At 49.6% G+C, this 144179-nt stretch overlaps 1 protein-coding gene across 1 annotated transcript; it reads left to right on the top strand.

Annotated features, from left to right (window-relative positions):
- The first annotated feature begins 58624 nt into the window (after nucleotides 1–58624).
- Nucleotides 58625–138975, top strand: LOC148218279 (olfactory receptor 14A16-like). Its single transcript, XM_088157862.1, has 2 exons — nucleotides 58625–58632; nucleotides 138173–138975. Exons 1-2 carry the CDS (start codon nucleotides 58625–58627, stop codon nucleotides 138969–138971), a joined length of 807 nt encoding a protein of 268 aa, XP_088013988.1. The 3' UTR covers nucleotides 138972–138975.
- The last annotated feature ends 5204 nt before the right edge of the window (nucleotides 138976–144179 follow it).

Genomic DNA, 144179 nt, shown 5'->3' with positions numbered 1-144179 from the left:
CACTGTGGAAAGAAAGAGGACTGTTGAATTCTCAAGGATCAGAAATTAAGCACAAAGAACAAATATTAGCACTATTGGAAGCAGTGCATAAACCTCAGGCAGTAGCAGTGATGCATGTAAAAGGACATCAAAAGGAAGAGGGAAAAGCGTTCCAAGGAAACCAGCTGGCTGACAGAGTTGCCAAACAGGTTGCTCGAGAGGTATGGACACAATTAGCTTTATTGCCAGTGCGAATTAACCCTGCCACTTCTTTTCTTGAGCAGAAACCATGGTATACACATGAAGATGAGAAGTTTGCTCAATTTGTTCAGACCCAGAAGAACAAAAAAGGATGGTATGTCACAGCTGAAGGTCAGGTTGTATTGCCAACAAAAGTAATGAAAACAATTTTAGAAATCGAACATAACAAGTGCCATTGGGGAGCAGACGCATTGGTACAATTTTTAAAACGTGAGATAATTTCCAATCAGATGTTAACAATGGCAAAACGGATTAATGCCATGTGTCCAGTCTGTATTAAAAATAACCCAGTGACACGAAGGCAGATACAACTAGGAAAGTTACAAGTGGGGCCGCAACCAGGAGATTATTGGCAAATAGATTTCTCAGAGCTACCAAAAGCACAAGGGTACCGTTATTTACTGGTGTATGTGTGTACCTTTTCAGGGTGGCCAGAAGCCTTCCCATGCAGGACTAACCAAGCAAAGGAAGTAATTAAAACTTTACTACGGGAAATCATCCCTAGATTTGGAATCCCATTAGGAATGTCCTCAGATAGAGGACCTCACTTTGTAGCTAGAGTAGTCCAAGAGGTAGCCAGAGTGTTAGGGATAGTTTGGAATCTCCATACGCCCTGGAGACCACAATCTAGTGGCCAAGTGGAACGGATGAATCAGACATTAAAAGGGCAGATTAAGAAAATTTGTCAGGAAGCGAAAATACAGTGGCCTCAGGCACTACCTCTAGCCTTGCTAAGAATCAGGATTAAACCCAGAGAAAGGATAGGAGTAAGTCCATACGAAATTTTGTATGGCAAACCATATCATGCTACAACCTACAAAGGGGACCCTCACTTAGTAGGAGATCAAGTATTGTTGAGTTACATTTTGTCTTTAAATAAAGTCCTTACAGCGCTGCGAGAAGCATTGCAGTGGAACCGGCCTCTGCCCTTGGAGAATCCTGTCCATGACATACAGCCAGGAGATCAAGTATATGTGAAAAACTGGAATACGGAACCCTTGAAAGAAGTATGGGACGGTCCTCACCAGGTGATCATGACTACCTACACGGCAGTGAAAGTCCAAGGGATCGAAAACTGGATTCACTACACTCGAATCAAGAAGGTCCCGTCAAGATGGGAAGTACAGCCTCTGTCAGCAACAAAGCTGGTGTTCAGGGCAAGGCCTTAGTTCTTTTAACATTAGTCTGTATAATGCAGGTGGGAGAAGCGTTTGTTAAAATTACAGTTCCGGAGCCAGATGTAATGGTGCCTGAGGGTGCGGGAGTAAATTTAACCTGTTTGTTTTCTGACAACCAGAGAACTGGATTAAAAGAAGTACATGCAGCTTGGAAACAAATCACCACAGACGAGGTATTTACAGAAGGAATTGTGACACTTTGGGATATGGAACAGCAAAGAGGTAACACCACATTGACAATATCTCATATGCAAGCTGATCAGGTAGGACAATTCTCATGCATTGTGCGGATTAGAGAAAGTTTTGATTATGGGAACATAAATGTAGGTATTCTAAAAGAGAATGGGAGAACATGGCAGGTGACAGAAGCTGGAAAAACACAACAAGAATTGGGACAAGAAAATTTAATAGTGGGATTAGTTAGGGATTTTGGACAAGTACAAAGTACTACGTCCATCACTGCATGTTTACCTTTACCTAAAGCGGCGGGAGATCCAATACCATGGGGCATCATTCCCGTTGGGGAAATGCCTCCAGTAACTATAAATGGGACAAAAAGATGTAATAAAGAAGTACGGAATCATACTAAGATGATAGAGGAAACCTATACAGTTCGAGGGAAATGGTCAACACCGGGACAAAAGAGTGAGTGCCTAAAATTACTAAATCCAGTTTTTACAAGAATTGGATGGTTCAAGAATGTAGGATGGTGTACTTATGACATAAGACAAAAAAGACAAAAACCAGTCACAGAATTTTCTTATGAGATAGTATGTCAAGAAGGGAAGGAAGAATGGGAACATTGGAAAACGATTTGGGGTCCTAGTTTGTTAGAACCTTACAGTTACATAGGACCAGTACATTGGTGTGTCGAATGGTCAGGCCAGAGAGAGCAAGGACATCTAGGAGTGTTAGGAACTGAAACAGTAAGACGGGATCGAGTGACCCTCACACCTAGCTGGAATTGTAGCAAAATCATCACCTGTGATACCCCTGAATCCCAAATTGGTTTAGTGCCAGTACGGATACTATTAAAATGGGGCTGTGAATGTCAAAGGTATAATCATACAATAACAGGTGAAATAAAAGGGGCATGGAAAGATTGTCAGACGACTACCATCAGGAGTCCAGGGCATTCAGTGTGGGTAATGGGGCACGGACAGTGGACTACTCATATGCCTATTAATGGCCCAGTCACACAGATTACTTTAGGAGTCCCTACACTTTGCCCTTTTTGGAAACAGTCTAAATTAACGCAGAAAGAGATGCAGTCACGAACAAAGAGAGAAACAAATGAAGTGGCAGAAGAACTAGGATTGGGAGATGAAGATGAATGGCATGAACCCTCATCAGGAGTTAAATTTGGATGGGTATTGGAGTCCTTGTTTGCACCAATTTCTACATATAGAAACCGGGAGATGCTGTACAAATTAGTAGGACAAACTGAGAGGCTAGCAGCAGTTACAAAGAAAGGATTTAGGGATCTAAACTTACAGTTGCAGGCAATGACAAGAATGACAATTCAAAATAGAATGGCATTAGATTTGCTTTTATTAAAAGAACATGGAGTCTGTGGGTACCTCCAAGGAAAGGTTGACCATTGCTGCGTACATATCCCAAATGTCACAGAAGAAGTAGAAAAAGACATAAGTCAATTAGAACAAATTGAAACAAAAGTGCATGAAGTCCAGGAGGAAGCTGAACATAACTGGGTAGGAGCACTGTTTAGCTCCCTAGGAATCCAAGTCTCTGGTTGGATATCATCAATTGTACAATATGTAATAATGATTGTATTGATTATTGTAGTATGCATGATTATGTATAGATGTCTTTTAGGAATGATTGCCAGAGAAGGAACTCATACTCGACGTGTTATGAGAGCACTGACCCGGAAAGAAGTAATCCTGCCAACTCGAAAAGAAGACTCACCATCCTACTTAGAAACCATAACTTGAAGAATTGAGCATCCTTGCAGAAAATCTGAAGAATGCTCAAAAGGCGGGAGTTGATACCGAAATAATGAGAAAAAGGACTAATGTAGATATAGTAGTAGTCATGCTAAGGCTTAGAAAACTGCAGTTCTTGGACAGGCCCTGGGAACCAGCCCTGGGAATGAGCTGGGGACTGTGGAAACAATAATTAAAGATAATTAAAGAATTTAGTGGAGCATATAAGAACATCTAGAAACTTTCAGGATAAGGCTGAAGTATAATAATAAATAAAGGGTTCTGGTGATGGGAAAACATGCAAGGGGGAATTAAAGGGGGGTAGCCTATAGTTTCGAATAGACAAGCATGCAAAATTTATAACTTTTAGGAATGATATCTACAAGATTTATGTATCTGTATTGTCTTGAAGAATGTGTACCTCTGCACGTGGACTACTTTGTAAAAAGGTATAAAAAACTTGACGAAAAAGGGAACTGTGGGACCCTGACTTTGGACGCTAGTCCGCAGGTTCCCCGGGCCCTGAATAAAGCACCGCATAAACTGACACTCTGTTAGTTTGTGTTCTGTTTGGGGCATCGGGCAGCACCCCTGGCTGGAGCATCTCCCAATGGGTTGATGGAATTTTATCAATAATGCAGTGGCGCTCAATGGCCCATTAGCAGAGGATATCTCCCACAGAGATAAGGATCACTGCTCAACCTGTTTTTTCCTATACTCTTTGTTCTTTTGTTTCTTCCCGGGATCTCTGACTGGTTACTTCATGTTTGCTGCTGATCTCCTCTCCCTTTTGAAGATGAATATGGTAAAAGTGTCTTTGACCTGCCTTGCTGGATATTGTCAAGAGGAACAGTCATCTTCTGCAAGTGGAAGTGTCACAGGTGGAGCAGAGTTCTGTGAGTGCTGTATCAAACCAGACCTCGTCAGAGCTGCCAAAACAACTGGTCCATGCTGCCCTTCACTGCTCTGCCTGTTCCCCACTGTTTCATGCCAGAGTAATTTAACTGTTGTTAATTGGGTGTCTATTTCACTCGAGCCAGTTCAGCAGAACCAGCAGAAAGCAGCCTCAGAATGAATGGGGCTCTGCAGAGGAGCCCCAGACTATTCATCAGCCTGCGCGCAGAACTGGCTCCAACTCTGAACCCTTGTGACCACACTCTGAAGAAGACATACTTCTGATATTTCTGATGCACTTATGACTGAGGCACTGCATGCGCTTGTGGAGGTAAGAATCCCAAAGTTCTTTCCTACTTCAGGAAAAATCCTGCAGCAGTGCATACCCAGCATCTGCTATCAGCACATCCTGGCTGCACGTGCAGGAGAAGCAGCAGCAGCATTGTACACGTGGGTTTGTTAAGCTGAACTCCCCAACACTTTGAACAGTGCTTATCACAAACATATTTAATGGCACACCGATGCCATACATTTCTCCTAAAAGCCTCCCTTGTAACTAAACTTTGCTAGAAAGTTAATGCCGAGGATGAACGAGCAACTTCGGTCTCAGTCCGGAGGCGGAGGGGTTCTAAACACTGACTTTCCGAGAGCAGCGTCTATCCTGAAGCGCTCGGGGCCACCCGAGCCGCCGCCGGGAGCGCGGTGCAGAAGCCGGCCCGGACTCAGCCGCAGCGCCGGGCACCGCGCATCGCTGCTCTGCAGGGCGGCCCGCACGTCCTCCAGCAGCTGCCGCAGGCTGCCCTTCTCCTGCTGCAGCTCGGCCATGCGCTCCTCGGCCCGCTCCAGCGCCACCATCTCCTCGCAGCGCTCTCGGCAGGGGCTGCGGCTCTCGATGTGCTCGCCCTCCCGGCCCAGCGGCAGCCGCGGCCCCGCACGGGTGCTGAAGTGGCCGCAGAGCCGCGCGTGGAGCTGGCGGAAGGTGAGCTCGGCCCAGAGCCCGTCCCACAGCCCCGCGCACTCCTCGGGCTCCGCCGCCTCCTCCGGCCCCAGCGCCCGGCACAGCGTGCGGGACTCCTCGCCGGGGATGCGGCCCGGCCCGGCGCAGTCCCGCTGCTGGAAGATCTCCTGCAGGGACTGCTCCGGGCCACTGGCCAGCACGACCATCTCGTTCTCCACGCCGCGCTCCAGGCCGTAGCGGTGGGCGAGGGCGCTGAGCAGCGACTGCGTGCGCCGGGCCGGCCGCCCGGAGGGGTCCCAGCCCTCAGGCGGCTCCATCGCGCCCGCCCGGCCCGCGGCGCTGCCCGAGCATCCTGAGCGCCGCCCGCCCGAGCGCTCGGCCCCGGCCCCGGCACGGAGCGCCTGGCTCGCCCCGCACGGAGCCGCGTCCGCCTTTGTCCGGCGGGAGCAGAGACTCGGGCAAAGCGGGCAGGTGCCGCCCTGTTCCCTTTGTCTGCCAAGCCTGAGCCCCAAGTGTGGTTCTTCTTTCTTAGCTAATTTCTCCCTGGTTTCTCTCTAACACAAGCAAGACAATAGCATCGCACAATCCAGTTTGACAAGTAAGGCTTGTGAACGAGTGAGTGCTTCCACTAAATTAAAAACTCGATGTGCTTGAATGTCGACCTTGTGTTGGCTCAGGCTCCTGACCTCTGTAGATGAGGTGACTTCCTGGTGTTGGTGTGTGGATGTTAAGAGGTCTGTGTTAGAGATGAGTAAGTGTTCAACTCGTTCAAGCGAGCTGCCCAAAGCAGTGATTTTGGTCTCTCTTTGGCTGGGCAGTAGGACCGGCGTTGTTGAACGCAGGCAGCGGCACGAGCAGGGCTCCTCCAGCAGCAGGGACACGCCAGGAGCCAGAGGGGACCGTGGCACCAGAGGGGACCGTGGCACCAGCCGTGCCCGAGGTCTGAACAGGCTGCCAAAGTCAGGTGGTGCTGACAGGCTGCGTTAACAGCCCAGGCAAGGCGTGGTGAGGAGCCAGGGCTGGGGGCCACCCAAGGAGTCCTGTCAAGAGTAAATCGTTCTAATATTCTCTCTAGGACAAAAAAGGAGCAAACCAGTTCAGCTGATAGGTGAGGAAAAAGAATTCAAGTTCGTTTAAAACACTGCTTAATACAGGGTTGGGTTTCTTTTGAGTGAACTGATGCTAATAAATATTTGCTCCCATATGATGGGGTTTCTCTGCAAATAGGCCTTGATGGGAATTTTCTGACCACCTTTAGTTTTGCTCTTTCTTAAATTGAGCACCTGAGTAGCTTTGTTGAGGAATGGAGAACTGTTTGTAGCTCAGTATTTTCTCAAGAGGAGCCTTACATTTTAACACAGGAGGAAGGAAAGGCAAAGGTTTGAAAGGCTTCTCCTGATGAAGTGACACACTTTGAGAGGAGTCTGCGAGGAGAAGTCCCCTCAGGCACTGCCAGGGCTGTTTGCCTCCTCTGCAGGCTCAGTATTCTGGGAGTTCCACAAGGCTCAGCTGCCACTGTATTTTCCTCTGAATATTTCTTGTTGTAGAGTACACAGGGAGAATATTTTGTGCCAGATTCTCCTCTGGGCTTTGAGGTGAATCTCAGTAATAGTGGTGACTTTCATGTCCAGATGTACTTTTTATTGATAGTAAGGAAAAGGCAAGAGGTACCATGGAAAATTAATTGCTCAAAACGTGAGTGGCCAAGCACACCAAAAATGAAGTCTGAAGTGAAGAATTTTTTTATTTTTTTCCCTCGATAGGTGGGGTAAAACATGCAGTGTTAAAAATGTTCTTTGAAGAGATTCAGCCAGCACCCAGGTGTATGAAAATCAAAACAGCAAAGGATGAGGCAGGGCATGGGAAGACTCTTCAGCCCTTTCTGTTGGAGGCACAACAGTATGAAAAGTGCCTCTGGATGTTTTCCATAGGTAACACGTGTTATTTGTAGAGAGGAGCAGATGTCCCAAGCTGTTGGTGGCCCAAGTCCTGCCATGGCTGGCCCAGTTTCAGTCCTAGCTGGACCAGGGTGGCTGGTTGGGCAGGGGAGGAGGTGGGGGGATCTCGGGGGGCTTCCGCTTCACGGCCGGGCTGGGGGGCCGTGGGGGAGGCAGGAAGGGCTGGTGCTCTGCTTTCCTGGGCGACTGCTGCTGCTGAGGCCATGTGTGAGAGCTGTCAAACCGGACGGTCCTTGGGCTCCCTGGGGGCGAGGGAGAGTCGTGCCTTCTTGGCCGGGATGGTGGAGCTGCAGCAGGGCGAGTGTGGAGAGAGGAGTGGCTGAGGCCCCAGCTCACACAGGGACCCTCCTGCACAGCAGGACCCAGAGCTGGAAAGGTTCCCCAGCATGGCTGGAGCTGCTGGCACACCTTGGCCCAGCTGGACAGATGCTCCTCAAGGCCCTGGCGAGCAGGGGATATGTTTTAGGTCACAGGATGTGACCAAAAGTATGTATTCAATCACCATCTGTGGGACAGGGATCCTTATCTCTGTGGGATATATCCTCTGCTAATGGGCCATCTGTTAAAACCAGGTGGGGCAGTGCTCTTTATCTTTTCCACAACCCATCCTTCCTCCAGGAAGATATCTTCTGTTAATGGGCCATTGAGTCCCCCTGCATGACTGATAAAATTCCATCATCCCACTGGGAGATGCTCCAGCCAGGGGGAGGAGCCAAGCCTTTCCTACCTAGATAAAATCTGAGCTTTGGAACACCAAGGCAGCCCTTACCCACTGGTTTCCTGAGGACAAGAGCTACCAGACCTTTCTACAGCATCACTACTACAAGACCACGTCATCAGGACTGCTACCAACACCCTAACTAGCGGGGTGTCAGGTTGTATTCTGATTCTGTCAGTTGTTTTCTTTTGTACTATTGCATGGATTTTATTTCTCTTATCATTTTTCCTATCAAATTGTATTTCTGACTTGGAGTCTCTCACTGGTTTTGCTTTCAAACCAGCACAATTTTGGAAGGGATTTTGGCTGAATCTTGATATTTGGGGAGGTTCTTAAGATCTGTGTCTTAAAGTTTGGAGGATTTTGGGTGGGAATCTTGGTGTTTGGGAGGTTATTACAGACACAAGATGCTCAATGACGTCCAGAGATGAACTTGGGCGAGGAGGAACACCCAGTTTATGGAGCTCCTTTCTTGTTATTTCCCGCTAAACCAGGAATTTTCATTCCTCAGGTGTGCAGGGATGGAGGAGGCAGAAAAGCCCTGGAGATCTCTCTCGAGGAGGGGCTGCAAACCCAGCCCAGGGAGCTGTGAGGAGGAAAGACCCTCCCTGAGCCAGGAAGGCGGCCGGAGATCCAGGCAGAGCTCAGAGCTGGTGGAGAAGCCTCATGGAGGGGAGAAGCCCCACAAGTGCTTGGAATGTGGGAAAGGTTTCAACTACAGCTCCAGCCTGATCCGACACCAGGTGATCCACACTGGAGAACGGCCATATGAGTGTGGGAAATGTGGGAAGAGCTTCAGGAGTATTTCTCATCTGATGGAGCACCAGGTGATCCACACAGGGGAACGGTCCTACACCTGCTTGGAATGTGGGAAGAGCTTTGGACGGAGCTCTGGCCTGAGAAGACACCAGCGCATCCACAGTGGGGAGAGGCCCTACGAGTGCCCCAAATGTGGGAAGAGGTTTCAAACCAGCTCCAATCTCCTCCTACATGAGCGGATTCACACAGAGGAGAGGCCCTTCCGCTGCCCCGACTGCGGGAAGGGCTTCAAGCACAACTCCCATCTCATCCTGCACCGGCGCATCCACACTGGGGAGAGGCCCTACGAGTGTCCTGAGTGTGGGAAGAGCTTCTCACGGAGCTCTCACTTGACCCGACACCAACGGAGTCACCACTAAGGGAAGCCCTGTGAGTGCCTCGAGTGTGGGAAGAGCTTTGTGCTCTGCTCCAGCTCCATCCCCCATTGGAGGATTGGTGTTGGATGGTCAAAAAAACCACAAAAATCAAACCAACAAACAAAAAAGTTTAGTTTTCTTCTAAGGGTTTTTTTCTTATAGTTTCTAGTAATAAAATTTCTCTTTATACCTTTTAAAGTAAAACCTGTTTTTTGTCTACTTCTTAATCCTCTCTCACAACAAAAAAAATCAAATTAATAAAGCAAAACTACTACATTTAACCTCAGTGATTCCAGGATTTTGATTTCCTATTACCCAAGGGTGTCTTCCGCAGCCAAATGGTGATGAACTCAGGCAAAGACCAAGATTTTGGAGATAGTGGGGTGGAAACTCCTCCAAAAATGTTCTTCCCTCCCTCCCAAGCACGTGGATCTTCAGCTTGCACAGACACAGAAATTCTTTTCTTTTGGCCTTGATTTGCTTTTCATTTCTCTTCATCCCTTTAAAACATCCAACACTGGGGTAAAAATAAAGACACTGAACTGAGACATGGGTCGGACATGGAGGGACAATGACATGGTGGGACACAGACCTGGAGAGTGACATGGGGACACATGGACATGGAGGGGGATGTGGCCATTCGTGGGGACATGGGGGGACACAGGCATGGATGGAGATGTGGGGGACAGTGATGGAAACATGGTGGGGACACAGCCATGGGTGAGGACATGGTGGGACATGGCCAGTGACATGTGGGGACACGGCCACAGCCGGTGCCATGGGGGGAACTTGCAGGGGCTGTGGGGGATGCTGGGTTGGAGGGAGTTGAGGGTTCCTGGCAGGGACTTGGGGCTGGCTGAGGCCTTTGGGGACCCCAGGCCGAGCGGCTCCGGCTGCGCTGGGAGACCCTGGCGGAGGTTCTGGGGCAGCTGCTCAAGGACCCCCTGCCCTGGAGCCCCAGCCGGGCACTGGGCTCCTGGAAGGGAATGAACGTCCTTGTCCCCAGCAGGACAGATTTCTTATTTCTTGCAGGTGCAAATGGTTCTCTTACCAGAATAGCTTGTTAATTGTTTTCATGCTTAAGATTGTTTTCACATGGAAACAATCAAGTAACTTAGCTGCACATAGAAGAAGTGACAGGCTAGCTATTAATTTAGCAAGACCTGATTTTATGAAGCCTTTCTTTTATAATTTGTCTACCTGACTGCAACATCTCACCCTTTTTCATGAATTCAAAGAAGGTTCATATGGTCTGATGATAAAATAGCTCTCTCTTGTGAGGGTGTTATCTCATTAAGGTTATTACTGGTTATCTGTTAGATATGGGATAAGATACATAAACGACAGATTACAATCAACAAAACTTAGCAAATTCTATCAGGTCATTGACACAGGGTTTCACAGCATGAGAAAACAAAAGAATAATGTCCAATGTCTCCTAGGCAAATGGGAATAAATGACCATTGTTTTAAAGTCCAAATAGTCAATTAGCTTGAAATGTTAATCTTTGACATCACTGAATGTGCTCTTGGATCCTGGAACAGGGAATTACTGAAGAAGGTTAGTAGGAACACTATACCGTGATGATGACCTAAGGCTTTCCTTGGCAATTTACCTGTAAATTTCCAGACACAGCTATGTCTTGGCAGTCCTACTTCTGATTTTGCTCTGGCCACGAAGGCTGCATGGTGATTAGGTTCTTTTTCTTCTCACTGGGCTTCATTTTCTGGGAGGCAATTGATATTTGGCTGAAAAAACAGGTGACTACTTTGAAGTTGTTGATGATAAAAACACATGCACACCTTCTCCTTAAGTTAATGAATTAATTAGTCTTTGTCATTGTACATTCAATTCAAGAGCCTTACATTAAAAATTTTACTTTTTTTTGTATAAATATTGCAAATTTTTTTTGTAAATATGTAAATATTTAGGAGCTAACTCCCCCTTCTTTGTTTTAAAAACAGCATGCATGATTCTTGCCATGAAAGGAAGTTCAAAACAAAACAATACATGTAGTAAAACCAAAAACTTACAGTAACTGGGAATAATTCTGATATAACAATCCAAAACCTTTCCGATGACAGATATAATTAAAAACACTTGCAAAATTAGATTATTACCAAACATTAAAACATTGTACCATCATCCCAGTGTCTGCAACAGCTGATAAACCTCAAATCAGTGAAGAACTGGATAAGTGTCTGTTGGGGGTTGTTTTTTCCTTTCCTCTCTGCCTGTGGAATTTTTTTCCCATTGACATGCTAAGAAGCACTGATGGTTAGGTCCTAGCACCAGGGAGGGCATCCCGGGTTTTTTGGGAGTTTCTCTCGGAGGGCGGGGGGAGGGAAAGGGGGAACACGGTGAGATTGGAAGCAGGTAAAGGAGGGTGGGGGGCAGTTGCTGGCTCTCGCTCGCTTTTGGCTCTCGGAGCAGAAAGGTCATTGCTACCCCCCCACCATCCCAACGCCGGGAGCTGCCTCTCTGTTTTGGACCCTGCATCCCTGCTTGGACGCCCTCCCGCTTCAGCTTGCTGTTTTCCCAGCATCCTGCCTCTCCTCCATCCCTTCCCATCTGGGACACAGCTGCCATCACCCCCAGCCCCTGCAGGTGCCGGGATCGTCACATCTGCCCCGTCCACCGGGAACCTGCCAGCGCTCACTGCCAGCGGTGACAGTGACTGCAGCACAGGGGAAAGTGCCTGAGGCCGAGAAGGACTGGAACTGGGTTCCTGTTCTGCTTCTTGTTAATTCCAGAGTTGTTGTTCTGTTTGCCTTCTTAGATATACTGGTAAAGAACTGTCATTCCTATCCCCATATCTTGGTCTGAGAGCCCCTTAATTTCAAAATTGTACTAATTCAGAGGGAGGGATTTGCTTTCTCCATTTCAAGGGAAGGCCCTGCTTTCCCTAGCACACACCTGTCTTTTATTCAAACCAGGAGTGATTTTGGCACCCGACGGTGGAACCTGTGGGCATTGAGTGGAAAGGCTGGAACAGGAATAATAGTTCTTGTGTGACCTGATTTTGTGTTTTAGGTGGCACCATGGTGTCCAGCTTACCTTGGCTCGGGCTGCATGTGGTCACAGCTACATCTCTCCCACTTGCAGCCCCTTATCTCAACACGGGTGCTATCACTAAGGGTACTGTGACTATTATAGAATTCATTTTGTGGGTTGATAAGGTGAGGAATTCATGGCTTTTTAACTCTCTCTGGAAGGTAAGTACATGGATTCAGAGCTATCACACTCTATCTGTGTGTTTTTGGGATTACTTCAATAATGGTACTTAATGTGAGGAAGTGAGAGCAGGGGAAATTTTCTCCCAACCCATCACCCAGTTGTTTAGGTCCACCCCACCAGTTTTCAAAGGCTTCAAATCCACTCTAAATGCTAATGATATCATACAGTGGCTGGTGTTGCTAATCTGCCTGTTCTGTTTAACATTCAGAGACAAGGGGACATTGACTTGGATAACAACCCCAGGAAATCGGGATGCTGCTGCAGAGACTGACCCTGTTCCAGAGACTAGGGGTGTTTCCACAGAGCCTAACCCTGCCCCAGAGCCTGACCTTGCCCCACAGCCCACTTCAGAAAGAAACCACCCAGAGTGGGTAGGGGTTACAGTGAAGGAGATACATGAGATGAGCCAGATGCTGAAGGAGTACCTTGCTCCAGCTGGTGAGAAACCCTCCCCCTGCCTTAAAGAGGGAGAGTCTGATGGTGCAGCAGTGGAACCCACAGACATTACATCTGTCCAGGTTCCAAATGTACTGCAAGAGCACTTGTAGCCAGCGGCAGTCAGCCCTGTGGAAACTAAGAAATCTAGGATGAGAACAAAGCACCTAGTTAATAAGGATAAGAAAGGAGGGCACTCACAACCAGCAGGGGAGCCAGAGGTTGAGATCATCACCGAGTCCCTGTCATATGAAAGTCTCTGTAATCTGTAAAAAGACATTGTATGATGGGGCTGTGAGGCTTTTAAAACTTGGTTACTTTGGGTCTGGGACCTTAGGGGTACAGGCGTGCAACTGGATGGCATTGAGGCAAGGAATTTGGGACTCTTGACCCAGGACTCAGGTGTGGAGCAGGTATTTGTAAGGGAGCCAGGCCTCCTTTCCCTCTGGGAGTAACTTTTAATGAGTGTGAGAGAGAGGTTTGTCCACAGAGACAGAATGCAGGAGCACCACCGTAGAATGCCTTGGAAGACCCTTGAGGAAGGGATCCAACAGCTGAGAGAAGTGGCAGTGCTGGAGGTGCTCTTTGGGAGGGACAAACAGCATGACAATGACCCTGACAAGGTCAGGTGCACAGGGCAGAGATGGAATCTGACAAACCTGGGGCCATCTCACTACACCACCTTTACTGAAACAATTAATGCTAATAACAACTGAGAGACAGTGGGTTCTGTCACCAGCAAATTTAGAAATTTTGGGAGTATGATCAATGGCCCGATGCAGGCTCCTGTCTCTGCCATGGTCAAGGGCCTCCAAGAGAAGATGAGGGAGATGAGGGAGGAGATGAGGAAAATCAGTGCAGCACCAGTGTGAGTCACAGGCCCCAAAATCAGAGCCCAATGTCCCCCAGCTAGACAGAGAAGGTACAACCCATGAGCTCACCTGTGGTTCTTTCTGTGTGACCATGGGGAAGACATGAGAAGGTGGGATGGGAAACCCACTTCTGTCCTGGCAGCACGGGTGTGTCAGCTCAGGGGGGGAAACACAAACCGAGGGAGCTCCACTAAAGTGAAGGTAGCCTCAGCCTCCCATGACTGAGGTGTTGGGTATTACAGAAGGGAGGATGATCTGTCAGATCCCCTTGAAGGAACCTCCAGCATGTATCCCCAGGAAAGAAATAATAACCATGGCTAGTGGGGCCCTGCCTCTAGCCAGAGAGAGGGACGGGAAAACTGGATTTTTTGGATGGTGTGGATCCGATGACCTGGCACATTAGAGCCACAGAAATATCGAGTGTTAGTTGATCCTGGTTCACAATGTACCCTAATGCCATTGGGACATGTGGGGACAGATCCTATGTCCATTGCTCAGGATTCCCTGTTTCCCCTCAGTGACACAATGGCCTCAGGCTTTCATGTGCCCACCAGTGTCACAATGGCCCCACAGATCTGGGAGGTCCTGCAGTTTCCCAATGGCCTCACGGTTCCATGTGTCCCCTCAGTGTCACAATGGCCCCACAGTTCCATGTGTCCCTTCAGTGTCACCATGGTCCCACGGTTCCAAGAGCCCCTGCCGTGTCACAATTGCCCGATGGTTCCATGTGTCCCCTCATGTCACAATGGCCTCACAGTTCCATGTGTCTCCTGACTATCACCATGGTCCCATAGCTCCAAGAGACCCTGCCGTGTCACAATGGCCCAACGGTTCCATGTGTCCCCTCATGTCACAATGGCCTCAGGTTTCCATGTGTCACAATGGCATCATGGTTCCATGTGTCCCCTCAGTGTCACAATGCCACACACTTCCAGGAGGCCCTGCAGTGGCGCAGTGGCCCCAGCGTTCCATGTCCCCTCGTGTCACAATGGCATCAGGGTTCCATCTGTCCCCTCAATGTCACAATGGCCCCAAAGTGTCATGTGTGTCCTCAGTATCACAAGGGACCCAGAGTTCCATGTGTCCCCTTAGTGTAACAATGGCCCTAGAATTCCAGGAGGCCCTGCAGTGTCACAATGGCCCCAGGGTTCCATCTGTCCCCTCAATGTCACAATGGCCCCACAGTACCATGTCTCTGCTCAGTGTCACAATGTCCTCACATTGTCACAGACGAGCAGCACTGGAGTGGGAGCAGCACCACTGGAGGGGTTGCAGCTGCACTGGAACAGGAGCAGTGGCTGTGGAACAACAGGGGAGAAGCTGTGGAACACAAGTCCTGTGAGGAGCAGTTGAGGGAGCTGGGAATGTTTATCCTGGGGAAGAGGAGGCTCAGGGGAGGGTGCCGCCTGGTGGGGGGTTGAGCTCTTCTTGTAGGGAACAGGGACAGGACAAGAGGACATAGCCTTAACTGCACCAAAGGAAGGTTTATCCTGAACATTAGAAAAAAATTATTCACAGGGTGATTTGGCATTGGAATGGGCTGCCCAGGGAAGTGATGGAGTCACTTGTAAATGAGGTAAGTGAACCACCTAATTAGTGGTTTGTCTTAATTTTCTTTTGTTTTTAATCAGAGTCAGGATTAAAAACATGAAGGAGGTGAATTTTCTCGAGTTTGGGCTTGGTTGTTTAATAAATCATATTTAAAGTACAGAGAGTTCTGCAACACGTCAAGCCACCAGCTAAAAGCCAGCAAGTGGAGGCGTATCGAGCTAGTTACAAGGTTTTTTAAAGTTAAAAAATTCTATAAAGAACTAACACCTATATTAATTTATACTTTTCACTAAATAACCAAACTGCTGTGACCAACTGTGCAGCATTAACTGTCCAGTCAGAAACTACTACCTGAAACCATGAAGAAGAAGGAAGAAGAAGACAGAAAGAGAAAACACTGTCCTGGGGTAAAATGCAAAAATGTGTATTCTATCACCATCTGTTGAAATGTATGAGGGGTGGTGATCCTTATCTCTGTGGGAGATATCCTCTGCTGATGTGCCATCTGATAAAGTCAGGGGGATGATCATTGTTATCTTTTCACAATCCATCCTTCCTCCAGAAGATATATTCCGTTAATGGGCCATTAAGTCCTATTGTGTGACTGATAAGATTACATCACCCCTTTGGGAGATGCCCCAGCCAGGGGCAGGAGCCAAGCCTTTCCTACCTAGATAAAAAACTGGGGTTTGGGACGTGAAGGCAGCCCTTTCCACTGCATCCCAGAGGAAAGTCAGACCTTTTCTACATCATCGCTGGAAAACTGCACCTTCTACAGGAGCACTGCTTCAACGGAGCCACATCTGTCGTCCAGGAGGACTGCAGCCACCATTTATATGGACTGCTACTGACTGACAGGGTGTAAGCTTGGATTCTGACTCTGTTGGTGGTTTTTCTTTTGTATTATTGCATGTATTTTATTTTTTCTTTTTTTTCCTATTAAATTGTATTCCTGACTTGGAGTCCCACATTGGTTTTACTTTCAAACCAACACAAGCTCTTAAAACCTTCCATCTTGTCCCATACTTCTTACTATATTCTAAAAACCCCAAATTCCAAACCCTTCACCCTGTGAAATCACACACTTTCATTCCAATAACAAACCTGTGACTCCAACTCTATTATTCAAATTTGGAAGCCTTCTCCAAGGCCTCAAGTCAAAAGCAGTGTTCTCCTGGGGGTCAGTATCAGAAAGTACAAAAAGTTCAAAACTCCCAGGTTTCTGGGATCCAACAGTCACCGTCCCTGGAAGTGTTTAAGGAAAGACTGGACGTGGCACTCAGTGCCATGGTCTGATGACAAGGTGGTGTTGGGTCATTGGTTGGACTGGATGATCTCAAAGGTCTTTTCCAACCTAAGTTCTGTGATTCCGTGATTCAATGGAGCATCAATGGAAAATGGGTGGATAAAGAGTGGGACAGGCCCGGCAGCTGTTCTGGGAGCAGTGCTGGAGATGCCGAAGGGAACGGCGGCGGAGCGGGAATGGAGCGGCTCCGGAGATGCCGAAGCTGCGGGACACAGAGCAGCTCTGAGCGCTGTGTCCTGCAGGAGCCAGCCCTGCACACCAGAGCCGTGCCCGTCAGGCTGTTGCCCGATGCCCCAAACAGAACACAAACTAACAGAGTGTCAGTTTATGCGGTGCTTTATTCAGGGCCCGGGCAACCTGCGGACTAGCGTCCAAAGTCAGGATCCCACAGTTCCCTTTTTCGTCAAGTTTTTTATACCTTTTTACAAAGTAGTCCACGTGCAGAGGTACACATTCTTCAAGACAATACAGATACATAAATCTTGTAGATATCATTCCTAAAAGTTATAAATTTTGCATGCTTGTCTATTCAAAACTATAGGCTACCCCCCTTTAATTCACCCTTGCATGTTTTCCCATCACCAGAACCCTTTATTTATTATTATACTTTAGCCTTATCCTGAAAGTTTCTAAATGTTCTATATGCTCCACTAAATTCTTTAATTATCTTTAATTATTGTTTCCACAGTCCCCAGCTCATTCCCAGGGCTGGTTCCCAGGGCCTGTCCGAGAACTGCAGTTTTCTAAGCCTTAGCATGACTACTACTATATCTACATTAGTCCTTTTTCTCATTATTTCGGTATCAAGGCTGACCCAGAGCAGGGGGCAGAGGCAGGAATTGCTGCTGGGCCATGGGAGGTGCGAATTGAGTGCATTTAATGGTGACTTGGGAGTTTGATTCTTGTCACTGCAGCCACATTCTGTGGTGCCAGGACCCTTCCAGTTCATCTGAAGTCATGAACTCAGGACAAAAGTGGAACAAAAGGAATCAAAGTGCCTTCTCAGCTGCAGGGAAACACATCTTGGTTTAATGATTTCTGATACAGGAGCCAAACTGGGTCAGTTATTGGTCTGGGGTTTGCTCTAATCCAGGAACAATTTGCAAGGTACTGCAATTTGGCATTAAAAACGAGCAACATACCTCATCATCTGAATATTGCATATGGAGTACAGAGCTATTTCTGCTTGTTCTTATTGTGTTTTGTCTTCTTTTTTCTCCTCTGCCAGAGTCAGGATTAAAAGCTCGAGAGACGGTATTTCGTGTTTTGACTCCGATGTTTATTCTTATCTAAATTACAGTGAGTTCTACAGCACTTCTAGCTAACAGGCTAAAAATGGTGATGTATCTCTGTCTTTACAAGGTCTTTTAAGGCCTAACTGTCCAATTAAGAATGAACATCTAAATTATTTTTACTTTTAACCCAATAACCAATCACCCGTGACCTGCAATGAGGAATTTCCTATCCAATTAAACAAGATCCCACCTAGACCCATGAAGAAGAAGGTGAACAAGAAAGAAACCTCCATCTTGCCTTCCACATATTACTATATTCTAAAACCCTAAATTCCAAAATTTCTACCATGTGATATTACACAATTTTATTTAAACTTCACACCAGTGATCCCAGTTCTATCATTCAGTTTTCGAAGCCTTCTCCACAGCCTCAGGTCAAAAACTGTATTTTCTTGTGGGTCAGTATCTGTCAGCACAGAAAGTCTAAAACTCTCAGGGTCCAGGGTTCCAACAGTTATGATCAAGGGAACAACAGGAATTCCTTTCTTTCCTGGTTTCACTCTTTCTTCCTCTCTCTGGATTTAATCCTCCACCACTCCTTGCAGGTCTGCTTTCCATAATCTGCTCCTCTGGAGTTGGGATGTGACAAATGAGCAGTGGAAAGAGGGAGGATAATGGATAATGGACCATTCCAACTACAAACTCTGTTTTAGTAGCCTCCGGATTTCCAGTGTTTAGAAATTGTCATGTTTTAAACTACCTGACCAAATCCCATGTTTCTCGCTTTTGCCCTGGCAGAAATCCTTCCTTTGGCCTGATTTAGGAACTCATCCTCAGAAACACCTCATTGCAGACGCTTTTCTGTTGGTTTTGGTAAGAGATGACAAGAAAACTAGCAGGAGGGGGAGGGATGAGGAAGAGGGAAGAAACAATTCCTTTCTTGTGTCTCCCTTGTGGAAAGTCTCCTCTAGAGGTTGTGCTGCAGCTGGAGACTTGGCCAGAGGGAAGTGATTGAGCTGAGGCAGCAGAGGCATCTCCTCCCTGGTTTGTAGCCCTAGGGCTGGGAGGGGACACAGGTGCCCCCCTTGCACCCCACAAACCCCTGGAATGGGGGATTCTCCCTGCCTCTGCCAGGTGCTCCTTATCCATGCCTGGCCTGGGTGCTCCTGGTCTGAGCTCCCTCCCATGGTCATTCCTGGTGGTGGGGAGTGGGAGGGAGGAGTTCAGTGCCAATGTGGGAGGTGCCAGCAGGGTCAGAGATGTGGGGAGGTGACAGTGACAGAGTGACAGGATGTGCAGATGGACACAGGGACAAGACAACACCTCTGGGGGAAACCTCGTGGAGATTTGGGCGTTTTTTGTTTGTAAAATACACACGGACACAGACACACGGACACAGAGCAAAGCTTTGCTCAAAGGGTTTATTGATTATTCAGGGGAAATGGCCCGGGGCTCAAAAGGTTCAAGGGGTTCCTCCAGGGATGATCATCTCCTCATGCCACCAGAGGGGATCGGGACACCGGTGTCCCCACAGCTTGCAATCCTAAAAATCAAAACCCAGAAGGTGACCTCTGGTGCCCACTGGGAAATGAGAGGGGCCCTGTCCCCACCCCTCTCCCTGCAGGCACGGCTCACCTAGGCACCCAGAGAGGCAGCCAGGCGCTTCTGCCGCAGAACAGCCTCCAGCTTCTCAACAACTGGGGGCTGGGGACAAACACAGCATTAGAGACACCCTGGGGACACTGGGCTGGACTGGGAGGTGGGGGAAAGAACAGGGGTCCTTGGGGAAGGGGCCTGCGGGGGGAAATGGGGGGCAGGAGCTGCTGTGCTCCTGCCCAGAAGCCCTGGGGTCCTGCCAAGAGGCACAGCTGGGGCAGGGGCTGCGTCCTGGGTCACCCAGGGGGGTGCTGGGGGAACAGGGATGGGAATGCAATGGGGGCCTGGGAAAGGGGTTCTCTGGGGAGGATCTGTGGGGCAGGGGAGTTGTCTGGGGTGTCAGTAGGGGTGCACTGGGCTGTGCTGGGGCAAATTGAGATGGTCTGGGGTGTGGTGGCCATGCAAGAGGAGGGTCTGACACTGCCAGAACTCGTGGTACCCACCAGAGGCGTCTCCAGGATCACGACATCGTCTACATCAATCTGCAGAGAGACCAGGAGACCTCGCTGGGCACTGGGATGGCCCCGGTGCCAGCAAAGGATGGGGGGAAACAACTGCCCCTAATTCCCAGAGGGGATACCCTCCAATCCCAGCACCCCACTCACCTCCCGCAGATCATCTTGGGTTCCTTCCAGGAGCGCCTGGGAAACAAGAACAAAAGTTTAACGTGGTTTGGACCCTTTGGGGCTGTGGGGGGACAGGGGTGCAGGGTGGAGGTGATGGGGTGGGAATTCAGGGCCTCCAAGGAGATCTGTTTGAGGTGGGGGGAGACCCAAAGACACTGAACTGGGGTCAGTGGAGGGACCAAGGGACTGGGCTGGGTCTGGGGAAGGGGCTCGGTGTGAGGTACAGGGGAGGAGAAAGAATTGCAGGGTAGGGACATGGGAATGCAAGGGAGGACCTGGGTGGGGACAGAAGAACGAGGATGGGTGGGGACAAAAGCGACAGGAATGAGAAAGGATTTGGGAAGGAGGGGTGACTCGGGGAACTGTTGAAGGGGACCCCGCTGCTGTGACCAGGAAGAAAAGCAAAGAATTCAGGGTGAGGGACATGGAAGAAAAGGCTTCGGGAATGGTCAGTGGGAGACGTTTGAGGACCCTGGAGAGGACACAGAGGAGGGAGCAGGGACGGAATTCCTGAAGGGACCCAAAGGGTGGGATGGGAGGGGACAAAGGGCAGGGTGTGGGGACAGCGTTTGTCTGGTGCCTCACCTTGGCCTGTGCCGGGGGGCACAGCAGGACGGAGAAGAGCAGAGCCACGCTGAGCACAGCCACCTTCATCTTCCTCTCGCACTGGGCAGCGCTGGCTGAGGCTGCAGCAGGGCAGGAGCACCTTTATCCCTGCCGGGACTCCTCCCTGCGCCCTCCCTGACAGCCCCCAGGCCAAAGCCCGGCTTGGCACAGCCCCCAGCCCCGGCCACAAGCCCAGCCCTGGCACAGAGTCCATCCCGGCTGTGGCACGGATCCAGCCCCGCTCCCCGCATCCCTGCAGCTTCCTGCACGGGGCAGCTGCCCCTGGAGGGGACCGGGCACCCGGGGGGCCGAGGGGGGCAGGCAGGGATCCAAAGGCAGCTGGGGACCCTGTGGGGACACCCCCACTCCAACACAATCCATCCTTCAACAGCCCCCAGCGCCACCCCCCCATCTCCCGGTACCCCTCCTCTCCAAGGGTTTTTCCTTCCAGACACCCCAGAGCTGACCCAAGCCACTCACCCAGTGGGTCTGAGCAGAATCGTCACTGTTCCTCCTCCTGCCCCATGGGGAAGCAGGAGATGGACTGACCCCTCTTCTTGGGACAACGAGACTCCAGAATATTGGAAAATTGGGATATGATAGGACAGAGGTGTCATGAACTTGGGAAATAGCCAGGTGATTTGGATCTCCAGGCTCTGGAGTCACTGGGGAGAACGGGGAAATGATCACCTCAAGACAAGGCTGAAGCTTGGGGAACTGCTCAGGTGTGGCACTTCCCACATCCACACCACCCCATAATTTCCTTTCCCTACATGACCCAAACCGGTCCCATCTTCAGCCTCAGGGTGGAGTCCAGGTGGGAATATTCCCTGCTCTGGGACTGATCCTCATCCTGTCACACCTGCAGCCAATAAAACCTCCCAGAGCTCCTTGGTCCTGCTCTGCACAGCTGCCACTCATGGGGGGTGCCAGGGACCCCATCCCCAACAAGGCTCCCATTCCAGCTCTGTCCCTGCCTGGGACTTGCCCACAGCTCCCCAAGGCCCTTGTCCCCACACAGGGTCTCTGCACTGCCCTGGCCTTGTGCCCAGGCCAGCACTGGCCCTGAGCAAGATGTGCCCATCCCAAGGAACATGGGGAAGTTGGAACTTCTCCTAGAGCAGCCATTGGGAGCTAATTGGGCAAAGAGAGGTGCCCAGTCAGGGGAGGGATCTTGGTCCTGTCAGAATCTCTGATAAGCCCTGATATAATCTTATCAGTCACACAATAGGACTTAATGGTCCATTAACGGAATATATCTTCTGGAGGAAGGATGGGTTGTGAAAAGATAACGATGATCATCCCCCTGACTTTATCAGATGGCACATCAGCAGAGGATATCTCCCACAGAGATAAGGATCACCACCCCTCATACATTTCAACAGATGGTGATAGAATACACATTTTTGCATTTTACCCCAGGACAGTGTTTTCTCTTTCTGTCTTCTTCTTCCTTCTTCTTCATGGTTTCAGGTAGTAGTTTCTGACTGGACAGTTAATGCTGCACAGTTGGTCACAGCAGTTTGGTTATTTAGTGAAAAGTATAAATTAATATAGGTGTTAGTTCTCTATAGAATTTTTTAACTTTAAAAAACCTTGTAACTAGCTCGATACGCCTCCACTTGCTGGCTTTTAGCTGGTGGCTTGACGTGTTGCAGAACTCTCTGTACTTTAAATATGATTTATTAAACAACCAAGCCCAAACTCGAGAAAATTCACCTCCTTCATGTTTTTAATCCTGACTCTGATTAAAAACAAAAGAAAATTAAGACAAACCACTAATTAGGTGGTTCACTTACCTCATTTACAAGTGACTCCATCACTTCCCTGGGCAGCCCATTCCAATGCCAAATCACCCTGTGAATAATTTTTTTCTAATGTTCAGGATAAACCTTCCTTTGGTGCAGTTAAGGCTATGTCCTCTTGTCCTGTCCCTGTTCCCTACAAGAAGAGCTCAACCCCCACCAGGCGGCACCCTCCCCTGAGCCTCCTCTTCCCCAGGATAAACATTCCCAGCTCCCTCAGCTGCTCCTCACAGGACTTGTGTTCCACAGCTTCTCCCCTGTTGTTCCACAGCCACTGCTCCTGTTCCAGTGCAGCTGCAACCTCTCCAATGGTGCTGCTCCCACTCCAGTGCTGCTCGTCTGTGACAATGTGAGGACATTGTGACACTGAGCAGAGACATGGTACTGTGGGGCCATTGTGACATTGAGGGGACCCCTCAGCCTTCCCTGCTCCAGGCTGGACAAGCCCAGCTCCCTCAGCCTCTCCTCACAGCCAAAGGGCTCCAGTCCCACCTTGGAGGCCCTTCCCTCACCCTGCTCCAGCTGCCAGACATCTTTCCTGCCCTGGGCAACCCAAACCAGGCCCCAGTGACCTGGATAATCCGCGTCCTTGATGTCCTGGTCACACAGCCCAGGGTGCTCCTGCCCTGCCTTGCTGCCAGGGCACTCGGCTGCCTCCTTCCCAGCTCCTGCCCACCAAGAGTTTTCTGCCAGGGCAGATGGATGCGGGGAGGGCTGTGGATGTTGTCTACCAGAATTTCAGCCTTTGACACCATGTCCCAGAGCATTTACTGGAAAAGCTGAAGCCTGTGGCTTGGACCAGTTCACCCTTCTGTGGGCTAAGAACTGGCTGGATATTCAGGTCCAGAGAGTGGTGGGGAACAGTGCCACATCCAGCGTGTGTGCAGTGGTGTCCCATAGGGATCAGTGTGGGCCCAGTCCTGTTTAACATCTTGATTGGTGATCTGGATGAGGGAATTGAATAACCTGTCAGCAAATGTGCAGATGGCAGCAAGCTGGCTGTGAGTGTGGATGTGCTGGAGGGTAGGAGGGCTCTGCAGAGGGACCTGGACAGGCTGGATCCAGGGCCCAAATCCAACAAGGTGAGGTTTAACAAGACCAAGTGCCAGGTCCTGCATTTTGGCCACAACAACCCCTGCAGTGCTACAGGCTGGGACAGAGTGGCTGGACAGCAGCCAGGCAGAAAGGGACCTAGGGGCACTGATGGAAAACAGGCTGGGCATGAGCCAGCAGTGTGCCCAGGTGGCCAAGAAGGCCAATGGCAGCTGGCCTGGATCAGGAATGGTGTGGCCAGCAGGAGCAGAGCTGCTGTACAACCCCTGACCTGCCCCCAACTCTGCACACAGACATTCCTGCTGCAGCTCCAGAGAAGGAGGATCTCCAGTGCAAACTTTGTTGGGATATCCTTTAGTTCGTTTAAAGCCACAGAGAACACAACCCCTATTGGCAGAGTCTGGGGCCACAGACATGGTGGAAAGACAGAAAAATGAGAAATGTCATAAATAATGGGCTTATTTTGTGGACAAGGTTCTTAGACTAAAACAGAGGTAAAAACTCCCTAAAATCAAAAATTAAGAGCTATCAAAAACGACTCATATTACAAGTGACTTACAGAAATTGGCAACAGGTTTAATGTTTCTTAAACCATCCAGAGATCAGCGTCCACACTGCAGCCTTGAGGTCCTGGTTAATCAGGCTATAGATGACAGGGTTCAGAGCTGGAGGCACCACTGAGTACAGAACTGACACCGCCAGATCCAGAGATGGGGAGGAGATGGAGGGGGGCTTCATGTAGGCAAATGTTCCAGTGCTGATAAACAGGGAGACCACAGCCAGGTGAGGGAGGGAGGTGGAAAAGGCTTTGTGCCGTCCCTGCTCAGAGGGGATCCTCAACACAGCCCTGAAGATCTGCACATAGGAGAAAACAATGAACACAAAACAGCCAAAACCTAAACAGGCACTAACAGCAATGATCCCAAGTTCACTGAGGTAGGATTTGGAGCAGGAGAGTTTGAGGATGTGTGGGATTTCACAGAAGAACTGGCCCAGGGCATTGCCCTGGCAGAGGGGCAGGGAAAATGTATTGGCTGTGTGCACCACTGAATAGAGAAAGGCACTGGCCCAGGCAGCTGCTGCCATGTGGGCACAAGCTCTGCTGCCCAGGAGGGTCCCGTAGTGCAGGGGTTTGCAGATGGACACGTAGCAGTCGTAGCACATGATGGTCAGGAGGAAATACTCTGCACCAATGAAGAACATAAAGAAAAAGAGCTGAGCAGCACATCCTGAGTAGGAGATGGTCCTGGTGTCCCAGAGGGAATTGTGCATGGCTTTGGGGACAGTGGTGCAGATGGAGCCCAGGTCAGTGAGGGCCAGGTTGAGCAGGAAGAAGAACATGGGGGTGTGCAGGTGGTGGCCGCAGGCTACGGCGCTGATGATGAGGCCGTTGGCCAGGAGGGCAGCCAGGGAGATGGCCAGGAAGAGGCAGAAGTGCAGGAGCTGCAGCTGCCGCGTGTCTGCCAATGGCAGCAGGAGGAAGTGGCTGATGGAGCTGCTGTTGGACATTTCCTGTGTCTTGGCGTGGGGATCTGTAAGAAAACTAATCATGGAATAGTTCAGTTTGGAGAGGATTTGAAATATCCCAGCCCAGCTTGGTGGCACTTTCCCCCCACTGCCTGCCCAGGACTCTGCTGCCTGGAGCTGTCCCTGCCAGCAGCTGCTTCCCTTTGCCCAGGGCTGGGCCCTGCCAGTGCTGCCAGAGCCCAGCCCAGCCCTGGGGGCTCAGCTCTGCCCTGCAGACCCCTCCCAGCACAGGGCACTGCCCAGGGTCAGCTCTGCCTCTGCAGGCTCTGATGGCAAAATCACAGTAACCCTGAGGAGGCTGGAAAAGTGACACTGATGCTGCCTGTGAGGGACCCTGTGCAGATTTCTGTCACTGACCACTTTATTAAGGTCTGAGATATAAATTCCTTATTTCTCTCTACCTGAACTGAGAGATAAATATCTATGTACAATTTCCCATCTAGGCAACCCAGAGCAGTAAACTAAAAAAGCAGCATTTTCCTTTTTCTGTAGTCCTTGAGTTTCTGTGATCCCTGTACAATCTGCTTGGAAATGTTCGAGAGTTAAATGTCATGCTGAGAGCAGCAGTCCTGAACAATGCAGCGTCCTCACCCCACAAGGACAACCCTTCCAAGCCTCACCAGCTGTCTCCTTCCACCCAGATCTTGTCCCCCAGTGCTGGGAGCAGCTCCCAGGGCTGGCTGAGAGCTGTCCCTGGCAGGCAGCAGAGTCCCTGCCCCAGCACAGCGCCCTGGGCTGCAGGACCCTGCTCTGCACCACAGCCCTGGGCACCCCTGGCTGCTCTACACAAGAGATCATCAGGAATGTACTCACACAGTCTGCAGGCATTGGGATGTTCCAGCTTTAGGAGATGGCTCCAGGAGCTGCAGCTGCATTGTCCTGCAGCCAGAGGCTTCCTTTATCAAGGTCTGGGAGTGATTCTGCCCCAGGCACTTCTGAGCATCTTCCCAGCCCTGAGAGATTGAAGCTCTCTGTGCCTCTGTGCTGTGAATGGGGTGGCTGCAGGCAGTGCCCCAGCCCTGCTGAGCTGTGCACAGGAGCTGCTCATGAAGAGAAATGTGTTTTTGAAGCTCTTCTTGGTTGCCAGGATCTCCCTCTCTGTCAGGAGCCCAGCCCAGTTCATCAGCAGACACATCACAAGGTTTTTAATGACCCTCTTGGGGTTTGTGCTGAGGCCCTGAACATCTGTACTTGAGTGAGAGTTGAAGAAATCTCTCAAGAACTTCAAGTCAGAATCTAAAGTTTCCTAAAGTTTTAATGGGTCCCACTGAGGGACACAACTGAGAAAGTGTCCCCAGGTTCCAGTTAGAGCAGGAAATTGGAGGCAGTGATGACAAGTGGGGACAAAGAGAAGACAAGTCTTGGTGCCCTGGGGCACAGCAGGGTCTGTGCCACCAAGGGCTGTGAGGAGACACCTTGTCCTGAGCCACTGGGGCCTCCTGGCACAGCCCCAGCAAGGCTGGCCACTGTCAGCCCTTGTCCTGCCCTCAGCATCCCCCCACATCCCAGTGGCCTCAGGGATGTGCTGGGACGAGTCCCTGGGGAGCCTTGGTCAGGAATGGCCCTGGGGGCTCCTTCATGCTCCCAGGGACTGCAGGTTTTTCAGAGGACTTTGGATTTTGCTTTTGCCTTGGAGTCTCTGAGAGCTTTGTGCAATCATGGCCTCCAATTATCTCGTTAATTAGTCCATTGAGAGGCTTTTTCAGTAACAACACTCAGCGGGGCTGATTAATGCTTCAAGACACTTCAGTTTTTTTAAGGTACTTGGAAGTTCCCTTTTGACACCAACTCTTCTAGTAGTTTATGCAATCATGGCCCAATTATCTACTTTAATTAGTCCCTTGAGAGCTTTACATTGACATTCAGTGGGGCTCATTAATACATTGAGATAGTCATGGTTTTAAAGGTATTGTGGATTTTCCTTTCCTCTCTGACTCTCTGAGAGGGTTTTGGGCGATCCTGTCATCCAGTTCTTTCCTCCAAGCAGTCCATGAGGAGCCTGTGTTGGGGATGGACCTCAGTGAGACCCATTAATGCTTTGAGACACTTTGGGTTTTCTTCTGCCTTGGACTCCTGGAAAGGTTTGTGCAATCTCCTCTCAGGCCCTGAGGTTCAAGGGCTCAGCACCAAATGCACCACGGGGCTGACTGGGATCAAGCAAGTCCTGACAAACCATGGCTCTGCCTTGATTTCCCTCTGGTGAAGTTCATTCATTAGGAATATTTTCAAATCCAGTTATGGAGAAATATTTCCATGGGATTCTAAGAAATACACATTTCTATTTTGAAGAGTGTATTTCATTGCTATTCTCTTTAGAGCAGAGGTGATTCCAGCATTCTGTGATTGATATTGATGCAGGCTCTCTCCTCAGGTCTGGCCTGCTCACAGAAGCTGTGCCTTGAGGTCTGACCCTCTGTGGACAACCTTGCTCCACATTCCCCAACTCCATCCTGTCTGTCCTCACTCACCTGGGACCTGCTTTGCTTGGAGAACTGGCTGCACACAGGCCAAAAGGAGTGTTCCCCTCCCCCCCCCTTTTTTTTTTCTGTTTTGAAGCAATCTACAACTCCTTAATGTCCCCGTTGAAAACAGACACCTTCTATTAGTGTGTGCTAAAGCCAAGGTGCCACCAAGCAGCTTCCCCTTCCCCAAGGCAGAACCCTGCAAGAAATGTTTGAGTCCTTTGGACTCCTTGGTTCCCTGAGGCCTTGCAGTGTCACAAAGGCCCCTTGGTTCTGCACTGTCACAATGGAGATTTGGGTCCATGGTGTCCCACAGTGTCACAATGCTCTTTTTGGTTCCATGAGGCCATGTTCTATCACAATGGATTTTGGCTCCTCGAGGTTCCATACTCTCAACAATGGTCTCTGTAGTCCCAGAGTGTCACAATGGACTCTTGGTTCCAGGTGGCCCCACAGTGTCACCGTGGTCTCCTTGGTTCCACAAGGCTGTGCAGTGTCACAATGGCTCACAGGTTCCATGAGGCCCCACAATGTCACAGTGGACCCTTGGTCCCATGAGTTTCCCCAGTGTCACAATGGTTCCTTGGCTCCACGTGGCCCAGGTGTCTCACAATGGACTCTTGGTTCCGTGGGGCCCCGCAGTGTCACAGGGGTTTCCTTGGTTCTGTAGGGTCACAATGGACACTGCAGCGCCCCCTGCTGGCCGGGAGGACTTGGCCCTGTGCGAGCACCTTCTGGTGGCCAACCCCTGCAACTGTGAGTGGCTTGTACTGGTTTGTACTGGTTTGTACTGGTTTGTGCTGGGATGGGGTCCAGGGGGTGCTGGGAGAAGGCTGGGTTGTACTGGCATGAAGGCATTGGGTTGTACTGGGTTATACTGGGAGAGGTTGTGTGAGTGTCCAGGAGGACCTAGGGCTGGGTGTACTGGTTTTTCTGGGTTATACTGATTTGTACTGGGATGGGCTGATGGGGGGTTACTGATTTGTACTGGGTCATACTGAGATGTGGTACTAGGGGTGACTGGTTTATGCTGGGTTATACTTGGTTATACTGGTTTATATTGGGATGGGGTGCTAGGGGTCACTGGGTTATACTGGGATATACTGGTTTATACTGGGATGTGGCCCTGGGGGTGACTGGGTTGTAGTGGTTTATATTGGGTTATACTGGGATATTCTGGATTTTACTAGGTTAAACTGGGGTGTACTGGGTTATACTGGGAGGGGGCTTAGGAATGCTTGGCACTGCACTGGGAGCAAATTCTGGGGATGCTGGCCTTGCTGATTTATACTGGGATGGTGCTTGGGACCTACTGGGAGTGACTTCAGTTTGTGCTGGCCTTACAGGTTTCTAGTGGGAGCTGTCACCAGGGGCTCACGGCCTCAGGGGTGACTCACAGTGCTTACTGGTTTGTACTGGTGCCATCCCAGTATAAACTTGGGAGCCCCAGGACCACACTAGGAGCCCCTGGACTACACTGGGAATGGGTTTGGGTGCATGAGGCCTTACTGGTTTCTACTGGGAGCTGCTGCCACAGGCCTCAGGAGCTCGGGAGTAGCTCACAGTGCTTACTGGTTTATACTGGTGCCTTCCCAGTCCACACCTGGGAACACTGGTAGGCACTTGCAGTCGGGCAGGACCTCAAGGCCGAGCTGGCCTTCACCAGGGCCCTGCTGAGCTGCAGCTTCTCCAACTTCTCGGCCTGGCAACACTGCCTGTGGCTGCTGATGCCCACCAGGAACTACAGCAAGGGCACTGCCCCCTGGAAGGCTGAAGGAAGGTGAGGGATTCCCCAAAAATCTCCCCCTAATTTTGCGGGATCCCCAAAATTTTCCAGCTCCTCCCTCACCTAAAGTGGGAGCTGGTGGGTTCTGTTGGGTTGAATGCGTAGACCTGGTGTTCCTAAATCCCCAATGACTTTAATGGGTACACCTGAACTCCTGGATACCTGGGTGTCCCCACTGAGATATTGGGGGTTTCCCCACTGCCCCCCTGAGATTTTGGGGTGCCTCCTTTGCCCACCCCAGAGCTGGAGCTGCTGCAGAATACCATCTTCACCAACCCCATGCACCAAAGCACCTGGCTGTACCTGCCCTGCATCCTCTCCCGCGATAACTCAGGGCTCCCTCCTAACCCTGATGTCCTCACCTGGACTTTTGGGGCACCCCCTGAATGTTGGGGTGACCCTCTACAGCCCCACAGCTGCCAAGGGTCACCTGTGTCTACATCAACTGTGAGGACAGTGGCCATCATCTTCTCCTGGCCTGTCAGGGTGAGTCAGGGCACTTGGGTGCCCTAAAAATGACCTGGATATCCCTCAAAATAATCTGGGTACACCTGGATACTGCCCAAAATCACCTGGATCCCCCCATACAATCACCGGGGTACACCTGGCTGTCCCCAAAAATCACCTGAGTACCCCTAGAAATCACCTGGATACACCTGGATCACCAAAAACCCCTGGGGCCCCCAAAAAACTAGTGTCTCAAACATCCTCATTGCTTTGACAGGGTAGGCCTGGTGCCCCTAAACCTCAGTGCTTTGAAAGGATAGACCCGCTGTCCCTAAATTCCTATTCATTTCAATGGGTTAGACCTGGAGTCCTGTTCATCTCCATTCATCTCTACAAATCCCTCCCAGTGGTCCCACTTTTGCTTTCGTGCTCCCAGTCACCCCAGTGTCCCCCTTTAGCCCTTCCCAGTGCTCCCAGTTTAAACAGTAACTCTTCCCAATCAAGCCCTATCAATGGGTAGACCTGGTGTCCCTGAAACCCTATTGACTGCACAGGGTTAGACCTGGTTTCCTTCAATCCCCTTTGACTTCAGTGGGCAGAACTGATGTCCCAAAACTTTTGGGGCTAAAAATCCCAATTTTGGGCTTGAAATTCCCAGCTTTTGGGCTGAAAATGGACATTTTTGGGCTTACCTGGAGGCACAGCTCCAGCAGAGACAGCAGGTGAAGCATCAGGGATTTGGGACTGGCCTCCAGAAATTCATCCAGAACATCCAGAGCATTGGCACTGTGATCCTGGAGTGGAAATTCCCAGAATTCAGCCCAAGATTTCCTCCAAATTTCCTCACATTTCCCTATTTAAGAGCCAAATTTCCTCAAATTCCCATTGATTTTAATGGATAGACCAGGTGTCCCGAAATCCATATTGATTTTAATGGGATAGACCTGGTATCCATAAGTCCCTATTGATTTCATTAATCATGTCAGATGTCAAAAAAATGTGGTTTGGGAGATTGATATTACAAGAGATGAGGCAACTGAGAGACGTTGTAAAAGATGGTTTATGGCCTCATGGTGTCAGTCTCATAGAAGGGTGAGACATTAAAGGTGTTACATCCAACACCATAATATCAGAAGCTGCCTCATTCTTAGTTACAATGTCTTAAGTTCGTTTTTTATCCAATCAAATACTTCTGTGAAGTTTGCCAGCATCCTTTTACACCAATCATTAATTGCTTTCCTTCTCATGGCTTTGCCACAATGCCTCATTTTTAAACCAATCCTAGAACACTTCACAAACCTACACTGATAAACCTTAAACTTCTAATCAACTTTATAACAGGTTTTATTGCTTAGCTTAACAATCTTTTACTATCTTACTTAACGTACTGCTTTGCTTACATAATGCATATTTCTGTTTGCTTAAAACATATTTCTACTTCAAGTACAAACTTACATTCTTGTTTTATATCTATTTTACCTTTAATGCTTGGATTCTCCAAGCCTTCTCCAAGGTCTTAGGTCAAACCCTGTATCCATCTCAATCTCTGAGCCTGTTTGCACAAGGCCCTGAGAGCTCTCTGTGCCTGCATTTCCCACACCACCTGTCATCTCTGCCTCCAATTTCCTGCTCACACTGGAACCTGGGGACACTTTCTCAGTTGTGTCCCTCAGTGAGACCCATGAGCAATATCAGACACTTTGGAGTTTGATTCTGTCCAAATTCTTCAGAGGTTTCCTAGAAAACAACAGTTCTGCCTTGATTTCCCTCTGGTTTGGTGCCATTCATATGGAAGTTTTTCAACTCCAGTTATGGAGAAATATGACAAAGAGCTTCTTAGAAATATCCATTCCAATTTGCAAGGGTGTATTTTTTACAGTTGTCTTTAGAGCAGAGGTGACTGCAGCATTTTGTGACTGATATTTGTGAAAAATGGATTTGTAAAGGATTCTCAAAGCCTGACTGAAAGCTCACACAGTCTTGTACGTCTGGATGCAAACTCTGAGATAAGGTGTGCTGACTTAGAATGGCCCTGGAAAAGAGAAGACATTGCTGAGAGAGTGATTGAACTAGAACCAAGTTTCACATGACGGCCTTGCAAATGATCAGATATTTTTGAGAATTAGAACTGTGAAAGATTAATTGTGGCAAGAACTACGTGGTGTAAAATACTAGGTGATTGGTGTTAAAATTATTAGCACCATTGTGTGGCAAAAGCTAATAGGCTGAAAACCATTTATAAAATACTGTAAGCAGGAAATAACTTGGCTTTGGATAGAATGTAATGGAATTTTACATCTCTTATGTTTCACCTTTCAAGGAATCTGATAATGGACTAACTCCTTAAAAAAATGCGCCTCTCTGTTGCCCCATTTCTGTAGAGCTGGGATTTTCCAACAGTGCTGAGTCCCTGGACATCAGTCCCTGAGAAGGAGCTGAAGGAAAACTTCTCAAGAACTCAAAATTAAATTGAAACTCCAAAGTTTATAGAAGTTGTAATGGGTCCCACTGAGGGATAGGACTCAGAAAGTGTCCCCAGGTTCCAGTGAGAGCAGAACACTGGTGGCACTGATGACAGGGAGGGACAAGCAAGGGAAAGGTGTCTCTGATGCTGAGCACACCTGGATGTGTTTCAGGAATGCAAAGGGCCAAGGGCTGAGCCCCAGCCCCTGGCAAGGCAGATCCTGTCCCTCCCTCATTGCTCAGGGCTCTTCCCGGGCCACTGGGCTCTGGCCATGTGCAATGCCAAGGGCAGCACCATGGGGTGGCCCCTGCCAGGCTGCTGAGCAGGGACAAGGAGGCAATGAGGCCCCAGCACAGCAAGGCTCACTTGTCCCCTGCTGGCCTCAGGCCCAGGGCCAGCCTGCATGGCCCAAGTGCTGCAGGAGTTGGCTGTGTCAGGGCCTTTCAGCTGCTGCCCATCCCTGTGGCCTCTGCAGCCCAGGCTGTCCTACGGTGTCCATGCCCTGCGCCTCTGTCCCTGCAGGCTGTCGTCATCCCCCGGCTGCCCCACCTCGCTGGCCCCTTCCTTTGCTGACAGCTCTGCCTCCTGCCTGCCTCTGCCTGGACACACAGAGCCTTGGGCTGCTCTAGACTCCTCCTGGGGGATGTGTTGCACCACAGCCCTGCCCTGGGAGAGAAATTCCTTTCTCCTTGTGTCCAATCTGGTCTCTCCTCTGCTGTCCTCAGTCTCCACCCCACTCAGCACAGAGCTCCTTCATGTAGTGGTCATGTTCTTGCAGCCTCCAAACCCCACCTTGGGAGACATCTGGACACTCTCCCAGGTGTGGGAAAATTAAAAGATTCTTCTCATAATCTAAGAAAATCATCAGAGGACAAGGCAGCCAGACTTTTCTGTCCTGCATACTTTTGTCTGGGCGCAATCCTTGGATGGATGGAATTTTAGATGTAGAACCCCAGTTTTGGCCATTGACATTTAGGTGAGAAGGACAATTCTTTTCCACTGTAATGCAAGTACAGAGCCCCAGTGTTTGGTGGTAGATGAGAGACAGCCCTCAGGAGGCCAAGGCCAGGCAGAGCTGTCTGTCCTGGCAGTTTTTGTCTGGGAGGACTCTTGTATATAGGAAACTCTTTAGGGGGAGTACCAATTTCAGCCTTGGGCACCTGGAAAGAGGGATGGATCTTTTCCATGGGAAGGAAAGCACAGAGCCCCAGTTCTCCAGGGGCTGATGAGCAGCAGCCCTCAACATGCCAGGAACAGCCAGACCTGAGTGGTGGCCCCCAGGAGGCCAAGCCAGCCAGATCTGTTCCATGTCCCCTTGGTTCCATGGGACCTTGTAGTCTCACAATGTTCTCCTTGCTTCTGCAGTGTCACAATGAGGCCCTGCAGGGTCACAATGGCCGTTTGGTTCTGAGGGGCCCCACAGTGTCACAATGGTCTCCATAGGAAGAAAACAACTGAGCCCCAGTGCTGCAGGGGCAGATGGGGGGCAGTCACCAGAGGCCAAGGACAGACAGACTTGATGGTGTTTGCAGATTTTTTGTGGGAGTAATCCCCAGATATACGGAATTTTAGAGGTGGAATACCAATTTCAGAAATGGACATCTGGAGGAAAAGGACAGTTCTTTTCCAGGGAAGCACGGAATACCAGTGTTTCAGGGGCAGATGAAAGATGACCATCAGAGGCCAAGGCCAGGCAGACCTGTCTGTTCTGTTTTCAGCTTTTGTCTGAAAGCAATACTTCGATATAGGGAATTTTGGAGATGGAATCCAAATTTCAGCTGTATCTGCACTGATAAAAGGGACATTTTTTTCCCTAGGAAGGAAAGCACAGAGCCCCAGTGTTTCAAAGGCAGATGAGAGCCAGCCCTCAGGAAACCAAGGCCAGCCTGACTTGTCAGTCATGGCAGCTTTTGTCTGGGAGCTCTCCTTGGATATAGGGAATTCTGGAGGCAGATTCCCAATTTTGGCCACGGGTACCTGGAGAAGGACAGTTCTTTTCCACAGGAAGGAAAGCACAGAGCCCCAGTGTTTCAGGGGCAGATGAGCAGTGGTCCTCGACATGTCAAGGTCAGCCAGACCTGTCAGGTGGCCCCCGAGAGGCCCAGCCAGCCAGACCTGTTCCATGCTCCCTTGGTTCCATGGGGCCTCACAGTGTCACAACATTCTCCCTGATTCCATGAGTCCCTGTATCGTCACAATATTCTCCTTGTCACAATATTCTCCTTGCTTCTGTAGTGTCACAATGGCCCCTTGATCCATAAGGTCCTGCAGTGTCACCATGGCCCCTGGGCTCCATGCAGCCCCGCTGTGTCACAATGGCTCCTTGGTTCTCTGGACCCCACAGCTTCATCACTGACCCTTGGTTCCATTTGGGTCCTGAGTTTCACAGGGGATTTCATCCCCTGATTCCATGAGGCACCAGAATGTCACAATGGTCTCTTTGGTTCCATGAGGTTCCATGGTGTCACCATGGTGTCCTTGGACCTGTATTGTCACAACGCCCCCTTGGTTCTGTACTGTCAGCAATGGTTCCTTTCTTCCACTGAGGCCTTGATGTGTCACAATGGCTCCTTGGTTCCGTCTCATTCCATAGTGTCACATACAGAAAATCACACTATGAAAAGCCAGTGTCCATTAAGGAGACAGGAGAGTCTGCAACTTTATTTCAGTAAAGGGAAAGAGTCCACCAGTACACACGCACATGCAGTTTTCTCTCCTGAGGTTCTGGAGGAGGCTGCCTCCTTTATCCTAAACTCCCAGGTGCACATTGCCCTCTTCCTTTCCCCATTGGCTGAGGTACTAGGAAGGTACAGCCTTCCCAAATTGCCTACTCCATATCCCCCCTTGAACCTGTCATTTTACCCCAAAGTTCATAAACTCAAGCTCATGCAGACCCTTGTCTGTTTCAGGAGCCAAGCTGACTGGGCTCTGTAATAAACCTGTTGCTTGTAGTTAGTAGAGAAATTAAGACCCATTTCAAAGATATTAACACCCATACGTTCAGTCATTGAATTATCTTGAAAGACAACTTACTCGTCAGTCACAATGGACTCCTCAGTTCCATGAGGCCCCACATTGTCACAACTGACCCTTGGTTCCATGAGGTTCCATGGTGTCACCATGGTGGCTCTCAGAGGCTGGATGAGATCAATGTCCCAGGCACCTTGGGATGCTCGGAATGCACGTGTGGGGCCAGGGCTGGGTCAGGCCTGGGATTGTGGTGGGACAGAGCCCCGCCCCCAGCCCATGACTGGCACAGCTGCCAATCACAGAGCAGGGGGCAATGCTAACCCAGCTCTGATTGGCCAAGCTGTCAATCAGTCACACACTAGCAGCAGGCACAAGCCCTGACTCTGACTGGGCAAACAACTGGAAATCCCACCCAAAGGGCGGGCCCATACAGGCTCAGGAGATTAAAAGCTGGAGCTTGAGGTCAGCTGTGGTGTTGATCCTGCTGACTGCTGGGGTTTTTCTGTGAGCTATGCTGAAACTTGAGCAGCTGGTACCTGTGTGCATTTCTGTCTATGGATATTCTGTGCTTCTTTTGTTCTCTATTTCTTTGTCTAATCCTACTTACCTGGAATGGTTTTGGGTAATTTAACATCTTCAGGGTTAAAGGTTTTTAGGTTAAATGGTCTTGTGTTAATTAAGTTAGTGCTATGAGAAGAGTTTTATTGTGAGTTGGAGCTTGTATAAATCCTTCTGGCCAACTTCTTTGATTGTCAATATTTTGCCTGTAAAATTTTGTGTCATTTGGACCTCTTAGCTCAGTTGGTTGGAGCATGGTGCTGGTATCACTGAGGTTATGGGTTCAATCCCTGTGTGGGCCATTCACTCAAGAGCTGGACTTAATGATCCTTGTGGGTCCATTCCTACCAAGAAGCTTCTTTGCACCTGGCCATGTTGAGAGTATGTGGGGTTTCTCTTGTGCATGAAACTCAAGTGAAGGAACCTTTGGTTACCCCCAGCATTTCAGTGTTCTGGGGTGTTCCAGCCCTGCAGGCTCACCGTGGCCTCTTGTTTCCATCAGGCCCTGCTGTGTCACACTGGCCCTTGGTTCCATGAGCATCTGGAGTGTCACACAGCTTGATGACATTTGTCCTTGCTGCCCCTGCCATCCCACTGCCCCAGCAACAGCCCCGAGCCACCCGTGAGGGACAGGCCCTGCTGGGCCAGGCCTGGGCTCAGGCCTTGGCCTTTCTGCTTCCTCCACCCAGCCCAGGCCTTGCTCAGCATTGCAGTTCCCTGCTCACAGCCTCGGGCTCCTGCAATCCTGCCCTCAAGGATCTGCTCTCACCAGTCCCTGGGGAGCCTTTGGCACTCCCTGCCCTCAGTGGGGCCACTGATGCTCCAAGGGACTTGGAGTTTTGCTTCTGACTCCTTGAGCAGCTTCTTCAACCTTCTCTCAGTGCCTGGGGCTCCTGGACTCAGCCCCAAATCCACAGAAGGGCTCATTAAAATACAGAAAGCTCTTTATCTTCCTTCAATTGTCTTCACATCTCCAGGCCTTGCGCAGATGATTTGAATCAGTATGGAGTTCGTTTAAGGACGAAGATTTCGAAGTGCACATCATTATTTTTGTTTTTATTCAGTGGAATATTTTTTTACTTTTCAGCTCAGGAAAGAGCTGATAGAAGCATTTCCAAAGTGATCTTGATGCTGAATGTCTCCTTAGGAGGTCTGGGCACACAGAAGAATGAGCCCCTTGCAGGCTGACCCTGTTTGGACAACCTGCTCCTCACCCCCAGCCTCACCATGTCTGACATCGCCCACCTGGGACTGACATCCCTGTGCCCTGCAGCAGAACCTTGTCCCCTGAGCCCTGCAGCTGGGTGTCCCAGCCCATTGCACCATGTCCCACCTGCTCTCCTCAGGGCTCTGCCTGCACACAGGCCCAGGAGAAATTTTCCTGTTTGTGCGGACAGAATGGAAAAACCTGAGCAGGTTTCCTGAACAACAAACCCCACTGAGGAACCACATGCTCAGTGCAGGCTGCCTGGAATGATGTCACCTTCCTACGAGGGACAGTGTGACCAGCAATGATCTGAGTCTTTCAGCTGAATTCTCTCTCCCTGTCCTTTCACTTGGTCTTTGTTGTAGATGGAAGCTGCTGGTGCCACCCTCACCTTGAATCTCACTTTTGAATGCAGACAGATGTTCCCAGGTGTGTTAAGCAGGATTTGCTCAATATTTATACAAAACCTTTGTGTTCAGTTGGAGTGAAGGGGCCATTTTGACACTGAGGGGGTGACATGGAAGCAAGGAGTCAGTTGTGACACTGGGGTCCCATGGAACCAGGGGCCATTTTTGCTCTGCAGAACCAACACAGGTGCTGGACCTTTCCTGATTTCAGGAATCAGGACTTGACACTGAAATTGTAGAGAGTGTTTCATTGCCAGCTGGGACACATGGGGGGATATTTCCTCCAAACCACGTGTACCTGGTCAAGACAGGTTCCAGGTATAAATACACATTGATCCACAAGCCCACACCTCCCTGCCCACCCATCTCCACCTTCTCTCCCTTTGTATCATAATTAGCTGCCACCCCTCCTGGTGGTTGTGTTTGGTGGTCTTTGGGATGAAGGCTGTGTGTCTTCCTCAGTAATCGCTGTTTGAGCTCTGCTTTTGGGCAGGTGCAGTGGAGGTTTGGCTCTCCCTCAGGTCAGTTTGTCCCACTCAAAACCACCCGTCTGGTCCTGGCTGGTTTCTGGAGCCACAGGTTTCTGCTTTGTTGGGTTTGTACAATAGCCAGGTCTTGCTTTGCTGAGTTTTTGCAATATATCTTAATGGTTTTTTCCTGGTAACTATTTTCCTATGTGATTCATTACATACTGTGTGTGTTCTATTTCCCCTCCACTTGCTTAAGCATATTATATGCTTTTAAAATTCTGAATTTTCAAAACCATAGATGATCCCCATCTTATTTCCCCCCTTTTCTTCTAAATGATGCAAATGCTTTTGCTTTCTAAGGTATCTATCATACTCTCTATGACTGTCTTTACCTAGTTGATTCGATAACAGGATAGGCATTGTAGCCATTCTTTGTGACTGTTTCAAATTCCAGACAATCATAACCAAGAACAAAACTTAAACTGATCAGAACTAACAAAACTACTATCAGATGACACAATCAGTGTAGAAACCCTGCTGCAGTAGGAGACCACCCAAAAAATACATCCCACCAGTGGTGAGATGTGTCTCCCTCCAACCTTCTATGGTCTCCTTATAGTCTGTCTCATGGTGTATTGTGATCAAGATCTTCTTTCCCATACTTCTCATTTCTTTAAGAATTTCCTGAATATCTCAGTGTTTTAGTAGCTCTATAACTAGAGTGAGATTCATTCTTCTGGGCACAGACAATACATCCTGCACAGTTGTCATGTTTGCCTTTCTATACTGATGTGATACAACAGGCGCCCAATAGGAGAAATTGCACCCCTCAATTTTGGCCAAGTTACAAATGCACAAATCAGATTGTGTTTCCTTTATAATGAGCTCGTCCACTCTTATGGTGGGGCATGCTGTTCTGAGGCATACACAACCCTCATCTATATATACCAGCAAGGTTGTCTGGTTGACTGAATGGATTCTGAAGAGACAGATGCTTTGTTGTGTATCCAGGCAGATATCTCGGTCATGGTTGACATTTCCTTCACATACAAACCTCAGTTGTTTTCTTGTGGCACATAGCTCTATGTTAATAATCTGCCACTTCCCTTTAACCTCTTGTGCCCATGTTCTGTGTTCAGATAGATGTAGCACAGTTCCCTCATGGTTTAATTCTAAAAGCCTTGGTTTCACATCCCTCTATTTTAAGCCTGAATTCAGAGCAGTTAGTGAAGCATGTGTCACAACATTCAGTACCAATTTGAATGGGTTTTAGAAGTCCCTGATGGAATCCGTCCTGAACAAATGCAAATTTGCATCCCCAGACATCTTTCCCTGTCCAGACAGTTGTGTTTGATATTTGTAACACCTGCCACAGAGACTTAGGAGAGTCAAAGTCAGAAGCTTTCCCCTGACACATAGAAATGCCAGTCCCATTTTATATAGGAGGTCTTGCACACATGTCTGCCATAGCCATGGCTATGATCATCAGAGCCACAGCTTTCCAGGCTGCACCTGCCTGATTCTCCATGGTGACTGTGAAGCCTTTTTAATTCCAGTGTGATGTCTCTATGCTGCTTGTTCTCTGATCTTGATGGCAGTGAAGGAGGTGAGGAACACCTGGTATGGTCCTTCCTACTGTGGTTCCAAAGTCTTTTCTGTGAGAGACTTCACATACACACAATCTCCAGGTTGTACATTATGTACTGGTCCATCCAATCCCCTACACCAGCTTCTCTATACATGTTTCCTGATATTACTGAGTTGTTTCCCCAGGGCCACCATGTATTCTGTGATAGTTTCTTCCCCTATTTGTGCTGATGTTCCCTTCTGTATTGCATAAGGTCGCCCATACAGGATCTCAAAAGGACTCAGCCTTTCCTTTGTCCTTGGTTTAGTTTGTCTGTGTGAAAGGGCTAAAGGAAGGGATTGAGGCCAAGGCAGATTGACCTCCTGTCCTAATTTAACAATTTGCTGTTTGATTAAATGATTCATCTTCTCCACTTGTCCACTTGACTGGGGATGATATGGGGTATGTAATTGCCAATCTATACCTAAAGTATTACTAACCTGATGTACCACCTTTGCAATAAAATGGAGCCCTCTCTCTGAAGAAATAGCAGCCAGAACCACAAATTGTGATATTATCTCTTTTACGAATGCCTTGACCACTTTTCTGGCCTTAGCAGTTGTAGCAGGGAAAGCCTTAGGCCATCCTGAAAAGGTATCAGTTCATACCAGTAAATAACAAAACCCCCCTTTTCTTGGGCGTTCTGTGAAGTCCATTTGCCATAATTGGTCAGGTACATTTCCCTTCTCAATTTCACCCATTTCTGGCTTTGTTTCTAGGATTAGTCTGGAGGCAGAGATCACATTGTGGAGTTACCTGCTTCACTGTAGTGTATCAATTTCTAGCCATGATGTTGTGATTTAAGTGTTCATACACAGTCTGTGGTCCCCAGTGTCTTTTCCTATGCTCCTCCCTTATTACAAACCATATTAGATGGCCAGGTATGATTACCCTTCCTTCTGGGGTAGGGGCCCACCCCTCTTTACTGTATGTCTCATCCAAATTTGTAATTAGCTTCAGATCAGGGGTTGAACAAGCAACTCGTAATTATAGATCCAAAGGCGACACCGCTCAGTCATTCTGAGGAAAGTTCTCAATTCTTTCACAGTCTGTGGTTTGGGTATTTGGCACAGAGCCTCTTTTCAGGCTTGCCCCACAATTCTTTGCCCCACATTAATTTGATGCCCCAAGTAAGTGACTTCCTGCTGCATTACCTGGGCTTCCTTCTTAGACACTCGGTGCCCTTGGAGCCCCAAAGAGTTTTAGAGACTCACCGTCCAAGGCATGCAAGTGTCTTCTGTCTCAGTGGTGATCAGGATGTCATCTCTGTATTGTAGCAGTCTCCCCTTCCCGGGTGGGGTTTCCCAAGACTCGAGATCCGTGGCGAGTTGGTTGCCATATATGGTGGGGAAATTCTTGAATCCTTGAGGCAGTACAGTCCAAGTGAGCTGGGTCCTTTGTCCACTTTTCCATTCCAAGGCAAATATCTTTTGGCTGGCTTCATAGAGAGGGAGGCAAAAGAAAGCATCTTTCAAATCTAAACCAGTAAACCAGGTTAGTTAAGGTGTCAATACTATTAACAAAGTGTATGGGTTTGCTACTACAGGACATAAATCCTCTGCTATTCTATTGACGGCTCTTAAATCCTGGACTACTCTGTACGTTCCATCAGGTTTGTGAACTGGTAATATGGGAGTGTTCAAATCAGATTCACATTCCCTTAACAGACCCCATTGCAAGAATTTTTCTATTACCAGCTGGATTCCTTCCCTCCCCTCTCTTTTTAAGGGATATTGTTTTATCCTTACTGGTCATTGTCCCTCTTTAAGCTTTACCTCTACTGGTGATGCATTTTTAGCTCTTCCTGGCTTCTCAGTGGCCCACACACCAGGGTACACCTGGTTGATGATATCTTCACTGATTTTTCCTTCTATGGGAACCTCATTATTTGAATATATTCTTGAGTATCCACCTCCAGAGTAATCTCCCCTTTTCCAAATCTGATTGTTGCATTCAATTGTTCAAGCAAATCTCTTCCAAGAAGTGCATGTGGTGAATTAGGCATAAGGTATAAGAATTTATGCAAGCCTACTAGTTTTCCCAATTTATATTTTAGTGGTCCACAAAAATGAGCCTTTTCAGCTTGGCCAGTGGCCCCATTAACCATAATGTAATCTTCTTCCACCTGAGTTAAAGCTGTGTTTAAAATCGAACACATTGCCCCTGTATCAATTAAAAATTTTATTTGCTTTTGATCTTTTCCTTCCCCTAGCTTCATTATAACCAAGGGATCAGCCAGGGAAGATCCCCCTGGTTCCTGTCAGTCTTCATTTACATTTGTCACTACCCGTGCCCCTTTGTTTCCCTTTCCTCAGCGTTCTGGGCATTCATTTTTTCAGTGGCCTAATTGCTCACATAGAGCACATTCTTTTCTTCCTATATGTGGAGGGGGAAGCCCCTTTTCAAAATTTTCATCTTCCTTTGTAACTACTGCCATCACCCTTCCTTGTTTCCCCTTATTCCCGTCTTCTCAATTGCTAAACACCCTCCAGGCTTCATCCAATAATATTTCTAAGTTTCTTCCTTCAGTGGGTCTGAATTTCTGAAGTTTCCATCTTCTATCACCGCTGGATTGACCTAAAAATAATGACACTAACTGCTGTATCCCGATATCTGATCTGGGTCCAAAGGTGTGCTACGACACATTGTGTCTCAGCCTGTCTGAGAACTCAGGTGGTGACTCCAAGGGACCTTGTTTAATAGCATATAAAGCTGAGCAGTTAATAGATTTGGGGATGGCTTTCTCTATTCCCTTTGCAATCCACTCCTGATATTCTTGTACCTTCTGTCTTCCTGCCATTCTATTCACATCCCACTTTGGGTCCTGTGGGGAAAGAGTTCCTTTACATCCTCCCCCATGTCTTACAGTGCTCCTGGGCCAAATCCCAGGGTACCTTTGGGATCAGCTGTTTCTCTGGTTCTGTCATTGCATGGAACAGTAACTGTATAGCATTCCAATCCGGGTTATGTGATTTCACTATTAACCAAAAGTGTTCAGCTATACTTAGAGGGTCCTTTCTGTAATCCTTTACATTCCTTTTCCAAATTTCCAAATCATTGGTATTGAAGGGAACCTTTAGTAGCCTCATTGTTCCATCTGGTCCCACTTCTTCTCTAAGAGGTGCCTGCAAAGGTGCTGGTTGTTCCCTAGCTTTGCCCTTGTATGGGAGGATGCTGGACTTCCCAGGGGTGTTGGAGTTTGATCTGGTGCCCTTCCTGGGCTCCCACCCATCTCTAGTGATGGAGGAGGGGAGATCATCCAGATCAGAGTCTTCTTCCTTATATACCTTGTCATTTTTAGTGCACTTCTGACCAAGACTACAGGCTGAGCAGCATCATTTTAATATATGTGAGACCCTTCTGTTTTCTCTTTCCATTGCTAGGATCAGTGGGTCTTGTGGAGGGTTAATACCACAATCCCTTTGCCATTCTGGGTGGCTCTCTCAGATGAAAAACATCTGCATGTGGTGCCTCATCCCATTTCCCTGACCGCCTTAAAAACAACATTAACTTCAACATGGTGTTACAGTCCCATGTTCCATTTAATGGCCACTTTGCCCCATCTTCTGATTTCTAGAGAGGCCACCATTGATTCGAGTATTTGATGAAAACCCTTTTGCTCTCCGTTTCTCCTGTCCCCACAACTTCCTTCCAGTGAGTCAGTATACATCCTAAAGGGCTCCTCCTAGGCACCTCTTTATTTTGCTGAGTCCTCATGATTTATCTCCTTATTTCTCTTATCTCCTCTCCCAAAGCTCTGCTGGCAATATTCTTTCACTTCCTCCCAGTGGTCATCGAAAACGAGCCAATCCTTGGGAACTGAAAGACTCTTTGCACAGATCAATTCACAATCTCACACTCAACCTGTATTAATTCCTGAATATGATGCCATGGGTCCGGGGTACACCTGGGGCATGTAGGCGTCCACCTCCTAGATCTGCAGTGCCACTTCCTTTTGCACCAATGACACTGTAGGAGGTCCCAGGCTGGATGCCACCTTGGTGTCCAAATTGCTGGTCCACATGCAAAGCAAGGAATTGGTCTAACCCTTCTAGGTTCCCTTTCCATTAGAGGTTGCTCCCAATCAAAACCCAGATAACTATCTAGGGAATCTGAGAATATTCCTCCCAAGTGTACCTGTTCTACTCCCCCGTCCTCCCGTACCAACCGTACAAGTTTCCCTTGATCCCTCAAGAAATCCGGGGGCTCAATCTGGAGCCACCTAGAAAGGGCTTCCTCCTTGCTTGGTCGAGCGCTCCGCACTCACTCCCAGCTTCCACCACCTTTTCATCTCTGACAGTTTCCAAAAAAAAATCACTGACCTGTCATTGACAGTTACAGACACAAGAGGGCAGCATTACATCAGAAACAATAGAATCTCACGCCTCAGAAAAGAACAGAAATCTTAACTTGTTGCAATGACAGTTAATAACACAAGAGGGCAGTGTTACACCAGATATTGCACAGGTCCACTACAGAAAACAGAGAAGACATTCCCCAAAATCCAAACTCTCCACCACCAAAATGAGAGTGATGCAAACACAAAACACCAGCCACCATATAAAATACTTCCTTCCACCACCCTACAACAAACAACAAGCACAATTTATGGCAGTTAGGGTTATAGCAGTGAGTTATGGTTTTAATAATATTGATAACACCTTGGTTCGATCAAGTTATCCCCAAACTTGCTAGTGGCCACCCTAAGTGGTCAACAGAAACCCCTTTGCCAGCTTCCAAATACCTTCCCCAAACCTGTCAGCTCTGTGTGTCAGATGTCTCTGACACACTGTTAGCCATGTGCAGGCATCCCTAGTGTCTTACAGGCTCACTTTACCTTGGGCCTCCCCCAAAACATTTTGGTCAAACGTTCCTCTAGGCCATATAGGAGGTTGGTTGCTCGTCCCTGCAGAGAGTGACCGGGGAGCAGAGGTCAGCTCCAGAAAAAGTCCGGGGTGCACTGGGATGTCGATGTCCCCTGTGCTCCAGCAGACAGACGAAGACTTTCTGGCTGGCTCAACAACTGATTTCGAGAATCAGCACTTGACACTGCAATTGTAGAGAGTGTTTCATTGGCAGCACATGGGGGACACCTGGGGGGATATTTCCTCCAAACCACGTGTACCTGGTCAAGACAGGTTCCAGGTATAAATACACATTGATCCCACAAGCCCACACCTCCCTGCCCACCCATCTCCACCTTCTCTCCCTTTGTATTATAATTAGCTGCCACCCCTCCTGGTGGTTGTGTTTGGTGGTCTTTGGGATGAAGGCTGTATGTCTTCCTCAGTAATTGCTGTTTGAGCTCTGCTTTTGGGCAGGCGCAGTGGAGGTTTGGCTCTTCCTCAGGTCAGTTTGTCCTACTCAAAACCACCCGTCTGGTCCTGGCTGGTTTCTGAAGCCACAGGTTTCTGGTTTTTTTGGGTTTGTACAATAGCCAGGTCTTGCTTTGCTGAGTTTTTGCAATATATGTTATCTTAAAGTTTTTTCCTGGCAAATAAGTTCCTATATGGTTTGTTACATACCGTTTCTGCCATGTGATCTATTTCCCCTCTAGCTGCTTAAGCATATCATAGACTTCTAAGGTTCTGAATTTTCAAAACCATTTATGTTCCCCACCTCATTAGATCACACTGGGAGTCTCTAGACCACACTGGGAGCAGGTTTGGGCACATCAGCCCTTACTGGTTTATACTGGGAGCTGCCCTCATGGGCCTCAGAAGGTCGGGGGTGGCTCCCAGTGCTTACTGGTTTATACTGGTGCCCTCTCAGTCTATGCCTAGGAACACCAGTGGGTGCTGGCGGGCAGGCAGGACCCTGAGGCCAAGCTATCCTTTGCTGGGCCACTGCTGAGCTGCGACTTCTCCAACTTCTCAGCCCGGCACCACTGCCTGCAGCTGCCAGGGACTCCAGAAAGGGCGAGGCTGGGGCACTGCCCCACGAAAAGCTGTAGGAATGTGAGCAATTCCCCAGTAACATTCCTACAATTTCACAGGATCCCCAAAATTTTCCAGCCCTTCCCTCACCTAAAGTGGGAGGTGATGTGTTCTGTTGGGTTGAATGAGTAGAACTGGTGTCTCTAAATCACCTTTGACTTTAATGGGTACACCTGAACTCTAGTACACTTGAGTATTCAGATATTGGGGTGTCCTCACGGCCCTCTAGAGATTTTGGGGTGACCCCTTTGGCCCCTCCCAGAGCCAGAGCTGGTTAGGAACACTGTCTTCAGCAACCCCATGGACCAAAGCACCTGGCTGTACCTGCACTGCATCCTCTCCTGAGGTAACTGAGGGCTCCCTCCCTCCCCGATGTCCTCACCTGGAGTTTTATGGTACCCCCTGAATGTTGGGGTGCCCCCCAACAGCCCCTCAGCTGCCAAGGGTCATCTGTGTCCACGTCGACTGGGAGGACAGTGGCCATCATCTTCTCCTGGTCCATCAAGGTGAGTCGGAACACTTGGGTGCTCCAAAAATAATCTGGAGATCCCCCAAAATTATCTGGGTGCACCTGTGTACTCCCCCAAATCACCTGGATCTCCCCAAAAATCACCTTGGTACACCTGGGTATCCTAAAAAATCACCTCAGTGCACTTCCCTACCACTGAAAATCACCTGGATTACACCAAAAATCACCTGGATACACCAGGGTACCCATGGAACATCTGGATCACCCCTGAGGGCCCCCAAAACTGGTGTCCCAAAAATCCTCATTGCTTTGACTGGGTGGATCTGGTGTCCCTGAATCCCCATTGACTTTCAAGGGTACATGTTGAGTCCTGTTTATACCCATGTATCTCTATAGTCCCTCCCAGTGGTCCCACTTATGCCTCAGTGCTCCCAGTAACCCCAGTGTCCCCCCTTAGCCCTTCCCAGTGCTCCCAGTTGAACCACTAACCCTTCCCAATCAAGCCCTATTAATGGGTAGTCCTGGTATCCCTCAATCCCCTTTGACTTCAACGGGTAGACCCAATGTCTGAAAATTTTTGGTGCCAAAAATCCCAACTTTGGTCTCAAAATTCCCAGATTTGGGGCTAAAAACGAAGATTTTGGGCTTAAGTGGAGGCACAGCCCCAGCAAAGGCTGAAGGTGTGGGATCCAGAATTTGTGATTAGCTCTCAGGAATTATGCCAGGACTTCCAGAGTGTCAGCACCATGATCCTGAGATGGAAATCCCGGAATTCAGCCCAGTATTTCCCCCAAATTTCCCCATTTCAACACCAAATTTCTGCAAAATCCCCATTGACTTTAATGCGTAAACTTGGTTTCCGTAAATCCCTATTGATTTCAAAAGGTAGACCTGATGTTCCTAAATCCCCTTTTGTTTTTTAAAATAGGTCGACTTGCTATTCCTACGTTGCCATTGATTTCAAAGGGTAGACCTGATGTCCATAAGATCTCTATTGGGAGATGAATATTACAAGAGATGGAACAACTGAGAGACATTGTCAAAGATGGTTTATTGCTTTATTTCATCAGTCTCATAGAAGGGTGAGACATTAAAGGTGTTACATCCAGTGCCATAATATCAGAAGCTGACTCATTCTTAGTTACAAATGCCTTATGTTAGTTTTTTAGGCAATCAAAAACTTCTATGAACTTTGCTGGTGTCTTTTTACACCAATCATTAATTGCTTTGCTTCCCATGGCTTTGGTGCAATGCATCATTTTTCAGTATATCATATAACACTGCAGAGACCTACATTGATACATCTTAAACATCGAATAAACTTTATAAGAAGTTATTTTTGCTAAACTTTAAAATCTTTTACTTCTTTAACATACTGCATTGCTTACATAATCCATATTTCTGTTTTCTTGAAATATATTTCTACTTAAACTACAAATTTATATTCTTGTTTTATGTCTGTTTCACTTTAATGCTCTACTTCTCTAAGCCTTCTCCAAGGTCTCAGGTCGAACCCTGTATCCATCTCTATCTCTGAGCCTGTATGCCCAAGGCCCTGTGAGCTCTCTGTGCCTGCATTTCCCACACTGCAGTATCCCAATGGACCCTTGGTTCCATGGGGACTCACAATGGCAGAAGGGTCTCCTTGGTTGCACAAGGTCCTGCAGAGCCCCTTGATTCAACGAGGCCTCAAAGTGTCATCATGGCCTCCAGGATTCCTTGAGGCCTCACAGAGTCACAATGGACCTTTGTTTCCATGGGGTCCAGCACTGTTCCATGAATCCTCAGTTCCATGGGGCCCTGTAGTGTCACAATGGACTCCTTGGTTCAATGGTGCCACACATTGTGACAATTGCCCCTTGGCCTGCCAGGACTCCATAGTGTCACAACGGTTCCTTGCTTCAGTGAGGTCTTGTAGTGTCACAATGGACTCCATGATTCCATGAGGCCCTGCAGTGTCACAATGGCCCCTTGATTCCATGAGGCCCTGCAGTGTCACAATGGCCCCTTGATTTCATAAGGCCCTGAAATGCCACAATGGCCCTTTTGTTTCACAAAACCTCAAATTGTAAAAATGACCTCCATGGTTTCATGAGGCCCTGCTGTGTCACAAAGGACTCTCAGCTCCATGATGCCCCATAGTGTCACAATGGTCTCCTTGGTTCTGCAGTGTCAGAATGCCCCCTTGGTCCCTTGGAGCTCACAGTGTCACTCTTGTGCCCTTGTTTCCATGAGGCCCTGCAGTGCCACAATGGTCCTTTGGTTCCATGTGGCCTCAAAGTGTCCTCATGGCCTCCTTGGTTCCATGAGGCCCTGTAGTGTAACAATGATCTCCTTGGTTCCACAGTGTCAGAATGGCCCGTTTGTCCCATGGAGCTCCACACTGTCACTGTGGTCCCCTTGATTCCATGAGGCCCTGCCGTGTTGCAATGGCCCCAATGGCTACAATGGTCTCCAGTGAGACTCTCTACAACCACCTGAACAGAGGCTGTAGTCAGGTGGAGGTTGGTCTCTTCTCCCAGGCAGCACCTGCCAGTATGAGAGAGCACAGTCTTAAGATAAGCCAGGGGTAGTATAGGTTTGACATCAGGAAAAAATTCTTCACTGAAAGAGTGACTAGGCACTGGAATCTTCTGCCCAGGGAGGTGGTGGAGTCACCACCCCTGGTGGCATTTAAAAAAAGACTGGACCTGGCACTCAGAGCCATGGTTTAGTTGATGAGGTGATGTTAGGTGATAGGTTCGACTTCATGCTCTCAAAGGTCTTTTCCAAACTCATTACCTCTGTGATTCTGTTTCATAATAGTCTCCAGTGTTCCATGAGGCCCTGCAATGTCACAATTTGGTTTCATGAGTCCCCACACTGTAACACTGGACCCTTGGTTCCATGAGGTTCTTCAGTGTCACAATGGTCTCCTTGGATCTGCAGTGTCCCAATGGCCCCTTGGTCTCAATAGACTTCAGGTTCCATGAGCTTTCATACTATCAGCAACAATTCTGCAGTGTCACCATGGACCCTCTGTTCCACAAGGTTCTGTGCTATAACATGGTCACCTTGGTTCTGTGAGGCCCTGCAGTGTCACAATGCACCCATGGTTGCAGGAGGTTCCACAGTGCACCTTCAGGTTCCACAGTGTCACAGCTGACTCCTTGGTTCTGTGAGGACCCTCTGTCACCAAATCTCCAAAATATCAGAATAAGACTCCTTAACAGTGATTTCGTGTTAAAGAGGACATCCTTTATTTCAGGCTTCAGGTCCAATGTGGGATAACTCCTAAACTTATATGGACACGTGATTCTACAAGTGTGTTGCTTGTATTTAGTCACTGCATGCATATTGCAATTTACCATTTCTATAAAACCCACCCCAAGTTACCAGGTTGTGTCCTTGTTTTTTCTGTCACTGCACCCTTGAGCCAAATGTGTTTCTCTTCCCTTCTGACAGTCTCTGCTGGGAAAGCAGCTCCTGCATGCCATGATTCTCTGCTGAAAGTTCACAGGCACAGTAAAAATTGAATGAACAGTTTTGGTGTCAAGGCCAAGGCTTTGTGTGGGCAGGCAGAGGCAGGCAGGAGGCAGAGCTGTCAGCAAAGGAAGGGGCCAGTGAGGTGGGGCAGCCGGGGGATGACGACAGCCTGCAGGGACAGAGGCGCAGGGCATGGACACCGTAGGACAGCCTGGGCTGCAGAGGCCACAGGGACGGGCAGCAGCTGAAAGGCCCTGACAGAGCCAACTCCTGCAGCACTTGGGCCATGCAGGCTGGCCCTGGGCCTGAGGCCAGCAGGGGACAAGTGAGCCTTGCTGTGCTGGGGCCTCATTGCCTCCTTGTCCCTGCTCAGCAGCCTGGCAGGGGCCGCCCCATGGTGCTGCCCTTGGCATTGCATATGGCCAGAGCCCAGTGGGCCGGGAAGAGCCCTGAGCAATGAGGGAGGGACAGGATCTGCCTTGCCAGGGGCTGGGGCTCAGCCCTTGGCCCTTGGTATTCTTGAAACACATCCAGGTGTGCTCAGCATCAGAGACACCTTTCCCTTGTTTGTCCTCACCTGTCATCACTGCCTCCAGTGTTCTGCTCTAACTGGAACCTTGGGACACTTTCTGAGTCATATCCCTCTGTGGAATCCATTAAAACTTAACAAACTTTGGAGTTTCAATTTAACTGAGTTCTTGAGAAGATTTTTGAGCATACTCTGAGGGACGGAGTATGATGTAAACAGCAAAAACCCTGAGAGGGTCATTAAAGTCCTTGTGCTGTGTCTGTGCTGATGAGCTGGGCCAGGCTCCTGGCACAGAGGCAGCTCCTGGCAACCAAAGAGAGCCTCAAAAAGACATTGCTGAGGAACAGCTCCTCTCCCAGCCCATTGGGGCTGAGGGCACTACCTGCATGTACCTGGGAGGAGTGAACCAGACAGAAGCTTAAAGCAACTGCAAGGACAATTCTGAGTTTATTCATGGAGAAATCTTCACCACTTCTGACACAGTAAGTCTCTGGCTGCAGGGATCTCCTAAAGCTGATCCATGAAAGCACTGACATGAATGTAAGGATGGTTCTACTGCTATTTCTGGTTTGGGGAGGATGTGCTGCAGAGCAGGGCTGCCCTGGGCACCGTCAGAGGGACAGGGCAGGACGGCTCCTGATGGCCAGCCCAGGCCATGTGCCACCTGCCAGGGACAGCTCTCAGCCTGCCTGGCAGCTCCCCATGCAATGTGGGGAGAAGTTGGAGGTGCAAGGAGCCACCCCCATCAGGGCAGATTCCTCCTGCTCTGGAGATGGTGCTGCATGGCCAGGGCTGCTCTCAGCTTTCTCCTCAAGGCAAGGCAAAGGGGCTGTCAGGTGTACCTGTCACTGACACTCCTGCACTGTCCCACTGGGCATCAGCAGATCTGCCTCCCTTCTCCCTCACAAAGTGCCTCCTCACCCTCCTGTGCCTACAGACAGCAGCAGCAGCACCTTGGCTTGCAGCGTCTCTGTGTGAGCTGCCCTTAAGGCCCTGCTGGCAGGGAGATGGCCCTGGGCAGTGCCCTGTGCTGGGAGGGGTGTGCAGGGCAGAGCTGAGCCCCCAGGGCTGGGCTGGGCTCTGGGAGCACTGGCAGGGACAAGGCATGGATAGAGAGAAACAGCTCCCATTAGCCAGGACTCTAGGCACCAGAGAGCCACATGAACACTGGATACCCTCGCTGTCCAGCTACACAGGGAAAGAAAGGGTTTACAGTAACTGACTTAAAAACCAGACCATTCAAAGGAGTCAACTTTATCTTTCCAGTCAGTTTTAAGTGTGATTACCCTGAAATACAGGGTGGTGAAATGAGAAATAGGTACCTGTGTAGGACCAGGAGGTCTGACTGCACTTGGGCACAGGGAGCCCTGTTTTCCCTCTGGGCTTCTCAGAGATCAGGCGGAGAGCAATGCTGAAGATGAGGCAGTAACTACACAGCAGCAAAAATCAGAACTCAAAAATTAAATTTTTACTGAAGTTCTCACACAGGAAGAGAGAGAGTTTTGAAAGGATTTCTGATTTAATTGCACAAGATTGACTCAAAGAAATCTGTCCCAGCTTATCAATGTTTTCTTTTAACAGTCAACAATACACAGAATGAAGAAATGTCCAACAGCAGCTCCATCAGCCACTTCCTCCTGCTGCCATTGGCAGACACGCGGCAGCTGCAGCTCCTGCACTTCTGCCTCTTCCTGGCCATCTCCCTGGCTGCCCTCCTGGCCAACAGCCTCATCATCAGCGCCGTAGCCTGCGGCCACCACCTGCACACCCCCATGTTCTTCTTCCTGCTCAACCTGGCCCTCAGCGACCTGGGCTGCATCTGCACCACTGTCCCCAAAGCCATGCACAATTCCCTCTGGGATACCAGACACATCTCCTATGAAGGATGTGCTGCACAGCTCTTTTTTTTTCTCTTCTTCATTTCATCTGAGTATTCCCTCCTGACCATCATGTGCTACGACCGCTACGTGTCCATCTGCAAACCCCTGCACTACGGGACCCTCCTGGGCAGCAGAGCTTGTGCCCACATGGCAGCAGCTGCCTGGGCCAGTGGCTTTCTCTATGCTTTCCTGCTCACGGCCAATACATTTTCCCTGCCCCTGTGCCATGGTAATGCCCTTGGCCAGTTCTTCTGTGAAATCCCCCAGATCCTCAAGCTCTCCTGCTCCAAATCCTACCTCAGGGAACTGGGGCTTCTTACTGTTGGTGCATGTTTGGTATTTGGCTGTTTTTTGTTCATTGTTTTGTCCTACGTGCAGATTTTCAGGGCTGTGCTGAGGATCCCCTCTGAGCAGGGGCGGCACAAAGCCTTTTCCACCTGCCTCCCTCACCTGGCTGTAGTCTCCCTGTTTGTCAGTAGTGGCTTTTTTGCCTACTTTAAACCACCCTCCATCTCCTCCCCATCCATGGATCTGTTCCTGTCAGTTCTGTACTCAGTAATACCACCAGCTTTGAACCCCCTGATCTACAGCTTGAGGAACCAGGAGCTCAAGGCTGCATTGTGGACAGTGATGACTGGATGGTTTTGCTTTAAGGTACATTAAACTGGTGGCTATTTCTGCAAATCACTTATAATAAAAGTCATTTTTGATACTACTTGTTGGTTTGGTGATGGCACTATTTTTCCTTTATTTTAATTTTATGATATTGTCCACAAAAAAAAGCCATTTTTGGTTCAATTTCTCAGTTTGTTTTTCTCCATCTTCCCTGTGACACACAGATTGTGTCTGTAGGGGCTGTGCTCTTGGTGGCTTTAAACGATCTAAAGGATCTCTCTCCCAGCAGAGTTTTCTGCAGAGATGCCCCTTTTGTTCCCTTCTCTGGAGCTGCAGCAGCAATGTCTGTGTGCAGAGCTGGGGGCAGGTCAGTGCTGGCACAGCAGCTGTGCCCATCAGCAGCAGCAGCACTTGGTGTTGCCAGTGCTGCTCCCGTGCCACTGCCCTGCTGCCCTCCTGGCCCTCGTGTTGCTGCAGGGCCTGAGTGCTCTCGGGGCTGGGCACAGCCCTGGGGGTGGCAGTGCCGGGGCTGCAGCAGGGACAGGCCATGGGCACTGCTGGGGCAGCGCTGACACCTCAGGGCAGGGCCTGGGGGCTCCAGGCTCCTTGGCCAGGCTCTCTCCACAACACTTGGTCAGCTCAATGCTGAGCAGAGAAAAGCCCCGGGAGCAGCCCCAGGCTGGCCGTGGGCAGGCTGGGGGCAAACAGCATGGCTGGTGCTCTGCAAGGTCCCTGCAAGCAGAACACCCTGGCAAGGAGCAGCAGAGCAGGGGCTGATCCATCCCCACTGAGCTGGACACCCCAGGGCAGCGTCCCAGAGCATCCTCATGCACCTGCCAACAACATCCCCCCTCTGCAGCCCTGGCCTCTCCCCCAGCTCACACAGGAGCCGCATCCTTGCAGGCACACACACGGCAGCACTGGCTCAGGAGCCCCTGTTTGCATTGCACACAGCAGGCTCAGCACCCCCATGGTGCTGCTGTGGGGACATGGAGCTGAGTGAGCACAAATGCCATCAGCCCCTGGGGCCAGCAAGGGCTGGGGAACGGCAGGGAAACCACTCAGCTTTGTTGTAACCCCTGAAATAAGCCAGAAAGTTTGTTCCCATCAGCTGTGAGTTTTCTTTCCCACTGCAGACGTTGCTGGCCTGAGCCAGGGCTGAATGACAGCCACCCCCAAACTGCCATGAGCATTTCCTTGGCTTCACCTTTCTTTACTCTTTCCTGATCCAGATTTCTTCCTCTTGCCCATCTCTCTCCCCTCTCCTGCAAACAGCCCATCCCTATTTGCCCCTTCCTCTCTGGCCTCACTCCTCATTTCAGTTCCTGAGTTGGCACCATGGGAACATCCCTTGGGGAGCAGGATCATCCTCCAAGTGCTTCAGGGAATGTCTGCAGGGTCTGCAGTGCCTCGTGCTGCTCCCTTGCCAGAGGTACCACAGGCCAGGGGGGCACATCTGGGCTGCTGTGTCTGGGTGTGGGGCTCCCTGTTGTGGGCAATGAGGAGGGGCTGTAGAGGCTCTGCAGGACTGACAGGATGGGCTTTGGGGCTGTGTGGAGAAGCTGAGGGACCTGGGCTGCTGGACTTTGTGAAGAGGAGGTCCAGGGCTCATCCTGCAACTGCTCCCCGGGGTGGTTTCAGAGAATCACAGAACCAGAAAAGCTGGAAAAGTCCTTGGAGATCATCATGTCACACCTGTGCCCTGATACTACCATGACTCCCTGAGCCTCCTCTTCTCCAGGATCAACAACCTCAGCTCCCTCAGTTGCTCCTCACAGGACTTGGGTTTCAGACCCCTCACTAGCCTCGTTGCCCTTCTCTGGACAAGCTCCAGACCCTCCATGTCCTTCCTAAATTGAAGGGCCCAGAACTGGACACAGCACTCGAGGTGCTGCCCAAGCAGTGCTGAGCCCAAGGGAAGAATCACTGCCCTGCTCCTGCTGGCCACACCATTCCTGATCCAGGCCAGGAGCCATTGGCCTTCTTGGGCACCTGGACACACTGCTGGCTCATGTCTAGCCTGCTGTCCATCAGTGTCCCCAGGTCCCTTTCTTCCTGGCTGCTGTCCAGCCACTCTGTCCCCATCCTGTAGCACTGCAGGGGTTGTTGTGGCCCAAGTCCAGGCCTAGCAGTTGGTCTTGTTAAACCTCACCTTGTTGGGTTTTAGCCCTGGATCCAGCCTGTCCAGGTCCCTCTGCAGAGCCCTCCTGCCCTCCAGCACATCCACACTCACACCCAGCTTGGTGCCATCTGCACATTTGCTGATGCTGCACTCAATGCCCTCATCCAGATCATCAATGCACATATTGAAATCCACGCTGGCTGGCTCTGATCCCTCAGCCATCCTGTAGGTGCCCTGTGATGGCACTCAAGGTGATCTGTTCCATCACCTCACCAGGCACCCAGGTCAGGCTGACAGGCCTGCACTTCCCCACATCCTCCTTCCAGCCCTTCTTGGGCATGGGCTCACATTGGCACCTCCAGTCCTCTGGCACCTCCCTGCTGAGCCAGCACTGATGAGAAATGATGGAGAGCAGCTTGGGGAGCTCATCCAGCAGCTCCCTCATCCCCCGAGGATGGATCCCATTTGGTGCCAGAGACACCTGTGAGCATCTGAGTGGCTCAGCAGGTCCCCAGCTGCTTCCTCCTGGATTACAGGGGGTCTGTTCTTCTCCCTGTCCCCATCTCCCAGCTCAGGAGAACACTTGTCCTGAGGACATCCTGTGTAATATTTGGAAACTGTGGCAATGAATGGGTTAAGCAGCTCAGTCTTTTTCTCATCTTCAGTTTCTCTATTCCCCACAGCATCCAATAAAGAGCTGAGATTCTCCTTGTCCGGCGGTTTGCCAATAACTTCTTTATAGAAATATTTTCTATTATTTTTCACAGAAGTGGCCAGGCTGAGTCCTAATTGAGTTTTCACTTCTCTCATTCTCTTTCTGCATGACCTAACAATATCCTTAAACACTTCCTGAGTTGCCTGCACCTCTGTCCAAAGGTGATGCACCCTCTTTTCTCCCTGAGTGCCTAGAAAAAGCTCCATACCCAGCCAGGCCAGTCATTTTCCTCATCTGCTCACTTCTGGCACACTGGGACAGGCTCCTCCTTCTCATTCATGATTTCTTTCTTGAAGTTTCTCCATCCTTCTTGGAATGCTTTGTTTTTAAGTCGTTAAAACTTTTCTTGTTTCCCTTTAAAAAGTCAGTTATCCCCAAATCTGTATCCTGAATAGGCTGAATTCTGCTCTCTGTAAGGGCAATGTAGAAATTGTGTTGATGCCCCTCCTTCTTTCACAGAATATTTAAAAACTCAATAATTTCATGATCACAGTACCCCAAACAGCCTCTGACCACCACATCTCCCACCAACCCTTCTCTGTTTGTGAACAGCAGGAGGCAGAGCTTTCCTAGGCAGTGTGAGTGTTACCAAACATTCAGTAAAATAAAAAAATCCTTTACACCAATATAGCACTAAAAAGCAGCATTCTTTATTTGGCTGGATACACAGGGGACAGCTCCTCCCAAAGCCCAGTACAGGAAAGTTTCTGTTTATATTCTGTACTTTGCAAACTTATTCATTGACTGTCCTGGACTAAGCACACATATGATAATCATTTCCCCAAAATCATGAACATATTTCCCCTCCCTTTTACCCATGGGTTCTTCTGTCCTGGGGGTCTCTCTGGTGGTCCCTGGTGGTCGTGGACCCCAATGTTCCAGTTGGCCTGGCTGAGCTGGCAGGACACTGAGGCTGGGGAACTTCCAGTTCCCCTTCTTCAACAACGGGCATTGTGCAGGTTCCAGAGGCCAGTGGTTTTGGAGAACAGGAATTGTGTTAGCTCAGCTGGGGTAGCCAGTTTATCATCTGGTAACATGAGGTCACAGAGTGGGCTGTGACATCACAGAGTGGGCTATGTGAGGTCATTGAGCAGCTACGACATCACAGGCTGTCCCTGTGACATCACAGAGCTGACTGTGACATCACAGGACAGAGGTCTGACATCACAGAGCAGGCTGTGACATCACAGGAGGGGCTGTGTGACATCCCAGCAGGGCTGTGTGAGGTCACTGGGTTGGTCCCTCTGCCCCAGCCCCCCCTCACATTTTCCCCAGACAAGTCCAATGCTGTTCATGCCCAGCAGGGTCCCCTGTCCCCCGTGATCCCCCTGCTCCACCTGGAGCCACAACCTCCCCCAAGGATGTTCCACAAATCAACCCCAGAGCCTGACACGGGGACAAGGGGCCAGGGCTGTGTGACCAGGACATCAAGGATGTGGATTATCCAGGTCACTGGGGCCTGGTTTGGGTTGCCCAGGGCAGGAAAGATGTCTGGCAGCTGGAGCAGGGTGAGGGAAGGGCCTCCAAGGTGGGGCTGGAGCCCTTTGGCTGTGAGGAGAGGCTGAGGGAGCTGGGCTTGTCCAGCCTGGAGCAGGGAAGGCTGAGGGGCTCCTCATGCCAGCCTGGCAGTGCCAGCCAGGAGCTGATGGAGAACACAGAGCCAGGCTATGCACTGGGGGGGCTGGGAGGGACAAAAGTCAATGGGTGGAAAGGAGTAAGAAAGGAGATCAGCCAGGACAGGAGGAGTTAAAATGAGTCAGGTTGGTTTCAGCATTTCCTCAACATCAAAATTAGCTTCACTCCTCCATCTACCAGTGACAGCCTTGAAAACAGGGCATTGTTGGAGGTGTTTAACCCCCACTCCAAGCAGAGCATCCTGATACAACACTTGACCAGCGTTTATATCTGTCACAGAATCATCTTTGTCTAAAACTGGTTTTGTACACAAATCCCTTGTGGGTGATAGACTCATCAGAGACTGCTTGGACATCACACAGAGCTGAGGGAAGAGCTGTGATGGTTATTAAATTGTATCCTGTTCAACTTTTGTTTGTTGACAGAGAAGAGAAACCTTCCTGTGCCTCTGAATCTCACCAGTTGCTGACCCCCAAAGGACACAAACCTGATGAGTTGTGGTTCCCACTGCAGTGCTGGCACTTGCACCTCCCTCCATCCCCACAGCAGAGCTGCCTTGTCCCAGAAAGTCCCTGGCAATGCAGGGATGAAGGGAACAGGACAGGCTGTGGGGATCAGGGGCAGGGCACAGGCAGGGATTTGGGGTGGTTGTGTGTTGTGGTCTGGGTTTTTGTTGAGGTGACACAGGTGAAGAAACAGGATTGCAGGGGTTTTACAGACATATTTATTTCAGCCATGCCTGAGCACAGTCCAGCAGAGACAAAGAGCCCAGGCAATGGTTTGGGGCTTTGGGTCAGGTATCTGGGATGAGCAGAGCGGGGGAAGAAGTATCAGAGACCAATTACAAGGGGACATGGGGTGTTAAAAGAATGGGATTGGGGCATGGGGACTAACAAGGAAACAGGGTGGGAGTGACTGAAAGGCTGATGGACAGGGAGAGGGCACGGGTTTGGAACAAGACAGGGATTGTTCTGAATTTATAGAATAGGATTTGCTATCAAAAGGAAATAACTGAGAGAGAGGCCCCTCGCACCTCTCTGACTGAGAGTGCCTTTCAAGGTCTCCACAGTTTTGAGCCCAGGGCAGGAGCCAGCCCTTGACCTTGGTGAACCTCATCCAATTGTCCTGGGCCCATGGCTCCAGCCTGTCCAGATCCCTCTGCAGAGCTTCCTGCCCTGCAGCACAGCCACACTCCCACCCAGCTTGGCCTCACCTGGACACTGACTGAGGGTGCCCTCCATGCCTCTTCCAGATCAGCAAGAAAGAGATTTCACTGCCCTGGCCCCAATCCTGAGCCCTGGGGACACCCCTGGATGTGGCTCCATTGCCCAGCACTCCTTGGGCCTGGCTTATCCAGCCAGATTTGTACCCAGGAAACAGATGCTGCAGAGGCTGTTGGAGGAAGTTCCTGTGAGCCCAGAAGATTGGCATTAGTGCAGCTGTAGCTCTGCACAAGAGAGGTCTTCAGCCACTTTCTCTTTTTTCCTCGCTCTGGGCATGGGAGGAGCTCCTGACTTCAGCGAGTGACTCGTGTGTGCAAAGAGCAAATTTGGGCAGAATGGGGGCAGGGAGGGTTTGGGGCATCTTGGGATCTGTCCTGGGCACAGAAAGTGTTTTCAATTGGTCTTGAGACTGTCTGCACTGTGGAAAGCGAATGGAATATCCAGCAGAGGAATGACTTCAGTGTTTTATGGAGCTGTGCCTGCCTTTGGTTTTGTTTGCTGACAATAAATCAACATCCCTCTGTGTCTCAGGCAGCTCCTTCTCCAAGGAAAGCAGGTGGGAGTTGGAGCCAAGGAGCTGAAAGCTGCAGGCACAGCCTGGAGGGGAGGGAGCTCAGATTTGCACAAGGCTGCTCTGAGTGCCAGGGGTTGGATGGGGGAAATGGCGGGGTGAGGGTAGGCACAGAGTGTGATTGATTGTCAGCCATAAAGGGTCTTGATTTTCATCTCTATTCAGTCTGCATTAGGAGGTTCTCAGGATCAATATCAACTGGAGATTACTGATATTAATCTATAAAAAGGAAAACAAAACTAAATAGGACAAAAAAAAGTCCCTTTATTAAAAAAACATGGTATATTCTCTTTGAATACATTTCTGAAATCTGTATTATTAACCACAGAAGAATTAAAGACTTAAAATGAAATTATTCCCAGGGGCTTGCTTTGTTAAGTTGTTTTGAAATATTAATGAGCCTTTGTCACTGAATTCCTGAACTGAAGAGCAGAAAAAGTCTCTGGAGAACTAAAAGTCATTAGAGAACCTCCAAGTTGCTGAGGATCCATCCTCAGCAGAGCAGGAATGAACAGATTCCAGGGGTTTCCTGGCTGCTCAAGAGCTGTGAGCTCACGTGCAGGCACAGAGTCTCCATGGGGACATCTGAGGGGTCTCTGGGCTCCTGAAGATCTGTTTGGTCACACTCAGTCACAGGGACTCCATGGGGACATCCCAGGGCTCCTTAATCTTCCTAAGGCTCATGAGGTGACAGTCACAGGGCTCCACAGTGACAACAGAGGTGTCTCTGCCCTGCCAAGGAGCCAATTTGTCACAGGCAGTGGCAGGAGTGCAGTGGGGACATCCCTGTGCTCCTAAAGAACAGTGAGGGCACAGACACTCCCAGGGGTTCCAGGGTGACACCCCAGGAGCGCCCAGGCTGCCAAAGAGCCGGGATGTCACAGACACTCACAGGGGCTCCTGTCATGGGCACAGTGGGAGCTTCACACAAAGTTCATTAGAGAAGCTCCTGTTGGGTGAAGAAAGGACCCCCATCACCTCAATTACACCCCCAAGCTCCCCCAAACCAGGACCCCCAGGCTTTCTAAACTTCTTCTGTGAGAGGAGCCTGGGAGTGTCTGGATCCAATCCCAGTCCCAGACTTTGTCAAGGATTTATGTGTAAAGGATTATACGGGTGGAATTGAATCTTTGTACAACTTTGTCCCTTAACATTAAGGATGCTCTGGCAAACCAGAATATTTATATACATAGAGATATGAGTGATTGTGATCATGATTACACATAAAGGTCTGAATCAGAATTATTTACTCCACAGTACAGGAGCTGTAACATCAATTTTAATGTAGTGCTCTAGGAAGCAATTTTGAAGCAATTGTATCAAAGCAGAACTAAGTAGAGATGGGTGTCACTCCCCCAGACCAACGACCCTGGGCTCAGGGTCCTTTAGCTCAGCCTCAAGCAGTGACCCTGAGGGGAGTCTACACTCCTCTGAAAAGGAAATTGTCAGGAGATGCTGCCACTAAAATTTGGGATGGGGCTTTTCTAGTCTGAAGTGCTGCCCTGTCAGTCAGATGTGCCCAGGCTGTGCCAGCTCAGCAGCTCTGCACAAGTTCTCAGTGGTGTCAACTTGGTTGTTCCTTTCTCTGGGGATTTTACCAGCTCTGCCACAGCTCCAGCTCCCTCTCAGGATGCTGAACTTTGGGATGGAGGAGGCAGGCTGGTTTCAGGCATTATTCACCCCAAAAGCAGCTTGAACCCCCCTCTTCATTTCCCACTGGGGCTTTGCAAACAGGGCCTTGCTGGAGTTGTTTGAGCCCATTCCAGGCACAGCCTCCTGCTCCAGCAGGAATTGCCTTTCCTGTGCCATGGCCAGCCCAGGTCCCACTGCAGGAAAAGCCCCAGGCCAGCCCCAGCACAGGGAAGGGCTCGGGCACAAGAGCAGAGAGCCGTGGTGGGACCTGTGCCAGGGAGAGCCTGAGGCACCAAAGGCACCTTGGCAGCAGCAGCTCCCTGCAGGCCATGGCCAGAAGCCTCCTGGGCAAGCCAGCCTGGTGGCCACCAGTGCAGAGCTGCTGGCTCAGGGGGGATTTCTGGCTGGGCTCTGCCCCAGCCCACAGAGTGTGACCTCAGCCCTGCCTCTGGCACAGCCCTTGTGCCTGGGCCCTGCAAAGCCCAAAGGTCACCTGTGCCACCCTGGTGCCCATCCCTGCCTCTGGCACTGTCAGTTCTGTACTCGGTGCTGCCTCCAGCCCTGCACCCCTCATCTACAGCCTGAGGGACCAGGAGCTTGAGGATGCCCTGAGGAATATGACCACTCTGTGCTTTTCAGAAACAATAAAGTGCCTGTTTGTTTCTGCATAGCATTCAGAATGGAACTCATTACAGACTGCCCAGACTGCTTTGGGCCATGTGTCTTTTTTGTTATTCTATTTGGTGTATTCTATTTTTCCACTTGTTTTTCTTTTTTTTTAACTTCTGATTATATTTTCCACCAAGGGATGCCATTAGTCACAGTATTGCTCCATCAGTATCTACTATGTTGGGTTCAGCAAAGACAGTGAGGAGCCTGGGGCAGAGGGGCAGTGTGCAGGGGGCACAGAGCAGTGTCCTGGCACAGCCAGAGCTCCTGGGATGGACCTGAGGAGCAGCAGGGCAGGGCCTGGGCTGTGTCTTTGTTCTGGGCACAGCCTGGGAAGGTGCCCCAGGGCAATTGTCCCATACCAGCCCCTGCAAACACCACACCCAGCACTGGCCTCTCCCCCAGCTGCAGGAGGTTGTTTGACCCTGAATGGAGGGACACCAAGTGACCAGGCCAGCAGGCCATGTTTGGTGTCTACTGAGGAGATTTCAGCAGAGCATCGTGTGTGTGTGGGGAGATGAACCCGAGTGAGCACAAACTCCATCATCAGCACATGGGGGGGGGCACAGTTCTGGTGGCACAAACAGTGCCTTGAGGCCACTTCACTCTGGGAAACACCTGAATTCATTACTGGGCTGTGGTTAGGATTGCATAGAGAGAAACATTCTGGCAGGGAGATTCCAGGAAAAATGCTCAGGGCAGCCATGGACTACACAGAGAGACCATTGGAGTTCCCTGGTCTGTGGGGAGAAATCAGATCTGCCTCCATTCTGAACCATCCCAAGGACCTGGACAGGGCTGTGCTGTGCTCTGGGCACTGACCTGGAACTGAGGGATGTGGAAAAGGCCTTTGGAGTCAGGGATGTTGAGAAGGCTGGGAAGTGTCACTGTGAGACCTCTCTCAAACCCCTTGGAAAGGGCAGAGCCATTCCAGAGGGTCCTGGGCACTTGGGAAGGGCAGACATGGAACGAGTTTACAAACAGGGCAGGGAGGGGCACTGGGACAGTCACAGACTGGTCAGGCTCAGCAGGGAAGGGCATGTGGCAAATCCTCCTGCAGCCATTCCAGGCACTGGCAGCACGAGGCAGGGATTACAGAACCCCCGTGGGAGGGAAAAGAAGGGGATGTTATGTGCCCAGACTTTAGCCAGGCCTGGGACATGGTCTGCTGTGCTCCCCTCAGAGCCAGATTGGACAGAGCTGTGCTGCAGGAGAGGAACATGGGGTGGGTGGGAATTTGGCTGAACAATCAGGGTCAAATGTCATCCATGGCACAGAGTCCTCTGGGCAGCCACTCCCTGGTGACATTCCTCAGTGACCAGCCCTTGACCACCAGTGTGGAACATTTCTATTATCGATATAAGGGCATGAAATGCACTTTCAATTCCTTTGCAGATGCTGCCAAATTGCAGGGAGTCTGTGACCAAACTCATCTAGTTAATGGTGACTGCAAAATGGAATTGGGCAAAATGATTGAGTTGGGTAAATTTCTCTTGCCATCAGGGGCCAATCAAGCAACAAGAAAAGGTAGAACTTATGTATCAATTAAAAGGCAGTTCAATAGGGAAAAATCAAACCCAACCAAAAAATAAAAACAAAGCAAGACCAAGCCACAACAGCAAAAAACCCCATGAACCCAGCAACCACAAAAAGCAAAGGCCATACACAGAAGCAAAATAAATCCACAGGAAATCTCCTAGCAGCAGAAAATATTTAACCATGCTGTGGCAGGAGTGGATTCTGTATGTGTAGGTGCTGTTTTGAATAAAAGTCTTAAAAAATGCATCACTTCCCGATGCCCCTTGCCCCCAACTACTCTCAGTTTATTGCTGATCATGGTGTGACTTGGAATGAAACATCCCTTGGGTCATTCCAGCCCAGGTGTCCCATCCCTGTTCCCTCAGGAACACTTGCCCTCCCCAAGCCCATGGGTTGAGGGGGTTGCAGACTCGCCTCATGTGGAGCGAGCACTGTGACAAGGACAGGAGAACAGAACAACATTTACTCTTGTCAAGGACAGTAGAACAGAACAGAACAGCCTTGGAGAAACGGATAAAGGATGTAGCTGAGGCAAACAGAAGTCACACAAAATGCAAGGAGGATGCCAGCTCAGCTCTGCAAGGCTGGCAAAACAGAAGTTCTACAAAACAACAACATTGCCCTTACTCAAAAGCGGGGATAGAGGAACAGCCACCTAAAAAGGACACTGAAGGATATTGAAGACAGACCCCAAAGAACCATATAAAGACTTTCAATAAGGGGTGCAACTTTGTCAAATAAAGTCCAAGGAAGTGGGATAGCTAATAAATCACATAATCAATGTGTCTGAAAAATCTCTGTTCATTCAATGTTCATTCAATGCTCTGGGCACTAAGATGGAGCAAGGATTGCCCAAGTGACCACCATGCTGTAATAAAGAATACCTGTTTTCAAATACACAAAATTGTGTTCAAAAGTTTCTATCCTGTGGATTTCAACATCAGTGCTGTCCTTGACTCCATTATGGTTCTTGCACATTTTCACAATTGCCCCTTAGTTCCATGAGGCCCTGCTATATAACAGTGGACCCTTGGTTCCATTAGGGTCTGTACTGTCAAAATGGCCTCCTTGGTTCTGCACTGCCACAATGCTCTCTGTGGTTCCACAAGGCCTTGGTGTGTCACAACAGCCCCTTGGTTCCATGAACTGCCATAGTGTCACCATGGTCTCTTGGATCTGCAGCATCACAATGGACAATTGGTTAAAGCAGCCCTGCAGTGTCACAATGAATATTTGGTTCCTTGGGGCCCCACAGTGTCACCATGGCCCCTTGGTTCCATGAGGCCTCGCTGTATACCAATGGCCCCTCAGTTCCATGAGGTTTTGTACTGTCAACAATGGCCTCCTTTGTTCTGTCATGTGAAAATGGCTGCTTGGTTCCAGAAGGTTCCTCAGTGTCACAGTGGTCTCCTTGGTTCCATGAGGCTCTGCAGTGCCACAGTGTCCCAACGTTTCCATGAGCTTCTGTCCCATCAACCATGTCCTTTGCTCCAGTGAGGTCCCACAGTGTCACACTGGTCCCTTGGTTCCATGAGGTTCTGTGGTACCACCATGGTCTCCCTGGATCTGCAGTATCACTATGGACCATTGGTTCCATGTGACCCCGCTGTGTCACAGTGGCTCCTTGGTTCCACGAAGTGTCACTGTATAACAGCAGAATCTTGGTCCCATGAGGTTCTGTAGTGTCACAATGGTCTCCTTGGTTCTGGACTCTAACAATGGACCCTTGGTTCCACGAGGTTCTGTACTGTCACAATGCTCTCTATGATTCCACAAGGCCTTGCTGTGTCACAATGGATCCTTGGTTCTGTGAGCTTCCATGGTGCCACCATGGTCTCCTGGCATCTGCATTGTCACAATGGACAATTGATTCCATGGGACCCTGCTGTGTCACAATAAACCCTCAGTGCCATGAGGTTCTGGAGTGTCACAATGGTCTCCCTGCTTCAACGAGGTCCTGGAGTGTCACAATGGCTGCTTGGTTCCATGAGCTTCCATAGTACCAACAATGATCTCCTTGTTTCTGCAGTGTCATAGTGGACCCTTGGTTCCAGAAGGTTCCTAAATGTCACTGGTCTCTAATGCTGGCCAGGGGTTTTACACATAGAAGCACAAACGGGATGGGACTGCTGTGGAATGTGTCTTGAGCTGCTTTATTATTATTTTTTCCTCCCAAGCATCAGTCTCATTACAAGGTTGGGACAGAGGGAAGATACCAGTACCTCACGTCCTCAGCAACAGCCAGAGAACGTGATGTTACAACACAGTTTGAAAGTTTTTTGACCAATCACAAAAGCAAAAACATATTGACAGTAGTTCTATCCAACCACTGTAAGTACAAGTACCTTTGGTTAAAACAATGCTTGCTTATTTCAAATACAATACCTACTTGTAAGCCTTAAAATACAATGCACAGAGCTCCATGATTAAGCTTAGACCTTCCTAATATCTTGCTAGATATACTTTTCTGCAGCTTAGAGAGTTATTCTCTCCATGTGTTAATACACAAACCATTGTTCTATTTGTCCTTGCTTTCTACATTTCATATAATTCCTCTGCTGATATGCCTTATGTTTTCCACTTAGCTCTAATTACAGTTGGCTGTCTCTGAGGCCTGCTTTTTCCAGCTTTCCCCAAACCTTCTGATTTTTAAGGATTCCCACAGTCTCCTTGATTCCATGTGGCCCTGCTGTGTCACCAGGGCCCCTTGGTTCCATGAGTTTCTGTGCTGTCAACAATGGTTCCTTTGTTCCAATGAGGGGCTGCAATGTCACACTGGACCATGGGTTCCATGGAGCTCTTCAGTGCCACAATGTCCCTTTGGATCCATGAGGTCCCACAGTGTCACCATGGTCTCCTTGGGTCTGCATTGTCACAATGGACCATTGTTTCCATGTGATATTGATTTGTCATCATGGTCTGCTGGGTTCCATGATTCCCCTCAGTGTCACAATGGAGCCTTGTTTCTGTGAGGCTCTGAACTGTCACAATTGTCTCCTTGGTTCCATGAGGATACAAAAGCTTTGCATAAACATTGAGCAACATCTGCTTAACACACCTGGGAACATCTGTCTGCATTCGAAGGAGGTGTTCAAGGTGAGAATGGCACCAGCAGCTTCCATCTGAGACAGAGATCCAGGGAAAGGACAGGGACAGAGAATTCAGCTGAAGGCCCAGATAATTCTGCTTATAGAGATCATTGCTGGTCACACTGGCCCTTGCAGAAAGGTGACATCATTCCAGGCAGCCTGGACTGAGCATGTGGTTCCTCAGTGGGGTTTGTTTTTCAGGAAACCTGCTCAGGCTTTTCCATTCTTTCCTCACAAACAGGAAAATTTCTCCTGGGCCTGTGTGCAAGCAGAGCCCTGAGGAGAGCAGGTGGGACATGGTGCAATGTGCTGGGACAGCCAGCTGCAGAGCTCAGGGGACAAGGTTCTGCTGCAGGGCACAGGGATGTCAGTCCCAGGTGGGCAATGTCAGACATGGTGAGGCTGGGGGTGAGGAGCAGGTTGTCCAAACAGGGTCAGCCTTCAAGGGGCTCATTCTTCTGCATGCCCAGACCTCCTAGGGAGACATTCAGCATCAACATCACCTGGGGAATGCTTCTATCCTCTCTTTTCTGAAATTAAAAATTAAAAAATACTCACTTTATTAAAGAAAAAAAAGTTACAAGGTGCACTTTGAAATCCTTCCTCCTTAACAAAACTCCAAACGGACTCCAAGCAGCTGCACAACCCCTGATAACTTGAAGACAACTGGAAGAAGACAAGGTGCTCCTGAGGACTTTCTGTATTTTTATGATCCCCACAGTGGATTTGGGGCTGAGTCCAGGACCCTCAGGCACTGAGAAAAGGTTGAAGAAGGCGCTCAAGGAGTCAGAAGCAAAACTCCAAGTCCCTTGGAGCATCAGTGGCCCCACTGAGGGCAGGGAGTGCCAAAGGCTCCCCAGGGACTGGTGAGAGCAGATCCTTGACGGCAGGATTGCAGGAGCCCAAGGCTGTGAGCAGGGAACTGCAATGCTGAGCAAGGCCTGGGCTGGGTGGAGGAAGCAGAAAGGCCAAGGCCTGAGCCCAGGCCTGGGCCAGCAGGGCCTGTCCCTCACGGGTGGCTCGGGGCTGTTCCTGGGTGTTATGAATGATGTTCTATTTTTTCCAATTTATCAAGCAACAAGATTAAATATAATAGTAAGTTTTTAATAGTAACATAATGAATACAATCAAAGTATTGGAGATGACAATTAAAGTATTGGAGATGAAACAATCAAAGTGCATATATTTAAGAATATACAAAATTTGGCAGTAAGTAATTTAGTATAATTGAGGTTCGTATAAAGCATAAGCAAAACCGAGTGGGGAGGGGCCCCCCTCCGACCGGGGATACGGGGAGTGGCTCCCATTCCTCACGTATCAAAGCATCCAGGCTAACAATCCCACTTATATACTGTAGGCTACAGAAGTTTCTAGAAAGCTCCTCCTAGTTTCTATTCCTAAAATTTACGTAACTATACTGCATGGCGCATGCTCTACTAATGGGTTAGGGGGTCTCTCATCCTTTTGAGGGTCTTATTTCCGATGAAGGCTCATCATCTTCATCAGTGACCGAGGTGTGACCTGCAAGTAGTGCAGGTGCCCTGTGTGACTGAGCAGATGTTTTCCATAACATGACTCTAATTAAGTCCCATGCTTGGAATCATTCCATTTTTGACAGCTTCAAGGTTGAAGCTGTATTTCTAGATGCTGCTTATCAGACCTACGTCCTTCTTCTATTCTTATCTGACTTTCTTCCAACCTCCTTCTTCAACTCCCAACATCTGGAAGAAGTCTTTTATCCTGTCTCACCCATCTCCCCCCCTTTCACTCTAACAATTGTCTTCTATTGATCTAAATACAATTTTGTTAATATAGTTACAATTTAATTAGTACGAATCACATTTATCACAATTCCCCCATTTCTCTTTTCGATTATATTGATTCGTGCTCTAAAAAGTTGCTACTTCGTATTGTCTATGTTTCTTTATACTAGCTTCTAATTTTTCTAACATTTTTCATGTGGCATTCAGCTTTTCACACTCTTTCTCAAATTTGGTTAACATTTCTCATGCCAGGGTATTCTCTTTGCATTCAGTCACTATTTTCTCGATTTTTCTCCTTCAAGTGCAAGTGGATTGTGCTTTCAGTACCATCAAGGAATTTAATTTTTCTTTTGCTGTTGATTTTTGATCCATGGGCATGGCTGTAAGTTGCACTCCTGGAATTACTGAGTGGATTAGTTTGATTAGATAGGATATCATGCAAGGCAGAAACAATAGACCTAAAACAGAATACAATAGTATGAATTCTAATTTTTCACCACACACCCCTAAAAAGATTATCCTACCAGTCAGCTTTCAGGATAGAATTCCATTTTTGAACTGGTGCATGTGCCACTTTTTCGTCAGCAAGTCTGGTGATGGCTTCCCCGTGGTCATCTATTTCCACACAACACTCAGATTCATTAAACCTCCCACAAACTCCTCCTTCTTCTGCCAACAGATAATCCAGGGCAATTCTGTTTTGATATACAAATGCTCGCATTTGTGAATGCTGTTTGGCCAACAACTTTAAAGCGTCTGCTGTGTGGTTTGAGACGACTTCTACTACGGCCTGGAGCCTTATCAAGCAATTTAATAGGTAAATTGGAGTTCTATATCCTTAAGACCCATCCTGAGCCCAAGTAGCAGGTTCATAGTATGCTATAATTCTTTTTGCAGGCTATTCTTCATATTTTTATTTTTTTTTGTTTCCTCCCGCCATCGGAAAGTCGAGATTTAATTCTCTTTTTTTTTTTCTTTCTAAGGTTTCATAAAGTGGTGTTCCTAGTATATTGCTCTTAGACCTTGGTATGACAAAGAAGGAGGGTCCTATAATTTCTAAGGTACAAGTTCTCTCCCATTTTCGGGGTAGTTCACTGTATGCTCGTTGCCCATAAACCCAATATATTCCATCAGGGGCTTTCCATCTTTCTTTTGTATTTTTTTGGTTGTTCCTAATACGATTTCAAGTCTTTTATGGATTGGTAGGGGTTAGCTCCAGAACTGTTATGCCAGCACAAATTAGTTTGATTATTCCACTTGCAATTCATTTCTTTTGCTATTCCCCAATATCCAGTAGGACTCTTGGGTCACCAGGTCTTTGTGTTATTGTCTGAATTTACTACTAAAGTAGATAGGCAAGGAGTATATCCCACCACTTCAGTGTATTTTCTCCCTTCCCGAGTTATACAAACTGTTCCAATGACTTGATGACTCAGGACCCAACCCTCAGGCTGCTTTAATGTCTTAGAAATTTGAGTATGATTCCATTTTAAAAATTGTTCTGGAGCTAAACCCTCACCTTTCCATGGCCATCTTTCAACCATTCTAAGTTCTCCACAAACAAAACATTTAGATAATCCCAATTCTGTGGCAATTTCTTTCATCAGATCTACGAACAGATTTTTATTTGAAGTTGGCAAATCCCAGTCACTATAGTGCTGTTTTAATTGTTTATACAGCTTATTCAGCTCCTTCAACTCTTTCCCTCTGATCTCTTTCTTATCCTTCATTGTTTCTTTTTGTTTTCCAATTAATTTTCTCTTTGGCCCTTTTCCTTTTTCATCCTTTCCAAAACACAAGAAATTTTCAAATCTGGGCCAAAGTTGATCATTGTTAGGATAAGGAGCTCGCCCACTGAATCCCAAATTCCTTCTCACCCAATACGATTTTGAACTTTTCACACAAATTTCTAAGAAGCTGCTACAATCATAACAGGCAGCACTAACATGTGGCTGTGCCACAAAAACTGATTCCATCTTATCCTTGACCCACATGGAATGATTGCACTTGTCACAGGGATCAGGAATGGTTTGTTTCTTTACTGCTGGCTCTTGTGCTGCTTGTTGTCTTGGAATTTGTTCCTGCGTGGCTTGTTCTTTTCTGCTCCATGCTGTCTTACGGCTTTGGCCAGTTGCCAGGGGTATTAATGTAAGCACAATGAAAAGAATCCTCAGGAATTTTAACTTTCTACCTGTCTCAAGGCCCCTTGGGTTGCAGCCAAGGGCCGAGATGTCAATCTTCTTGGTAGCAAAGCTTTTATCCTGGAATTTGTCTCTCTTTGGCATCCTTGGCCTCATAAAGCTCGTATAAGCCATTTTAGCTTTTTCTCTTCCAAAGATGGCATCAATTATTTGTAGTTCTGCAGCACTGCCCTGTCTCTTTCCCTAGATTGATCAGCTATTTTTCCTAATCCACTAAAGCCCCAAAGATATGCCAACTACAACAAAATTTGTTTTCACACTTCTTCAGTTAAACAGCTCGTTTTACTAGTCTTTTTCTGCTATGAAATTGGGGTTGGTAGTTAAATATTTGTCACCACCAAAAGATACACTCAGCTGCTGAAACAAATCTATGACATGGCACATAGATTTCTTCTCCACAACAATTGTCATTTATTATACAGTGGTCTATAATATTATGAATTGTTTGTTCTTTAGCCTGTACAAAAGCTAATATGGTGAGGAGTAGTTGGTCTTGGTTCTCTATTAGTTGAATTACTGCAAAAAAAGTCCCACTTTCTTGTCTCAATGGTTTTCCATAAAAGTCACTAAAAAATCTTTCTATTGTTAGCTGCCCACGTACACAATCTAAACAACTTCAACAAATCAATTGCCTCTCTTTTTCTTTTGCCCTATTTACCCTCCAGCACGAATTAAAACAACAGGTACAAACAATACAAACCCAAGGGCGGCATTCTAAGCCATGATTATTACATTCCCAATGTGTTAATTGTTGTTGGGCCTCCTCAATAACAGGTGTTACCAGTCTCTTTTTCTGGAGTTGCAGCTCCTCAAATAAATCAGTTAATGCTGGCAGTCAGAAGCTCCTGAGAAGCTTTTCAATCCATCTGGGCTTTTCCCACTGATCAAGGAGGCGTCTGATTCTTTCCCATGGGCGCTGTTCAGCCTCCAAACTCAATGAGGTTGCAGTTGGCAGCCAATGCAGGATGTCTAAATGACAACCATGTACTTCTCAAAACAATTAAATTGATATTTCAAGCAGTAACACCATACAATAATATCCTTCCCGTTATATATTACATCTCCCCCTTTTGTCCTAAGGTACAATGATTTTATGTCAATTTCTTATAGACTGTAGCTTTTTGGCACCGAGTACTCCTTTCCACCTAATCATGAATTTATTTCAATTTCTCTATGTTTTTGAATCTGGATGGAAATTTAATCAACTTTTAAATTCCCTTTTTAATTTGCTTTTTAGGTCTCCTGGTGCTGAAATAATTTTCCAGTCTTTATTTTGTATCAGTCCTTTCACTCGTGAAGCATGAGTCCAGCCTTTTTCTGCCATTCGGACTGCTGCTTCTGTGGTTAAAAGAACCAGAATTGGTCCCTCCCATCGAGGTTCTAAACTTCCTCCTCTCCGGCATTTTATCAACACATACTGTCCTGGTCGGATAGAATGTATTGGAAAATCGAGAGGAGTTGTTTGAGCTAAAATGCCTTTCTCTCTTAATTCCCTTAAATTGTTTGTGATGGTTGTAAGATACCCCTGAATGGTTTTGTCCCCAACCAGGGAGGGATCCATTGTCATGCCTTGGGGGTAAGGCAATCCATATAACATCTCATATGGTGAGATCCCAGTTTCAGAGTGGGGCTTAGTTCTTATATTTAACAGGGCTAAGGGAAGGCATCTGGTCCATGGCAATTTAGTTTCTATCATTAATTTAGTTAGTTGTTGTTTAATAGTTTGGTTCATCCTTTCAACTCGTCCCAAGCTTTTGGGATGCCATGGGGTATGATATTCCCAGGTAATTCCTAATGCTTGGTTTAAATTGTTAATTATTCTCAAGGTAAAATGAGTGCCCTGATCTGAATCAATAACTTGTACTATTCCAAATCGTGGAATAATATGCTCCAATAAAATTTTAGCTTCTGTTTGAGCTGTGGCTCAAACGGCAGGGAATGCTTCTACCCACTGAGTCAATTGATCTACTATAACCAGCAGATATTTCCACCTGCCTACTTTAGGTAATTCAGTAAAGTCAACTTGGATCTTTTCGAATGGCCGATAGGCTGTCTGAGGGCCTCCAGAGGGAAGACTCCTCAACACTTTTTTATTAACTTTCTGACATGTGAGACATCCTTGTGTGATTTGTTTTCCAATTTCAAATATTCCTATACACCCATAAAATTTTAAAAAGTAGTCACAAAGTGCTCTTGTGCCCCAGTGAGTTCTTCAATGTAAGTTGTCCAGGATCTGTCGGGCTATAGGTTTTGGGACTACTTTTCTACCATCGAGTAGAATACATTCTCCTTCCTTCAGGGTTGGCCCTAGTTTCTTTATAGCTTCTATCTCTGTTAAAGAAAAGTATGGTGTTTCAGTTTGTGCTTCTGTCTCTTTAAAAGTCATAATTACACTGGTGTTTTCCCCTAGGGCAGCTCTTTTTGCTTCATCATCGGCCAAATTGTTTCCTCTTGTTTTAATATCTCTCCCCCTCTGGTGTCCTTTTACATGTACGACTGCTATCTTTTTTGGACCTTTTAAAGCCTCAAGTATTTCACTAACTAATCTTTGGTGTATTAATCCTTTCCCTTGAGTGTTTACAAATCCCCTTTCTTTCCAGATTTTTCCAAAGGTATGCACAATCCCAAATGCATACTTCAAATCCATGTATATGGTTCCCTCTTGATCCTTTAATAACAACAATGCACGGAGTAATGCATAAAGTTCACAGGCTTGTGCTGACCAGGATGAGCTAAGGGGACCAGATTCTTTTACTTCTAATTTTTCTCCACTAATTATGGCATACTCATATTTTCTTTTCCCGTTTACACTTGAGATGATCCATCAATAAATAATTTTTCTCCTGTTCGCAGTTCCTCTTCCCTTAAATCTGGGCATATTTTTGTTTGTAATTCTATGACTTCCATGCAATCATGTATTAATTTTTCCCCTGTGTCCTTGTACAGAAACTGGGCTGGGCTTTGTACATTTGTCACTCTTAATTCTAGTTCTGGAGAGGTTATTAAGATAGCCTCATACTTTAATGTCTGTTAACAATTTTTCTGCCTTTTGAGCAAGAATTCCTCTAATGTTATGGGGAGTGTATACTTCCAGTGGTGTCCCAAAAGTTATTTTTTGGGCTTCTTCTACTAACAATGCTGTTGCTACCAGAGCTTGTAAACATGTTGGCCAGCCCTTGGAACTGGATCAAGTAACTTGGAATAATATCCCACTGGCTTTCTGTTTCCTGCCCAATCCTGAGTCAATACTCCATAAGCTGTTTGAAAGGTTGTATTAACAAATCATTGAAATGGCCTGTCTAAATCAGGAAGGCTTAAGACAGGAGCTTGCAGCAGGGCCTCTTTAACTTGCTCAAAATTTTCCTGATCCTTTTCAGTCCATTTCAAGTGATTTGTAGTCAATTTTTCATATAGGAATTTTACTTTCCCACTAAATCCCTCTATCCACTGCCTACAATAACCCAGAAGACCCCAAAACTGTCTTATTTCTCTTTTAGACTTCAGGGGTCCCATATTCAATATTCCTGAAACCCTTTCAGGGGGTCTTGTTTTTTCCTTCCCTTACTGATCCAGTGACCTAAATAACGTACCTCTGACTCCACGAATTGTAACTTTGACCTGGATATTTTTAACCCATTTTATCCCAGAAAATTTAAAAGCTTTATAGTACCCTTCCTAGATTCTTCTTCAGTTTCTCCTGCTAATAACAAATCATCTACATACTGTAACAACTTAATCCCTTTTGGTAACTCAAAGGACTTCAAGAGATCTTCTAATGCTCCCCAAAAAGGTTTGGTGACTCAGTGAAACCTTGGGGTATTACTGTCCACCTAAGCTGTTCTCTTCTGCCTGTGTCTGGGTCCTCCCACTCAAAGGCAAAATAGTCCCAGCTACTCTCATCCAGAGGGCAAGTCCAAAAAGCATCTTTTAAATCCACTGCACTATACCAAGTATAATGAGGGGCCAATTGGCTTAGTAAAGTCCATGGATTGGCCACCACTGGAAAACGAGTAATGGTGCTTTGATTGACTGCCCTGAGATCCTGAACTGGTCGGTAACTGCCATCAGGCTTCTTTACTGGCACAATGGGGCTGTTATGTGCTGACATGCAAGGAATACAGAGCCCAGCCAGAAATCCCCCCTGAGCCAGCAGCTCTGCAGTGGTGGCCACCAGGCTGCCTTGCCCAGGGAGGCTTCTGGCCATGGCCTGCAGGGAGCTGCTGCTGCCAAGGTGCCTTTGGTGCCTCAGGCTCTGCCTGGCACAGCTCCCACCACGGCTCTCTGCTCTTGTGCCCGAGCCCTTCCCTGTGCTGGGGCTGGCCTGGGGCTTTTCCTGCAGCGGGACCTGGGCTGGCCATGGCACAGGAAAGGCAATTCCTGCTGGAGCAGGAGGCTCTGCCTGGAATGGGCTCAAACAACTCCAGCAAGGCCCTGATTGCAAAGCCCCAGGGGGAAATGAAGAGGGGGAGTCACGCTGCTTTTGGGGTGAATAATGCTGAAACCAGCCTGCCTCCTCCATCCCAAAGTTCAACATCCTGAGAGGGAGCTGGAGCTGTGGAAGAGCTGGTAAAATCCCCAGAGAAAGGAACAACCAAGTGACACCACTGAGAACTTGTGCAGAGCTGCTGAGCTGGCACAGCCTGGGCACATCTGACTGACAGGGCAGCACTTCAGACTGGAAAAGCCCCATCCCAAATTTTAGAGGCAGCATCTCCTGACATTTCCCTTCTTGGGTGGGTGCGGAGATTCCTCCCTGCAGTGGAGACACCCCTCAGGGTCACTGCTTGAGGCTGAGCTAAAGGACCCTGAGCCCAGGGTCGTTGGTCTGGGGGAGTGACACCCATCTCTACTTAGTTCTGCTTTGATACAATTGCTACAAGTGCTACAATTTCTAGAGGACTACATTAAAATAGATGTTACAGCTCCTGTACTGTGGAGTAAATAATTCTGATTAAGACCTTTTTGTCAAATCATGATCATAATCAGTCATATCTCTATGTATATAAATACTTCTGGTTTGCCATCCTTAATGTTGAGGGACAAAGTTGTACAAAGATTCAATTCCATCTGTTTAATCCTTTACACATAAATCCTTGACGAAGTCTGGGGCTGGATTGCATCCAGGCACTCCCAGGCTATTCTCACAGAAGGAGTTTAGAAAGCCTGGGGGTCCTGGTTTGGGGGAGCTTGGGGGTGTAATTGGGGTGTTGGGGGTCCTTTCTGCACCCAACAGGAGCTTCTCTAATGAACTTTGTGTGAAGCTCCCACTGTGCCCATGACAGGAACCCCTGTGAGTGTCTGTGACATCCCGGCTCTTTGGCAGCCTGGGCACTCCTGGGGTGTCACCCTGGAACCCCTGTGAGTGTCTGTGCCCTCACTGTTCTTTAGGAGCACAGGGATGTCCCCACTGCACTCCTGCCACTGCCTGTGACAAATTGGCTCCTTGGCAGGGCAGAGACACCTCTGTTGTCACTGTGGAGCCCTGTGACTGTCACCTCATGAGCCTTAGGAAGATTAAGGAGCCCTGGGATGTCCCCATGGAGCCCCTGTGACTGAGTGTGACCAAACAGATCTTCAGGAGCCCAGAGACCCCTCAGATGTCCCCATGGAGCCCCTGTGCCTGCACGTGAGCTCACAGCTCTTGAGCAGCCTGGAAACCCCTGGAATCTGTTCATTCCTGCTCTGCTGAGGATGGATCCTCAGCAACTTGGAGGTTCTCTAATGACTTTTAGTTCTCCAGACACTTGTTCAGCTCTTCAGTTCAGGAATTCAGTGACAAAGGCTCATTAATATTTCAAAACACCCTAACAAAGCAAGCCCCTGGGAATAATTTCATTTTAAGTCTTTAATTCTTCTGTGGTTAATAATACAGATTTCAGAAATGTATTCAAAGAGAATATACCATGTTTTGTTTAATTCAGGGACTTTTTTTGTCACATTTAGTTTTGTTTTCCTTTTTATAGATTAATATCAGTAATCTCCAGTTGATATTGATCCTGAGAACCTCCTAATGCAGACTGAATAGAGATGAAAATCAAGACCCTTTATGGCTGACAATCAATCACACTCTGTCCCTACCCCCACCCCGCCATTTCCCCCATCCAACCCCTGGCACTCAGAGCAGTCTTGTGCAAATCTGAGCTTCCTCCCCTCCAGGCTGTGCCTGCAGCTTTCAGCTCCTTGGCTCCAGCTCCCACCTGCTTTCCTTGGAGAAGGAGCTGCCTGAGACACAGAGGGATGTTCATTTATTGTCAGCAAACAAAACCAAAGGCAGGCACAGCTCCATAAAAAACAGAAGTCCAGCCCAAGGAGTTCTGGGCAATGGAGCCACATCCAGGAGTGTCCCCAGGGCTCAGGATTGGGGCCAGGGCAGTTAAATCTCTTGATTGCTGATGTGGACGAGGCCATGGAGGGCACCCTGAGTCAGTGTCCAGGTGAGGCCAAGCTGGGTGGGAGTGTGGCTGTGCTGCAGGGCAGGAAGCTCTGCAGAGGGATCTGGACAGGCTGGAGCCATGGGCCCAGGACAATTGGATGAGGTTCACCAAGGCCAAGGGCTGGCTCCTGCCCTGGGCTCACAACCACCCCAAATCCCTGCCTGTGCCCTGGCCCTGGTCCTCACTGCCTCATCTGGTTTCTGTGCTTTGGGGGTCAGGAACTGGTAGGACTTGAGAGGCTGGGAAAGGTTTCTCTTCATTGCTAACATAAAAATGTAAACATCATAAAATTTAATAAACATTGAAACTTTTCCCTCAAGAATGAGAGACATCCCAGCAGCATCTGAGAGGTCCACCATCCATAGGGGATTTCTCTACAAAGTTGATTGTATGCACAGATGATGCTGTGATAGATATAAAAACAATCAAGTTGTTGTATCAGGATGCTCTGCTTGGAGTGGGGTTAAAAAAGCCTGAAAAAAATCTTCTACATGCAAAAGTTTCAAGGTTGATGGAGCAAGGGAATTAATGCTGTGTTTTTTGTTGTGGAAATACTGAAACCAGCCTGACTCATTTAAACTCATGTCCTTGCTGGCATGAGGAGCCCCTCAGCCTTCCCTGCTCCAGGCTGGACAAGCCCAGCTCCCTCAGCCTCTCCTCACAGCCAAAGGGCTCCAGCCCCACCTTGGAGGCCCTTCCCTCACCCTGCTCCAGCTGCCAGACATCTTTCCTGCCCTGGGCAACCCAAACCAGGCCCCAGTCACCTGGATAATCCACGGCCTTGATGTCCTGGTCACACAGCCCTGGCCCCTTGTCCCCGTGTCAGGCTCTGGGGTTGATTGTGGAACATCCTTGGGGGAGGCTGTGGCTCCAGGTGGACCAGGGGGATCCCGGGGGACAGGGGACCCTGCTGGGCATGAACAGCATTGGACTTGTCTGGGGAAACTGTGAGGGGGGCTGGGGCAGAGTGACCAACCCAGTGACCTCACACAGCCCTGCTGGAATGTCACACAGCCCCTCCTGTGATGTCACAGCCTGCCCTGTGATGTCACACCTCTGTCCTGTGATGTCACAGTCAGCTCTTTGATGTCACAGGGACAGCCTGTGATGCTCAATGGCCTCACATACCCCACTCTGTGATGTCATAGCCCACTCTGTGATGTCACAGCCCACTCTGTGACCTCATGTTACCAGATGATAAACTGCCCATCCCAGCTGAGCTAACACAATTCCTGTTCTCCAAAACCACTGGCCTCTGGAACCTGCACAGTGCCCGTTGTTTGAGAAAGAGAACTGGAAGTTCCCCAGCCTCAGTGTCCTGCCAGCTCAGCCAGGCTGAACTGGAACATTGGGGTCCACGACCACCAGGGACCACCAGAGAGACCCCCAGGACAGAAGAAGCCATGGGTAAAGAGGAGGGGAAATATGTTCATGATTTTGGGGAAATGATTATCATATGTGTGTTTAGTCCAGGATAGTCAATGAATAAGTTTGCAAAATACAGAATATAAACAGAAACTTTCCTGTACTTGGCTTTGGGACGAGCTGTACCCCTGTGTATCCAGCCAAATAAAGAATGCTGCTTTTTAATGCTACATTGGTGTTTGGGAGTTTTTTATTTTACTGAATGTTTGGTAACACTCTCACTGCCCAGGAAAGCTCTGTCTCCAGCTGTTCACAAACAGAGAAGGGTTGGTGGGAGATGTGGTGGTCAGAGGCTGTTTGGGGTACAGTGACCATGAAATTACTGAGTTCTTAAATATTCTGTGAAAGAAGGAGGGGCATCAACACAATTTCTACACTGCCCTTACAGAGAGCAGAATTCAGCCTATCCAGGATACAGATTTGGGAATAACTGACTTTTTCAAGGGAAACAGTCCTTAAAAACAAAGCATTCCAAGAAGGATGGAGACACTTGAGGAAAGAAATCATGAATGAGAAGGAGGAGCATGTCCCAGTGTGCCAGAAGTGAGCTAGTGAGGAAAATTACTCTCCTAGCTGGGTATGGAGCTTTTTTCAGGCACTCAGGGAGAAAAGAGGGTGCATCACCTTTGGACAGAGGTGCAGGCAACTCAGGAAGTGTTTAAGGATGTTGTTAGGTCATGCAGAAAGAAAATGAGAGAAGTGAAAACTCAGTTTGGACTTAACCTGGACACTTCTGTGAAAAATAATAGAAAATATTATTATAAATAAGTTATTAGCAAACCATGGGACAAGGAGAATCTCAGCTCTTTATTGGATGCTGTGGGGAATAGAGAAACTGAAGATGAGAAAAAGGCTGAGCTACTTAACCCATTCTTTGCCTCAGTTTCCAACAATAAGCCAGGATGTCCTGAGGACAAGTGTTCTCCTGAGCTGGGAGATGGGGACAGGGAGCAGAACAGATCCCTGTAATCCAGGAGGAAGCAGCTGCGGACCTGCTGAGCCACTCAGATGCTCACAGGTGTCTTTGGAACCAGATGGGATCCATCCTAGGGGGATGAGGGAGCTGCTGGATGAGCTCCCCAAGCTGCTCTCCATCATTTCTCATCAGTGCTGGCTCAGCAGGGAGGTGCCAGAGGACTGGAGGTGCCAATGTGAGCCCATCGCCAAGAAGGGCTGGAAGGAGGATGTGGGGAACTGCAGGCCTGTCAGCCTGACCTGGGTGCCTGGTGAGGTGATGGAACAGATCACCTTGAGTGCCATCACAGGGCACCTACAGGATGGCTGAGGGATCAGAGCCAGCCAGCGTGGATTTCAAAATCTGCATTGATGATCTGGATGAGGGCATTGAGTGCAGCATCAGCAAATGTGCAGATGGCACCAAGCTGGGTGTGAGTGTGGATGTGCTGGAGGGTAGGAGGGCTCTGCAGAGGGACCTGGCCTGGATCAGGAATGGTGTGGCCAGCAGAACCCGGGCAGTGATTCTTCCCCTGTGCTTGGCACTGTTAAGGCTGTGCCACAAGTGATGTGTCCAGTTCTGGGCTCCCAGTTTAGGAAGGACATTGACACTTGTGATAGCAAACCAACTTGGTGTCACCACAGTCCCATTAGGCCCTAGAATGTCGTCATTATCTCCATGATTCCTTGAGGCCTCCCAGTGTCACAATGTCCTTTTTGTTCCATGGGAGCACTTGGTGTCACAAATTTCCTTGGAACTTTGGGCCTCATTGTGTCACAATGGTCGCCTTGGCTCCACAGGCACTTGCAGTGTCACAATGACCCCCTGGTTCCATGAGATCCTGTAGTGTCATAACGATCTCCTTGGCTATGCAGGGTCACAGTTGGACTCCTGGGCACATGAGACCCCAAAGTGTCACAATGGATCCTTGTTTCCATAAATTCTCACTGTGTCATGATATTCTCATCTGGCCCCACAGTGTCCCAAAGGTCTGCTTCGCTCCGCAGCTTTAAAATTCCCCTTCCACGCTCAGGTCAGATTTCTGAATTCCTCCTCTGTAACTTGTCCTCAGTTCCACCTCCTGGTCGTTGTGCTGTGGTTCATGCCTGTCATTTGCCCTGGGGCAGCACAGCCCCCCTGGCCAGCACAGGCCCCACATCCCCTCATCAGACACGGCACAGCACAGGGAGTGTTTTGGGTGGGCAAATGTTCCCCACCAGAGTGTCCACTCCACACCTCAGTGTCCAGTCCCAGCACCCACATCCCGTGCCAGGGATCACAGAGAGCCCTGCTCTGGGCTCTGCCAAGGGCTGGGTGAGGAGGGAGCCCGGGCAGAGCTGATGCTGCCCCTAGAGCAGTGCTGAAATCGGCAGGAGGAAGGAGATAAGCACAGAACAAATAGACCAAGAAACTGGGGTGAGAGCCCAAGTCTGGAAGTGGCTGATGGAAGAGGCTGGAGGGATGCTCAAAACCGTGGGGCACCTTTTCAGACTGGCCATGCCACCAAGGCCACAGACCAAGCTCCTCAGTGCTGCACCTGCCTGTCTGAGATCCCTGCCAGGGGACTGGCACAGCAGCACACACCTGCTGGAACGTGTCCTGGCCCTGCAGAGTCACACAGCTCAGCTGACACCAGTGGGTTTTATCTCCTGGGCACTTCCCAGTCTAGCCCAGCTTCTGCCCAGCTCTGCCCACCTCCCCTGCCCTCACCCCAGCCCAGCCCATTCTGGGTGAGCCCCATGGCAGTGCCCGCTCTGGGGTGCTCCAGCACTGGGGGCACTCACCCCACAGCCCTGGCCCCCTTGAAGGGCTCAGCAGCTGCTGAGGGGCAGAGAGGGAGCTCAGCCTCCACAGCAGCCCCAGGGCTGGAGCTCCCCATGGCAGGGGAAATGGAGCTCAGGGACAGTGCAGAACTGCTGGTCCTGGCTCCAGGAGATGCCCAGCACAGGCTGCCTCTGCCTACTCAGTGCCAGCCCCTGTCTCTCCCCAGGCCAGCACAGCAGCCCTGGGCAGGGGACAGAGGGGCCTGGCCAGAGCTGGTGCCTGCAGCAGCAGCTTCCTCTGCATTCCTCCCTGCAGGCACAGAAATGCTCCCTTGCTCCTCTCCCTGCACATCCCTTTCCCCAGCTGAGCGTGTCCTGCCTGGCCGGGCTGGCTTGTCCTGCTGGCCCAGCCCCTGCTCCCCACAGGGCCCTGAGCTGGCCCTGCTGCTCGGGACACACCAGGTTCTGCTGCTGTCCATGGCCGGGGCTGCAGGGAAGCAGCAGCTCCAGGGGGAAGGTTGCAGAAAGGCTCTGGGCAGGGAGGCTGAAAGGGGCACCCCAGGGTCTGCAAGGTCTCTGTGTGGGAGCTGAGCCTGTGACCCCTTGAGCCCTCCCAAGTGCTGGGGCTGCACCTGCAGCTCCAGAGGAGATGTGACAGATGGGAGCAGAGATAAATGATTCCTGCTGGATTCTTTAGTGTGTTTGCTTCTACAGGTGACCTAGATCCATACGTAGAGGAGGTGTTTTGTTTCAGATAACACTGGTAGAGTGGTAAGAATAATATTTTTTTGTAGGGACACATATTGAGACAGTAAGAAAATTACAGCCTGAAAAATATTCCAGGCTGCAGCTTCTCAGCTCTGTTCCCAGCCGATAAGCTGGTCCAGCTCAAGGCTAGGGAGAATTTCTCCCAGGGTGATAATTTGGTCAAAATAAAAAGGAATTAATAACAAGATAGAACACCTGTTGTGGTGTGTGACCAGGCCCCGGCAATGGGGTGTCTTCTCTCTGAACCAATCACCTTTTCTCTACTCTACGAGTCATGCTATAAAACAAAGTGTGTTTCTGAATAAACTTGTCTCTTTCCTTGCTATCATGAAAGATGACCATGTAGCAGTGCATCTTATTTCAGCTGCACTTAAAGGGTTAAAACCCCTTTCCACGGCTACAGACTCCCTTTCTCCTCAGACCTCTCCCGCTTTCCCAGCGACTGCCAAGGTCCCTCTGTGCCCCCTTGGCCGGCGACCACGGCGACGTCCCCAACCCGCCAGGCCCCTCGGGCAGCCCCGAGACTTCTTTGATGGTCACGGACAACGAGGAAGCGGCGGAGCCGCCGCCATCGCCCCCCGGATCCGCCGCCATCGCCCCCCGGGGCCGCCGCTCCCCCCGGCCGGGCCGGGCCGGGCCTGAGGCGGGCGCAGCTCCCGCCGCACAGCGCCTGCGCCACAGCAGCTCCGCTAGGCGGCGCCCCCCGCCCGGCGCTGAGGGGCCGCCGCCGCTTCCCGCCCTTGGCCGAGAGCTGCCGGCGATGGCGCCCGGCCGCCCTTCCAGCGGCGCCGTGGAGAGGGAAAAGCGGTTTAAATTGTTCGTTCCGCCCCGCCTGAGCGCTGGGCAGTGGTCTGTGGGCAGATCCCAGGTGAGCGCTCGGCCGCGGGGCAGCTGAGAGCAGCCCCCCTACCCCGGGCCGCCCCTCGGGCTGTCTCCTGCCATGGACTCATTTCTGTGCACATGCCTAGACTGGTGCCAGGAGAGCATCTTCGGTTGGAATTTCAAAGACTTCTGCTGTTACTTTCTGTCACAGCTGTGAAAAACGAGGTTCAGTTTCCTGGTAGATTTGAAAAAGTTTAGTAAAAGACTGTAAGAGACAATAAAGCAAAAGGTTACAACGGCCGGGTGCTTGGCATTCCGCCAAGAGCACACACTAATTTAGAAAACACTTCCTTAAATGCATCAACCTGTTGCATTTTTATCGATCTTTCATGTATTATTCAAAATCATCGCCTCTAACCTGCAAATCTGTGGACACACACATTTAGAGAGCTAGGAAATTACAGCTTGGCAATTCCTCTCAGGCCTGTCTCTCAGGTCCATTCCCAGGCTGACAAAGCTGACTACAGCTTCAATTGAGGGAGGCAGTCTCCCAGAGTGATAACTTGGTGAAAAACAGAAAAGAAGTCATAACAAAGTTTAACACCTGGTGTCTTTCCCACAGGACATCCGGACATGCTGTCCCAAGAGATGTTTGTCCCAATTGTCCAATGAACTCCTGTCCTGTCCTAGCTGCACGTAACACACTTTAAATATGGGATGGCCATACAATAAAGTTGGCCTTTTTCCCCCAGAAGAGGTCCGTGTGTGTTGCTGTCTTTTTCTCTCTTTGCAGCGCGGTAACCACATAAATCAACATTTTTTTACCTTTTTTAATTTTTTTTTTCTTGTGGCTCCTTCTTGTCAACGCACTCCCTGATAACAGAGATCAATAAACTCCTTCCCTGGAGTTCTGGTGTTCATCACCCCTGTCTTCATCCAGACAGGATAATCAAGAGTGTCAGGAAAATTAATCCACAAACACCAGAGGTTTATGTCCAAATAGAGACAGAGGAGTCCCTTTTGCTTTATTCAAATAAAGGCAGAGGCCATGGGACATTCCCCTGGGATCTCTCACATTTTTGGAGGACGCAGCCTCCTTTTTATCCTATTTTCCCGGCCGCATTTCCCTCTCTCTTTCCCCATTGGCTGAAGTACTTGAGAGGCACAGACTTCCCGGAACGCCTGATACCTGAAATTCCCCTCTAATGTATAACCCTCCCTTTTAATTTTTAATTCTTATAGAATTCATAGTTTTTTCCCCATTGCTTCTTTCATCTTTCAATATCCAGTTTCATTTATCAGCAACCCTACAGTTTGTTTGTAAAGGCAAATAACTTTTTTCATTTATTATCAGTGGAATCTATCCCATTGTTTCTTTTATCTCTCAGTGCTACTCTTATCTACAAGCAGATCCACAGCTCGTTTTTAAAACCAAATTTGACATTCCTCTCAAGGCTAAAAAGAATCTTTAAGTATTTGGAAAAAAAGCACCAATAGTGAAGAAAAAGGTTAAATATTTGGGACATATATTTTGACTGAAGGTTTGTGGTGTATTGACCCAAGGAGGGACCAGGGAATCTCAGAAGTAATCCAGGACTAAAAAGGAGGTGCAAGAATTCAGAGGATTAATAGGAAATTGCAGGATCTGGATTGAGGATTCTCTTTTCTAGTCAGAATACCGTATGACTTTTTAACCCCAGATAGATTCAATGTTGTGGTATGGACGCACGAAAAGAACAAAACTTGAGAAAAAGAGAAAACAAAGTGATTGATGCCCCAGCCATGGCTCTTCCAGACTCAGTAAAGAAATTCGGATTGTATGTGGATGTTAAACAGAGCCAAAGGAATTCTCGAGCTAAAATGTTCAACCCAGTGGCCTAAGGAATGCCTAAGGAGTGCAAAGCAGCAGCACTGGTGGCCAAGTGCCGTGGCCCATTCCAAGTGTCCCTGAGCACAGAAACAGCCGCCAGCACAGCTCAACACGGGGGGACCCCTCACCCTGGGCTCAGGGGCTCTCAAGCCCCAGAGATTTGGAATTCCCGGCTGCAGGAGCAGCATGGGAGGGCACCACTGACCCTGCACTGAAGGCAACGCAGCAGCAGCCAGGGCTCCACATCGGGCCAAGCCCCTGGGCCTGCCCACAGATCCTCTGCTGAAATCCTCTGCCTGGGCACCCTCCTTTGGCATCTCCACACACTGGGGCCAATCCTTGCTGCCACTGCTGGAGCTTTGCTGCTTTCTGTGCCTGCACTGCCACAGCTGCTGGGGAAGACAACGGCACAATTCCACTCTGCCTCTCAGTTACACTCACACACTGGGCTGCCGGGGATTCCATTGTTGGAAAAGATGCCATCTTTTAAAATGTTTTTAAAATTATTTCTCTGGTCAGGCTTGATTTGCACTTGTCTTGGAGAAAGGAATTTTTAAGTGTTTTTCTAAGAGCTGTTCCACCACTCAAGGGAGATGAATTTAACATCTCAACAGACTGGGAATAGCCCAAACAATACCCACAAAGATAACGCCCATCAACAAAGCATCAACGATCATCAGCAAACATCAAGGAACACCCACCCCAGACACTGCCCCAGGCATAGATGGAGATACCTGGTCTGGAAAAGGCTGAGAAGGAAATCCAGGAGTGCGGACCTAATGAACATCAGAGGGGGAAAAATCCGGGTCCAATAGGAAATTAAATACTAAACTACACAACTTGGAAGCAAAGAACATTAAACCAATGTATTTCTGTAGGTTTTGGACTGTAAAAATTAAGGAAAATCTAGTAAGACTCACATGTCATGGAATCATTTTCTCTGCACACCCCGGCTATGTGTGCCTGAAATTATTTCTGTTGCACATCCTGGCCAGAATCAAGCAATTTCTTGATTCTCTAACAGTAGAAATGTTGTTGAAGAGTTTTGGTTCTTCCCGCAGTTTTGGTGACAAGATTCCACCATTAGAAAAATTTTTCTTAATAATTCTACTTTTATATTTTCAGTTTGGTTTAGGCCAAGAGTGTGACAATCAATTTTTAGTCTTAGGGGAATAACTAGCAAAAATCTTTATTCCTTTAGGGGATTTTCTTGCATATGTATGTGTGGCTGTTAGTGATGGCAAAATTTTGTAATGTTTACCATTCACCTTTAGGCTGCATTTTGCAAAACAAGAAGTCCTTTAATATTTAATAGAATATTGTTAAAAAAAAAAAAGAGAAAATAAAAAAAGCAGGGGGAGGTGAGGGGAGAGAGGAAGGAGAGAACATGTGAGGCACCTGATGGGCCGTGCTGGAAGAGAAGATTCATTCCAGGCAGAGCCAGGAGAGGAGCTTTAGAAATGCAAATTAACTCTGCTGAGACAATCTATGGACAATGTACCAAACTCTTCTGGCCTGGGGAAGGAATTTGTCTGATTTCCTCTGTCCCTCACCCCAAAGCTCTGCCTGCCAGCACAGATGGAATTTGCACAGGCAGAGCCCATAGTGAGGATATCTGACTGCAACAGAAATTGGTTAAGCTGCAAACGGAAACAGCAAATGGAGAATGTTGTGAAAATTTTACTAAAAAAAGTGGGAGAGAATCATCCCTCTCCCCACTCCAACATGTGCTGTCACTGTCTAGGTTATATAGGGTGTATTGGAGCACTGGGGTGTTTTGCTGCCACAAGTTCAGGGAAATGAGTTGGAAATCCAAGTATGTGGTGATTTAATTAGAGAAAAGTGGTCAATTCATGCAGCCCTGGCTGGAGGGAGCACATCAAAAATGGAGAAAAGATGAACAGACACCTGAACAAATCCTACAACACCATGGACCAGCCCCTGGGAACCCTAATGAATTCATATCAGGAGCCAGAGAACCCATTTATCATTTCAATAGCATAATTAGGTTACACATGTCCTCAAAATAATAGCCAACCAGACAGCTCCAGCTCCTGACCTTCTCACTGACCAATCTATTCAGATGAGGAATGCAATATTTCTCCATGGGGGGGAGATTATCCACTAACAGAAAGAGGAGGAATTTGTGGAAAATTAAATGACTCAAACTGCTGTTTGCAAATAGATCACAAAGGAAAAGTGGTGAAACAGATAACAAAGGAAGTGAGAAAGTAGCTCATATTATGGTCCAAATGTGGAAAGGATGGGAATGGGACACGTTTTCATGGTTCCCTGGCAGACCATGGGTTAAACTAATGCTGTTTGTCCTTGTATGAGCTACAGCAACTCTCATCTTTTTACCATGGGCCGTGGGGGGACACAGGCATGGATGGAGATGTGAGGGACAATGACAGGGATGGAAACATGGTGGGGACACAGCCATGGGTGAGAACATGGTGGGACATGGCCAGTGACATGTGGGGACACGGCCACGGCCGGTGCCATGGGGGGAACTTGCAGGGGCTGTGGGGGATGCTGGCTTGGAGGGAGTTGAGGGCTCCTGGCAGGGACTTGGGGCTCGCTGAGGCCTTTGGGGACCCCAGGCCGAGCGGCTCCGGCTGCGCTGGGAGACCCTGGTGGAGGTTCTGGGGCAGCTGCTCAAGGACCCCCTGCCCTGGAGCCCCAGCCGGGCACTGGGCTCCTGGAAGGGAATGAACGTCCTTGTCCCCAGCAGGGAAATCCCAGCACCCCCAGGGTGTCGGGGGCAGCTGAGAGGCCACAACAGGGAGGGGAAAGCCAGACAGAGCTGTCCTCCTCCAAAATTGCACCCCAAAAATCCCATAACTCAGGGATCCCACCAGAAAGAAACTTTCAAGAGATGCCTGAATTGAGGGAAAGGGGGATGGGACCCCCAGAGGTAGCAGGAAGGACCTGGAAGCATCAAAAACAAGCATGGAGGACGGGAGTGTTTGATTGCGGGGCAGTGGGGAAGGGGTGGAAGAGCAGGGGAAAAGAGGGGGCTGGTACCCCTAAAGAGTTGGACAGGGGGCTGGGCCCACCAAGTTGCATAGGGAGGGGTCCCACTCCGGCCCTTCTCCCTCCTTCCTCAGCCCTCCTCCTCCATCCCTTCTCCTGCTCTCCCTGGGCCCAGTGCTCACCCTTGGCCCCCCCGTTTTCCCAACACCATCTCATCCCGCAGAGGAGCCAGGATGGAGCCAGGGCAGGTCAGGCTGGGGCAGCGCTGGGCTCTTGGCCAGCCTGGGTGCCCCCCATGCGCCCCCTCCCCAAATTCCCCTGGTGGCTTAGGGGTGTCCTGGCGCCTTTGGGGTTTGTGCGGTGCCGTGTTGGGGTTCAGGTTCCTCCCAAGGCCCCCCAGAGTGGGGTGAGAAGGCGGGGACACGACCTTTCCTGGGGGTCCCCATTCCCGATCCATGCCAGGGCCAGTTCTGACCCCCTCCCCCTCAATCATGGCTCCCCCTGCGGGGTCCCACCAAGTCCTTCCCCACTGGCCCCCAGTAAATGGGACCAGGCAAACTGGGAAGCTTTATTGGGAATACTGGGAGCAGCTGTTCGGGGGCAGAGTGACACCGGGCTGGGGGTCCCCGGGGGAGCACACACGTTCACCCGAGTCCCGCTGGCCCCCAGACAGGTGAGCTCCCAGCAGCACCAGTAGGGCCCCAGCTCCCCCGACACGCCCCATGCCCAGCGCCGGGCGGTGCCCCCAGCCCCAAAGCAGCCGCGCTGTGCCCTGGGGGGGTCCCCGCGGCCCCGCCCCACGCGGCACTGGGAGCACCAGTCCGGACCAGTTCGAAACGTGGGCGGGCGGCACCAGAACCCACGGAAATGAGTCCACCACAAGGTGTTTAGAATCCCCGAAATTGGCGGAAACCATCAGGATTCTCCCCAAAAAGGGGTCACATCTGTCCCTAAACTAACCGGGAAATCCCCCAAAGCGTTTATGACCCTCTAAAACTGGTGGAAAGCAGCAGGATCTTCCCTAATATCGGCTTCTGTGCTAGTTTCACCTGGGGAAAAGAAACTCAAGAGAGAAATTCTCTCTATGAGAGCTCCCTCTGGGAGTTGATGGGACCAATTGGAGGCTGGTTTGGTTATTGACAGCCTGAACAACCAATTGCAGAAAGTTAGTTCGCTCGGTGAGCACACATTTTGAAGGCGGTAACGAGGGAAAAAACTCTCTTTTATTTCCGGTTGCTGGGCAGGTAACAACAGCCCAGCCCGGGCTCCCTCCCATGTGGGGGGAGCTCGGGAGGCCGCTGGGCCCCGTTTGCAAACCAGGGAACCCGATGGCCGGGGGGAGGAAAGGCTCATTGATGAGACCTTAGCCCGGCTTCCTCCCCTACGAGCCCGCGGCTCTGGGGGGGCCCGGCTCCTGCTGCTGGCTCGGAGCAGCTTTGGAGGGGCCGAGCCCGCCCAGCCCCCGCACGGCCTGGGGGAGGCAGCCGGGCCCTGTCTGGAAGCAGGGGTGGCCATGGGCAGTGTGGGGCTGCAGCAAGCTCCAGAAAAGCTGATTAACATCTCAGCCGCCCCCACACCCAGCGCCGTGACTTCTGTGTGAAACTTTAACTCCTTAGTGCTCAGGTAAGATTTTGCAGACCTCCGACTTTCCTTTGAATATGAGAGGGGAAAAAGGAGATGCTCCAAAGTCAGTGAAGCAAGAGCTAAGTTTCTTTAGATGAAAGGAGAATGAGGAGATGCTGTGAAGATGGCTGAAAAATCCTTTTGTAAGATTTTAGGGATGAACTGATGTACTGAATATTCCTATAAACCATGGAGAAAGACAGGGGGAGGTTGCATATGTTCCATTTGATAGATTCTTAATCAGAGGTATCTGTTGAGAATCCTTTGCCCCGAGGAGAAAAGGAGATCTCTTTTTCTGGAGATGGAGCATGAACAGAGAGAAAGAGAGATGAAGAAAATGTTTGGTTTGGAACAGTTAATTCTTAAAAGTAAATACCCCATGAGTATGGCCCATAAGCACAGCTTTGGGAAAGCTGTGAAGATGGGAGGAACTTCACGACTTGGCAAGTTTTTTCCCGAGCAGATGCAAATCGTGAAAGTGAAGCCACGAGAGGACTGTTTTTTTCCCGTCTTGTGGTGAAGTCCCTATGGCCTGACAAGAGGAAACTTCTCTCTCCAAAGTGAACTGAAAAGGACTATTTAAGTTGGGAACTGACTGAAGTAGTTTTTTGTATGTTTGTTTTGTTGTTATGAAGGTTGGGAGAGGGAAGGAATGAGTGCTCTAGAGATCTTATTCTGAATTTGCTTTTCATTCTCTTTCTTTGTGTAGATAATAAAGTTTTTTATACCCTTTTTAAGTTCCAGTCCTGCCTTGCTCTTTTGCTCCTGGTTCTGTCTCACAACAGAAAAATGAGTATATTTAAATTGGCAAGTCAAAACTATACCAATGGAGGAGAGTGTCAACAACTGCAACTAAGGGCTCGTGTCCCATCAGAGTCTCTAACGATGGCACCAAAGCTGCTGCCTTGCAACAGCTGACTCTGGAAGGCGAGTGTGCCCTCGAGCAGAGCCGCTGAGGTCAGTCAGGGGGACAGGCTGCAGCTGAAGCTGCCAAGCGTTGCTGTGATTCTGGCAAGTCAAGAGAAAACCATGGTGACCACTTTCCCTTACACCCTTTGCCAAGCCACAAAAAATTGTGCACATAGCATCCCCTCTTTTGGCATCCTGTCTGGTGTGGATGTCTTCCTGAGGAGGTACAAGCCTTCTGGGTGCTGCTGTTCCTGGGCACACTCTGGTGATTTTTCTCTGGTGTCCAGAGCCATGTTGACAGCAGCAGCTCCACAGGCCAGCTCCAGGAGACATCGTCCTTGCCATGGTGGCAGCAGCTCTGTGGGTCCCGAGCTCAGTGTCAGGGGAGTCTTGGCCACACAGCACAGTGGCCTGGACAGCTCTGGGGACCCGGGCTGATCGCCAGCGCTGCCACTTCCCACTGCTCCTCGCCTGCAGCGGCAAGTGGCCATGCTCCAGCAGGGCCTCCTTGTCCCTCCTTGTCCCTGGCCAAAGCAGCCTGGCCACCTCGGGGCTGTCTCCACCGTCCTGCTGAGGCCAGGCTTCTGCCACAGGCACCAGAGACGCGTCAGGGAAGCGCCAGAGCAGCCGGCTGGCAGCAAGAAGGTGGCTGTCTGGGGGCTACTTATGGCCTCTGCCACCCAGTTCCTCAGGGATTCCCACCTACCCATCTACACAAGTCCTCCTGGCCCATCACAGCCTCCAGCCACCCACTGCCACACGCATCCCCCTCACGCCTTCCCACTGCCTTCTCCGAGCAGGCCTTGGCAGCACCGCAGCCCTTCATGGCCTCCCACTGTCCCGTGCCCTCCAGGCCTCCCCCAGGCCTGCCTGGCTGCTGAAGGAGCTCCAGAGGAGCCGCATCAAGAGGCACCTCAGAGCCCTCAGCAATCCAGCCAGCAACACACGGGCAGGACACAGATGGCGCTTCCAGGCTGGGAGAGGGGTGCTGGCCATCTCCAGGGACCGGTCTCTCAGGGATCCCCGCCGCAGCTCCGGCCTCTGCCCGCCCGCTCTGTCAGAAGCCTTAAGGCTTCCACAGAACCACCAAAGGCCAAGGGCCTTTTGGCCACGTTCCCTTCCACACCGCATGCTTGGCCAACTTGCCGAGCACAAGCACCCTTTTTGCCCTCTTCCCCATTGGCCTGAAGACTCTGGGCACCAAAAGACAGCTCCTGGACCTCTGTGTATGACAACAGGAATTTACTAATCCTACAATGGGGTGAAACAAAGTGCTTGCAGAGCAGAGATGTTCCCTGCAGGCTCAGGTGGCCCCAGCAGACGCAGCCTCCCGGATCAGTTCTCCACACTGCTCACACAGGACAACCAGCCCCCGCGACACAGGGAAGGCCGTGACTTCCAGAGCCGGTGTAATCGATCTCTCATTTGCTGGAGTCGGGAGGAGGGAATGCTCTGTACAACTCTGTTGATGTACAGAGTCTGAAGAGCCAGGCACGAGATGGCAGGGCTGGTGTCATCCGTCATGTCCTGAAGGGCTGGAAGAGACAGGAACAGAGCCACAGTCAGAGCCTGCATCTGCAGGGACCTGGGGAGACCCTCCTGCCCCATCCATCCCACACGGCAGCTCTGCCACGGCCTGGAGGAAGCAGGAGACAGCAAGGATCAGCTGGAAGGTGCTGGCCACGAATCTCCCTCCCGCAGGCCCCTGGAAGGTCTCTGTGCTCTGCCCACGCCGCCCCTCGTGCGCGCAGGGAGCAGAGCCCTCCCAGCCGGGGCAGAGAACGCAGCTGCCAGCGCCAGCCCCCGCTGACAGCCCGCTGGCCTCACTCACCCCTGCACATGAGCTGCAACTCTCGCTGCTGCTCTCTCAGGAACCGCCCGGCCATCCCTGCCAACACAGAGCCTGTCACGGCCCCAGCCGCACAGCTGCCCCGCAGCGGCGCTGCCAGCCCTGCGGCCACAGCAGCGCCTTCCCCTGCAGGGCTCAGGCCGGGCCCTCGCCGCATCCTGACGCCCAAGGACACGGCTGCGAGAGGGCGGCAGCGGCGCCGAGGGCAGGCGGGGCTCCAGAGCCCCGGCCCGGATGGCGCTGCCGGGGCAGCAGGCGGGGCTGGGGCCGAGCTGCGGCGGGGCGGGGAGGGAGCCGGGCTTGTGGCTCACCAAGAAACCTGACGGCCGCCTCTCGCAGGGGCTCCTGTGGGCTCCGCAGGTACGGCAGCGCCTGGCGCAGCAGCTCGGCCGCTCGGCTCCTGTCCTGTGCCAGCTGGAGAGAGCGGCAGGGCACGGAGGGAAGGGTTGGCGCGGGCTCTGTCCCTTGGCCCCGGCCTGCCCTGCTCGCACAGCACTGAGAGGGGCAGAGGACACGACAAGCCGCGGTGCTGGCCCGCAGCAGAGCCCGGCTGGCTCGGAGCTCCATCAGCTCCTGGCCTGGGGCCAGAGGAGCCTGGAGAAGAGCCCGCGTGGGCAGCCCAGGGAAGGGAGCAGTGTGTGGGCCGCAGGCCAGTGCCCCTGGGTGCAGCACCGGGCAGGGGCCACAGCTGCCAGCCCCACAGACTGGGCACCGTGGGCAGGGGGCTTCTCCAGGCGGGGGCTGGGGTTTGCAGGCTGTCCTTACCAAGCACTCGCCAAACCTCCACATCTGATCTGCCCTCAGCAGGTGCTCAAGATCTCTCCTCTTCAGGAAGCTTAGCGCAGAAAGCAGCGTTTCACAAGAGGCCTGCAGAGCAGCAGAGACCCAGAGATGGCACCGCAGCCCAGGGCACAGGACCTGCCTCCCTGTGCCAAGGCCAGGAGGAGGCTGGAGCCCATGAGGTGCCCGGGTGCAGGGAGACAGCTGAGCCCCCTGCCAGGAGGACAGCAGCGCCCAGGAGTCCTCACCTCTGCCACACGCATGTTCTCATCGTGGCAGTTGAAGAAGAGTGGCAGCAGGCTCTTGCTCACAAGCATCTTGAGGGGCTTTTTACCCTTGGCCGCTACCAACCTCATCACCTCTTGGAAGAGGCGAATGGAGAGCAGCTGCACATGGCGGTTGTCCTGTTGGAAAGGAAGCAAAAGCCCTCCTCATCAGCTGCTCCAGGCCCCTCTGTGCACAGGCCCAAAAATCCACGGGGCCCCACACTTGGGGGCAGCACCCAGTGGCCGTGGCTGGGGGCACAGAGCCTTACGTTGTCCAGCAGTGGCCAGAGCGCGCCAGCCAGCCGCAGGGCAATGGGGCTGGGTATTGCGAGGTGTCTGTGCGAGAGCAGAAAGCTGAGCACCGCGACGGTCATCTCAACGATGTCTTCATCTGCATCCCGCAACAGGTCCACAAGGCTTTCTGTCAGGCTGTACATTCTAATGTTCTGCACGGAAGACAAGGCAGGGCAAGCCCACGCTGCTGCTGCTGCTGCCGTGGAGCCCAGGGGCCGAAGGCCTGTCCTGAAGCACTCGGGCAGCTGAACAGCAACGCAGGAGAGCTGGGAGCAGCTCCCACGGCTCCCAAAGCCCAGCCCAGCCCAAGGGGCTGCTTTCCCCAGCCCCACGCTGCCAGCACAGCTTCAGCCGCTGCTGTCTTCTCACCATCGAGGGGTCCTTGCTGAGCTGCACGAGGCCTCTGAGCACCAGGCGACGCATCTCCCTGGACGTGCTCTGCAGGCGCCTTGCCATGATCTCCAGGAGGCTGTCACCCCATTCTTTGATGTCCAGGAGGTCCAGGACCTGAAAGGCACAAAGCAGTGACTGGGGTGCCCAGCTGGCAGGAGCTCAGAACTGCACAGGCCTGAGCCAAGGCAGCAGCACAGGGCACGGGCACCGTCCCAGGCAGCTGCAGCTGTGAGAGGGCAGAGAGGTGGGAGGCAGCTCAGCTGTGCTGCCCATGGGGCTCACCTCCACAAGGAACGCCATGGCGGGCAGCTGCCAGTCTGAAATGTCTTGGCTGAGGAGCTCCAAGAGGCAGGAGATGAAGCTGCAACACCAGATCGTGGAGACACAGCGCATCTCCCTGGTGGGGGGGAAAAGGCATCATTGCCCCTGAGCCGGGTGGGCAAAGCTCTCCCAGGAGTGACCCACGGAGCTCTGGTCTTTTCCCAAGCCCCCCGTGGGTGCTTTGGGAAGCGGCTGTTCCCGGGCACCCTCCTCTGCCAGCCTTTTCCAGTCTGCTCGTCTGTCTCTTTGTGACAAAGCCCTCTCACCCATGCCCATGGGAACTGTGTGGGGCACCCTGGGCACAAGTGCCGGGGGCAGCAGGGAGAAGGGGGTCTCACCTGGCCAGGAGTCCCACTGCATAGTGGTGGGTGTCAGTACAGAGCAGCGTGTCCCAGCCAGCCTTGCCTTCCATGGCTACCACAACACGCTCACACTGCACTCGGCAGAGCAGGACCTTCAGGGTCTGCACCGCAAACCTGTGTGCAGAGCAAAGCCCAGGTCATGCTGGCAGCCCTGGCTCCTGCCTTGGAAGGGATAGGGAGACTGGGAGGACTGGGATGGAGCACCTTTGGGGGTTGGTGGCAAGGCCCAGTTGCTCCTGGCACCCCTTCCAGAAGGTATCAACCTCCTCTGGCGTATCCAGTGCGCTGATGTAAACTTGGAAGAGCAGACACAGAAAGAGACGGGGAAAATACTCCAACACTATAGGTGGGCACCAGGTCAGGTTGAAGACCCTCCACAGTGTCACGGTTGCCTGCAAAAAATGAACCACCCAGAGACAACACTCAGTGCCAAGACATCCGTGTGGCAGGGCCCGAGCATGCCAGGGAGAGGCCGGGGGAGACACCTCGGGGGCACCCAGCCTGGTGCCCCTGAACCTTGCCCCTAAGGCAGGTTTCAGCCCAGTGCCTGAGGCAGAGAGATGCAGCTGGGGGGAGGACAGAGAGCTAGCTGCTGGAGAGGTGGCCTAGGGGCAAGCCAAGGTCAGTTGCAGGAACTCACAGCCAGGGCAAAGACTCCTGTGCTGTCCCCATCGGAGGTGTACACACTGTCCACTGGCCAGGCGTTCAGCACATTGAGGAGTATCTGCAGCGCCGGCTCCGCAGTCCCAGTGGAGGACATGATCACTCCCCACATGGCCGTAGCAGCTCTGTGGGGTCAGAGCTCTGTGTCAGGGGGGTCTGGGCCACAGCACTGTGGCCTGGGCTGCTGCAGGGGCCCGCGCTGGCCGTCAGCCCTGCCTCTGCCCACCGGCCCTCACTGGCAGCACCCAGTCAGCCCACGGGGGTGCAGGCATCTTGAGGGGCAGGGAGGGAGCGTGGCAGCACGCTCAGGGGCTGACATGGCATCACTGGCAAATGGAGGAGCCAGAGGCTCCTGGAACTGTCCCCCTGTCTGGCAGTCACCAGGGACAGGCTCTACAGGGTAACGGGCCGGGGAACCCTAAACCCTCAAGGCAGGTGGGGCTGCCGTACCTGTCACCCGATGGGGCCCAGCGCAAGAGAGTCATCAGCACATCGCAGGGGTATTCCCTGGTCAGCTCCAGAAGGGCCTTGTCCAGCCTGTGCCCAGCAGACTCATTGGCCGTGAGCCACTTGTGGATGTACCTCACCATGGCTGGCACCTGCAGAAGGCCCGGGGAGACTTGGATACCTGCCCGAGCAGCAGGTTCCCCAACTTCCCTTGAGAAGTGCTGCCCTTCCTACCCTATTGGTCTGGGCCTCAAAGGCTGAAGGAACCCAGCAGAGCTGGCTTGAGGTGCCACACAATTCCTGGGGTGATCAAGCCCTGGCCACAGGCTGCTTACTTGCTTTGGATTGGAGACACCCTTCTCCACAAGCAAATCCAGCATGGCTGCCCCGGTCTCAGCAGTGAAGAGGTGAAAGTTTGCCAAGAGCCCAGTGCCCACACCGGTGGTCTCTTCCCGCCAAATGCACATGATGAATTCATAGATCATCTGCAGGAGAAGGGCAGGAAGAGAGGGAGAATCCATGGAGTGCTCCAAGCACGGTGCTGGGCTGAGCAGTGACAGCAGGCCCAGCCCAGGTGGGGATGGCTGCAGTACCTGCGCTGTTCTGCGGAAGCGGCCACGGGCAGGGTCCTGCTCTTGTGTCGGGTCCATGGCGGCACCTGGCAAAGAGCGAGCACAGCCAGGGCTGAGGGGCTGTGGGAGAGGCCAGAGAACACAGGCCAGCCCTGCATTCCCAGGCAGGGACAGCCCTGGGATGCTCCAGGGATGGGGTGTGGCTGACAGGGGGTTCAGCCTCAGCCCCTCTTCTGTCCTATCCATGGGCATGTTGGATGGGATGGGATGGGATGGGATGGGATGGGATGGGATGGGATGGGATGGGATGGGATGGGATGGGATGGGATGGGATGGGATGGGATGGGATGGGGCTAAGCTGGCTGCAGGCACCAGCCCTGTGACCCAGCTCTGCTACTCACCCTCCTGCAGCAGCTGGATCTGCTCCAGCTCTTCAGGCTGCTGTGCTGAGGGAGCTGCAGCCTCCTCCTTCACCCAGGCCAGCTTGGGCACTCTGGGTGGCGTCTGCTCCATGTCACTGTTTGGAGTTGGGACTGCTTGCAGGAGAGATGTCTCAGAAAAGCTCCAGATGAGCAAGTGCTGCAGTTGTGCCTTGTAGGCACCAGCAGCAGAGAAGCCTTGGGAAGGCTACAGGACACGGTGTCCTGCAGTCTGTCCTCGAGGCCACCTGCAGAGGAAACACTTTGGAAAAGCTCCGGGTCAGTAGGGAACAAGCTGGCTGTGTGGGGGCTCCTCACAGCACTGCTCTCTCCGTCCTGTCCCGACGAGTGCACCGAGCACTGTGGTGTGGCCGTGTCACCGCCAGCACCTATGTCACAATGTGTCACAAAGGGTCACCCTTGTACGCTCTGTCCCTTTCCTATTGCACGGTGACCACGGTGCACTGTGTCACAAAGAGCCCTAGGACACACCTCCACGTGCCCTGGGGGCACCCACACCCCCCTCAAAGTGGCCCAGCTTGCAAGGAAGACGTTCCCTCAAGGTTCGAGGACAGCCCAACAGGAATTTTAGGAATGGCTCAAACAACAAGCAGATGCTCCTCTGCTCTGCCTGCTCAGGGCAGCAGAAGGAGCCCCCACGGTTGCCGATGCAGCTGCAGCAGGAAGGGCATCAGGGCCTTCCACAGCAGCTGCCGGGGCCTCTTTGGGACAAGACCCGGTGCTGGGTGGCTGTCACACACACGGGAGTGTGACACAGTCACGGGACATATGGCCCAGGGCACGAATGCTGCTCTGAGTCCTGGGAACAGTGAAATCAGCAGGTGTGGCAGAGTCCCTGCCAAAGGAGACCTGCCGTCCCCAAGGCCTGCCAATGCTGGTGCCTGCTCCTGCCACAGAGACCTGTGTCCCCTGGGGACTTCTCTGCCAGAGGACAGCCAAAGCCCACGTGCGTTGGTGTGTGTGTGCTCCTTTCTGCAGGCGGCTGTTGGCAGGAGCACCTGGTGGCAACACTTGGTCTCTGTCAGAAGCTGTTACTCCTTCCTGGAATGATTTTAGCTTGGAAGGGATTATGTGCAGTGTCCACGCATCTCCCCAGCCCGTCACTGCCTCACACACGAGGTGACCACCAAGCCACTCTCCGGCCATCTGACCCGCAGCTGAGCCCTTCCCAGAGTGCCCGCACCCGCAGGGAGCGCAGGGCTGGATTTGGCCGCCAGAGAGTTGGTGACCCTCGTGAGATCCTCGGTGCATTTAGTTCCTACAGGAGTGTGGGCACCACTGGGAAATGATCTGCATGCCTTGTTAATTGGATGTTCTTCCACTGCTAAGTTGGGGCAGGATCTCTCCTGGTCCTCCTGTCAACTCCCGGGCCTCTCCTCAGCCAATCAGAGAAGGCACCAAAATAATTGAGCCAATCAGAGCGCGCGGCGCTGATGACTCCTCAGGCAGTCCCAGAGCGCCCAGAGCTCCTCACCTGGACTCCACCCGCGCCCCGCCCTCAGCGCCCCCCGCCAGGAGAATTTGGGGTGGGGAGTATCACGTTTTATCTTTTATTCTTCCAGAGTCAGGATTAAATGCTCGAGAGACGGAATTTCATGTTTGGACTCAGATATTTATTAATTCTAATCTATATTACAGTGAGTTCTACAGCACTTCTAGCTAACAGGCTAAAAATGGAGACGTATCTTGCTCTCTCTCTACAAGGCCTTTTAAGGGCCAATCTGTCCAATTAAGAACAGACAGATAAATTCTTTTTACTATTAACCCAACAACCAATCACCCATGACCTGTAATGTGGAATATTCTATCCAATTACAAAAGTACCACCTAGACCCGTGAAGAAGGTGAAAAAGAAAGAAAACTCCACTCTAAAACATCCATCTTGTTTTATATACATTACTATATTCTAAAACCCCAAGCTCTAAATTGTCCACCATGGGACATTACACACTTCTATTCAAACTACACACCAGTGAACCCCGTTCTATCACTCAATTCTGGAAAGCTTCTTCACGGCCTCAGGTCAAAAGCAGTGTTTTCCTGGAGGTCAGTGCCTGTCAGCACAGAAAGCCCAAATCCCTCAGTTTCCAGGTTTCCAACAGGGGGGAGGTGTCAGACCCTGCCCGGCGCTGGCCATGGGGCGTGTGGGGCAGCTGGGGCCCTACTGGTGCCACTGGGAGGCCCCCGGGCTGGGGGCGCGGAGCTCTCGGGTGAGCGGGAGGGACGGGAAGTGGTGGGATGGTGGCTCTTCCAGTCCGTCCCAGTCTCTCCCAGTCCATCCCAGTCTCTCCTAGTGCCTCCCCAGGCCCTGCCAGTATCCTCATAGTCCCTCCCAGTGTCACCAGAGTCCCTCCAAATTCCTCTCAGTCTACAGTCATTCCATTCCAAGTCCATTCCCTGTCCTTTCCAAATCCTTTTTCAGTCCAGTTCCAGACCACCACCCTATCACCCATTGCCCCAATCCGCTCCACTGTCTCTCCATGTTTCCCCATTCTCTCCAGTTTCAATCCCAGTCCCTCTCAGTGCCACACCAGCCCTCTCCCATCTCTCCCAGTTCCCCCAGCTGATCCCAGTGTGTCCTCACTCTCTCCCAGTGTCCCCCCGTGTATCCATATCACCATGGCCCTCGAGCTCCCAGCACAGCCACGGCTGCCTGCTCTGCTCCGTGATGGATTTCTACTCTGCCGACATCCAGCTGAGCTGGTCCAGGGCCAGCAGGAGCTCTTGGGGCACATGGTGGCCACCGACCTGGTCCCCAACGGGGACTGGATTTCTAACAGCTCCTGGTGCTGCTGGAAACACCCCCCGGCACGGGGTCAGCTCCAGCTCCAGGTGGAGCACGTCAGCCTGGAGCACCCCCTGAGCCGGCACTGGGGCACAGCCCGGACCCCACAGTGTAGGGGGAGTGAGGAAGGTACTGGGGGGGCTGGTAGGGAAATTGAGGTGTGCTGGGAGTAACTGGGATAGAATTTGAGGTAGCCTGGTTTAACCTGGGAGTAAGGCTGGGGGTTTTAGAATGGCTGAGAAGGAGTCTGAAGGATGTTGGGGAGGGTGGGGTGAGGTTCCGGGGGTCCTGGTGGGCACTGGGAGGGAGTCTGGGGATGCTGGGTGTAACTAGGAGGGATTTGAGTGAGCCTGAAGGGGATGGAAGAAGATCAGGGATGGAAAAGCAGGGGTTGGAATGAGGTTGGTCGTGCTGGAAAGCGACTGGGAGGAGATTTTAAGGGGTCCTGCATGGGCTGAGGCAATTGGGAGGGTGCTTAGAGGGGTTTCGGGTATCTGTGACAGGTTTTGGGGGGTTCTGACCCTTGTGAACCCCCAGAGATGTTGCCAGACACCATCGACACCAAGGTGCTGATGGGGATTGGGGGCTCCGTGCTGGGCTTCATCTTCCCGGGACTGGAGTTCGGCTTTTACCTGGGCAAGAACGTGAGAACGGGTCCTAACGAGTCGTGTGCCCCCTCCTCCAGAGCCTGTGTGCTCCCCCTGGGGACCCCCGGCTCAGTGTTACCCCCTCTTCTCTGCCCACAAAGCTCCTGTCCCAGCAGCCGCTGCAGACCCTGCCCAGGTGGGGAACACTGGGTGCTGCGGGTCTGCCCGGCAACCGGTGAGTCATCACAGCTCCTCTCGCTGATTGGCTAAATCTTCTCCATCGCATTCTCTGATTGGCTGAGGACAGGCCCGGGAGTTGAGAGAAGGAACAGGAGAGATCCCGCCCCGAGCACCGGCACGGGAACAACAGACCCAGCCTGGGCACAGCGAGGGAATTTATTACCAACCACATCACAGCAGCACAAGAAAAAGAGAGAGAAATCTCTTCAACTCCTTCCCTCCACGCAACAGGGATCACCGGGACCAAGGATCACCAGGGCTCTGCCCAATGGGAGTCACTGGGGATCATCCAACACCGATCCTCCCATGGGAGATGGAGCTGGAGCAGAGCCCAGACCCACACTCGGGGCACTCACAGGGCTTCCCTTAGTGGTGACTCCGTTGGTGTTGGGTCAGGTGAGAGCTCCTGGAGAAGCTCTTCCCACACTCAGGACACTCGTAGGGCCTCTCCCCAGTGTGGATGCGCCGGTGCAGGATGAGATGGGAGTTGTGCTTGAATCCCTTCTCGCAGTCGGGGCAGCGGAAGGGCCTCTCCTCCGTGTGAATCCGCTTATGTCTGAGGAGATGGGAGCTGGTCTGAAACCTCTTCCCACACTTGGGACACTCGTAGGGCCTCTCCCCAGTGTGGATGCGCTGGTGTCTTCTCAGGTCAGAGCTCCACCCAAAGCTCTCCTGACATTCCAAGCAGGTGTAGGGCCGTTCTCCTGTGTGGATCACCTGGTGCTGCATCAGATAAGAAATAGTGCTGAAGCTCTTCCTGCATTCCCCACACTCATACGGCCATTCCCCAGTGTGGATCCTCTGGTGCCGGATCAGGTGGGAGCTCCACCTGAAACCCTTCCCACATTGTGAGCATTTGTGGGGCTTCTCCCCTCCAGGAAGCTTCTCCACCAGCTCTGAGCTCCATCTGGATCTCCAGCAGCCTTCCCGGCTCAGGGAGGGTCTTTTTTCCTCACAGCTCCCTGGGCTGGGTTTGCAGCCCCGCTTCCTGTGGGATCCCTGGGACTTTTCCTCCTCCTCCATCCATCCACTCCTTGGGAATGACAAATCCTGGTTTGGAGGGAAACACAAGAGAGCAACTTGGGCTGAGGGTTCCTCCTTCCAAAGTGCAACTCAGGAAGTCATTGGGCATCTTGTGTCTATAAGAACCCCCAAAACACAATGATTCAGCACAAAAATTATTGAAACATCAAGACACAGATCAAAAACTCCCCAAAAAGCAAGTTTCAACCCAAATCCCTTCCAAAATATAAAGATTCAGCCCCTGCAAAAAATCAAAGCACCAACATTTAATCCAATAAAGCTCACAAACACCAAGATTCACCCCTGTGAAAATCATGCATGGTCCTCTTCAGTCACCTGCTGCATGTGGGGAGACAACGCTCCTGGGGCTGGGGGAGGCTGCAGATAAAGGAAGAGGTGGAACCTTGTGGTGTTTACTGATTCTGCTTCTCCTCCTCCTGTGTCCCTACTCCTTCTCACACTCCTCTTCCTCCTACTATTCGTCCTCCTCCCGCACAATGCCACCTTCTCCTCCCACGTACAGTATTTGACCACTTGGTTCTTCAACCCTGCTTCTCCTTCCCTTCTCCTGCTGCCCCCAGGCCCAGCACCCACTGCCGGCTCCCTCTTCCCCCCAAACCCACAGCATCCCAGCGCAGGGGCAGCGATGGAGCTGGGGCAGCTCGGGCTGGGGCAGCGCTGGGCTCTCGGCCGCTCCCGCCCGCACTCGCTCCCCACTGCAGCCGCTGCCGCCACCACAGCGCGGGGGGGCCCGGCCTTGGCGCTCCCCCCTCCCACCACCCCAAATTCCCCTGGCGGGGGGCGCTGGGGCCAGGAGACAGACGAGTGACAGATCAGGGGGGCTGGGAAGAGTCGGCAGCCAGAGAGCACTGAAAATCTCAGCAGTGACTACAGTGGGATCTTCGGGGACTAAACAGTGCAGGGTAGAAAGGGAAAGCCGGGAAGGGATCCCAGCAAAAGGGATGATGATCCCAAAATATCTCTGAAGGGTCTCTTGGGAGCATGTTGAGAGAGTTTGGACATTCTCACAGAGGTAATCGAGGACATGGAAACCCAGGGAGGCAATAAGGGAAGTCCAGAAGGGATTTAGACAACTGTGGATGGATGGTGTTGGTGTGCTGGGAAGGGACTGGATGAAGAAGGGGAGTGTGCAGGAATATGGTTCAGGAGAGAAGAAACAGGAGCAAGGTATGTGGGAAGAAATAATGAACGATGGTAAAGAGGAGGAAGAGAAAAATACTGAGGATGGGGATGTTTTTCAGCAGCCTCTTATCCTCAAAAGTTGCCAGCTGATGCAGATCCTTTGTATCCCCGGTTGCCAGGACAGGCACACAAGGAGGTCAGGATTCCAGGGGGTTTCTCTGTGCTGGGCAGCGGCAGGAGCGGGCGCAGAGGGGCGGCACCGGGAGCACGGGCTGGGGGCCTGTGGGGAGCTGCGGGGCCGGGCCGGGGCTGTGGGGCAGCCGGGGCTCAGCGCCGGGCGCTGCCTGAGCCCAGCACCCCCCGGCAATTGCAGGCCCGGCAGTGGCCCCCGGCCCCCAGGAGGCTGCGGGACGCCCCGGCCGCTGCCCGGCCCCGTGGAGCTGCCGGCCCTGCCCGCCGGGGGGGCCGCGTTTGGACACTGCGGCAGGACAGGCACCGGCTCTGGGATACGGGCTGGCCACGGCAGCCACAGCACAAGGAGCAGCAGGAAGGAACAGCCTGGAAATGGGGATTGGACGTGCAAGGATCGAGATTCGCTTTTAAGCATTTTCCTTGGGTCACTGCAGAAAGGAATGATTTAGCAGAAAGCTCAGCAGCTGTCAGAGGATGAGCACCCCCAGGCACTGAGGGGGCTGCAGGAGGGGCAGAAGAAGCCCCTGGAGCACTTGGTCACAAAGGCACAGCAGGGGAATGCAAGAAGGGATGAGGAAAAGGCCAAGGGGAAGGCAAAGGCCATAGCAGAGTTTCTACAGCCCCAGAGGGATGAACCCCCGGGCCCAAGGGGGCCCCAGCACCCAGGGGACTGGGTTTGAAATGCAGGAATTCCTTTGTGTTCCTAATTGTGATTGTAATTTACTGGGAAGGTTTTTGATGTCTAAATTTGGAATGCAAATTAATATTGGAAAAGGTGATACAGAGGCTAGTTCTGTTGCACCTTTGTGTCAAATGTCTGGCAAGGCCTATGCTGAAGTGAGCCCAGAAGTGTGGGCAGCTCCAGAAAAAATAGGGAAAATTAAATATGGAGCCTCTCCAAAGTACTTTGAAGCAAATAGGACAAGTGGGGTCTAAAAGGGATACCCTATTCCAAGGGAGGGAAGGAAGGCCTTACAGCCTCTTATTGAGTCCCTGCTAAAGGCAGGGCTTTTGGAACTAGGGATCTCTCCCTATAATGCTCCTATCCTGCCAGTCAAGAAATCAGATTCAATCAACAGAATGGTGCAGCACCTAAAAATAACAAATGAAATTACTAAACCCAGGCACTCCACTGTCTCAAATCCTTACACCATCTTGAACCAGGTTCCCTCCTCACACTGCCACCATTCAGTACCTGATGGCAAAGATGCTTTCTGGAAATGCCCACTTACACAGGGTGGTAAATTGTATTTTGCCTTTGAGTGGGAAAAAGAGGTAGAAGGGAAAATGGAAAAGACATGGACGGTGCTTCTGCAGCAATGCAGGGAAGCACCAGCCTTATTGGGGCAAGCCTTGCAGAAAATATCACAAGAATTTACCCCACCCCCATGGATTGGGTGACTGCAGGATATGGAGGACTTGCTGCAATCAGGAGCACAAGAAATGGTAGAAGACGCCTCTGTGAAATGGCTGAATGTTCAGGCTAAAAAGCATCTTTGAGTATTTGAAAAAAAAGAGCAAATGCTGGAGAAAATAGTTAAATATTTGGGACATATTTTGACTGAAGGTTTGTGGTGCATTGACCTAGAGAGGGTCTGGAGAATCTCAGAAGTAATCCAGGACTGAAAAGGAGGTGCAAGAATTGTGAGCATTAATAGGAAACTGCAGGACCTCAATTGAAAGTTTTCTGTTCTACCCATAACATTGTATCACTTTCTAAACCTCAATAGCCTCAATGTTGTGGTATGGACAGAAGAAAAAGAAACAAATAAAATTAAAATGAAAAATAAGAGAGAAAATGAAAAATAACAAAATGATTGGTGCCCCAGCTATGGCTCTTCCATACTCAGAAAATAAATTTGAATGCTAGGTGTGTTATAAGTACATATTATATTATTGGCTTTTTGCAAATATTAAAATGAGTGCTATATGTTGGAAAACTTTCTGTATGAATATAGTTTATTTTAGCTCTGCGATTAACAGATCTTATAAATAGTAGTGGTAAATATATTTCTTTGAACTACAACATTTTGATGTAAAAAGCTTTTGTTCATGTAACTAACTCAGAGTGTGGTGAAAAAGATAATCAGGAACTTCTTCACATTCGTGGATTATGGGACACCAAAACCCCAGGGAAGGAAAAAAAATGATTTACAGATTGGGGGAGAATGATTCTGAATAATCCATGAAGGTCTATGAATATGCAACATGTTGCTGCATTTAGGAAGCGTTTTCTGAGTTAGTGTGTGCCCTTGGCTGAAGGCCAAGCACCTGGCCATTATAACCTTTGGCCAGAGCCAGGGCAGATATTCAATTATCTCCCTTGGAATTGATCTTTGCAATTCCTTACCCTGGGAATTCTCCACCTAGTGCAGGCTGGAGATAAGGGATGTATATTTCAAGCAGTCTGTGGCCAGAATCCTGTCTCTTGTGAAACCTCTCCCACAGGAAGCTGGGCTGGCACAGAGCCTGCCTTGGCACTTTGCTGTTCACAGCATCCACCCAGGACTCTGCCTCTCAATTACACTCACACACTGGGCTGCCTGGAATTCCATTGTTGCAAAATATACCAACTCTAACGTTTTTTTACATTCCGTTTTACTAGTCAAGCTTGGTTTTCCCTTGTCCAGGAAAAGAAATTTTAAAAGTTTTTTTTTAAGGAATTTTAGACCACTCAACAGAAATGACCACCTCAACAGCCTGGGAATAGCCCAAAAGATAACCACAAAGAGAACATCCATCAACAAAACATCAATGGCCAACAGCAAACATCAAAGAACACCCACCCCAGACACATAACTGGAGACACCTGGTCTGGAAAAGAGAAGGAAATCCAGGAGTGAGAACCTAATTAACATCACAAGAGGAGAAATCCGGGTCTCCTAAGAAACACAATATTAAGGACTACACAATTTGGAATCAATGAACATTAAACCAATTTATTTCTATAGGTTTAGACTGTAAAAAGCTTAGGAAAAATCTAGCAAACTTCACGTCTCATGGAATGATTTTCTCGGCACACCCGGGCTATGTGTGGATGAAATTATTTCTGCTGCACACCCTGACCACAATCAAGTAATGCCTTGACTTTCTAACACTAAAGGTATTGTTGGAGAGTTTTTGATTTTCCCTGCATTTTCAGTAACAAGATTGCACCATTAGGAAAATTCTGCATAGCAATCCTACTTTTATATTGTCAGTTAGGTTTCTACTAGAGGTGTGACAATCAATTTTTACTCTTAGGAGAAGAAGCAGAAAAATCTTGATTGCATTGGAATATTTTGTACATATCTCTGGGTGGCTCTTAATGATGGCAGAATTTCAGAAAGGGTTTTTCGATGCTCACCTTTAGGTTGCATTTTGAAAAACTAGAAGAATATTAATGGTGAGGCTTTAACGCATAAACAGCGAATACAAAATCTTTGGAAAAAAAGAGAAAAAAAAAAGCAGATTGTGGGGGTGCACCTGTGCATCACCTAATGGCTGCTCTGTAACAGAAGCATCGGTTCCAGGCAGAGCCAGGACAGGAGCTTTAGAAATGCAAATTAACACTGCTAGAGCAATGTGTGCAAAATGAACCAGGTTCTTCTTGCCTGGGGAGGAATTTCGCTGATTCCCTCTGCCCCTCACGCCAAGCTCTGCCTGCTTGCACAGATGGAATTTGCACAGATAAAGGCAGAGCCCATAGTGAGGATATCTGACTGCAACAGAAATTGGTTAAGCTGCAAAGGGAAACAGCAAATGGAGAATGTTGGGAAAACTTCATGAAAAAGAGCGGGGGGGAAATCATCCCTCTCCTCACTCCAACATGTGCTGCCACTGTCTAGGTTATATAGGGTAGATCAGAACAGTGTTTGCTTGCCCAGAGAAATCAGTTTGGAATCCAAGTATTTGATGATTTAATTAGAAAAAAGTGGTCAATTGAGTCTTCCCCGGCTGGAAGGAGCACCCAAAAATAGGAAAAAGATGAAGAGACAACAGAAAAAATCCTACAACACCATGGAGTAGCCCTTGCAAACCCTAACGAATTCATATCACGATATAGAGAATCCATCCATAATTTCAGTGGCATAATTAGGTTAAAAACTGTCCTTGAAATAATAACCAACCAGACAACTCCAGCTTCTGACGTTCCTGCCGACCAATCCACTGACATTAGGAACGAGACATTTCACCATGGGATGGGATCAGATTATCTATTAAGAGAAGGAGGCGGAGTTTGTGGAAAATTAATTACTCAAATTGCTGTTAGCGACTAGATGATAACCGAAAAGTGGTGAAACAGATAACAAAGGAAATAAGAAAATAGCTCGTATTCCGGAGAAAGGATGGGAATGGGACACGTTTTCGTGATTCCCTGGAATACCATTGCTTAAATGAATGCCGCTCCTCCTCCGACATGCTGCAGCAACTCTCAGCTTTTTACCATGCAAGACACCTTGCGCCAAAGAGGATGCAGGAAAAGAGATTGAGTAAATGGAAATTAAAAGTTTGTAAGCGCTATTCTTGAGAAAATGAGAGAGGGAGGGATTGAAAGCAATAAGATTAATATCGTAGTAGGAGTGCATATTAAGAGGGACATGCAGTAGGTGGACCGGGAAGTCTGAACCTTCCAAAAACGTCAGCCAGTGGGGAATGGGAGAGGGAGATGCAGACGGGAAAATGAGGATAAAAAGGAGGCTGCGTTTTAGAGACCGCATGGCAAATGCCGCATGGCGTCTCTCTTTGTTCATCAATAAAGTCACTTTTACAGGACTCCTCTGTCTCCTCTGGGCCCACAAACCTCTGGCCACGGGAATTTTCCCGCACAGCCCCGGGCACAGGGCAGACACCTCTGTCCCACCCACAGCAACCGGGACGAGCCAGCGCTGCCCCGGCACCGGCTCCTGCCGAGGCCCCAGCGGGAAGGAGACCGCGGGCAGCCGCTCCCGCAGCGCCCTCAGCCCAGCGCCAACACGGGCCGGCACCGGCACAACCAACCCGCCAGAGCCCCCTGCCGCCCCCTCGGCCCGCAGCGAGCCCCGAGCCCCCGCAGAACCGAGCGCGGCTCCCACCTGCGCTGGGGCCGCTTCCGAGCTGCTCCGCCGCCGCCTCCCCGGGCTCCGGCCGCTGCCGCCGCTGCCGGGCCCGCACAGACGCTGCCACAATGGCGCCTTTGCTGCTCTGCCCAATCAGCGCGCGACAACCAGGAGTGACATTGGCACAATCAGCCAATGGCAGCGAGGGGCGGGCTCTGCACACGGCCCAGCCTCGGCCCGCGCTCTCAGGGTCCCCCGGGCTGTGGGAAGGCAAAGGCGGAGATGAGGAACAGCCCTGGAACGGGCCCGGGCCCGAGCCGCCATTGGCCTGGAAACACAAACAAAGTTCTCCGCACGCCTTTCCCAGCCCCGCGTGTTCCCTGCCTCCGGCTCAGTGGGAAGCCCTGGAGCCTCACTTCTCCTACCCCTAATTAGGAGCATCAGTGCATGGCTTTGATTTTCCCCAAAATGGGAAAACTGCTGCAAACCCCTGTGGATGAGTGGAGAAGGGAAAAGATTTCTGGCAGAAAACTCCAAAAACTCAGAGCAGGATAATGAGAAGTAAATGGAGACCCTTCAAACCAGCTTTCCCTCAATCCTCCCTCCTTCCAGCTGCACCTCCTACCCTGGCAGTGCAGGGTGTGAGAAACGACGCTCATTTTAAAATTTTAAAGGTTTATGAAGTCTTAAAAAATATAATAGTGGACTTGTGAGAAGCAACAGGTGTTGGAAGTTATAAGGATTTGACAGGAAGGTCTCACTGATATGTATGTGTAACAGAAAGGTCTTTGAATGTAGAATCTGAAGTAGGAATACAAATCATAGCAAATTTTGATGTAGAAGAATTGCTGAGCCAGTCTGACTGGGTGACTAGAAGACAAAGAGCAAGTGAGTTGGAAGGGGCTTTTATGATTTAGAGCAAAGGATAAGCCACCTCAAACAAAAGATTTTGGAAAAAAGTTTTTACCAAGCAAAAAGATTTTCACAGACAAACAAGAAAGCCAATGTTGCAAGTAGAGAAAATATCTCAGAATTTTCCACTGCAAGAAAACTGAAAAAGAACTTCTAGCTTAAACTGTAGCATAGTAATCTTTTGTGATTGGACAATAGTAACATGAATATGTTTATGTTAGTAGTAAGGACAGGCTATAGGTAACAGTAAAGGTATCGATTTGGTGTCATGTATTGAGATGCTCTGTAATGAAACGTATAGAATGCACTGTAACCAGAACTAGAGATGCTTCAGATGAACCTACAGCTGTGCCTGGAAAGGCTCCATGACCCGTCAATTGCTGTCTCATCTGGATACAATAAACAGCATTTGAAAGAGCCACCTGGAGCCCCACATCCCTCATTTCTGGCTCTTACACAAATGCAGAGCTGAGTCCTTTGTTTGAACTGCTAAAAGGAGACTCAGACCTTTTCTCACCTAGAAGACTCAATTCACAAACTCATCAAGCCCTGCAGGGCAGAGCTTAGCAAAACGGCAAGGTGCACTATGTGCACTTCTTTTCATAATTTTGGCACAGCTAAACAGCTTCATGCTTTGATACTTCAATGGGACTCCGATGAACCAGACCCTTTGTTTATCATGGAATGGATTTTTTTGCCACAGCAAGCAACCAAAGCCATCAGTACCCAGCATGGAATGATGGCACAGCTGATTGTTAAAGCCTGACAGAGACTAACTTCCCTGGCAGGAGTGGATTTTTCCACTATTTACATGACTATTACCACCTTTTATTTGGATTGGATATTTCAGGAATCTGTGGCTATTCAGATGGCCTTTGCTGAATTCAGAGGGCAAATTTCAATACACCCACCAAAACATAAGCTTTTAACCCCTTTATTCGAATTGATAGAAAAACCAAACAGAAGTGAAGTCCCACTTAAAGCTTTAACAGTACTTACAGATGGTTCTGGTGGCTCTCATAAATCAGTGATGGTATGGAAGAGATCCCTCACCTGGTGCTCGGAAATCAGATGTGTCCACAGTTGAGGGGTCTCCCCAAATTGTTGAACTAGCTGCTGTTGTCAGAGTTTTTAAAAAATTTTCTGATCCCTTTAATTTGGTAGCAGATTCAGCTTATGTTGCAGGAATTGTGATGACAGCTGAAGCATCAGTTTTGAAAGAGGTTGAATATTCAGAACTCTTTTATTGGTTACAGCTTCTTGTTTTTTCCTTAGAAAATAGAACATCTCCTTATTTTGTTATGCATATTCAATCACACACAGACCTTCCTGGATTTTTGGCTGAATGGAACAGGCAGGCTGATCTTTTAGCAATGCATGTACTAAATTCTGTACAGAAGATGGACCAAGCTAAATTGAGTCATTCTTTTTTTCTCCAGAACGCTGCTGCTTTGATTCAGAACTTTGGCATTACTAAAGCCCAAGCTTCAGTAATTATCACTGTTTGTCCTGACTGTCAAAGGTGTTATTTTCCTTCCATTGCAGTAGGTGTTAATCCCCAGGGCTTCAAAGCCTTCAAATCTGGCAAAAAGATGTTACCCATTTTGCTGAGTTTGACCGTTTAAAATACATTCATTCCTCTATTGACGCCTTTTCTGGCGCTCTTTTTGCATCAGTCCATTCAGGGGAAACAGCTAAAGATGTCTGGAGACACTTTACTGCTGCTTTTGCAACTCTTGGTGCACCTTCTGAGGTGAAGACCGACAACAGCCCAGCTTATACTTCCCATCGAGCTGCTGCCTTTTTTGCTCTATGGGGAATTAGTCACAAAACAGGTATCCCTCATTCCCCAACAGGTCAATCTAGCATTGAATGAGCTCATGGCTCTCTCTTATACTACAAAAAGTGGGAGCTGGAGATGGCACCCCTGCCGAGAGACTGCAGAAAGCTCTTTATGTTTTTAAGTTTTCGAATTGTTCTTTTATGGACCCCAATCCACCAACTGTTCACATTTTAATTGTAATTCACAATTGCAACATAAGGAAAGGCCCCCTGTTTTAATAAAAGATCCAGAATCCGGTAAAATATTGGGGCCTTATCCTTTGATCACCTGGGGTCGAGGTTTTTCATGTGTCCTTACAGAGAATGGTTCCAAGTGGATCCCTGCAAATAATGTGAAGCCATTTTGAGAACCCCTGAATGCAGCACTGGAGGATTTGCCTTTAACTGCAGCACCTGAAGACCCACCTGTAATACCACCATGGAAGGAGGACACCCAGGAACAGGACTTTTAACTGAGGTTGACTGTGTTAGACATGCTACTCTGCAAAATAGAGCAGCAATAGACTTTTTGCTTTTAGCACAGGGACCTGTGGGTGAGGAATTCGATGGGATGTGTTGCCTTAACCTTTCTGACCACTCCCAGCCCATCTATGCCAGCATTCAAGCCCTGAAAGAAGGTGTGAATAAACTTCGGGTAGATAATGGGTACGACTGGCTGAACTGGCTCTTAGGGCACTGGGGACTCACTGGCTGGGTTCGGAATTTAGTTCAAATAGGTTTGTATGTATTAGGCATCATATTATGCATTGTAGTAGTTATTCCTTGTATTTTACAGTGTGTTAAGAATTTAATCGACAAATTGCTTAAGAGTGTATTTTTAGTTAAAAGAAACGGGGGAGATGTGGATATGGGTAATGCAAATGAGACTGATAGTACTGCAGATTTAATCAGCAAATGCAGCCTGACAACGAGGATGCCTGGCAAGAGCAAACAGAGATCTGACTGCAAGAGGACTGGATCAAGTCTGGGTTATGGGAAATAAGATTTTACTAAGTCCAAATGTAAAGTTTGTCTATGTGAGAGTTTGTCTATGTAAGGTTTGTCTATGTGATTGCAGTAAAATATTACAGCCTTCCTGTAATTGGTATATAGGCACATGTAGTGCTCAGTAAAAATTGGATTTTGATTGAGAGGAATATTGAATTTGTCTTTACAAATGAGCTGTGGATCAGCCTGTAGATAAGGCTAGCACTGAGAGATAAAAGAAACAATGGAATGGATTCCACTGACTGATGAATGGGAAGAGATATTTGCCTTTACAAACAAACTGTAGGGCTGCTGATAAATGAAATTGGATATCGAAAGATGAAAGAAGCAACGGGGGGAAAACTATGAATTCTATAAGAATTAAAAATTAAAAGGGAGGGTTATACATTAGAGGGGAATTTCAGGTATCAGGCGTTCCGGGAATTCTGTGCCTCTCAAGTACCTCAGCCAATGGGGAAAGAGAGAGGGAAATGCGGGCCGGGAAAATAGGATAAAAAGGAGGCTGCGTCCTCCAAAAATGTGAGAGATCCCAGGGGAATGTCCCATGGCCTCTCCCTTTATTCGAATAAAGCAAAAAGGACTCCTCTGTCTCCTTTTTGGACATAAACCTCTGGTGTTTGTGGATTAATTTTCCTGACAATTTTGAGGGCTCGTCCGGGATCTTTCCACCGTCCGGGGCGGCGGGCAATGAGTGGAGCTGAAGGCGCCTCACCCAGTTTGGGTGATCAGCTCCCCTTGGTGCCGGCCGGTACTGGGCGATCCATTGGGTTCCCGAGACTGTCCAGGAGACAGACGAGTGGTGGACCAGGGGGGTCCGTGAAGAGTCCGCAGGGAAGGACCACTGAAAATCTCACTGGTGAGTAAACTGGGATCTTCGGGGAGCAAACCTGGGAGGGCACCCATGGAGGGTAGCACAGGTAAAATGGGGCACCCAGAGAGGGTTGGAAGGGTGCAGCCGGGAAGGGGCCCTGGCAAATGGGATGACGATCCCATAATACCCCCAGAGAGTCCCTTGGGAAGAATGCTGAGGTCTTGGGACAAATGATATATTCACCCAGTAATAAGTATGGAAATGATGGTAAAATATTGTTATTTTGTGTGGCCAGAGTATAAGTTGGCAAGGGGACTTATATGGCCACCTTATGGAACAGATAAAATTCATTTGTGTCGAATTTTGTGGAGGTATTTAGAGAAATTTATATTGTAAGAAAAAAAAAACAAAAAAAAAAGGAGGACAGTGGTGAAGATTGGGATGTTTTCCAGCATCTTCCCCTGTCTTGTCCTCCAGTGTTGCCAGCTGACCCAGGGCCAGCTGCAGGTCGTCTGTATCCTCAACTTTCAGAGTAAGGGGATCAGGAAAATGTTATTCCTACAGCCCCACCTGAGAAGGATGATGGTGTAGGGGGATGGGAGCAGCATGTTGTATCACCCCCCAGAACTAGAAGAGGAACTCAATTTAGGGCATCAGAAGCCCCCCAAGAGACAGGGGTACACCAGATGCCACTCTGTCAAGTTCCTTTGGGGGGGTCAAGGGGGAGGATTTGGGTTTGTAATTGTACCACTCACTACCCAGGATATAAGAGGGTTGAAAAAAAAAAAAAAAAAAAAGATTTGGATGTTCCCATAGGGGTGGGGGAAAAGGTAGAGAAATATTTGGGAAAGGTGGATTATACGTGAAAGGATTGGGATTTTCTTTTAGGAATTTTGTTTGGGTCATCAGAGAAATGAATGATTTTGCAGAAAGCTCGGCAGCTGTGGGAGGATGAACATCCACAAGCAGCAGGGGGAGGCTGGACCCAATGCACCTACAGTGGGTGATGCCATCCCCCAGGCAGACCCCCAGTGGGACCCAAATAACCAGGCCAGTCTGGCTCACCGTGATTGCCGTGCTTATTTGACCAGGGAGATCAAGTCAGCGGCTCCCAGAACTAACAACATAGCTAAGGCTCTGTCGTTAGAACAGGAGAAACAGGAAAGCCCCTCTCATTGGTTGGAGAGGATTAGGGATGCCTTGAGGAAGCACGGGGGGGATGGATCCTGAAGGGCCAGCCTTCAACACATCGCTTAAGGTGCAATTTGTTACTAAGGCCTGGCCTGATATAAGGAAAGGAGTACAGAAAGATGAAGAGTGGCAAAATAAGCCTCTAGAGGAATTGGTTAGAAAAACACAGCAGATATATGTAAGAAGGGATGAGGAAAAGGCAAAAGCTAAAGCAAGGATGATGGCAGAGTTTTTGCAGCCCCAGAGGAATAAACCACAGGGTCCAAGGGGTCCCCAGGGCCAGAGGGGACGGGGTCGGCCACAAGGAAGGGGCAGAGGGATTCCCTCCTCGGCAGGGGACAGCCGACCCAAACAGCGGCTGGGGAAGAACCAGTGTGCTGTCTGCAGGGCAGAAGGGCATTGGAAAAACGAGTGTCTGCAGAAACAACTGGACCCTCAGGAGGAGGAAGTCCAGAGGATAATGGAAATGCATTGTTAGGGGTGTCAGGGGCTCCTATTATACCAAGGAGCCACCACTCAGGAGCCCTTGATAACTTTTAAGGTGGGTCCGGATCGAGAGGAGGTGTGTTTTCTGGTAGACACAGGGGCCTCTCTGTCCACCTTAAATTTTATACCTAAGGGGGGGAAATTGTCAAAAAGATCCTTGGTTATTCAAGGAGTAAGCAGGAAGGATGAGCGAGTGCATTTTATTCAACCGCTGTTAATAGATGTGGGGGACAGATTTGAACTGCATGAATTCTTGTTTCTTCCTAATTGTAATTGTAATTTACTGGGAAGAGATTTGATGGCTAGAATGGGAATGCAAATTAGCATTGTAAAAAAGTGACACGGAGTCCGAAACTGTGATATCTTTGTGTAAAATGTCTGAAAAGGCTTATGCTGAAATAAATCCGGAAGTATGGGCAGCCCCAGGGACAAATTGGTTAATGCCCCAGTCTTAGTTCTTCCAGATGCAGAAAAAGAATTTCAACTATAAGTGGATGTCAAACAGGGTCATGCTAAAGGGATTTTGGTGCAAGAGCATGGGGGAACAGGGAGGCCTGTTGCCTGTTTTTCTAAGTGTTAGACCCGGTGGCCAGAGGCTGGCCCCATTGTCTGCAGAACTGTGCAGCCACAGCTCTGATGGTGGCTGAGGCCCGAAAGCTGACAAGGGGAGGGTATCTCATTGTTAAAGTCCCACATCAGATTAAAGCTTTGTTAACTGAGAGAGCATCTAAGTGGATGAGGAGTGCTCGATTATTACAGTATGAATCTTGTTTAATGGAACAGGAGGATTTAGAATTTAAAAGTGGAGAAGATTTTAATCCCTGGAGAAAAGGGGGCCAGGAAGAAATCCATGATGGTATCCAGGTTCTAGATCTCCAGACACGGGCTAGGGAAGATTTATGGGATATTCCCTGGCCTGAGGGAGAGAATGTGTTCATTGATGGGTCCTCAAAGGTGGTAGAAGGGAAACGATTTACAGGATACTCTATCGTGATTGGAAAGCAATTAAAGAAAAGGGGAGGTTACCACACACCTGGTCAGCTCAGACAGCAGAGCTGTACGTGCTTGTGAGAGCCTGTGAATTATACCAGGACAAGACAGTAAATATCTTTACTGATTCTAAATATGCATATGGGGTGATACATGCATTTGGAAAACTATGGGAAAAAAGAAGTTTATTAAGCTGCAGAGGAAAGACGTTAGCTCACGAGAACTTAATCTCTCACCTATTGGAGACAGTGAATTTACCAAAAAGGGTGGCAATAATCCACATTAAGGGGCATCAGGCAGGATGGTGGGAAGAAGCAATAGGAAACCAACTGGCTGATAAAGAAGCTCGAAAAGCTGCATTGTTGCCAGAAGTCTCTAAGATCCTGCCTTTGCTCCCAGTAACTGCACCGCTGCCAGAGAAACTCTCTTTTCCACCAGAGAAACTTGAGATAATTAAAAAGAGTGAGGCAGAGAAAAGAGAAAATAATTGGTTTACAAGGGATGGTAAGCAGTGGATACCAAAAGCTCTAGCCTTACAATTGTTAAAACAACTTCATGAAGGGAGTCATTGGGGCTCCCGAGGACTGGCAGAAGCCTTCCTCAAAATGAACACTGCTGTCGGTCTCTTTAGCCTGGCAAAGCGAGCTATTGAAGGCTGTTTAACTTGTGCTAAAACCAACAACAAAGTTACAAAGAAACTGGCCAGGGGAAGGAGGCGTTGGGCAGTACTCCCTTCCAGAGATGCCAGGTGGATTTTACTGAAATGCCTCGAGTGGCAAGATTTAAATATCTTCTGGTAATAGTATGTCAATTAACCGGGTGGCCAGAAGCATTTCCAACTGTGTCAGCAACTACAGGATCAGTTGTTAAAATATTTTTGGAACAAAAAATTCCAAGATATGGGATGGTGGAAGCGATAGATTCAGATAGGAGAACTCATTTTACAGGAAAAATTCTTCAAGGAGTTATGACTGCTTTAGGGATACAGTGGAACCTCCATACCCCCTGGCACCCACAGAGTTCGGGTCAGGTTGAGAAGATGAATGAAGAAATAAAGAAACACCTCCTGAAGCTGGTGATAGAAACTAAAATGCCGTGGGTACGGCTCCTGCCCCTGGCTTTAGCAAGAATAAAAGCCAGACCCAGGGGATATATTCAATTATCTCCCTTTGAATTGATGTTTGAAATTCCTTACCCTTGTAATTCTCAGCCGAGTGCGGGGATAGAGATAAGTGATGTGTATTTAAAACAATATGTGGCTCGGATAGTGTTTCTTGTGAAATCTCTTCGACAGGAAGCTCAGCTGGCACAGACCCTGCCTTTGGACTTTGCTGTTCACAACATCCAACCGGGACACTGGGTCCTGGTTAAGGAGCGGGAAGAAGCACCACTGGTGGCCAAGTGGCGTGGACCTTTCCAGGTGTTGCTGACCACAGGAACAGCCGTCAAGACAGCTGAACACGGCTGGACCCATCACACTCGGGCCAAGGTCTCTGCAGCCCCAGAGATTTGGACATCTCAGCTGGAGGAGAAGGACGGGAAGCCGCGACTGACACTCGGCAGGAGGGGACTGGAGCAGCAGCCAGGGCGTCGACATCGGGGGAAGCCTCGTGTGCCCACCCACAGAGTGCCTGCTGAAATAGTCTGTGTGGGCATCCCTCCTCTCAGATCTCCAGTCACTGGGGGCCAACCCTTGCTGTCATTGTTTTCTTTATGTTAAGCTGTTTCTGTGCCTTCACTCACCACAAGTGGTCAGGAAGACAATGTGAAAGTAAAAATTAAGTTAGGAAATTAGATTACACAATCAGAATGTTTCTCTTAATAATGTTACCTTTATATTATCAGTTAAGTTAGGGCCAAGAATGGGAAAATAATTTTTTGACCTTAGGAGAAGAAGTAGTAAAAACCTTTAACCTTAGCAATTGTTGGATCTGTGGAGGGCCAGGAGAATCTGAAAACTAGCCATGGGTGGCCAGCCCAGTAGAACCTAAATGGTGGATTAGCACCCTCAGTGAGGTCCATAATGGATCAGGATTTTGGGATGAAGAAGCAAGTCCATGGTGGCTTCATTCTTCTGAAAAAGGCACTTATTGTCTAAATAGGCAAATAGATGACAATGGAAAAGTGGTGAAACAAATAGCAAAATGAATAAAATATTAGCTCATGTGCCAGTCCAAACATGAAAAGGATGGGAATGGGACATGTTTTCTTGGCTACCTGGTGAACTATAGGTTAAACAACTGCTTTTTTCCTCTTATGTGCTGTAGCAACTCTAATCTTTTTGCCAGGTGTGATCCATTGCTTAGTACAACTTATTCAACATGTGATCAAAAGGATGCAAATAATAGCTACGCCTACTGATGCAGAGATGGTTACAAAAAGACGGAAATTAATGTCACTCCAAATAATAACAAAACAAAACAAAAGACTCAGGAACAAGAAATTAAGTCAATGATAGCTAAAATTTGTAAAGACAATTATCAAAAAAATAAAAGAGGAGGGATTGAGAGGAATGTTGATTTTGTCTTTACAAATGAGCTGTGAATCTGCTTGTAGATAAGGCTAGCACTGAGAGATAAAAGAAACAATGGGATGGATTCCACTGATTAATGAATGGAAAAAGATATTTGCCTTTACAAACAAACTGTAGGGCTGCTGATAAATGAAATTGGATATCGAAAGATAAAAGAAGCAATGGGGGGAAAACTATGAATTCTATAAGAATTAAAAATTAAAAGGGAGGGTTATACATTAGAGGGGAATTTCAGGTATCAGGCGTTCCGGGAAGTCTGTGCCTCTCAAGTACCTCAGCCAATGGGGAAAGAGAGAGGGAAATGCGGCCGGGAAAATAAGATAAAAAGGAGGCTGCATGCTCCAAAAATGTGAGAGATCCCAGGGGAATGTCTCATGGCCTCTCCCTTTATTTGAATAAAGCAAAAGGGACTCCTCTGTCTCCTTTTTGGACATAAACCTCTGGTGTTTGTGGATTAATTTTCCTGACATGTAAAATAGAAGCCTATCTGAGTCCCTCAGAGAGAGAGAAGAATGCAGGGTTTGAATTAAAGTCTTTAGAGAAATTAAAATATATTAAGCCACACAGACATGAAGTAGAAGTTTTAGTTTTAAGTAAGTAGGAATACTATTATGTCACATAGATATGAAGTAGAAGTTTTAGTTTAAAGTAAGAATATGCTGTAAGTGCCTTAAGAGAGTTAAAAGCCCTACAATCTAGTTAAAAGTTCAGAAACTTAGCCCCAGGCTGTCCTACGTTACAATGTAAAGATAAGCCCAAAAGTTTGTGTTCTATCACCGTCTTCATGAACTGCAAAAACCAAGTAGGCCAGTGATCCTTATCTCCATGGGAGATGCTGTCTGCTAATGGGCCATCTGTTAAAATCGGGTGGGGCAGTGTTCTTTATCTTTTCCACAACCCATCCTTCCTCCAGGAGATATCTCCTGTTAATAATGGGCAATTGAGTCCCCCTGCATGACTGATAAAATTCCATCATCCCACTGGGGAATGCTCCAGCCAGGGGGAGGAGCCAAGCCTTTCCTACCTGGATAAAACCAAGATTTGGGACATCAAGGCAGCCCTTACCCACTGGTTTCCCGAGGACAAGAGCTACCAGACCTTTCTACAGGATCACCACTGCAGCAAGACCACTTCATCCTGACTGCTACCACCACCCTACCTAGTGGAGTGTTAGGTTTTATATTTTTTCTTTTTTCCTGTTAAATTGTATTTCTGACTTGGAGACTCTCACTGGTTTTGCTTTCAAACCAGTACAATTTTGGAGGTGGTTTTGGCTGAATCTTGATGTCTGGGGAGCTTCTTATCCGTGTCTTGATGTTTGGAGGATTTTGGGTCTGAATGTTGGTGTTTGGGAGGTTGTTACAGACACAAGATGCTCAATGACGTCCAGAGATGAACTTCGGCAAGGAGGAACTCCCAGTTTATGGAGCTCTCTTCTTGTTTTTTCCACAAACCAGGATTTTTCATTCCCGAGGCGTGGGCAGATGGAAAAAGTGGACAAACCCCGGAAATCCTGCAGGAGGAGGGGCTGCTAACCGAGCTCAGAGAGCTGCAAGGAGGAAAGACCCTCCCTGAGCCCGGAAGGCGGCCGGAGATCCAGGAGGAGCTCAGAGCTGTTGGAGAAGCCTCCTGGAATGGAGAAGCCCCACAGGTGCTTGGAATGTGGGAAGGGTTTCAGCTACAGCTCCAGCCTGATCCGACACCAGAGGATCCACATTGGGGAGAAGCCCTACGAGTGTGGGAAATGTGGGAAGAGCTTCAGTGACAGCTCCAACCTGAGAAGACACCAGCGCATCCACACCGGGGAGAGACCCTACGAGTGCCCCAAGTGTGGGAAGAGGTTTCAGAGCAGCTCTGATCTCCTCAGACATGAGCGGATTCACACAGAGGAGAGGCCCTTCCGCTGCCCCCACTGCGGGAAGGGCTTCAAGCAAAACTCCCAACTAATCAAGCACCAGCACATCCATACCGGGGAGAAGCCCCACGAGTGCTCGGAATGTGGGAAGGGTTTCAGCTACAGCTCTCAGCTGATGCAACACCAGAGGATCCACACTGGGAAACGGCCCTATGAGTGTAGGGAATGTGGGAAGGGATTCAGCCACAGCTCCGACCTGATGCGACACCAGGTGATCCACACTAGGGACCGGCCCTACACCTGCTTGGAATGTGGGAAGAGCTTCAGCAACAGCTCCAACCTGAGAAAACACCAGCGCATCCACACCGGGGAGAGACCCTACGAGTGTCCCAAGTGTGGAAAGAGGTTTCAGACCAGCTCTGATCTCCTCAGACATGAGCGGATTCACAGAGAGGAGAGGCCCTTCCGCTGCCCCTACTGTGGGAAAGGTTTCAGGTACAATTCCCATCTCATCAGGCACCAGCACATCCACACCAGGGAGAGGCCCTATGAGTGTCCTGAGTGTAGGAAGAGCTTCTCCAGGAGGTCTCACTTGACCCAACACCAACGGAGTCACCACTAAGGGAAGTCCTCCGACTGCCTGGAGTGCGGGAAGAGCTTCGTGCTCTGCTCCACCTCCCTCTCCCATGGGAGGATCAGCTTTCGATGATCCTCAGTGACCCCCGTTAGGCAGAGCCCTGGTGATCCGTGGTCCTGGTGATCCCTGTTGGGTGGGGGGAAAGGTATGCAAAGATTTCTCTCCCTTCTCCTTGTGCTGCTGTGATTTGTTTGGTAATAAATTCCCTCGCTGTGCCCAGGCTGGGTCTGTTGTTCCCGTGCCGGTGCTCGGGGCGGGATCTCTCCTGTTCCTTCTCTCAACTCCCGGGCCTCTCCTCAGCCAATCAGAGAATGCGATGGAGAAGATTCAGCCAATCAGCGAGAGGAGCTGTGATGACTCACCGGTTGCCGGGCAGACCCGCAGCACCCAGTGTTCCCCACCTGGGCCCCACCCTCCCCGCCCAGGTGAGATCCTCCCGCGGGGTCCCCCCAAGTCCCTCCCCCCAATAAACGGGTCCGGGGTGAACTGGGAAGTTTTCTTTGGATCCCTGGGAGAAGCTGGACGTGGGCAGAGTGAAAGCAGGGCTGGGGGGGACGCACCACCCCCCTCCTAAATCAGCGTGGGGACGGAGCGGGGGTCCCGGCCGGGCCCGAGGTAGCGGGGAGGGGCTGCAGCCACTGCTGGCTCAGGAGCTCTGAGGGCAGAGAAAAGAAGGTGACACCAGGCTGGGGGGAACACACACGCTCCGGGGAAAGGTGTCCACGACCCCCCCGGCACCCCCCCTCACCTTCTTGCACAGGTAGAAGCCGAGCCCCAGCACCAGGAAGACGAAGCCCAACACAGAACCCCCAATCCCCGCAGTAAGGTACTGACGGCAGCGGCTGGCGGCATCTTTGGGGGTCCCGCAGGAGTCAGGATCCCGTAAAACCTCTCACAGACACCCCAAGCCCCCTCCAAGCACCCTCCCAATCACTTCTAGCTCGCTCAGGACCCCCTGAGAGCTCCTCACAATCTCTTCCTAGCCTCCCCAGGACCCACCAAAGCCCCTTCTGTCCCTCTCAGGATCCCACAACCCCCGCCAATTTGCCCTCCACCACCCCAGGACCCCCAAACCCTCTCCCAGTCCCACCAGGACTCACCAAGACCCTCCCAGTCTCTTACCAGCACAACCAGCCTCATTCCAACTCCTGCTTTCCAATCCTTGATCTTTTTCCATCCCCTCCAGGCTCACTCAAATCCCTCCCAGTTACACCCAACACCCCCAGACTCCCTCCCAGTGCCCACAAGGACCCCCAGAACCCCATCCCACCCTCCCCAGCATCCTTGAAACTCCTTCTAAGCCCTTCCAGATCCCCGAGCCCTACTCCTAGTTTAAACCAGGCTATCTCCAACTCCCTCCCAGTTACTCCCAGCACACCCCAATCCCCCTCCTAGCCCTCCCAGTGCCTCCCCACACTCCCCCACTGTGGGGTCCGGGATGTGCCCCAGTGTCGGCTCAGGGGGTGCTCCAGGCTGACATGCTCCCCCTGGCAGCTGGAGGTGAGCCCGTGCCGGGGGGAAGTTCCAGCAGGAACAGAAGCTCGTGGGTCCAGTCCCCTGTAGGGACCAGGTCGATGGCCACCACATGCCCTGAGAGCTCCTGCTGGCCCTGGAACCAGCTCAGCTGGATCTGAGCAGGGTAGAAATCCATCCCAGAGCAGAGCAGGTGGCCAGGGATGGGCTGGGAGCTCGAGGACCAGTGAGATGGACACACTGGGGGGCACAGGGAGAGAGTGGGACACACTGGGATCAGCTGGGGGGAACTGGGAGAGACGGGAGAGGGCTGGTGTGGCATAGAGACAAACTGGAAATGAACTGGGAGGCACTAGGGGTGCACTGGGAAAGAGGGTGGAGGTCTGGGAGTGGACTGTGAAGACTTGGAGTGGACTGAGACTAGACTGGAAATTGACTGAGAAAGAGGGGCAGGGTCTGGGAGGGACTATGGGGACAAGGGGATGAACTGAGTTGGCACTGGGAGGGGGACTGGGATGGACTGGGAGAGCCATAGGACTGACTGAGAGGAACAGGAAGCCCCGGGGATGGGCACAGGGAGGGCTGGGTGCTCTGGGGGGATTCCCAGGGAGTTTTTGAGAGGCTCCAGAGTCATTCCCGGGCCAGGGCCCAAGGGGACACGCTCTGTCCCACGCTCACCTCTGCTCTCCACGCTGAACGGGGCAATGATCTTGGAGTTGTGTGGGCAAACTGTGCCCACCTGAGCCCCATAATGCTCCAGTGTTTCTGGTTTGCTGTTCAAGTCGTTCTGTTCAATCGTGCCAGAGGGTCACTGAGACCTGATGAAGACTCTCCTGACTTCATCCTTCCAGACCACTGACCCATTTCGAGACCACCGACCCAATTCAAGGGAAGAACTGCGCACGTGTGAAGGACTAATGGGCTCATTTTAATATGGGGTGGGGATGGGAGGTGCTGGGGTTATGCAGATGTATTGTATGTAAGATCTTGGGCAATAAATAGATGGCAAAGAACCTTGTTCGGGGCGGTCACGCCTTTCAGAGGTGACTCCTATGCTGCCCACCAGTGAATAAACACACCACTTTGTAACTTTAATTAGTTAGAGGGTCTTTGTCCGTGATTATACCGTTTTTTTTAACAATTCACTGCTCTAACTGGAACCTGGGGACGCTTTATCAGTTGTGTCCCTCAGTGGGACCCATGAATGGTATCAGAAACTTTGGAGTTTGATTCTGACTGAATTCTTGAGAAATTTCCTCAGAAACCGCGGCTGTGCCTTGATTTCCCTCTGGTCTGGTGCAGTTCCTTAGGAAGGTTTCCTATTACAGTTATGGAGAAATAATCCAAAGAGCGTCTTGGAGATATTTATTATTATTTCAGAGTGTGTGTTTTATGACTGTTCTCTTTAGAGCACAGCTGACTCCAGCATTCTGTGATTTATATTGATGCAGGGTCTGTCCTCAGGAGGTCTGGCCTGCTCACAGAAGCTGTGCCTTGAGGTCTGAGCCAGTGTGGACAACCTTACTGCACATTCCCCAACCCCATCCTGTCTGTCAGAACTCACATGGGACCTGCTTTGCTTGGAGAACTGGCTGCACTCAGGCAAACAGGGTTTTTTCCATTTTTTTAGTTTTGAAGCAATCTAAAACTCCTATTTTTCCCCATTGAATACAGACACACTCCTCAGGTGTGTGCCAGCCAGGGCCCCACCAAGGAGGTTCAGCTTCTGGGATCGGTGCTTCGGGGACGGTGCCTGCAGTCGGCGCCATCTTTCCTTTCTGCCTCTAACTCCCGTCATGCCCCGCGGCCCCATAGAGCCCCATTGGAGCCGGGACTACAACACCCATCATGCCCTGCACTCCACAGACACCCCCCCACCCCCCCGCCGCCCCCGTATCCCCTCCCCCTATGACCCATGCACGACTGTGGACCCTGGAGGATCCCTAATTGCCCCCTCAGGGCCCATTCCAGACCCCCCAAAACCGTCCCCAAATCCCCTGAATGCTCCCAACCCCATAGATGCCCCTTACAGTTATTTCTGGGAATTCATCTCCTGCCATCCCCCGGGAGCTCGCAGCACCTCATAATCCAGTCCCGCGCTCAAAACTCCTGTCCTGCCCCGCACCCTAAAGAGCCCGGTTAGAGCGCCCCAGGCTCCCCCGAAGTTCTCCCGACCTGTATTCGTTCTCCCTGAGGACCTGAAGCCGCCACTCAGAGGCAAACATATTCCCCAAGTGCCTTCCCAGACCCCCAAACTCTCCGTAAGAACCACTTCCGGGACTACAGCTCCCATCATGCTCCGCTGTCCCGGCAAAACTCCATTCTAGCCATGACTTCATCTCCCATAATGCCTTGCACTCCACTGAGGGACACTGAAGCTGCGCCTACAACTCCCGTGATGCTCCACGGCTCCTTTAAACCTTATTATACCCGCGCCTACAACTCCCATCACCCCCCGCGCCCCAGAGAGCCCCGTTAGAGCCCCCGAGTGCCCGTCCGGACCCCGAATGGCCCCAGATTCCCCTCCCTGACCGCCAAGGGCCTCCCTGAAACACCCAGGTAACATCCGAAGCCCAGACTTTCCCTCAGCATCTCTAAGTTCTCTGTTAGTGCCCACTCGACGCTCCCAAGTGTCCTCCCGTCCTCAACTTCCTTCTAAATTCTTTCCCCAGACCCAAAATTGCCGCGAATGTGCCCCAGAAATGTCTCCCTGGACCCGAAGTGCCCCCCTGGATGCTGTTGGAGAAAAAGATGATAATAAAGGTGACCAAATGACTACAAATATTACAAATTGTCAAATATTACAAATTATCATAAAGAGGGAGAAATAAATAACCAGGAGAGTTTATTTAATTAATGAAGAGAATTGTGTTACTTAGAACCATTGGCCAATAATTATTTTGGTTGCTAATAATGTGTAGAGCTTTATTATAAATATAAAAAATTTGTTATAGAGGATAGTAATGTTATAAATAAGAAAAATATATTTATATTTTAATATTTAAGAATATTTTAAATTTAAATTTATGATTTTTTTTTCGAATTTGGGTTGTCAGTCAAAGGTGGGTGATATCATGACACAGTTATGATGGGGGTGAGGAGCAGGTTGTCCAAACAGGGCCAGCCAGCAAGGGGCTCATTCTTCTCTGTGCCCAGAGCTCCTGAGGAGACATTCAGCATCAAGATCACTCTGGAAATGCTTCTCTCTGTCATGAATGTCGTTCTATTTGTACAATTTATCAGACAAGAAGGTTAAATTTTGAGGCAATTATTTAAGAGCAACAATTGTATATAAATGAAATAGAATCAAATATATTGGATACGTATATCTGAATATATACAAAATTTGGCAGTGAGTAATTTAGTATAATTGAGGCTCCTATAAAGCATAAGCAAAACCAACCGGGGGTGCGGGGAGGGGCTCGCCCTTCCTCACGTACTGAACAATCAAGCCAAAAATCCCACTTATATACTATATGCTAATGCATATTAATACAGAAGTTTCTAAAAAACTCCTCCTAGTTTTTATTCCTAAAATCTACGTCACTGTGTGTATGGCACATGCTCTACTAATGGGTTAGGGGGTCTCTCATCCTTTTGAGGGTCTTATTTCTGATGAAGGCTCATCATCTTCATCAATGATCGAGGTGTGACCTGCAGGTAGCACAGGCGCCCTGTGTGACTGAGCAGATGTTTTCCATAATAGGACTCTGATTAAATCCCATGCCTGGAATCATCCCATTTTGGCCCATTCCAAGGTCTGAAACTTTCTATTTCTAGATGCTGCTTATCAGACCTACGTCCTTCTACTATTCCCTTCCAACATCTGGAGGATTCCATCTGCTTTGTCTCACTCATTTCCTTTTATTTGGCTTTGTAGCAATTATTTTCTATTGATGTGAGTACAATTTTGCTAATATAGTTACAATTTAGTTAGCACGAATCACATTTATCACATACATACATATCTGTGAGACTTTCCTGTCCAATCATTATCCATCCCAGCCCTGGCACATCCCAAGTCCAGCAATTTGCATGCACAGAAAGCCAAAACTCGGCAATTCCCCGGTTCCAGCACCAGCACTGCTCAGATCTGGTGATTTGTGGGTGCCAGCACTGCAGATCCAGCAGATTGTTGACGCTGGCAGTGCCCAGGTCTGGCGTTTGCCAGCATCGGTGCCGCCCAGAGCCGTCAGTTTCCTGCTGCTGGGGCACTCGGGGGTTGTGGCTGAGCAGGAAAGGTGAGCCTGTGCCGGGAGCTTTTCTTGGCTGGAGCAAAGGCTGGGCACGCAGAGACCTTCCTGGCACTGTGCCCTGGGCCAGCAGGGATTGTGCTGCTGGAGCCCACCCTCAATTTCTTCTGTCAGGCAGCTTTAGGACATGGAGGAGCCAGAGCAGACCCTCAGCTTTCTGGATTCATCCAGAAGAATCCTGTGTGTGAAGCAGCCTGGGAACAGGGTTTCCATGCCAGGGTGGGCAATTCAGAGCCCTTTTCTCCCCCATGGGCTGAGGGTGTGGCACTTGCCATTGGCAAGGGCCGTGCAGGTGCCAAAGGGGCCGTTTTCAATCTGCTGAGAACAGTTGGAACTGAGAGCCTGTCCTAAACCTGCTTTTCCTGCAAATGTACTCAAGGAATTCTCTTTTTTTGCAGTCTCAGCCCCTGTGTGTGTGCAGGTGTACTGAGTGAAGGATGGAACGGGTCTATTGGGGGGACATGTTCTCCTTCTCTAGTGGTTTTGGGTTTTGGGTTTTGTTGTTCTTGTTGGATTTGTTTGTTTTCTTGGATGGGTTTGATTATTGTGTTTTATAATTTTAAATTGTGTTTTATTTTTTTAATCACCTCCACCTGGCAGCTGTGGGCAGAGCTCTGTAGCTGTTTGTGACACTTGTGTGTGGCACAGTGAAGGTGTCCAGGGGGGCCTTGCCCGAGCTGTGTGCAGAGGAATCCCCATCAGGCCAGGCTGGGGGTGCTCCGTGGCCGGTGCCTTGCGTTGACTGGAAGCTGCCATGGAGCGTCTCCAGGGATGGAAGGTTGGGGCTGCCAGGGCTGTGGTGTCACAGACAGGGGAACGCTGGGGCTGCCACAGCTGCCGTGTCCCAGAGAGGGGAATGTTGGGGTGCCCTGCTCCTGGCCCGGCCCCAACAGCTCTGCCAGCTCCTCTCAAGGACACAAAGGCTGAGCCAAAGGGGGAGAATTGCGGGAGGGGCTGAGCTGGGAGGGACCCGGTGGGATCATGGAGTCCAGGGCCCTGCCCTGCACAGACAGCCCAACAAGGGGAGGCTGTGCATCCCTGGGAGAGGTGTCCAAAGGCTCCTGGAGCTGTGCCAGCCTTGCAGCTGGGAGCATTTTTTGGGGATCCTGGTCAGTGATGGAGGATCATTTGGTAGGGGGAAGGAAGGAAGGAAGGAAGGAAGGAAGGAAGGAAGGAAGGAAGGAAGGAAGGAAGGAAGGAAGGAAGGAAGGAAGGAAGGAAGGAAGGAAGGAAGGAATTGTTATGAATGATGTTCTATTTTTCCCAATTTATCAAGCAACAAGATTAAATTTAATAGTAAGTTTTTAATAGTAACAAAATGAATACAATCAAAGTATTGGAGATGACAATTAAAGTATTGGAGATGAAACAATCAAAGTGCATATATTTAAGAATATACAAAATTTGGCAGTAAGTAATTTAGTATAATTGAGGTTCGTATAAAGCATAAGCAAAACCGACCGGGGAGGGGCCCCCCTCCGACCGGGGATACGGGGAGTGGTTTGCCATTCCTCACGTATCAAAGCATCCAGGCTAACAATCCCACTTATATACTGTAGGCTACAGAAGTTTCTAGAAAGCTCCTCCTAGTTTCTATTCCTAAGATCTACGTAACTATACTGCACGGCGCATGCTCTACTAATGGGTTGGGGGTCTCTCATCCTTTTGAGGGTCTTATTTCCGGTGAAGGCCCATCATCATCATCAGTGACCGAGGTGTGACCTGCAGGTAGCGCAGGCGCCCTGTGTGACTGAGCAGATGTTTTCCATAACATGACTTTAATTAAGTCCCATGCTTGTGATCATTCCATTTTTGACAGCTTCAAGGTTGAAGCTGTATTTCTAGATGCCGCTTATCAGACCTTTGTCCTTCGACTATTCTTATCTGACTTTCTTCCAACCTCCTTCTTCGACTCCCAACATCTGGGAGATGTCTTTTATCCTGTCTCACCCATCTCCCCCTTCTCACTCTGTAACAATTGTCTTCTATTGATCTAAATACAATTTTGTTAATATAGTTACAACTTAATTAGCACGAATCACATTTATCACAATTCCCCCATTTCTCTTTTTGATTATATTGATTCGTGCTCTAAAAAGTTGCTACTTCGTATTGTCTATGTTTCTTTATATTAGCTTTTAATTTTTTTAACAATTTTCATGTGGCATCTAGCTCTTCACACTTTTTCTCAAATTTGGTTAACATTTCTCATGCCAGGGTATTCTCTTTGCATTCAGTCACTATTTTCTCGATTTTTCTTCTTCGAGTGCAAGTGGATTGTGCTTTCAGTACCATCAAGGAGTTTATTTTTCCTTTTGTTGTTAATTCTGGATCTATAGGTATGGCTGTAAGTTGCATTCCTTGAATTACTGAGTGGATTAGTCTGATTAGACATGGTATCATGCAAGGCAGAAACAATAGACCTAAAACAGAACACAATAGCATGAATCCTAATTTTTTCCACCACACACCCTCAAAAAGATTATTCCACCAGTCAGCTTTCAGGATAGAATTCCATTTTTGAACTGGTACATGTGCCACTTTTTCGCCAGCAAGTTTGGTGATGGTTTCCCCGTGGTCATCCATTTCCACACAGCACTCAGATTCATTAAACCTCCTACAAACTTCTCTTTCTTCTGCCAACAGATAATCTAGGGCAATTCTGTTTTGATATACAAATGCTCACATTTGTGAATGCTGTTTGGCCAACAACTTTAAGGCGTCCGCTGTGTGGTTTGAGACGACTTCCACTACGGCCTGGAGCCTTATTAACCGGTTTAATAGGTAAATTGGAGTTCTATATCCTCAAGACCCATCCTGAGCCCAAGTAGCAGGTTCATAATGTGCTATAATTCTTTCTGCAGGCCATTCTTCATCTTTCCATTTTTGGGTTCCTCCCGCCATTGGAAAGTCGAGATTTAATTCTCTTTTTTTTCTTTCTAAGGTTTCATAAAGTGGTGTTCCTAGTACATCGCCCTTAGACCTTGGTATGACAAAGAAGGAGGGTCGTATAATCCCTAAGGTACAAGTTCCCTCCCATTTTCGGGGTAGTTCACTATGCTCGTTGCCCACAAATCCAATATATTCCATCAGGGACTTTCCATCTTTCTTTTGTATTTTCTGGTTGTTCCCAATAAGATTTCAAGTCTTTTATGGATTGGTAGGGGTTAGCTCCAGAACTGTTATGCCAGCACAAATTAGTTTGATTATTCCACTCGCAATTCATTTCTTTTGCTATTCCCCAATATCCAGTAGGACTCTTGGGTTGCCAGGTCTTTGTGTTATTGTCTGAATTTACTACTAAAGTAGATAGGCAAGGAGTATATCCCACCACTTCAGTGTATTTTCTCCCTTCCCAAGTTATACAAACTGTTCCAATGACTTGATGACTCAGGACCCAGCCTTCAGGCCGTCTTAGGGTCTTAGAAATTTGTGTATGATTCCATTTTAAAAATTGTTCTGGAGCTAAACCCTCACCCTTCCATGGCCATCTTTCAACCATTCTAAGTCCTCCACAAACAAAATATTTAGATAATCCCAATTCTGTGGCAATTTCTTGCATCAGATCTACTAACAGATTTTTATTTGAAGTTGGCAAATCCCAGTCACTATAGTGCTGTTTTAATTGCTTATACAGCTCATCCAGCTCCTCTAACTCTTTCCCTCTGATCTTTTTCTTATCCTTCATTGTTTCTTTTTGTTTTCCAATTAATTTTCTCTTTGGCCCTTTTCCTTTTTCATCCTTTTCAAAACATAAGAAATTTTCATATCTAGGACAAAGATGATCATTATTAGGATAAGGAGCTCGCCCAATGAATCCCAAATTGTTTCTCACTGAATACATTTTTGGACTTTTCACACAAATTTCTAAGAAACTGCTACAATCGTAACAGGCAGCACTAACGTGGCTGTGCAACAAAAACTGATTCCATCTCATCCCTGACCCACATGGAATGATTGCATTTGTCACAGGGATCAGGAATGGTTTGATTCTTTACTGCTGGCTCTTGTGCTGCTTGTTGTTTTGGAATTTGTTCCTGTATGGTTTGTTCTTTTTTGCTCCATGCAGTCTTATGGCTTTGTCCAGTTTCCAGGGGTATTATAGTAAGCACCATGAAAAGAATCCTCAGGAATTTTAACTTTCTACCTGTCTCAAGGCCCCTTGGGTTGCAGCCAAGGGCCGAGATGTCCATCTTCTTGGTAGCAAAGCTTTTATCCTGGGATTTGTCTCTTTTTGGCATCCTTGGCCTCATAAAGCTCATATAAGCCATTTTAGCTTTTTCTTTTCCAAAGATGGCATCAATTATTTGTAGTTCTGCAGCACTGCCCTGTCTCTTTCCCTAGATTTATCAGCTATTTTTCCTAATCCACTAAAGCTCTAGAGATATGCCAACTACAACAAAATTTATTTTCACACTGCTTTAGTTAAACAGTTCGTTTTAATGGTCTATTTCTGCTATGAAATCGGGGTAGGTAGTTAAATGTTTGTCACCACCAATAGATACACTCATGATGCCAATCAGCTGCTGAAATAAATCTATGACGTGGCACATAGATTTCTTCTCCACAACAATTGTCATTTATAATACACTGGTCTATAATATTATGGATTGTTTGTTCTTTAGCCTGTACAAAAGCTAATATGGTGAGGAGTAGTTGGTCTTGGTTCTCTATTAGTTGAATTGCTGCAAAAAAGGTCCCATTTTCTTGTCTCAATGGTTAAGCATAAAAGTCACTAAAAATCTTTCTATTCTTAGCTGTCCACGTACACAATCTAAACAACTTCAACAAATCAATTGTCTCTCTTTTTCTTTTGCATTATTTACCATCCAGCACGAATTAAAACAACAGGTACAAACAATACAAACCCAAGGGCGGCATTCTAAGCCATGATTATTACATTCCCAATGTGTTAATTGTTGTTGGGCCTCCTCAATAATAGGTGTTACCAGTCTCTTTTTGATTTACAGCTCCTCAAATAAATCAGTTAATGCTGGCAGTCAGAAGCTCCTGAGAAGCTTTTCAATCCTCCCGGGCTTTTCCCACTGATCAAGGAGGAGTCTGATTCTTTCCCATGGGCGCTGTTCAGCCTCCAAACTCAATGAGGTTGCAGTTGGCAGCCAATGCAGGATGTCTAAATGACAACCATGTACTTCTCAAAACATCTTTAATTGATATTTCCAGCAGTAACAGCATACAATAATATCTTTTCCCATATATATCTTACATCTCCCCTTTTGTCCCAAGATACAATGATTTTATGCCAATTTCTTATCACTGCAGCTTTTTAGTGTTAAGTTCTCCTTTCCACCTAATCATGAAATTAATAAAATTTCTATATGTTGTTTTTCTTAATCTGGGTGGAATTTAATCAATTTTTAAATTCCGGGGTTTTTTTAAATTGATTTTTAGGTCTCCTGGTGCTGAAATAATTTTCCAATCTTTATTTTGTATTTGGTTCTTTTACTTGTGAAGCATGAGTCCAGCCTTTTTCTGCTGTTCAGACTGCTGCTACTGTAGTTAAAAGAACCAGAAATGGTCCCTCCCATCGAGGTTCTAAACTTCCTCCTCTCCAGCATTTTATCAACACATACTGTCCTGGTCAGATAGAATGTATTGGAAAATCGAGCGGAGTGGTTTGAGCTAAAATGCCTTTCTCTCTTAATTCCCTCAAATTGTTTGTGATGGTTGTAAGATACCCCTGAATGGTTTTGTCCCCGACTAGTGAAGGATCCATTGTCATGCCTTGGGGGTAAGGCAATCCATATAACATCTCATATGGTGAGATCCCAGTTTCAGAGTGGGGCTTGGTTCTTATATTTAACATGGCTAACGGAAGGCATCTAGTCCATGGTAATTTAGTTTCTATCATTAATTTAGTTAGTTGTTGTTTAATAGTTTGGTTCATCCTTTTAACTCGTCCCAAGCTTTTGGGATGCCATGGGGTATGATATTCCCAGGTAATTCCTAGTGCTTGGCTTAAATTGTTAATTATTCTCGAGGTAAAATGAGTGCCCAGATCTGAATCAATATCTTGCACTAATCCAAATCTTGGAATAATATGCTCCAATAAAATTTTAGTTTCTGTTTGAGCTGTGGCTCAAACGGCAAGAAATGCTTCTACACACTGAGTCAACTGATCTACTATAACCAGCAGATATTTCCACCTGCCTACTTTAGGTAATTCAGTAAAGTCAACTTGGATCTTTTTGAATGGCCGATAGGCTGTCCGAGGGCCTCCAGAGGGAGGACTCCTCGACATCTTTTTGTTCATCTTCTGACATGTGACACATCCTTGAGTAATTTGTTTCCCAATTTCAAATATTCCTATACACCCATAAAATTTTAAAAAGTAGTCACAAAGTGCCCTTGTGCCCCAGTGAATTCTTCAATGTAAGTTGTCCAGGATCTGTCGGGCTATAGGTTTTGGGACTACTTTTCTACCATCAGGTAGAATCCATTCTCCTTCCTTCAGGGTTGGCCCTAGTTTCTTTATAGCTTCTATCTCTGTTAAAGAAAAGTATGGTGTTTCAGTTTGTGTTTCTCTCTCCTTAAAAGTCATAATTACACTGTTGTTTTCCCTTAGGGCAGCCCTTTTTGCTTCATCATCAGCCAAATTGTTTCCTCTTGTTTTAATATCTCTCCCCTCTGGTGCCCTTTTACATGTATGATTGCTATCTTTTTCAGTCCTTTTAAAGCCTCAAGTATTTCACTTACTAATCCTTAGTGTATTAATACTTTTCCTTGGGTGTTTCTTTCCAGATCTTTCTAAAGGTATGCACAATGCCAAAAGCATACTTCGAGTCCGTGTATATGGTTCCCTCTTGTTCCTTTAATAATATGTGTTGGTTTGAAAGTAAAACCAGTGCGAGACTCCAAGTCAGTAATACAATTTAATAGGAGAAAAGAGGAAAAATAAAATACATGCAATAATATAAAAGAAACAACCACCGACACAGTCAGAAATACAACCTGACACCCTGTCAGTCAGGGTGTTGTTAGCAGTCCGTATAAATGGTGGCTGCAGTCCTCCTGGATGACAGATGTGGTTCCGTTGAAGCAGTGCTCCTGTAGAAGGTGCAGGTTTCCTCCAAAGATCCAGCGATGATGTGGAAATGGTCCAACTTCCCTCTGGGATCCAGTGGAAAGGTTTGTCTTCGCGTCCCAAACCCCAGTTTTTTATCTAGGTAGGAAAGGCTTGGCTCCTGCCCCTGGCTGGGGCATCTCCCAATGGGGTGATGTAATCTTATCAGTCACACAATAGGACTTAATGGCCCATTAACGGAATATATCTTCTGGAGGAAGGATGGGTTGTGAAAAGATAACGATGATCATCCCCTGATCTTATCAGATGGCACATCAGCAGAGGATATCTCCCACAGAGATAAGGATCACCACCCCTCATACATTTTAACAGATGGTGATAGAATACACATTTTTGCATTGTACCCCAGGACAATATTCCAACTCCAACATTTCTGATGCCGTTCATGGGTCTCACTGAGGGACACAACTGAGAAAGTGTCCCCAGGTTCCAGTGTGAGCAGGAAATTGAAGGCAGAGATGACAGGTGGTGTGGGAAATGCAGGCACAGAGAGCTCTCAGGGCCTTGTGCAAACAGGCTCAGAGATTGCGATGGAAACAAGGTTTGACCTCAGACCTTGGAGAAGGCTTGGGGAATCAGAGCATTAAAAGGAAAATTGATATAAAACAAGAATATAAGTTTTTAGTTTTAGAAGAAATATATTTTAAGCAAACAGAAATATGCATTCTGTAAGCAAAGCAGTATGTTAAGTAAGATAGTAAAAGTTTGTAAAGTTTAGCAATAGAACCTGTTATAAAGTTATAAGTTTAAGATATATCAATGTAGGTTTGTGAAGTGTTATAGGATTGGTTGAAAAATGATGCATTGTGGCAAAGCCATGAGAAGGAAAGCAATTAATGATTGGTGTAAAAGGATGTTGGTAAACTTCACAGAAGTATTTGATTGGATAAAATACTAACGTAAGACATTGTAACTAAGAATGAGGCACTTTCTGATATTATGGCATTGGATGTAACACTTTTAATGTCTCACCCTTCTATGAGACTGACACCATGAGGCCATAAACCATCATTTACAGTGTCTCTCAGTTGCCTCATCTCTTGCAATATCAATCTCCCAATACACTTTTTTATGACATCAGACATGACTAATGAAATCAATAGGGCCTTATGGACACCAGGTCTATCCCATTAAAGTCAATATTGATTTAGGGACACCTGGTCTATCCATCAAAATCAATGGGATTTTGAGGAAATTTGGCCCTAATATAGGGAAATGTGAGTAAATTTGGAGGAAATCTTGGGCTGACTTCTGGGAATTTCCACTCCAGGATCGCAGTGCCAATGCTCTGGATGTCCTGGATGAATTCCTGGAGGCCAATCCTGAATCCCGGATCCTTCACCTGCTGTCCATGCTGGAGCTGTGCCTCCAAGTAAGCCCAAAAATGTCCATTTTCAGCCTGAAATCTGGGAATTCCAAGCCCAAAACTGGGACTTTTAACGCCAAATTTTTGGGACATCAGCTCTGCCCACTGAAGTCAAAGGGGATTGAAGGACACCAGATCTACCCCTGTGAAGTCACTAGGGGTTTTAGGGACATCAGGTCTACCCATTGAGAGGGCTTGATTGGGAAGTTACTATTTAAACTGGGAGCACTGGGAAGGGCTAAGGGGGGACACTGGGGTTACTAAGAGCACTGAAAAAAGTGGGGCAACTGGGAGGAATTTATAGAGATAAATGGAGATAAACAGGACTCTAGAGCTAACCCATTGAATTTAGGGACAGCAGGTCTACTCTTTAAAGGTAATAAAGTTTAGGGCCACCAGGCCTACCCAGTCAAAGCAATGAGGATGCTTGAGACACTAGTTTTGGGGGTCCCAAGGGGGTTTTGGTGATCCAGGTGTGCAAGGGGTACCGAGGTGTATCCAGGTGATTTCTGGGGGTACCCAGGTGATTTTTGGGGCACCCAAGTGGCCTGACTCACCCTGACAGGCCAGGAAAAGATGATGGCCACCGTCCTCCCAGTCGATGTGGACACAGGTGACCCTTGGCAGCTGTGGGGCTGTCGGGGGACACCCCAACATTCAGAGGTACTCCAAAAGTCCAGGTGAGGACATCAGGGGTGGGAGGGAGCCCTGAGTTACCTCAGGAGAGGATGCAGCATAGGTACAGCCAGGTGCTTTGGTGCATGGGGTTGGTGAAGATGGTATTCTGCAGCAGCTCCAGCTCTGTGTGGGCAAAGGAGGCACCCCAAAATCTCTAGGGGACACCGGGGGAAATCCCAATATCTTGATGGGGGCACCCAGGTATCCAGGAGTTCGGGTCTACCCATTAAAGTCAGTGGGGATTTAGGGAAACCAGATCTATTCATTGAAGACTATAGGGATTTAGGAACACCAGGCCTACCCATTTAACGCAACAGAACCCAGCAGCTCCCACTTTAGGCGAGGGAGGGGCTGGAAAATTTTGGGGATCTCGCAAAATTGGGGGAGTTTTTTAGGGAATCCCTCGCCTTCCTTCAGCCTTCCAGGGGGCAGTGCCCTTGCCGTAGTTCCTGGTGGGCAACAGCAGCCACAGGCAGTTTTGCCAGGCTGAGAAGTTGGAGAAGCTTAGGATCAGCAAGGCTCTGGTGAAGGCCAGCTCGGCCTTGAGGTCCTGCCTACCACAAGTGCCTACCAGTGTTCCCAGGTGTGGACTGGGAAGGCACCAGTATAAACCCATAAGCACTCCTGATCTCCTGAGGCTCATGGCAGCAGTTCCCAGTATAAACCAGTATGGCCTCATGCACCCAAACCCATTCCCAGTGTAGTCTACGGGCTCCTAGTGTGGTCCTGTGGCTCCCAAGTTTATATTGGGAAGGCACCAGTACAAACCAGTAAGCACTTGGAGCCACCCCTGAGCCCCTGAACCCATGGTGGCAGCTCCCAGCATAAACCAGTAAGGCCAGCACAACCTGAAGTCACTGCCAGTGGAGTGCCAGGCATCCCCAAGACCCCTCCCAGTATAACCCAGTACACCCCAGTCTGACCCAGTAAAATCCAGAATATCCCTGTATAACCCAGTATCAATCACTACAACACAGTCACCCCCAGCACCCCATCCCAATACAAACCAGTATAACCCAGTATAAACCACTGCCCTCCAGCACCCCATCCCAATACAAATCAGTATAACCCAGTGTAACACACAGTCGGCCACTAGGTCCTCCCAGCCAGCAGGGGGCACTCATACGCCCCTTCTCCCTTTCCCAGTGGAACCCAGTCCAAATCAGAAACACCCCAGCACCCCATCCCAGTATAAACCAGTATAACCCAGTACAACCAGTACACATAGTGTTAGGTCCTCCTGGACACTCACACACCCTCTCTCAGTATAACCCAGTACTACCCAGTGACCCCAGCCTCGTCCCAGCACAAACCAGTACAAACCAGTACAAGCCACTCACAGTTGCAGGGGTCGGCCACCAGGAGGTGCTTGCACTGTGCCAGGTCCTCCCGGCCAGCAGGGGGCGCTGCAGTGTCCATTGTGACCTGACAGAACCAAGGAAACCCCTGTGACACTGCGGGGCCCCACGGAACCAAGAGTCCATTGTGAGACACCTGGGCCACGTGGAGCCAAGGAACCATTGTGACACTGGGGAAACTCATGGGACCAAGGGTCCACTGTGACATTGTGGGGCCTCATGGAACCTGTGAGCCATTGTGACACTGCACGGCCTTGTGGAACCAAGGAGACCACGGTGACACCGTGGGGCCACCTGGAACCAAGAGTCCATTGTGACACTCTGGAACTACAGAGACCATTGTTGAGAGTATGGAACCTCGAGGAGCCAAAAGTCCATTGGGACAGAGCAAGGCCCATGGAACCCAAAAGAGCATTGTGACACTGTGGGGCCCCATGGACCCAAATCTCCATTGTGACAGTGCAGAACCAAGGGGCCTTTGTGACACTGCAAGGCCTCAGGGAACCAAGGAGTCCAAAGGACTCAAACATTTCTTGCAGGGTTCTGCCTTGGGGAAGGGGAAGCTGCTTGGTGGCACCTTGGCTTTAGCACACACTAATAGAAGGTGTCTGTTTTCAATGGGGACATTAAGGAGTTGTAGATTGCTTCAAAACAGAAAAAAAAAAAAAGGGGGGGGGAGACTCCTTTTGGCCTGTGTGCAGCCAGTTCTCCAAGTAAAGCAGGTGCCAGGTGAGCGATGACAGACAGGATGGAGTTGGGGAATGTGCAGCAAGGTCGTCCACACTGGGTCAGACCTCAAGGCACAGCTTCTGTGAGCAGGCCAGACCTGAGGAGAGACCCTGCATCAATATCAATCACAGAATGCTGTAATCACCTCTGCTCTAAAGAGAATAGCAATGAAATACACTCTTCAAAATAGGAATGTGTATTTCTTAGAATCTCATGGAAATATTTCTCCATAACTGGATTTGAAAATCTTCCTAATGAATGAACTTCACCAGAGGGAAATCAAGGCAGAGCCATGGTTTGTCAGGACTTGCTTGATCCCAATCAGCCCCGTGGTGCATTTGGTGCTGGGGCCTTGAACCTCAGGGCCTGAGAGGAGATTGCACAAACCTTTTGAGGACTCCAAGGCAGAAGAAAAACCCAAAGTGTCTCGAGGCATTAATGGGTCCCACTGAAGTCCATCCCCAACACAGGCTCCTCATGGACTCCTTGGAGGAAAGAACTGGATGCCAGGATTGCCCAAAACCCTCTCAGAGAGTCAGAGAGGAAAGGAAAATCCAAACTACCTTTAAAACCTGGAGTATCTCAATGTATTAATGAGACCCACTGAGTGTCAATATAAAGCTCTCAAGGGACTAATTAAAGTAGATAATTGGGGCCATGATTGCATAAACTACTAGAAGAGTTGGTGTCAAAAGGGAACCTCCAAGTACCTTAAAAAACTGAAGTATCTTGAAGCATTAATCAGCCCCACTGAGTGTTGTTACTGACAAAGGCTCTCAAGTGACTAATTACAGCAGATAATTGGAGGCCATGATTGCACAAATCTCTCACAGACTCCAAGGCAAAAGCAAAACCCAAAGTCCTCTGAAAAACCTGCAGTCCCTGGAAGCATGAAGGAGCCCCCAGGGCCATTCTTGACCAAGGCTCCCCAGGGACTCGTCCCAGCACATCCCTGAGGCCACTGGGATGTGGGGGGATGCTGAGGGCAGGACAAGGGGTGACAGTGGCCAGCCTTGCTGGGGCTGTGCCAGGAGGCCCCAGTGGCTCAGGACAAGGTGTCTCCTCCCAGCCCTTGGTGACACAGACCCTGCTGTGCCCCAGGGCACCGAGACTTGGCTTCTCTTTGTCTCCTCCTGTCATCTCTGCCTCCAATTTCCTGCTCTAATTGGAACCTGGGGACACTTTCTCAGTTGTGTCCCACAGTGGGACCCATTAAAACTTGAGGAAATTTTGGAGTTTGATTCAGACTTGGAGTTCTTGAGAGGTTTCTTCAGCTCCGTCTCTGGGACTGATGTTTAGGGCCTCAGCACAAATCCCAAGAGGGTCATTAAAGTCCTTGTGCTGTGTCTGTGCTACTGAGCTGGGCTGGGCTCCTGGCTCAGAATGTGATCCTGGCAACCAAGAAGAGCTTCAAAAACACATTTCTCTTGATGAGCAGCTCTTCTCCCAGCCCAGCAGGGCTGGGGCACTGCCTGCAGCCACCCCAGGCACAGCACAGAGGCACAGAGAGCTTCAATCAGTCAGGGCTGGGAAGATGCTCAGAAGTGCCTGGGGCAGAATCACTCCCAGCCCTTGACACAGGAAGCCTCTGGCTGCAGGACAATGCAGCTGCAGCTCCTGCAGTGATCTCCTAAAGCTGCAACATCCCAATGCCTGCAGACTGTGTGAGTACATTCTCTGATGATCTCTTGTGTAGAGCAGCCAGGGGTGCCCAGGGCTGTGGTGCAGAGCAGGGTCCTGCAGCCCAGGGCGCTGTGCTGGGGCAGGGACTCTGCTGCCTGCCAGGGACAGCTCTCAGCCAGCCCTGGGAGCTGCTCCCAGCACTGGGGGACAAGGTCTGGGTGGAAGGAGACAGCTGGTAAGGCTTGGAAGTGTTCTCCTTGTGTGATGAGGATAGTGCAGGGCTGCTCCCAGCATGTAATTTAACTGCAGAACATTTCCAAGGAGATTATACAGGGAGCACAGTGAGGCAGGGGCTGCATAAAAGTGAACGTCCTGCTTTTTTAATCTGCTGTACTGGGTTGCATTGTTGGGAGATTGCACATTGATATTCATCTCTCAGTTTAGGTTGAGAAAAATTTTTAAAAATTCTCTTGTATCTCAGTAAACCAGGCAAAGAAATAAATCAACACAGGTTCCCATACAGGAAGCATCAGTGTCGCTTTTCCAGCCTCCTCAGGGTTACTGTGATGTTGCCATCAGAGCCTGCAGAGGCAGAGCTGACCCTGGGCAGTGCCCTGTGCTGGGAGGGGTGTGCAGGGCAGAGCTGAGCCCCCAGGGCTGGGCTGGGCTCTGGCAGCACTGGCAGGGCCCAGCCCTGGGCACAGGGAAGCAGCTGCTGGCAGGGACAGCTCCAGGCAGCAGAGCCCTGGGCAGGCAGTGGGGGAAAGTGCCTCCAAGCTGGGCTGGGGTATTTAAAATCTTCTCCAAACTGAACTATTCCATGAGTACTTTTCTTACAGATCCTCATGCCAAGAGACAGCAAATGTCCAACAGCAGCTCCATCAGCCACTTCCTCCTGCTGCCATTGGCAGACACGCGGCAGCTGCAGCTCCTGCACTTCTGCCTCTTCCTGGCCATCTCCCTGGCTGCCCTCCTGGCCAACGGCCTCATCATCAGCGCCGTAGCCTGCGGCCACCACCTGCACACCCCCATGTTCTTCTTCCTGCTCAACCTGGCCCTCACTGACCTGGGCTGCATCTGCACCACTGTCCCCAAAGCCATGCAAAATTCCCTCTGGAACACCAGGACCATCTCCTACTCAGGATGTGCTGCTCAGCTCTTTATGCTTGTCTTCTTCCTTGGATCAGAGCTTGCCCTCCTGACCATCATGTGCTACGACCGCTACGTGTCCATCTGCAAACCCCTGCACTACGGGACCCTCCTGGGCAGCAGAGCTTGTGCCCACATGGCAGCAGCTGCCTGGGCCAGTGGCTTTCTCAATGCTCTGCTACACACAGCCAATACATTTTCCCTGCCCCTGTGCCATGGCAATGCCTTGGGCCAGTTCTTCTGTGAAATCCCCCAGATCCTCAAACTCTCCTGCTCACACTCCTATCTCAGGGAACTTGGGCTCCTTGCTGTTAGTGTTTGTTTAGGTTTTGGTTGTTTTGTGTTCATTGTTTTCTCCTATGTGCAGATCTTCAGGGCTGTGCTGAGGATCCCCTCTGAGCAGGGACGGCACAAAGCCTTTTCCACCTGCCTCCCTCACCTGGCTGTGGTCTCCCTGTTTGTTACCACTGGGTTTTTTGCCTACTTGAAGCCCCCCTCCATCTCCTTCCCATCTCTGGATCTGGTGCTATCAGTTCTGTACTCAGTGGTGCCTCCAGCCCTGAACCCTCTCATTTACAGCCTGAGGAATCAGGAGCTCAAGGCTGCAGTGTGGAGACTGAACACTAGATGGTTTCAGAAACAGTAAAGTGCTGGCCAATTTCTAAAAATCACTTGTAATAAAAGTCACCTTTGATTCTTCTTGTTGGTTTGCTTGTTGGTTTATTCTTTCCTTTCCTTTGTTTTAGCTTTTCAATATTGTCCACAAAGAAATGTCATTATTTGTGCTGTATTTCCTTTTGATTTTCTGCATCTTTTCTGTGACCCAGAGACTGTGTCAATGAGGAGCTGCGCTCTTGGTAACATTAAACAAAATAAAGGATCTCCCAGCAGACTTTTCTGCAGAGATGCCCCTTTTGTTCCCTTCTCTGGAGCTGCAGCAGCAATGTCTGTGTGCAGAGCTGGGGCAGATCAGTGCTGGCACAGCAGCTGTGCCCAGCAGCAGCAGCAGCACTTGGTGTTGCCAGTGCTGCTCCCGTGCCACTGCCCCGCTGCCCTCCTGGCCCTCGTGTTGCTGCAGGGCCTGAGTGCTCTCGGGGCCTGGCACAGCCCTGGGGGTGGCAGTGCCGGGGCTGCAGCAGGGACAGGCCATGGGCACTGCTGGGGCAGCGCTGACGCCTCAGGGCAGGGCCTGGGGGCTCCAGGCTCCTTGGCCACGCTCTCTCCACAACACTTGGCCAGCCCAATGCTGAGCACAGAAAAGCCCCGGGAGCAGCCCCAGGCTGGCCGTGGGCAGGATGGGGTCAAACAGCATGGCTGGTGCTCTGCAAGGTCCCTGCAAGGGGGACACCCTGGCAAGGAGCAGCAGAGCAGGGGCTGATCCATCCCCACTGCGCTGGACACCCCAGGGCAGCGTCCCAGAGCGTCCTCATGCACCTGCCAACAACATCCCCCCTCTGCAGCCCTGGCCTCTCCCCCAGCTCACACAGGAGCCGCATCCTTGCAGGCACACACACGGCAGCACTGGCTCAGGAGCCCCTGTTTGCATTGCACACAGCAGGGTCAGCACCCCCATGGTGCTGCTGTGGGGACATGGAGCTGAGTGAGCACAAATGCCATCAGCCCCTGGGGCCAGCAAGGGCTGGGGGACGGCAGGGAAACCACTCAGCTTTGTTGTGGCCTCTGAAGTCAGCCAGGAAGTTTGTTCCCATCAGCTGTGAGTTTCCTGTCCCACTGCAGACGTTGTTGCTCAGAGCCAGGACTGTTTGGCAGCCACCCCCAAACTGCCCTGAGCATTTCCTTTCCTTCACCTTTGCTTTCTTTCTTCTTTCCTGCTCCAGATTTCTTCCTCTTACCCATCCCTGTACCATCTCCAGCACACAGCCCATCCCTGTTTGCCCTTTCCTCTCTGGCAACACTCTCCATTTCAGTTCCTGAGCTGGCACCATGGGAACATCCCCTGGGGAACAGGATCATCCTCCAAGTGCTTCAGGAATTGTCTGCAGGGTCCTGCAGTGCCTCGTGCTGCTCCCTTGCCAGAGGCACCACAGGCCAGGAGGGCACATCTGGGCTGCTGTGTCTGGGTGTGGGGCTCCCTGTTGTGGGCAATGAGGAGGGGCTGGAGAGGCTCTGCAGGACTGACAGGATGGGCTTTGGGGCTGTGTGGAGAACCTGAGGGACCTGGGCTGCTGGATCTTGTGAAGAGGAGGCCCAGGGCTCATCCTGCAACTGCTCCAGGGGCAGTTTCAGAGAATCACAGAATCGGAAAAGCTGGAAAAGTCCTTGGAGATCATCAAGTCCAACCTGTGCCCTGACACCAGCTTCTCTCCCTGAGCCTTCTCTTCTCCATGTTAAACAACCCCAGCTCCCTCACCTGCTCTTCACATGACTTGTGTTCCAGACCCCTCACCAGCCTTGTTGCCCTGCTCTGGACACGCTCCAGCCCCTCCATGTCCTTCCTAAATTGAAGGGCCCAGAACTGGACACAGCACTCCAGGTGTGCTGAGCACAGGGGAACAATCACTTTCCTGCTCCTGCTGGCCACACCATTCCTGATCCAGGCCAGGAGCCATTGGCCTTCTTGGCCACCTTGGCACACTGCTGGCTCATGTCCAGTCTGCTGTCCGTCAGTGTCCCCAGGTCCCTTCCTGCCTGGCCACTGTCCAGCCACTCTGTCCCCAGCCTGTAGCACTGCAGGGGTTGTTGTGGCCAAAGTCCAGGACCTGGCACTCAGATTTGTTAAACCTCACCTTGTTGGATTTTGGCCCTGGATCCAGCCTGTCCAGGTCCCTCTGCAGAGACCTCCTACCCTCCAGTAGATCAGCACTCCCAGCCAACTTGGTGTCACCACGGTTCCAGTAGTCCCTGGAGTGTCACAATGGTCTCCATGATTGCATGAGTCCTCCCAGTGTCACAATATCCCTTTGGCCCCATGGAACACCTTGGTTTCACAATGTCTCTTGGATCCATGGGCCCCACAGTGTCATAATGGCACCTTGGTTATACAAGGTCCTGCAGTGGCACAGTGGTCTCTGAGGTTCCACAGGGGCCCAAAGATTAACACTGACCCCTTGGTTCCATGGGGCCCTGCACTGTCACCATGGCCCCTGTTATACGAGGTTCCCCAGTGTCACAATAGACTCCGTGTTTCCACGAGGCCAAAAGGTGTCACAACTGCGTTCTGGATTTCCTAATGCCCCACAGAGTCACAGGGGCCCCTAAATTCCATAAGGCTCCAGAGTGCCACATGGACTCATTGTTTGCACGGTGTCACAATGGCCCCAATTTTACCCAAGGTTCCACAGTGCCACAATGGACTCCTCGTTTGCACAGTGTCACAATGGAGCCCTGGTGACACAAGATCCTGCAGTGTCACAATGGATCCTTGGTGCAATGACACCCTGCAGTGTCAGTGTCACCGTGGTGTCTGAGTACATGAGGCCCTGCAGTATCACAGTGGGCCCTTCATTCCAGGGGGCACCTAGGTGTCAAAATTGTTGCTTTAGTTCCACAAGTCCCTGCAGTGTAACAATGGCCCTTTGGTTTAACAAAGCCCACTGTGTCACTGTGGCCTCCATGGTTCCACAATGACCCAGAGTCATCAATGGACCTTGGTTCCATTTAGCCGCACAGTGTCACAATGGGACCTTGCTTCTTCAGAGTCCTGCAGTGTCACAATCATCACAGAATCACCCAGGCTGGAAAAGACCTTTGAGAGCATCAAGCCCAACCTGTGACCCAACACCACCTTGTCACCCAGACCATGGCACTCAGTGCCACATCCAGTCTTTCCTGAACAGCTTCCAGGGACGGTGACTCACCCTCCTCCATGGGCAGCCCATTCCAATGCTCAATCACCCTTTTTGTGAAGAATATTTCCTAATGTCCAGCCTAAACCTCCCTTGGCACTGCTTAAGGCTGTGTCCTCTTGTCCCGTCACTGTTCCCGTAGAAAAGAGCCAGACCCCCACCTGGCTACACCCTCCTGTCAGGGAGTTGTAGAGAGTCATGAGGTCTCCCCTGAGCCTCCTCTTCTCCAGGATAAACATCCCCAGCTCCCTCAGCCACTCCTCACAGGACTTGTGTTCCAGACCCCTCACCAGCCTTGTTGCCCTTCTCTGGACACGCTCCAGACCCTCCATGTCCTTCCTAAATTGGGGCCCAGAACTGGACACAACACTCGAGGTGCTCCCCACCCAGTGCTGAGCACAGGGTAAGAATCGCTGCCCTGCTCCTGCTGGCCACACCATTCCTGATCCAGGCCAGGTGCCATTGGCCTTCTTGGCCACCTGGGCACACTGCTGGCTCATGTCCAGCCTGCTGTCCATCAGTGCCCCCAGGTCCCTTTCTGCCTGGCTGCTGTCCAGCCATTCTGTCCCCAGCCTGGAACACTGTAGGGGTGGTTGTGGCCCAAGTGCAGGACACAGCACTTGGTCTTGTTAAACCTGACCTTTTTGGATTTGGGCCCTGGATCCAGCCTGTCCTGGTCCCTCTGCAGAGCCCTCCTACCCTCCAGCACATCCACACTCACACCCAGCTTGTTGCCATCTGCACATTTGCTGATGCTGCACTCAATGCCCTCATCCCAATCATCAATGCAGATATTGAAATCCACGCTGGCTGGCTCTGATCCCTCAGCCATCCTGTAGGTGCCCTGTGATGGCACTCAAGGTGATCTGTTCCATCACCTCACCAGGCACCCAGGTCAGGCTGACAGGCCTGCAGTTCCCCACATCCTCCTTCCAGCCCTTCTTGGGCATGGGCTCACATTGGCACCTCCAGTCCTCTGGCACCTCCCTGCTGAGCCAGCACTGATGAGAAATGATGGAGAGCAGCTTGGGGAGCTCATCCAGCAGCTCCCTCATCCCCCTAGGATGGATCCCATCTGGTGCCAGAGACATCTGTGAGCATCTGAGTGGCTCAGCAGGTCCCCAGCTGCTTCCTCCTGGATTACAGGGGTCTGTTCTGCTCCCTGTCCCCATCTGCCAGCTCAGGAGAACACTTGTCCTCAGGACTTCCTGTCTAATATTTGGAAACTGTGGCAAAGAATGGGTTAAGTGTCTCAGCCTTTTTCTCATCTTCAGTTTCTCTATTCCCCACAGCATCCAATAAAGAGCTGAGATTCTCCTTGTCTGACGGTTTGCTAATAAGTTCTTTATATTAATATTTTGTATTATTTTTCACAGAAGCAGCCAGGTTAAGTCCTAATTGAGTTTTCACTTCTCTCATTTTCTTTCTGCATGACCTAACAACATCCTTAAACACTTCCTGAGTTGCCTGCACCTCTGTCCAAAGGTGATGCACCCTCTTTTCTCCCTGAGTGCCTGGAAAAAGCTCCATACCCAGCCAGGCCAGTCATTTTCCTCTCTAGCTCACTTCTGGCACACTGGGACAGGCTCCTCCTTCTCATTCATTATTTCTTTCTTGAAGTGTCTCCATCCTTCTTGGAATGCTTTGTTTTTAAGTCGTTAAAACTTTTCTTGTTTCCCTTTAAAAAGTCAGTTATCCCCAAATCTGTATCCTGAATAGGCTGAATTCTGTTCTCTGTAAGGGCAGTGTAGAAATTGTGTTGATGCCCCTCCTTCTTTCACAGAATATTTAAAAACTCAATAATTTCATAGTCACTGTACCCCAAACAGCCTCTGACCACCACATCTCCCACCAACCCTTTTTTGTTTATGAACAGCAGGAGACAGAGCTTTCCTGGGCAGTGGGAGTGTTACCAAACATTCAGTAAAATAAAAAAATCCTTTACACCAATATAGCATTAAAAAGCAGCATTCTTTATTTGGCTGGATACACAGGGGACAGCTCCTCCCAAAGCCAAGTACAGGAAAGATTCTGTTTATATTCTGTAC

Source organism: Sturnus vulgaris, unplaced genomic scaffold, assembly GCF_052056855.1.
Source record: "Sturnus vulgaris isolate bStuVul1 unplaced genomic scaffold, bStuVul1.hap1 Scaffold_192, whole genome shotgun sequence".
Classification (NCBI taxonomy): Eukaryota; Metazoa; Chordata; class Aves; order Passeriformes; family Sturnidae; genus Sturnus; species Sturnus vulgaris.
This window is presented reverse-complemented; position numbering and strand designations above follow the sequence as displayed.